The 144,179-nt window shown below is 39.6% G+C and overlaps 5 protein-coding genes across 15 annotated transcripts in view; 4 read left to right on the top strand and 1 right to left on the bottom strand.

Annotated features, from left to right (window-relative positions):
- The window catches only part of lama5 (laminin, alpha 5), a 169,332-nt gene extending 124,051 nt beyond the window's left edge, over positions 1 to 45,281 (top strand). The window contains exons 47-80 of one of the 2 annotated variants that reach the window (XM_062052489.1): positions 3,466 to 3,649; positions 3,729 to 3,869; positions 3,935 to 4,086; positions 7,961 to 8,071; positions 10,985 to 11,096; positions 11,181 to 11,351; positions 11,408 to 11,604; positions 11,661 to 11,777; positions 11,836 to 11,990; positions 14,286 to 14,415; positions 14,480 to 14,582; positions 16,873 to 16,986; positions 17,054 to 17,236; positions 17,452 to 17,594; positions 20,240 to 20,419; positions 20,481 to 20,620; positions 20,676 to 20,835; positions 22,371 to 22,504; positions 24,671 to 24,836; positions 24,904 to 25,038; positions 26,275 to 26,426; positions 26,581 to 26,713; positions 35,603 to 35,746; positions 36,657 to 36,787; positions 36,856 to 37,047; positions 40,663 to 40,792; positions 40,970 to 41,115; positions 42,235 to 42,421; positions 42,491 to 42,628; positions 42,689 to 42,848; positions 42,922 to 43,052; positions 43,117 to 43,210; positions 43,287 to 43,406; positions 44,777 to 45,281. In XM_062052489.1, coding sequence (XP_061908473.1) covers positions 3,466 to 3,649; positions 3,729 to 3,869; positions 3,935 to 4,086; positions 7,961 to 8,071; positions 10,985 to 11,096; positions 11,181 to 11,351; positions 11,408 to 11,604; positions 11,661 to 11,777; positions 11,836 to 11,990; positions 14,286 to 14,415; positions 14,480 to 14,582; positions 16,873 to 16,986; positions 17,054 to 17,236; positions 17,452 to 17,594; positions 20,240 to 20,419; positions 20,481 to 20,620; positions 20,676 to 20,835; positions 22,371 to 22,504; positions 24,671 to 24,836; positions 24,904 to 25,038; positions 26,275 to 26,426; positions 26,581 to 26,713; positions 35,603 to 35,746; positions 36,657 to 36,787; positions 36,856 to 37,047; positions 40,663 to 40,792; positions 40,970 to 41,115; positions 42,235 to 42,421; positions 42,491 to 42,628; positions 42,689 to 42,848; positions 42,922 to 43,052; positions 43,117 to 43,210; positions 43,287 to 43,406; positions 44,777 to 44,916 — 4,926 coding nt within the window. In that variant the 3' untranslated portion in view covers positions 44,917 to 45,281. Of the gene's footprint in view, positions 1 to 3,465; positions 3,650 to 3,728; positions 3,870 to 3,934; positions 4,087 to 7,960; positions 8,072 to 10,984; positions 11,097 to 11,180; positions 11,352 to 11,407; positions 11,605 to 11,660; positions 11,778 to 11,835; positions 11,991 to 14,285; positions 14,416 to 14,479; positions 14,583 to 16,872; positions 16,987 to 17,053; positions 17,237 to 17,451; positions 17,595 to 20,239; positions 20,420 to 20,480; positions 20,621 to 20,675; positions 20,836 to 22,370; positions 22,505 to 24,670; positions 24,837 to 24,903; positions 25,039 to 26,274; positions 26,427 to 26,580; positions 26,714 to 35,602; positions 35,747 to 36,656; positions 36,788 to 36,855; positions 37,048 to 40,662; positions 40,793 to 40,969; positions 41,116 to 42,234; positions 42,422 to 42,490; positions 42,849 to 42,921; positions 43,053 to 43,116; positions 43,211 to 43,286; positions 43,407 to 44,776 lie in introns of both variants that reach the window. The other variant, XM_062052488.1, reaches the window with a different exon arrangement.
- On the bottom strand, positions 45,246 to 54,293 carry LOC133653326 (proteasomal ubiquitin receptor ADRM1-like). 2 transcript variants are annotated; one of them, XM_062052491.1, is made up of 10 exons: positions 54,195 to 54,293; positions 53,514 to 53,760; positions 51,395 to 51,511; positions 51,129 to 51,321; positions 50,423 to 50,504; positions 48,486 to 48,625; positions 48,283 to 48,420; positions 48,054 to 48,211; positions 47,887 to 47,989; positions 45,246 to 45,482 (listed from the first exon to the last, which is right to left on the bottom strand). In XM_062052491.1, the coding sequence occupies exons 2-10, from the start codon at positions 53,721 to 53,723 to the stop codon at positions 45,403 to 45,405; spliced, it is 1,221 nt and encodes a 406-aa protein (XP_061908475.1). In that variant the 5' UTR covers positions 53,724 to 53,760; positions 54,195 to 54,293; the 3' UTR covers positions 45,246 to 45,402. The 2 variants fall into 2 exon arrangements, with proteins under 2 accessions (XP_061908475.1, XP_061908476.1); XM_062052492.1 differs by having other exon boundaries at positions 54,129 to 54,195.
- Positions 54,294 to 63,916: 9,623 nt separating this feature from the next.
- dnajc5ab (DnaJ (Hsp40) homolog, subfamily C, member 5ab) lies at positions 63,917 to 94,181 on the top strand. The gene is made up of 5 exons (XM_062052483.1): positions 63,917 to 64,122; positions 82,969 to 83,092; positions 86,859 to 87,072; positions 87,150 to 87,321; positions 91,350 to 94,181. The coding sequence occupies exons 2-5, from the start codon at positions 82,986 to 82,988 to the stop codon at positions 91,448 to 91,450; spliced, it is 594 nt and encodes a 197-aa protein (XP_061908467.1). The 5' UTR covers positions 63,917 to 64,122; positions 82,969 to 82,985; the 3' UTR covers positions 91,451 to 94,181.
- Positions 94,182 to 104,229: 10,048 nt separating this feature from the next.
- LOC133653319 (tripartite motif-containing protein 54-like) lies at positions 104,230 to 138,446 on the top strand. 2 transcript variants are annotated; one of them, XM_062052480.1, is made up of 11 exons: positions 104,230 to 106,868; positions 113,215 to 113,390; positions 113,454 to 113,631; positions 114,755 to 114,850; positions 115,007 to 115,084; positions 117,958 to 118,113; positions 123,331 to 123,353; positions 123,453 to 123,822; positions 129,982 to 130,449; positions 134,962 to 135,096; positions 136,484 to 138,446. In XM_062052480.1, exons 1-10 carry the CDS (start codon positions 106,707 to 106,709, stop codon positions 135,046 to 135,048), a joined length of 1,794 nt encoding a protein of 597 aa, XP_061908464.1. In that variant the 5' UTR covers positions 104,230 to 106,706; the 3' UTR covers positions 135,049 to 135,096; positions 136,484 to 138,446. The 2 variants fall into 2 exon arrangements, with proteins under 2 accessions (XP_061908464.1, XP_061908465.1); XM_062052481.1 differs by lacking the exon at positions 104,230 to 106,868 and adding an exon at positions 112,803 to 113,128.
- A 2,641-nt stretch (positions 138,447 to 141,087) lies between these two features.
- The window catches only part of tpd52l2b (tpd52 like 2b), a 23,560-nt gene continuing 20,468 nt past the window's right edge, over positions 141,088 to 144,179 (top strand). The window contains exon 1 of one of the 8 annotated variants that reach the window (XM_062052471.1): positions 141,088 to 141,299. In XM_062052471.1, coding sequence (XP_061908455.1) covers positions 141,281 to 141,299 — 19 coding nt within the window. In that variant the 5' untranslated portion in view covers positions 141,088 to 141,280. The remainder of the gene's footprint in view (positions 141,300 to 144,179) is intronic. The other 7 variants (XM_062052473.1, XM_062052474.1, XM_062052477.1 and 4 more) reach the window with 7 other exon arrangements.

Below are 144,179 nucleotides of genomic sequence, written 5' to 3'. Positions count from 1 at the left end.
TAAATAAATTGCCAGAAATAGCCAATTTGCTCAATTTACCTGTAACTCTATGTTATTATTAATAATGAATGATATTTACACTTAATTGAACGGTTTAAAAGAGGAGAAAACACGAAAAAATGACAATTAAATTTTGAAACATAGTTTATCTTCAATTTCGACTCTTTAAAATTCAACCGAAAAAAAGAAGAGAAAAACTAGCTAATTCGAATCTTTTTGGAAAAAATTTAAAAAATAATTTATGGAACATCGTTAGTAATTTTTCCTGATTAAGATTAATTTTAGAATTTTGATGACATGTTTTAAATAGGTTCAAATCCAATCTGCACTTATAACAAATTGGACCAAGCTATATTTCTAACAAAGACAAATCATTATTTCTTCTAGATTTTCCAGAACAAAAATTTGAAAAGAATTTCAAAAGACTTTGAAATAAGATTTCAATTTGATTCTACAGATTTTCTAGATTTGCCAGAATAATTTTTTTGTATTTTAATCATAATAAGTTTGAAGAAATATTTCACAAATATTCTTCGTCGAAAAAACAGAAGCTAAAATGAAGAATTCAATTAAAATGTATTTATCATTCTTTACAATAAAAATAAATAAATTTACTTGAACGTTGATTTAAATCGTCAGGAAAGAAGAGGAAGGAATTTAAAAGGTAAAAAGGTATATGTGTTTAAAAATCCTAAAATCATTTTTAAGGTTGTATTTTTTCTCTAAAATTGTCTTTCTGAAAGTTATAAGAAGCAAAGTAAAAAAAATAATGAATTTATTTAAACAAGTGAAGACCAAGTCTTTAAAATATTTTCTTGGATTTTCAAATTCTATTTGAGTTTTGTCTCTCTTAGAATTAAAAATGTCGGGCAAAGCGAGACCAGCTTGCTAGTAAATAAATACAATTTAAAAAATAGAGGCAGCTCACTGGTAAGTGCTGCTATTTGAGCTATTTTTAGAACAGGCCAGCGGGCGACTCATCTGGTCCTTACGGGCTACCTGGTGCCCGCGGGCACCGCGTTGGTGACCCCTGAACTAGAATGACTTACAAATGACTGTACACCAGGGAGTACTGTAATTACTAACGTTACATTATTATTTTCCATAACAATTTAGCCCCCTCAACAATATTAACCCAACGTTAAAACAGAACTAGCTATTTATTGATTAGCAACTGCCGAATTATGTAACATTAGCTTAAAGCCAGGTTACTATCACATTCTGTAACACACAAATAATTTCATGTAGGCAAACGTTACCTACCTGCTACCTCTGTCTTTTTCTCGTTTCTCCTCTTCTTTTCTCTTTTTTCTTCCCTGGGCACCTGACAGTTTTGGCTATTTTGACATTTGTGGTGACGTCCAAAAAGAGTCATGATACGGGAAGGGAGGGGGCGCACCGGTAGGGGGGAGGGGGCGTAATGTTGTAACAAATAATATTTCTGTTAAATAGGCTTTACTTTGCATTTTAATTAACGTGGGATTATTTTTTGTATTTAGAATTAATAATACCAACTTTTTTTCTTTTTTTTTTTTCTCCAACATTTGTGGCACTGGCGTGGCGCCCCCTGATGGACGGCGCCCTTAGCATTTGCCTATACGGCCTATGCCACGGGCCGGCCCTGGACCGCACACATTTGTAGGAGAAAACTCAAGAAGAGTGGTGTTCAAAGTGGGGCACGCAGCTGATTTTTTAAACATTTGAAAAATACTACCCAAATATAAAGTGGAATAAAAGTGCAAACAAGTGAGATGTAAGGAGAAAATTGCTCAAATTGTACAAACTAATAATGGACGTATAGATCTGAATTTGATCTAGAGTAAGTGTTGAAAGTCAAAATAATATACATTTAATAATGACTTATTTTAACACTTTCATCACCTTTTAGTCTGATTTTTATAAAAACTGTAATTGTTCAAAACTAATAATCAATGTTGTAATGAATGATTGACATATTTAGATTTCAAATTAAATGTTTTTGGGAAAATATTGCATATTTTGTGTTTTTGCCATAAAAAACAGCGTTTTATTCGCAAATAAAAGGCATAAAACATTTTTTTATGGCAAGGGATATTTCTGAGGTTGATCTATACATTTAAATTTGAAAAATAATCCATGATTTATTTTTAGCACTTTAATAAGTGAGACCCTGTGACCTTTAACAGTCACCAACAAGTAGCCAAGCCCTAATAAGAGTTACAATATTTCTTGTATTGGCTTTGAAAATGAAAAATATCAAAATGGCTGCCGAATCCTTGGATTTGTCATTATACGCCCCTGAAGTGTTGACCGCACACATTTGTGTGAGAAAACGCAAGAACAGTGGTGTTCAAAGTGCGACATGCAGCTGATTTTTTAAACATTTGAAAAATACTACCCAAATATAAAGTGGAATAAAAGTGCAAACAAGTGAAATTTAAGGAGAAAATGTTGCAATATTGACAGTCATTGCTCAAATTGTACTAAGTAATAATGGACGTATAGATCTGAATTTGATCTCGAGTAAGTGTTGAAAGTCAAAACAATATACATTTAATAATGACTTATTTTGACACTTTGATGACCTTTTAGTCTGATTTTTTTTTTAAACTGTAATTGTTCAAAAATAATGATCAATGTTGTAATGAATGATTGACATATTTAAGGCTCCAATGACTTCAAATGAAATGTTTCAGGGAAAATATTGCATACTTTGTGTTTTTGCAAAGAACAAACAAACAGCGTTTTATTCACAAATAAAAGGTATATATTTTATTTATTTTATTTTTTTGCTGCAGCTGTTACATTTACTGTAATACTGTACATGGTAATTGGGATTTCTTATATATTATATAAAATATAATATAATATATATATGTTATATACTGCATATATAATATGTAAATATTACATATATGTTACATTTTAAAAATACTACTAAAAAAAAACATATAAAGTGGAATAAAAGTGCAAAACAAGTGAAATGTAAGGAGAAAATGTTGCAATATTGACAGTAATTGCTCAAATTGTCAAAACAATATACATTTAGAAATGACTTATTTTAACACTTTGATCACCTTTTAGTCTGATTTTTATAAAAACTGTAATTGTTCAAAACTAATAATCAATGTTGTAATGAATGATTGACATATTTAATGACTTCAAATGAAATATTTGGGGGAAAATATTGCATATTTTGTGTTTTTGCCATTAAAAAAAAAACTGTGTTTTTTTCGCAAATAAATGGCATAAAACATTTTTTTATGGCAAGGGATATTTCTGAAGTTGATCTATACATTTAAATTTGAAAAGTAAAAAAAAATAATCCAAGTGAGACCCTTTAGGGTCCCCGGGTGCTTTAACAGTCACCAACATGTGGCGAAGGTTACAATATATATTGAAACATCAAAATGGCTGCCGCATGTTGTCATCTTTCAGTGGACACGCCTGCTCTCAAACTCATTTTGGCTTCTTCCTGCCTCTTAGGGCGGCTCGTTCGGCTTCCAGTCCTGCGCCGGCTGTCGCCCGTGCGACTGCGAGGCCTCGGCGGCTCTGGTGAAGCCATGTGACCCGCTCAGCGGTCAGTGCGTGTGCCAGCCGGGCGTCAACGGACCGAGCTGCCGCCAGTGCGCCCCGGGATACTGGAACTACGGCCCCGAAGGATGCAGGAGTGAGCTACGGGCGCCGTCTTGCTAGAAGTCATGTGACTGGATGGAGCGATGACCACGTGACTTGCTTTGTGTGCTCAGAGTGCCACTGCAGGGGGCGCCACTGCGACCCGCGGACCGGAGAGTGCCGCTGTCCCCACGGCGTGGAGGGCAAACAGTGTGACGCCTGCTCGGACCAGCACAGTGTCCTCATCACGCACGGCCAGGACACACACTGCCAAAGTACACACACACACACACACACACAAAGTGAGGTGTGGCAGCTGACATCTGTGTTGCCATGGCAGTGTGCGACAGCTGCGTGGTGGTCCTGTTGGAGGATGTAGACAAGATGAACCAGGACTTTGACGCCGTCGCCGCTCAGCTGCACAACCTCAACGCCAGCGCCATGGCCTGGACTCAACTACGCAAGCTCAACGCCTCTGTGGAGGACCTCGCCGTGAGTCACACACACACACACACACACACACACACACACACACACACACACACACACACACACACACACACACACACACACACACACACACACACACACACACACGGGTGATGACATCTCAAGCTGGTCTCCCCCCTGCTGAGACCCTCACTGTCACATGATCCTGATGTGGCGTCCCCACAAGCCAAAGAGAAGACATCATATCAAACATAAACACACATGATAAAACACAAATAATAAAACACACGTGATAAAACACAAATAATAAAACACACGTGATAAAACGCAAATAATAAAACACATGTAATAAAACACAAATAATAAAACACACATGATAAAACACAAATAATAAAACACAAATAATAAAACACACATGATGAAACACAAATAATAAAACACAAATAATAAAACACACATGATAAAACACAAATAGAAAAACACAAATAATAAAACACACATGATAAAACACAAATAATAAAACACAAATAATAAAACACACATGATAAAACACACATGATAAAACACAAATAATAAAACACAAATAATAAAACACACGTGATAAAACGCAAATAATAAAACACATGTAATAAAACACAAATAATAAAACACACATGATAAAACACAAATAATAAAACACAAATAATAAAACACACATGATGAAACACAAATAATAAAACACAAATAATAAAACACACATGATAAAACACAAATAGAAAAACACAAATAATAAAACACACATGATAAAACACAAATAATAAAACACAAATAATAAAACACACATGATAAAACACACATGATAAAACACAAATAATAAAACACACGTGATAAAACACAAATAATAAAACACATGATAAAACAAATAATAAAACACACATGATAAAACACAAATAATAAAACACAAATAATAAAACACACATGATAAAACACAAATAATAAAACACAAATAATAAAACACACATGATAAAACACAAATAATAAAACACGCGTGATAAAGCACATGTGATAAAACACAAATAATAAAACACACATGATAAAACACAAATAATAAAACACACATGATAAAACACAAATAATAAAACACAAATAATAAAACACATGATAAAACACACATAATAAAACACAAATAATAAAACACACATGATAAAACACAAATAATAAAACACACGTTATAAAACACAGATAATAAAATACAAATAATAAAACACATGATAAAACACAAAGAATAAAACACAAATAATAAAACACACATGATTAAACACAAATAATAAAACACAATTAATAAAACACTCATGATAAAACACAAATAATAAAACACAATTAATAAAACACACATGATAAAATACAAATAATAAAACACATGTGATAAAACACAAATAATAAAACACGTGATAAAACACAAATAATAAAACACACATGATAAAACACAAATAATAAAACACAAACAATAAAACACACGTGATAAAACACAAATAATAAAATACATGATAAAACACAAATAATAAAACACACATGATAAAACACAAATAATAAAACACAAATAATAAAACACACATGATAAAACACAAATAATAAAACACAAATAATAAAACACAAATAATAAAACGCGTGATAAAGCACATGTGATAAAACACAAATAATAAAACACAAATAATAAAACACAAATAATAAAACACACATGATAAAACACAAATAATAAAACACACATGATAAAACACAAATAATAAAACACACATGATAAAACACACATAATAAAACACACATAATAAAACACAAATAATAAAACACACATGATAAAACACAAATAATAAAACACAAATAATAAAACACACGTGATAAAACACAAATAATAAAACATGTGATAAAACACAAATAATAAAACACACATGATAAAACACAAATAATAAAACACAAATAATAAAACACATGATAAAACACACATAATAAAACACAAATAATAAAACACAAATAATAAAACACACATTATAAAACACACATGATAAAACACAAATAATAAAACACAATTAATAAAACACACATGATAAAACACAAATAATAAAACACAATTAATAAAACACACAGGATAAAACACAAATAATAAAACACATGTGATAAAACACAAATAATAAAACACATGATAAAACACAAATAATAAAACACACATGATAAAACACAAATAATAAAACACACATGATGAAACACAAATAATAAAACACAAATAATAAAACACACATGATAAAACACACATAATAAAACACAAATAATAAAACACACATGATAAAACACAAATAATAAAACACAAATAATAAAACACACGTGATAAAACACAAATAATAAAACACGTGATAAAACACAAATAATAAAACACACATGATAAAACACAAATAATAAAACACACATGATAAAACACACATAATAAAACACAAATAATAAAACACACATGATAAAACACAAATAATAAAACACAAATAATAAAACACACGTGATGAAACACAAATAATAAAACACGTGATAAAACACAAATAATAAAACACACATGATAAAACACAAATAATAAAACACACATGATAAAACACAAATAATAAAACACAAATAATAAAACACATGATAAAACACAAATAATAAAACACAAATAATAAAACACAAATAATAAAACACACATGATAAAACACAAATAATAAAACACAAATAATAAAACACACATGATACACTGCAAAAAGTCAGTGTTCAAAAACAAAGGAAAAAAATACAAAAATGAGGGGTATTTTATTTGAACTAAGCAAAATTATCTGCCAATAGAACAAGAAAAATCGGCTGGTCAAGACTTTCCAAAACAAGTCAAATTAGCTAACCTCAATGAACCCCAAATAGCTTCAAATAAGTATATTCTCACTAATAACAAGTGCACTTTTCTTTGTAGAAAAAACAAATATGAGACCTTTTTGCTCAATATGTTGAAAAATATTCTTAAATGAAGTAAATGCTAGTGCCATTATCTTGACATAATGATATGCGCTCGCCATTACATTTCTTGAAACCAGCAAACTATACTAAACTTTATTGTTCTTAATGGAAAGGCAACAAGGCAACATCTTGTTACTCTCGGGGTCTCCTAGCCGCTCAGGCAAACCATATTGTCTAAAAATGCATTTTTCCATGGATAACATGACATCATCGCGCCAAGTGCGTGCTCTTTCAGTCAATTAGTGCGCATATATACAGCCCGGCCCCCGGACAAAATGTTTTTAATTGTCATTTTTAAGAATTTATCTGAATGTGCATGAACTATTTCTGTTCAAAATTGTTAAATGTTGAAATATTAACTGTCAGTTTACTGTACTGTGCCAACTGTACTACTATATGAGTACCTGTTTTCTATTGTTTCATTGAAAATAAAACAGCAAAGTCCATTTGGCTGTCATCTGTTTTAATTATGAGACACAATTGTGTCAAAATCAGGATTTTGTATTTCATGCTTGAAATAAGAAATGATGACTTTAAAAAAGTAGTTTTCTACTTGTGAGTGTTGATGACACAGCTTTGCAACACTTGATATTCTAGTTTTAAGCATGTTTTACTCAATATAGCTCATCAAATCTCAGCAACAAGCTGTAATATCTTACTGACATCATTTAGGACCAAAACCCTTAAAACAAGTAAAACACTCTAACATAAAATCTGCTTCGTGAGAAGAATGATCTTATCAGACAGGAAATAAGCAAATATCAGCCTTATTTGACATATTTCATCTTACTTAGATTGCACTTTTTGCAGTGCAGTGTGTATATTATATGTTACCTTGTTCGTCTGTCCCATGATGCATTGTACCAGCCCTAATGTCGTCCGCTGACGTGGCACATTCTCCTTTTCATGGCAGCGGGCGGTGGGGAACTACAACAGCTCGCTGGACGCCAGCCGCAACGGCGCCGACGTGCTGGAGGGCGAGATCGTCAACATCAGCGGCGACGTGGACGCACTGAAGGACAAGGTGACTCTTTCGCCGCAGTAGAGGTGCCTAAAGGGGGCGGAGCTCGACACATTGTTTTGAGGGCACGTGTGGATGCCACGCTAACGCTATCGTGGCTAATCTGGGTAGAGCAGACCTGGGCGTTCTGCGGCCCGCGGGCCACATCCGGCCCTTTGTGCGTCTCTGTCCGGCCCGCGTGAGGCCAATCATAAATTACAAAATAATTTAAAAAAAACATTTATGTCGAGTGTGCAATACAACGGTGCTGCTTTTGTTTTGAAAAGCGTTATTTGTATTAACTTCCTTGTGGACGTATGCTCGTGCGCGATTGTGAGTGAATGTAAACAGCGGCTAATTATAAATGATGACGTTACCGAATTGATGAGGAATGGCGTGGTGCAACTAAGGACGTGTTGAGGGACTGCCAAGTATTTCTTTACAGAAATTAAGGTAAAGCCGTGTGCTTAATTTGTGGTACACAGCTTGCTGCGCGTTTAAAGAATATCATTTGAATCGCCACTACACGACGAAACACCAGGAAAAATAGCGGAATCTGTCTGCTGAAGCGCGCGCAAGGGAGGCTGATGCGTTGATGGTAAAACTGCAAACCCAACAAGGACTTTTTGCCTAATGTCACACCCCCAGAGATGCAGCCGTCAGGACAAGTTTCGTCATTTCTCACAAAATCGCCAGAAAAAGTAAGGCGTTTTTCTGACGGAGAGTTTGTTAAGGAGTGCTTATTGGACTCTGTTGCGCTGATACGCCCGGAGAAGAGGGGCGCATTTGAGAACGTGTCACTCTCCCGACGCACTGTAACGAGGCGGGTCGAGACCATCGTTGGAAACTTGGAGCTTCAGCTGAAGAACAGAACGGCCGACTTTGACTGTTTTGCGCTGGCTTTGGATGAGAGCTGCGATGTACGTGACACCGCCCAGCTGCTCACATGATAAAACACAAATAATAAAACACACATCATAAAACACTTAATAAAACACAAATAATAAAACACACGTGATAAAACACAAATAATAAAACACACGTGATAAAACACAAATAATAAAACACACGTGATAAAACACAAATAATAAAACACACATGATAAAACACAAATAATAAAACACAAATGATAAAACACACATGATAAAACACAAATAATAAAACACACATGATAAAACAGAAATAGAAAAACACAAATAATAAAACACAAATAATAAAACACACATGATAAAACACAAATAATAAAACACATGATAAAACACAAATAATAAAACACACGTGATAAAACACAAATAATAAAACACATGATAAAACACAAATAATAAAACACACATGATAAAACACAAATAATAAAACACAAATAATAAAACACACATGATAAAACACAAATAATAACACACACATGATAAAACACAAATAGAAAAACACAAATAATAAAACACAAATAATAAAACACACATGATAAAACACAAATAATAAAACACAAATAGTAAAACACACGTGATAAAACACAAATAATAAAACACACATGATAAAACACAAATAATAAAACACATGATAAAACACAAATAATAAAACACAAATAATAAAACACACATGATAAAACACAAATAATAAAACACAAATAATAAAACACACATGATAAAGCACATGTGATAAAACACAAATAATAAAACACGCGTGATAAAGCACATGTGATAAAACACAAATAATAAACACAAATAATAAAACACAAATAATAAAACACACATGATGAAACACAAATAATAAAACACACATGATAAAACACAAATAATAAAACACAATTAATAAAACACACATGATAAAATACACATAATAAAACACAAATAATAAAACACACATGATAAAACACAAATAATAAAACACACGTGATAAAACACAAATAATAAAACACATGTGATAAAACACAAATAATAAAACACAAATAATAAAACACACATGATAAAACACACATAATAAAAAACAAATAATAAAACACATGATAAAACACAAATAATAAAACACACATAATAAAACACACATGATAAAACACAAATAATAAAACACAAATAATAAAACACAAATAATAAAACACAAATAATAAAACACACATGATAAAACACAAATAATAAAACACAAATAATAAAACACACATGATAAAACACAAATAATAAAACACAAATAATAAAACACACGTGATAAAACACAAATAATAAAACACATGATAAAACAAATAATAAAACACACATGATAAAACACAAATAATAAAACACAAATAATAAAACACACATGATAAAACACAAATAATAAAACACAAATAATAAAACACAGATAATAAAACTGGCTTTGGATGAGAGCTGCGATGTACGTGACACCGCCCAGCTGCTCATCTTCTTACGGGGGGATAACTGCAGACTTTCAAATCACGGAGGAGCTGGCAGCCATGCAGTCAATTAAAGAGACAACCACAGGTAATGACTTGTTCACATTAGGTAAATGCGTGTTTGGACATGTTAGGACTGAAATGGGACAAGCTGGCAGGTGTGACAACAGATGGTTGTCCAAATCTGACGGGGGAAAATGTTGGACTTTTAAAGAGGATGCCGGATAAAGTGACAGAAATGGACATTTTTGCATTGTATTATACATCAGGAAGTGTTGTGTAAGACAGTGTTCAAAATAAAACCATCAAAAGCAATCTGCTTTTGTATAAAGTTAAGTTAGGTTAAATGAAGTTATTATTGTTATTTATCTTACGGTATATCAAAAATAATTTGAGCAAAATTTAATTGAAATAATGTCGGTGTGGCCCTCCAGCAGTGCTCGGGTTGCTCATGCGGCCCCCGGTAAAAATGAATTGCCCACCCCTGGGGTAGAGAGTTGGCCGAAAACAAAAAGGTTACCGACTGTACATGATGGTGACCTCACCCCCTGCAGACCACAGCCATGGCGGAGCGCCTGGCGCACCTCCACGACAGCACCGCCCACACCCACCAGAGGGCGCAAGACCTGCTGTCCTCCATCCACAATTTGACCATGGACTTGAACGGTAGGAAGGCCTCGCTAAAAGCCACGCTGAGGACGCCCTGTGCGATACGTTATTAACGTCGCCGGGTGTGTTGGCGCTCCGCAGACATCCTGCGGACGGCAAACGGCTCGCTGAACAACACCGAGGCGGAGCAGGACGAGGGCGAGCGCGAGAGGAAGATGGGGCAGGTGGCGGCCATGCTGGACCAGATGAGGAACCGAACCTTCGCCGGACAAAAGGCGACCGCCGGCCGGGAGAAGACGGAGGCTGAGAAACGTGCGTTTCAGAGCGAAGGCGCGAATAGAAACTGACGTGTTTGTTTGCGTCCGCAGTGTTGGAGCGCGTGGACAAGAACCTGGCCCGCCGCCAGCAGGAGAACCAGGACAAGGGCCAGGCCATGAAGGAGCGTCTGTCCAGCGTCTACTCGGACATGATGGACTTGCGGGACGCCCTGAACCAAGCGGTCAACGACACGGCCCGAGCCGCCGAGCTCAACAACGCCAACGAGAAGACGCTGGAGGACAACAAGGTGAGCGCCGCAGCGTCCTCGGAAGAGTCCGGAACGTCACCTGTACCTTTTTTCAGAGGAGGCTGGACCAGCTGGAGTCCAAACACAAGGACGTGGAGGAGCAGCTGCACATGGCCGAGGACGACGTGGCGCAAGTCAACGAGCTGCTGTCCACGCTGCAAGACTCCAAAGAGGTCCTGACGCACGCCCACGTCTCAGTCCAGAGTCCTCAAAGTGTCCTCTCTCGCGCAGGAGTACGAGCGTTTGGCGGCACAGCTGGACGGCGCCAGGACGCCTCTGGCCAAGAAAGTGGAGGATTTTGCTGGGGCCGACTCCAAAATCCCACTGGTGGAGGAAGCTGAGAGACACGCGGAGATGCTCCACTCTTTAGCCATGAACCTGTCCAGGTGAGACTAGCTGCTGGAGGAGATGCTCCACTCTTTAGCCATCAACCTGTCCAGGTGAGACTAGCTGCTGGAGGAGATGCTCCACTCTTTAGCCATGAACCTGTCCAGGTGAGACTAGCTGCTGGAGGAGATGCTCCACTCTTTAGCCATGAACCTGTCCAGGTGAGACTAGCTGCTGGAGGAGATGCTCCACTCTTTAGCCATCAACCTGTCCAGGTGAGACTAGCTGCTGGAGGAGATGCTCCACTCTTTAGCCATGAACCTGTCCAGGTGAGACTAGCTGCTGGAGGAGATGCTCCACTCTTTAGCCATCAACCTGTCCAGGTGAGACTAGCTGCTGGACTCACAGTCCTTTGAACGGCTCTTGTGAGTCAACCATGACAACCCATTGTGAGACCTTTTTCATGCACATGTCAATTTAACTCTTTTTTTTTTCCGATTAAATAAAAGATATATACATTTTTACAAAGCCCAAAAAGCAGTGAAGTTGTCAGGTTGTGTAAATGGTAAATAAAAAGAGAATACAACAAATCCTTTTCAACTTATATTCAGTTGAATAGACTGCAAAGACAAGATATTTCATGTTCACACTGAGAAACTTTGGTATTTTTTGCAAATATTAGCTCATTTGGAATTTGATGCCTGCAACATGTTCCAAAAAAGCTGGCACAAGTGGCAAAAAAGAGTGAGAAAGTTGAGGAATGCTCATCAAAGACTTATTTGGAACATCCCACAGGTGAACAGGCTAATTGGGAACAGGTGGGCGCCATGATTGGGTATAAAAGCAGCTTCAGTCGTTCACAAACAAGGACGGGGGCGAGGGTCACCACTTTGTCAACAAATGCCTGAGCAAATTGTTTAACAACAACATTTCTCAACCAAGGAATTTAGGGATTTCACCATCTACGCTCCGTAATATCATCACGTAAGCGGCAAGGCTGAAAACCAACATTGAATGCGCATGACCTTGGATCCCTCAGGCAGTACTGCAGGGGTCACCAACCTTTTTGAAACCAAGAGCTACTTCTTGGGTAGTGATTAATGCGAAGGGCTACCAGTTTGATACACACTTAGATAAATTGCCAGAAATAGCCAATTTGCTCAATTTACCTTTAACTCTATGTTATTATTAATAATTAATGATATTTACACTTAATTGAACGGTTTAAAAGAGAAGAAAACACGAAAAAAATGACAATTAAATTTTGAAACATAGTTTATCTTCAATTTCGACTCTTTAAAATTCAAAATTCAACCGAAAAAAAGAAGAGAAAAACTAAAAAAAAGAATTTATGGAACATCATTAGTAATTTTTCCTGATTAAGATTAATTTTAGAATTTTGATGACATGTTTTAAATAGGTTAAAATCCAATCTACACTTTGTTAGAATATATAACAAATTGGACCAAGCTATATTTCTAACAAAGACAAATCATTATTTCTTCTAGATTTTCCAGAACAAAAATTTTAAAAGAAATTCAAAAGACCTTGAAATAGGATTTAAATTTGATTCTACAGATTTTCTAGATTTGCCAGAATATTTTTTTTGAATTTTAATCATAATAAGTTTGAAGAAATATTTCACAAATATTCTTCGTCGAAAAAACAGAAGCTAAAATGAAGAATTAAATTAAAATTTATTTGTTATTCTTTACAATAAAAACAATAAATTTACTTGAACATTGATTTAAATTGTCGGGAAAGAAGAGGAAGGAATTTAAAAGGTAAAAAGGTATATGTGTTTTAAAATCCTAAAATCATTTTTAAGGTTGTATTTTTTCTCTAAAATTATCTTTCTGAAAGTTATGAGAAGCAAAGTAAAAAAAATAATGAATTTATTTAAACAAGTGAAGACCAAGTCTTTAAAATATTTTCTTGGATTTTCAAATTCTATTTGAGTTTTGTCTCTCTTAGAATGAAAAATGTCGGCCAAAGCGAGACCAGCTTGCTAGTAAATAAATACAATTTAAAAAATAGAGGCAGCTCACTGGTAAGTGCTGCTATTTGAGCTATTTTTAGAACAGGCCAGCGGGCTACTCATCTGGTCCTTACGGGCTACCTGGTGCCCGTGGGCACCGCATTGGTGACCCCTGCAGTACTGCATCAAAAAGCGACATCAGTGTGTAAAGGATATCACCATTCCGATAGTTCTTTAAAAACAGCAGAGCGCTCCTGTCATTTAGAGGATCTTTGATTAGTGTTTTTACAAGGTTTCTTTAAAAGCAGCAGTGCTGCTGGATACAAAAAGTTTCCACTGAAAAGTTTGAGTCTAGATTGTTCCATGACTCTCACAGGTTTGTGGAGGAGACCAAGGGTGAAGGTCTGGTGGACGTGACCAAGGCGTACAACAAGATCATCAACAGCATCAAGGCGGCGGAGGACGCGGCCCGTGAGGCGGACCAGGCCGCCACCCACGCCCTGGAGGTGACTTGCAACTTCTCTAAATGTGAGAGCATGTTTACTATTGTAACTCATCTTCCTGTTGCAGAACGTCCAAGACCAGGACCTGGGCCACAAGGCCCACTCTCTGAGGAACCACAGTCTGGCTCTGAAGGAGGAGGTGGAGACGCTGAGCCGGGAACTCAACCAAGGTGACCTGTGACATCACATGTGACACCACCTGTGACATCACATGTGACACCACCTGTGACATCACCTGTGACACCACCTGTGACATCACATGTGACACCACCTGTGACATCACATGTGACACCACCTGTGACATCACCTGTGACACCACCTGTGACATCACCTGTGACACCACCTGCGACATCACATGTGACACCACCTGAGACATCACATGTGACACCACCTGTGACATCACACTGAAGCACACTCTGATCTCACACACTTTAGTCTTCAAGCACACTCTGATCTCACGCACTTTAGTATTGAAGCACACTCTGATCTCACAGACTTTAGTCTTGAAGCACACTCTGATCTCACACACTTTACTCTTGAAGCACACTCTGATCTCACACACTTTAGTCTTGAAGTACACTCTGATCTCACACACTTTAGTCTTGAAGCACACTCTGATCTCACACACTTTACTCTTGAAGCACACTCTGATCTCACACACTTTAGTCTTGAAGTACACTCTGATCTCCCACACTTTAGTCTTGAAGTACACTCTGATCTTACACACTTTAGTATTGAAGCACACCCTGATCTCACACACTTTAGTATCGAAGCACACTCTGATCTCACACACTTTAGTCTTGAAGCACACTCTGATCTCACACACTTTAGTATTGAAGCACACCCTGATCTCACACACTTTACTCTTGAAGTACACTCTGATCTCACACACTTTAGTCTTGAAGCACACTCTGATCTCACACACTTTAGTCTTGAAGCACACCCTGATCTCACACACTTTAGTCTTGAAGTACACTCTGATCTCACACACTTTAGTCTTGAAGCACACTCTGATCTCACACTTTAGTCTTGAAGCACACCCTGATCTCACACACTTTAGTCTTGAAGCACACTCTGATCTCACACACTTTAGTCTTGAAGCACACTCTGATCTCACACACTTTAGTCTTGAAGCACACTCTGATCTCACACACTTTAGTCTTGAAGCACACTCTGATCTCACACACTTTAGTATTGAAGCACACTCTGATCTCACACACTTTAGTCTTGAAGTACACTCTGATCTCACACACTTGAGTCTTGAAGCACACTCTGATCTCACACACTTTACTCTTGAAGCACACTCTGATCTCACACACTTTACTCTTGAAGTACACTCTGATCTCACACACTTTAGTCTTGAACCACACTCTGATCTCACACACTTTAGTCTTGAAGCACACTCTGATCTCACACACTTTACTCTTGAAGTACACTCTGATCTCACACACTTTAGTCTTGAACCACACTCTGATCTCACACACTTTACTATTGAAGCACACTCTGATCTCACACACTTTACTCTTGAAGTACACTCTGATCTCACACACTTTAGTCTTGAAGCACACTCTGATCTCACACACTTTAGTCTTGAAGCACACTCTGATCTCACACACTTTAGTCTTGAAGCACACCCTGATCTCACACACTTTAGTCTTGAAGCACACTCTGATCTCACACACTTTAGTCTTGAAGCACACTCTGATCTCACACACTTTAGTCTTGAAGCACACTCTGATCTCACACACTTTAGTCTTGAAGCACACCCTGATCTCACACACTTTAGTCTTGAAGCACACTCTGATCTCACACACTTTACTCTTGAAGCACACTCTGATCTCACACACTTTAGTCTTGAAGCACACTCTGATCTCACACACTTTAGTATTGAAGCACACTCTGATCTCACACACTTTAGTCTTGAAGTACACTCTGATCTCACACACTTTAGTCTTGAAGCACACTCTGATCTCACACACTTTACTCTTGAAGTACACTCTGATCTCACACACTTTAGTCTTGAAGTACACTCTGATCTCACACACACTTTAGTCTTGAAGTACACTCTGATCTCACACACTTTAGTCTTGAAGTACACTCTGATCTCACACACTTTAGTCTTGAAGTACACTCTGATCTCACACACTTTAGTATTGAAGTACACTCTGATCTCACACACTTTAGTCTTGAAGCACACCCTGATCTCACACACTTTAGTCTTGAAGCACACTCTGATCTCACACACTTTAGTCTTGAAGTACACTCTGATCTCACACACTTTAGTCTTGAAGCACACTCTGATCTCACACACTTTAGTCTTGAAGTACACTCTGATCTCACACACTTTAGTCTTGAAGCACACTCTGATCTCACACACTTTAGTCTTGAAGCACACTCTGATCTCACACACTTGAGTATTGAAGCACACTCTGATCTCATCACACATTTAACTCTGGGCAGAGTTGAATCCTCAGCTGGAAGACGCTAGAAGGCGCCTGCAAGACGCCAACACCAAACACGCCCAGGTGGTTCAGGACCTCCAGACGGTTCACCACAACCTGAACCTGACCTCCAGTAGGCACATGAGCTGAAGAAGTCCAGAGTCCAAAGACTTCTGCTCCTCACCTTGTCTTGCCCGCAGACGTCAGTCAGGAAGTGGGCGAGGCCAAGCGAGCGGCGGGTGGAGCCAACGCCTCGGCCTGGCAGGTCACTGATGCCCTGCGTCCAATCAGGGAGCAGCTGGAGGAGTGGCAGCAGACGTACGGTGACGCCAACACCACCAGCCAGGATGTCAACAACGCTCTGATGGAGGCCAACAAGACCGGTAGGAAGTTGACCATCATCTCACCACACCTCACCCTCGCTGACCGTGCTGACGTGTGCTTGACCATCATCTCACCACACCTCACCCTCGCTGACCGTGCTGACGTGTGCTTGACCATCTTCTCACCCACACCTTACCCTCGCTGACCGTGCTGACGTGTGCTTGACCATCATCTCACCACACCTCACCCTCGCTGACCGTGCTGACGTGTGCAGTGGGCATGCTGGACGACGCCATTCCTCTCCTGATGAAGAAGCTGGACAAGATGCACAACCACTCTGCTCAGATGCCCAACATCTCCGAGAACATCCGTCGCATCCGACAGCTCATCCAGCAAGCTCGCAACGCCGCTAGCAAGGTAGTAGCATTCACAGTTAGGCCACGCCTTTACTATAGAGGATCTTTGACTCGCTTTTTGGCAGCAGGTCCCTCAAAACACCTGTTGTTATATAGAGGATCTTTGACTCGCTTTTTGGCAGCAGGTCCCTAAAAACTCCTGTTGTTATATAGAGGATCTTTGATATGTGTTTTTGCAGCAGATCCCTAAAAACTCCTGTTGTTATATAGAGGATCTTTGATATTTGTTTTTACAGCAGGTCCCTCAAAACTCCTGTTGTCATATAGAGGATCTTTGATTTGGGTTTTTGCACCATTTCCTAAAAACGTCAGAGTGCTCCAGTCATATAGAGGATCTTTGATTTGTGTTTTTGCAACATTTCCTTGAGAATGGAAAAATGCTCCTGTTATATAGAGGATATTTGGTTTGTGTTTTTTACAATAGTTCCTTAAAAACAACATAATGCTCCTGTCATATAGAGGATCTTTGGTTTGTGTTTTTGCAATAGTTCCTTAAAAACAACATAATGCTCCTGTTATATAGAGGATCTTTGGTTTGTGTTTTTTCCCCAACATTTACTTAAATACAGCAGAGACCTCCTGTCTTTAAGAAGATCTTAGATTTGTGTTTTTGCAATGTTTCCTTGAGGCAGCAAAATGCTCCTGTCATTTGGAAGATCTTTGATTAGTGTTTTTGGCACCGTTTCCTTAAAAACAGCAGAGTGCTCCTGTCATTGAGAGGATCTTTGATTTGTGTTTTTCCAACATTTACTTAAATACAGCAGAGGGCTTCTGTTATAGAGGATCTCTGATTTGTGTTTTCCCCAATAGTTCTTTAAAACAGCGGAATGCTCCTGTCATACACGTAGAGGATCTTTTGATCCGTTTTTTGCACCGTCTCCTTAAACTGCAGAGTCCTCCTGTCATTGAGAGGATCTTTGATTTGAGTTTTTCCAACATTTACTAAATACAGCAGTGTCCTCCTGTCATTTGAACGAACTTTGATTTGTGTTTTTTCCAATAGTTCTTTAAAAGCAGAAGAATGCTCCTGTCATATAGAGGATCTTTGGTTTGTGTTTTTTTTTTCCAACATTTACTTAAAAACAGCAGAGACCTCCTGTCTTTAAGAAGATCTTAGATTTGTGTTTTTGCAATGTTTCCTGGAGGCAACAAAATGCTCCTGTCATTTGGAAGATCTTTGATTGGTGTTTTTGGCACCGTTTCCTTAAAAACAGCAGAGTGCTCCTGTCATTGAGAGGATCTTTGATTTGTGTTTTTCCAACATTTACTTAAATACAGCAGAGTGCTTCTGTCATAGAGGATCTCTGATTTGTGTTTTCCCCAATAGTTCCTTAAAACAGCAGAATGCTCCTGTCATATACGTAGAGGATCTTTTGATCAGTTTTTTGCACCGTCTCCTTAAACTGCAGAGTCCTCCTGTCATTGAGAGGATCTTTGATTTGAGTTTTTCCAACATTTACTAAATACAGCAGTGTGCTTCTGTCATTTGAAGGAACTTTGATTTGTGTTTTTCCAACATTTACTTAAATACAGCAGAGTGCTTCTGTCATAGAGGATCTTTGATTTGTGTTTTTACAGCAGCTCCCTAAAAACTCCTGTTGTTATATAGAGGATCTTTGATTTGTGTTTTTGCAGCAGGTCCCTAAAAACTCCTGTTGTTATATAGAGGATCTTTGATTTGTGTTTTTGCAGCAGGTCCCTAAAAACTCCTGTTGTTATATAGAGGATCTTTGATTTGTGTTTTTGCAGCAGGTCCCTAAAGACTCCTGTTGTTATATAGAGGATCTTTGATATGTGTTTTTGCAGCAGGTCCCTCAAAACTCCTGTTGTTATAAAGATGATCTTTGATATGTGTTTTTGCAGCAGGTCCCTAAAAACTCCTGTTGTTATATAGAGGATCTTTGATTTGTGTTTTTGCAGCAGGTCCCTAAAAACTCCTGTTGTTATATAGAGGATCTTTGATATTTGTTTTTACAGCAGGTCCCTCAAAACTCCTGTTGTCATGTAGAGGATCTTTGATTTGTGTTTTTGCAACATTTCCTTGAGAATGGCAAAATGCTCCTGTTATATAGAGGATCTTTGGTTTGTGTTTTTGCAATAGTTCCTTAAAAACAGCATAATGCTCCTGTTATATAGAGGATCTTTGGTTTGTGTTTTTTTTTCCAACATTTACTTAAAAACAGCAGAGACCTCCTGTCTTTAAGAAGATCTTAGATTTGTGTTTTTGCAATGTTTCCTTGAGGCAGCAAAATGCTCCTGTCATTTGGAAGATCTTTGATTAATGTTTTTGGCACCGTTTCCTTAAAAACATCAGAGTGCTCCTGTCATTGAGAGGATCTTTGATTTGTGTTTTTCCAACATTTACTTAAATACAGCAGAGTGCTTCTGTCATAGAGGATCTCTGATTTGTGTTTTCCCCAATAGTTCTTTAAAACAGCAGGATGCTCCTGTCATACACGTAGAGGATCTTTGGGTTGTGTTTTTCCAACATTTACTTAAATACAGCAGAGCGCTCCTGTCGATGAGAGGATCTTTGATTTGAACAGCACAGCACTTCTGTCATATAGAAGATCTTTGGCTCATGTGTTTATGAACAATTAGTATATATAAGATATAACAAGCTCCTCCTCCTCGTCTCCCGTCCAGGTGAGCGTACCCGTCAAGTTCAACGGGGCGTCCGGCGTTCAGGTCCGCACCCCGTCCAACCTGGCCGACCTGGCGGCCTACACCTCCCTCAAACTCTACGTCACGCTGCCGGAGGCGGCGCGGTCCAGACGGCAGGACGGCGGCACCAAGCAGTTTGTCTTCTACCTGGGCAACAAGGACGTGAGTCAACCTTTGGACCCAAAGACGTTTGTGCGCTTTCTCACCGTCTCCCGCTGTCCAGTCCGACAAGGAGTTCCTGGGGATGGCGCTGGAGGGCAAAAGGCTGCGCTGGTACTTTAACATCGGAGGAGAGACCGCAGAGCTGCTGATGTCCGAGGACGTCAAGTCCAACGGGGACTTTAACAGCGTAGTCCTGGAGAGGTAGGACCGGGTGCCACACCGCGTACCGTGTCTTCATGCTGCCCTTCTCTTGTAGGATCCTGCAGTACGGACAGATGTCCATGTCCTCGGACTCCTCAGACGGGGACCAGACCGTCACCAAGGCCCACGTGGAGGCCAGGGGAGACCAGGGTCTGCTCAACCTTTTGACTGACGACACCGTCTTCTACGTGGGAGGTTACCCTCGCACTTTCAATGTAGGACCCCTTGTCTCTTCGCTGTCGCTCTTCATGCACGGACTGTAAAACACACCGAATACAGTTCTAGATCACACCAGTACAAAAGTAGTCAGCTTGTGTAAATGCTAAATAAAAAGAGAAATCCTTGTCAACTTATATTCAATTGAATAGACTGCAAAGACAAGATGTTCCATGTTTTTTTTGCAAATAATCATGAACTTAGAAAAAAAGTTGTCAGAGGTGCATGTTCACCACTGTGTTACATGGCCTTTCCTTTTAACAACACTCAGTAAAGGTTTGGGAACTGAGGAGACACATTTTTTAAGTGGAATTCTTTCCCATTCTTGCTTGATGTACAGCTTAAGTTGTTCAACAGTCTCCCTTCTCAGATTTTAGCCTTCACACATTTTCAATGTCTGGACTACAGGCAGGCCAGTCTAGTACCAGCACTCTTTTACTATGAAGCCACACTATTGTAACACGTGGCTTGGCATTGTCTTGCTGAAATAAGCAGGGGCGTCCATGATAACAACATATGTTGTATGTACCTTTCAGCATTAATGGTGCCTTCACAGATGTGTAAGTTACCCATGTCTTGGCCACTAATACACCCCCATACCATCACACATGCTGCCTTTTACACTTTCACCCTAGAACAGTCCCCATGCTTCTTTTCCTCTTTGGTCCGGAGGACACCACGTCCACAGTTTCCAAAACTCGTCAGACCACAGAACACTTTTCCACTTTGCATCAGTCCATCTTAGACGAGCTCGGGCCCAGCGAAGCGTTTCTGGGTGTTGTTGATAAAATGGCTTTGGCTTTGCATAGTAGAGTTTTTAACTCGCACTTACAGATGTAGCGACCGACTGTAGTTACTGACAGTGGTTTTCTGAAGTGTTCCTGAGCCCATGTGGTGATATCCTTTACACACTGATGTCGCTTTTTAATGCAGTAGCGCCTGAGGGATCCAAGGTGTGTAATATCATGGCTTACGTGCAGTGATTTCTCCAGATTCTCCGAACCTTTTGATGATATTACGGAGCGTAGATGGTGAAATCCCTAAATTCCTTGTTGAGAAATGTTGTTATTAAACAATTTGCTCAGGCATTTGTTGACAAAGTGGTGACCCTCGCCCCCGTCCTTGTTTGTGAACGACTGAAGCTGCTTTTGTACCCAATCATGGCACCCACCTGTTCCCAATTAGCCCGTTCACCTGTGGGATGTTCCAAATAAGTCTTTGATGAGCATTCCTCAACTTCCTCACTCTTTTTTGCCACTTGTGCCAGCTTTTTTTTGAAACGTGTTGCAAACATCCAATTCCAAATGAGCTCATATTTGCCAAAAAATAAGAAAGTTTCTCAGTGTGAACATGAAATATCTTGTCTTTGCAGTCTATTCAATTGAATATAAGTTGACAAGGATTTGTTGTATTCTCTTTTTATTTACCATTTACACAAGCTGACAACTTCACTGCTTTTTGGTTTTGTGTATTAACTTTGGTCAAAGTACAGACCCTTGAAGAACGCCATGGCGGTTGGTTTTTGTCCCTGCAGCCGCCCGCCCCGCTGGCCCTGCCCAACTTCAAGGGCTGCATCGAGCTGGACACGCTCAACGAGGAAGTGCTGAGCTTGTACAACTTTGACAACATCTTCCAGCTCAACACCACGGAGGAGAAACCATGCGGCAGGTGCTTAATTGCCAGCCTAACAACCTGGTTATTTGCTACTTTATAGGACCTAACAACCTGGTTATTTGCTACTTTATAGGACCTAACAACCTGGTTATTTGCTACTTTATAGGACCTAACAACCTGGTTATTTGCTACTTTATAGGACCTAACAACCTGGTTATTTGCTACTTTATAGGACCTAACAACCTGGTTATTTGCTACTTTATAGGACCTAACAACCTGGTTAGTTGCTACTTTATAGGACCTAACAACCTGGTTAGTTGCTACTTTATAGGACCTAACAACCTGGTTATTTGCTACTTTATAGGACCTAACAACCTGGTTATTTGCTACTTTATAGGACCTAACAACCTGGTTATTTGCTACTTTATAGGACCTAACAACCTGGTTATTTGCTACTTTATAGGACCTAACAACCTGGTTATTTGCTACTTTATAGGACCTAACAACCTGGTTATTTGCTACTTTATAGGACCTAACAACCTGGTTAGTTGCTACTTTATAGGACCTAACAACCTGGTTAGTTGCTACTTTTATAGGACCTAACAACCTGGTTATTTGCTACTTTATAGGACCTAACAACCTGGTTAGTTGCTACTTTTATAGGACCTAACAACCTGGTTATTTGCTACTTTATAGGACCTAACAACCTGGTTATTTGCTACTTTATAGGACCTAACAACCTGGTTATTTGCTACTTTATAGGACCTAACAACCTGGTTAGTTGCTACTTTTATAGGACCTAACAACCTGGTTATTTGCTACTTTATAGGACCTAACAACCTGGTTAGTTGCTACTTTATAGGACCTAACAACCTGGTTAGTTGCTACTTTATAGGACCTAACAACCTGGTTATTTGCTACTTTATAGGACCTAACAACCTGGTTATTTGCTACTTTTATAGGACCTAACAACCTGGTTAGTTGCTACTTTTATAGGACCTAACAACCTGGTTAGTTGCTACTTTATAGGACCTAACAACCTGGTTAGTTGCTACTTTATAGGACCTAACAACCTGGTTAGTTGCTACTTTTGTAGGACCTAACAACCTGGTTAGTTGCTACTTTTATAGGACCTAACAACCTGGTTAGTTGCTACTTTTATAGGACCTAACAACCTGGTTATTTGCTACTTTATAGGACCTAACAACCTGGTTAGTTGCTACTTTTATAGGACCTAACAACCTGGTTAGTTGCTACTTTATAGGACCTAACAACCTGGTTAGTTGCTACTTTATAGGACCTAACAACCTGGTTAGTTGCTACTTTATAGGACCTAACAACCTGGTTAGTTGCTACTTTATAGGACCTAACAACCTGGTTATTTGCTACTTTATAGGACCTAACAACCTGGTTAGTTGCTACTTTTATAGGACCTAACAACCTGGTTAGTTGCTACTTTATAGGACCTAACAACCTGGTTAGTTGCTACTTTATAGGACCTAACAACCTGGTTATTTGCTACTTTATAGGACCTAACAACCTGGTTATTTGCTACTTTATAGGACCTAACAACCTGGTTAGTTGCTACTTTATAGGACCTAACAACCTGGTTAGTTGCTACTTTTATAGGACCAAATGATGTCAGAGGCCCGGATTAGTGATTTAGAAGTAGCTAAAACACTGCGGATGGATGTGTTAAAGCAGCTCTTCCTGAGGGTGTTTCAGTGTTATAACTTCACCTTTATCTTTCCTTTTTACACCAAAATGCGTCCGTTCTCCCTTTTCTGTCTCCACACTGTGTCTGCTTGTAAGTACTCTGTGTGTGTGCACTGCCCAACATGCTCCTCTGCTGGTAAAACCAGCAATGTCACCACGTCATGCCCGGGAACCGGTACTTTAATATATGGAAATACATTTTGGTACCGGTGCTAAAGTATTGGTATCGGGACAACCCTAGTGTACGTACACCTTTACAGTATAAACACTTTGTAGTACTCAACAAAAGACAAGAGTGGCAACTATGGCAGCACAACTAAGACAAAGTGCACGTGCAAATGACACTCAGAAGTGTAAAAAAAGGATAAACATTTAGATTTATTCTGAAACTTACTGAGATAAAAGTGAATGTTGAATATGTGAATGGTATGCACTCGCAGGTCCAGAGCATTTGTACTGTACCAGCTCTGATAAGAAAGGCTGACGTGTCCTTGATGCCAACAGGTCCAAGCCGGCGCTGACCCAGGCCTGGGTGAACGACGCCGCCTACTTCGACGGCACCGGCTTCTCAGAGGTCACCTTCAGCGACGAGTCGGCTCGCATGCAACGCTTCGAACAGGAAGTCAAGCTGGTCTCCCACAACGGGATTCTGCTGCTGCTGCAAAACGGGGTCAGTGTCCTCGGACCGAGCGCGGCGTCCTAATGAACCGCCCCTGACATTCCCTGTCCCGCACCAGGAGCAGTTCTTGTGTCTGGCCGTGGTCCGAGGACAACTGAAGGTCTTCTTCCAGTTCAGCGGAGAGATGGAGGAGTTCCAGCCCAAAGAGCCCGACTCCCCACTCCTCAGGGTCAGCGACGCCGACCCCAAAGTTGTAAGTGGACTTGATCTAGTTTTATACTTTATTATTATTGTGAGTGCCCAATAGTCATCTATTTTTTATTATTACTATTATTATTATTATTATTGCTATTATTATTATTATTGTGAGTGCCCAATAATAATCTATTTATTATTATTATTATTATTATTGTGAGTTCCCAAACATTCACACACATAACTTTTTACACCAATAATCATCTATTTATTATTATTATTATTATTATTATTATTATTATTATTATTATTATTATTATGAGTGTCCAAACATTCACACACATAACATTCTACACCTATAATCATCTATGTATTATTATTATTATTATTATTATTGTGAGTTCCCAAAAATTCACACACATAACTTTTTACACCAATAATAATCTATTTACTATTATTATTATTATTATTATTATTATTATGAGTGTCCCAACATTCACACACATAACATTCTACACCTATAATCATCTATGTATTATTATTATTATTATTATTGTTATGTGTGTGAATGCCCAAACATTCACACACATAACATTCTACACTAATAATCATCTATGTATTATTATTATTATTATTATTATTGTGAGTTCCTAAAAATTCACACACATAACTTTTTACACCAATAATAATCTATTTACTATTATTATTATTATTATTATTATTATTATTATTATTATGAGTGTCCAAACATTCACACACATAGCATTCTACACCAATAATCATCCATGTATTATTATTATTATTATTGTTATTATTGTGAGTGCCCAAACATTGACAAACATAACATTCTACACCAATAATCATCCATGTATTATTATTATTATTATTATTGTTATTATTGTGAGTGCCCAAACATTGACACACATAACATTCTACACCTATAATCATCTATGTATTATTATTATTATTATTTTTATTATTATTACTATTGTTATTGTGAGTACCCAAAAATTCACACACATAACTTTTTACACCAATAATCATCTATTTATTATTATTATTATGAGTGTCCAAACATTCACACACATAGCATTCTACACCAATAATCATCCATGTATTATTATTATTATTATTGTTATTATTGTTAGTTCCCAAACATTCACACACATAACATTCTACACTAATAATCATCTATGTATTATTATTATTATTATTATTATTATTATGAGTGTCCAAACATTCACACAGGTTGCCTACAGCCACAGTCGTTAAGTATCTTTTCCCCCTCCGTTAGTTGGAAATCATCATCCTGCGTTCGCCTCCCAACCGTGTGGTGGTGAGGAACAACCGCATCCCTCTCTACACGCACCACTTTGCTGAGAGCATCCCTCCATTCGGGGGCAGCTACTTCCTGGGAGGAGTCCCGGAAACTGAGATGCCCGAGAGGTCACACACACACACACACACACACACACACACACACACACACACACACACACACACACACACACACACACACACACACACACACACACACACACACACACACTTACACACTTCCTTGCAGTTGGCTGACAAGTGTTGTTGTGTTGGTCTCCAGGCTGAGGTCCATGTTCCCCAAGCAGGGCTCTCTGAAGGGATGCTTCCGGAACGTGAAGGCCCAGACCTCTCACATCGACCTGAAGAGGATGAAGAGTTCTGGAGTCAGTTTCGGCTGCGATAGCGACCTGCTGGTACGTCCAAGACTCCAATCCAGTCCACTTTATTTATGTCGCACAATTAAAAAAAACAAGAGAAGTTTGACAAAGTGCTGCACAGAAGTTGAGACATACTTTCTAGAAGAGTCCGTAATATCAAACATTTCACTATAAAAGGGTAAATACAATAGAAAAAATAAAATAGACTAAAATCGGTTGAAAAGCCAAAGAGTAAAAATATGTTTGGAGAGGTGATTTAAAAGTCATTAAAGAGGGAATAACAAGAGGAATATTCTTCCCAAGTTTTGCAGAATATGCACCATCACCTCTGGATTTTAAACAGCTTTTTGGGACGACAAGAAGAAAGTGACCAGCTGACCTTGTGGGGGAGCACATTTTTAAAAGATCTGACGTATATTGTGGCGCTAATTCGTTAAGAGATTCAAGAACAAACAACAATATTTTAAAATGAAGTGGGAGCCAGTGAAGGGAAGCTAAAATGTCCTCATGTTTTTTTAGTGGCAGTTAAAAGGCGAGCAGCAGCATTTTGGACTAACTGCAATGGAGCGATCCATTCCAAGGTTAGAGGGAGTTGCAGTCGTCCAAACCTGATGAGATAAAAGCATGGATTACTCACTCAAAAGTCGTTAAAAGATCAAACTTATTTCAGTTTTGCTAAAAGTCTTAGATGATTAAAAAGTAGATCGTACAACGGAGTTAATCTGATTAAAGTTTTAAATCATTGTCAAACTTAAAACCAAGTTTTGTGAGTGTGGGTTCTAAATAAGGCGTCAGGGGGGTCCAGGTCACTGGGGGGAGCATTCTGTTGGACTTTTCAGTCAAATAAATTGATTGTTCTCATTTAAGTTTAGATAGTTTATCAGTGGTCCCCAACCTTTTTGTAGCTGTAAAACGCTTGAAAATTTGGGGGGTGTATTTAAAAAAAAAAAAAAAAAAAAAAAGAATTTTTTATTATTATTTTTTTTACATAAATAAATACAATCATGTGTGCTTACGGACTGTATCCCTGCAGACTGTATTGATCTATATTGATATATAATGTATATATTGTGTTTTTTATGTTGATTTCATTAAAAAAAAAAAAAAAAATTATTATTTTTTTTTTTTCATTTCTTGTGCGGCCCCGTACCAATCGGTCCGCGGACCGGTACCGGGCCACGGCCCGGTGGTTGGGGACCACTGGTTTACATGCTTTTATGTCCTCAACACAATTTAAAAGTGATTTTAAACTTGTGCACTTTTCTTTTTTAAAGGGACATAGATTTGCGTATCATCCGCATAAAGATGCTATGATATATTATATTTGTTTTAAATGTGTTGAATAGGCAACATAAAGTGGATAACATCTGCATTCATTTATTCTCTTGGAAAACTAGGAATTGTTTGTTTTACTCTAATATGCATATCATGATTAGTGTTTTATTATTTATACATAAATATATTTATATTTTATTAAATTATTATTATTTTTTTTTAAATATTTGTATTGAATTTAGCAGACAGTACAGGAAAGTGTCTCATGGCAACAAGTTGAGGCATCTGCACATTTTAAGATATCAAACACAATAAAGCCAAGATCAATGACAAACCTTCAACACCCTTTCAGTTCAGTCATTGACCCCTAGTGCCTACAGTATATCACTTATAGTGCCTACAGTATATCACTTATAGTGCCTACAGTATATCACTTATAGTGCCTACAGTATATCACTTATAGTGCCTACAGTATATCACTTATAGTGCCTACAGTATATCACTTATAGTGCCTACAGTATATCACTTATAGTGCCTACAGTATATCACATATAAACACACTAGTGCCTACAGCAGGGGTCACCAACGCGGTGCCCGCGGGCACCAGGTAGCCCGTAAGGACCAGATGAGTAGCCCGCTGGCCTGTTCTAAAAATAGCTCAAATAGCAGCACTTACCAGTGAGCTGCCTCTATTTTTTAAATTTTATTTATTTACTAGCAAGCTGGTCTCGCTTTGGCCGACATTTTTAATTCTAAGAGAGACAAAACTCAAATAGAATTTGAAAATCCAAGAAAATATTTTAAAGACTTGGTCTTCACTTGTTTAAATAAATTAATTAATTTTTTTACTTTGCTTCTTATAACTTTCAGAAAGACAATTTTAGAGAAAAAATACAACCTTAAAAATGATTTTTAGGATTTTTAAACACATATACCTTTTTACCTTTTAAATTCCTTCCTCTTCTTTCCTGACAATTTAAATCAAGGTTCAAGTAAATTAATTGTTTTTATTGTAAAGAATAATAAATAAATTTTAATTTAATTCTTCATTTTAGCTTCTGTTTTTTCAACGAAGAATATTTGTGAAATATTTCTTCAAACTTATCATGTTTAAAATTCAAAAAAAATATTCTGGCAAAACTAGAAAATCTGTAGAATCAAATTTAAATCTTATTTCAAAGTCTTTTGAATTTCTTTTAAAAATGTTGTTCTGGAAAATCTAGAAGAAATAATGATTTGTCTTTGTTAGAAATATAGCTTGGTCCAATTTGTTATATATTCTAACAAAGTGCAGATTGGATTTTAACCTATTTAAAACATGTCATCAAAATTCTAAAAATTAATCTTAATCAGGAAAAATTACTAATGATGTTCCATAAATTATTTTTTTATTTTTTTTCAAAAAGATTCGAATGAGCTGGTTTTTCTCTTCTTTTTTTCGGTTGAATTTTGAATTTTAAAGAGTCGAAATTGAAGATAAACTATGTTTTAAAATTTAATTGTCATTTTTTTCGTGTTTTGTCCTCTTTTAAACCGTTCAATTAAGCGTAAATATCATTAATTATTAATAATAACATAGAGTTAAAGGTAAATTGAGCAAATTGGCTATTTCTGGCAATTTATTTAAGTGTGTATCAAACTGGTAGCCCTTTGCGGTAATCACTACCCAAGAAGTAGCTCTTGGTTTCAAAAAGGTTGGTGACCCCTGGCCTACAGTATATCACTTATAGTGCCTACAGTATATCACTTATAGTGCCTACAGTATATCACATATAAACACACTAGTGCCTACAGTATATCACTTATAAACACACTAGTGCCTACAGTATATCACTTATAAACACACTAGTGCCTACAGTATATCACTTATAAACACACTAGTGCCTACAGTATATCACATATAAACACACTAGTGCCTACAGTATATCACATATAAACACACTAGTGCCTACAGTATATCACATATAAACACACTAGTGCCTACAGTATATCACATGTAAACACACTAGTGCCTACAGTATATCACTTATAAACACACTAGTGCCTACAGTATATCACATATAAACACACTAGTGCCTACAGTATATCACATATAAACACACTAGTGCCTACAGTATATCACATATAAACACACTAGTGCCTACAGTATATCACATATAAACACACTAGTGCCTACAGTATATCACATGTAAACACACTAGTGCCTACAGTATATCACATGTAAACACACTAGTGCCTACAGTATATCACTTATAAACACACTAGTGCCTACAGTATATCACTTATAAACACACTAGTGCCTACAGTATATCACATATAAACACACTAGTGCCTACAGTATATCACATATAAACACACTAGTGCCTACAGTATATCACTTATAAACACACTAGTGCCTACAGTATATCACATATAAACACACTAGTGCCTACAGTATATCACATATAAACACACTAGTGCCTACAGTATATCACTTATAAACACACTAGTGCCTACAGTATATCACATATAAACACACTAGTGCCTACAGTATATCACATATAAACACACTAGTGCCTACAGTATATCACATATAAACACACTAGTGCCTACAGTATATCACATGTAAACACACTAGTGCCTACAGTATATCACTTATAAACACACTAGTGCCTACAGTATATCACATATAAACACACTAGTGCCTACAGTATATCACATATAAACACACTAGTGCCTACAGTATATCACATATAAACACACTAGTGCCTACAGTATATCACATATAAACACACTAGTGCCTACAGTATATCACATGTAAACACACTAGTGCCTACAGTATATCACATGTAAACACACTAGTGCCTACAGTATATCACTTATAAACACACTAGTGCCTACAGTATATCACTTATAAACACACTAGTGCCTACAGTATATCACATATAAACACACTAGTGCCTACAGTATATCACATATAAACACACTAGTGCCTACAGTATATCACTTATAAACACACTAGTGCCTACAGTATATCACATATAAACACACTAGTGCCTACAGTATATCACATATAAACACACTAGTGCCTACAGTATATCACTTATAAACACACTAGTGCCTACAGTATATCACTTATAAACACACTAGTGCCTACAGTATATCACTTATAAACACACTAGTGCCTACAGTATATCACTTATAAACACACTAGTGCCTACAGTATATCACTTATAAACACACTAGTGCCTACAGTATATCACTTATAAACACACTAGTGCCTACAGTATATCACTTATAAACACACTAGTGCCTACAGTATATCACTTATAAACACACTAGTGCCTACAGTATATCACTTATAAACACACTAGTGCCTACAGTATATCACTTATAAACACACTAGTGCCTACAGTATATCACTTATAAACACGCTAGTGCCTACAGTATATCACATATAAACACACTAGTGCCTACAGTATATCACTTATAAACACACTAGTGCCTACAGTATATCACTTATAAACACACTAGTGCCTACAGTATATCACTTATAAACACACTAGTGCCTACAGTATATCACTTATAAACACACTAGTGCCTACAGTATATCACTTATAAACACACTAGTGCCTACAGTATATCACTTATAAACACACTAGTGCCTACAGTATATCACTTATAAACACACTAGTGCCTACAGTATATCACATATAAACACACTAGTGCCTACAGTATATCACATATAAACACACTAGTGCCTACAGTATATCACATATAAACACACTAGTGCCTACAGTATATCACATGTAAACACACTAGTGCCTACAGTATATCACTTATAAACACACTAGTGCCTACAGTATATCACATATAAACACACTAGTGCCTACAGTATATCACATATAAACACACTAGTGCCTACAGTATATCACATATAAACACACTAGTGCCTACAGTATATCACATATAAACACACTAGTGCCTACAGTATATCACATGTAAACACACTAGTGCCTACAGTATATCACATGTAAACACACTAGTGCCTACAGTATATCACTTATAAACACACTAGTGCCTACAGTATATCACTTATAAACACACTAGTGCCTACAGTATATCACATATAAACACACTAGTGCCTACAGTATATCACATATAAACACACTAGTGCCTACAGTATATCACTTATAAACACACTAGTGCCTACAGTATATCACATATAAACACACTAGTGCCTACAGTATATCACATATAAACACACTAGTGCCTACAGTATATCACTTATAAACACACTAGTGCCTACAGTATATCACTTATAAACACACTAGTGCCTACAGTATATCACTTATAAACACACTAGTGCCTACAGTATATCACTTATAAACACACTAGTGCCTACAGTATATCACTTATAAACACACTAGTGCCTACAGTATATCACTTATAAACACACTAGTGCCTACAGTATATCACTTATAAACACACTAGTGCCTACAGTATATCACTTATAAACACACTAGTGCCTACAGTATATCACTTATAAACACGCTAGTGCCTACAGTATATCACATATAAACACACTAGTGCCTACAGTATATCACTTATAAACACACTAGTGCCTACAGTATATCACTTATAAACACACTAGTGCCTACAGTATATCACTTATAAACACACTAGTGCCTACAGTATATCACTTATAAACACACTAGTGCCTACAGTATATCACTTATAAACACACTAGTGCCTACAGTATATCACTTATAAACACACTAGTGCCTACAGTATATCACTTATAAACACACTAGTGCCTACAGTATATCACTTATAAACACACTAGTGCCTACAGTATATCACTTATAAACACGCTAGTGCCTACAGTATATCACTTATAAACACGCTAGTGCCTACAGTATATCACATATAAACACACTAGTGCCTACAGTATATCACTTATAAACACACTAGTGCCTACAGTATATCACTTATAAACACACTAGTGCCTACAGTATATCACTTATAAACACACTAGTGCCTACAGTATATCACTTATAAACACACTAGTGCCTACAGTATATCACTTATAAACACACTAGTGCCTACAGTATATCACTTATAAACACACTAGTGCCTACAGTATATCACTTATAAACACGCTAGTGCCTACAGTATATCACTTATAAACACGCTAGTGCCTACAGTATATCACATATAAACACACTAGTGCCTACAGTATATCACTTATAGTGCCTACAGTATATCACTTATAAACACAGTAGAATATATGCAAACATAGATTCAATCTAACAATTTGTGTTACAAATCAATACATGAATGTCATGTGTCGATGTTGTGCAAGAATTATGTGTTTGCATGTGTCAGTGACACATGTTGTTGTTGTTGTTGTTGTTGTGGCAGATGTGTCAGTGACACATGTTGTTGTTGTTGTGGCAGGTGTGTCAGTGACACATGTTGTTGTTGTGGCAGGTGTGTCAGTGACACATGTTGTTGTTGTTGTGGCAGGTGTGTCAGTGACACATGTTGTTGTTGTTGTTGTGGCAGGTGTGGCAGTGACACATGTTGTTGTTGTGGCAGGTGTGGCAGTGACACATGTTGTTGTTGTTGTGGCAGGTGTGTCAGTGACACATGTTGTTGTTGTGGCAGGTGTGTCAGTGACACTTGTTGTTGTTGTTGTGGCAGGTGTGTCAGTGACACATGTTGTTGTTGTTGTGGCAGGTGTGTCAGTGACACATGTTGTTGTTGTGGCAGGTGTGTCAGTGACACATGTTGTTGTTGTTGTGGCAGGTGTGTCAGTGACACATGTTGTTGTTGTGGCAGGTGTGTCAGTGACACATGTTGTTGTTGTGGCAGGTGTGTCAGTGACACATGTTGTTGTTGTGGCAGGTGTGTCAGCGACACATGTTGTTGTGGCAGGTGTGTCAGTGACACATGTTGTTGTTGTGGCAGGTGTGTCAGTGACACATGTTGTTGTTGTGGCAGGTGTGTCAGTGACACATGTTGTTGTGGCAGGTGTGTCAGTGACACATGTTGTTGTGGCAGGTGTGTCAGTGACACATGTTGTTGTGGCAGGTGTGTCAGTGACACATGTTGTTGTTGTTGTGGCAGGTGTGTCAGTGACACATGTTGTTGTTGTTGTGGCAGGTGTGGCAGTGACACATGTTGTTGTTGTTGTGGCAGGTGTGGCAGTGACACATGTTGTTGTTGTTGTGGCAGGTGTGTCAGTGACACATGTTGTTGTTGTTGTGGCAGGTGTGGCAGTGACACATGTTGTTGTTGTTGTGGCAGGTGTGGCAGTGACACATGTTGTTGTTGTGGCAGGTGTGTCAGTGACACATGTTGTTGTTGTTGTGGCAGGTGTGTCAGTGACACATGTTGTTGTTGTTGTGGCAGGTGTGGCAGTGACACATGTTGTTGTTGTTGTGGCAGGTGTGGCAGTGACACATGTTGTTGTTGTTGTGGCAGGTGTGTCAGTGACACATGTTGTTGTTGTGGCAGGTGTGGCAGTGACACATGTTGTTGTTGTTGTGGCAGGTGTGTCAGTGACACATGTTGTTGTTGTTGTGGCAGGTGTGTCAGTGACACATGTTGTTGTTGTTGTTGTGGCAGGTGTATCAGTGACACATGTTGTTGTTGTTGTGGCAGGTGTGTCAGTGACACATGTTGTTGTTGTGGCAGGTGTGTCAGTGACACATGTTGTTGTTGTTGTTGTGGCAGGTGTGTCAGTGACACATGTTGTTGTTGTGGCAGGTGTGTCAGTGACACATGTTGTTGTTGTGGCAGGTGTGTCAGTGACACATGTTGTTGTTGTGGCAGGTGTGTCAGCGACACATGTTGTTGTGGCAGGTGTGTCAGTGACACATGTTGTTGTTGTGGCAGGTGTGTCAGTGACACATGTTGTTGTTGTGGCAGGTGTGTCAGTGACACATGTTGTTGTGGCAGGTGTGTCAGTGACACATGTTGTTGTGGCAGGTGTGTCAGTGACACATGTTGTTGTGGCAGGTGTGTCAGTGACACATGTTGTTGTTGTTGTGGCAGGTGTGTCAGTGACACATGTTGTTGTTGTTGTGGCAGGTGTGGCAGTGACACATGTTGTTGTTGTTGTGGCAGGTGTGGCAGTGACACATGTTGTTGTTGTTGTGGCAGGTGTGTCAGTGACACATGTTGTTGTTGTTGTGGCAGGTGTGGCAGTGACACATGTTGTTGTTGTTGTGGCAGGTGTGGCAGTGACACATGTTGTTGTTGTGGCAGGTGTGTCAGTGACACATGTTGTTGTTGTTGTGGCAGGTGTGTCAGTGACACATGTTGTTGTTGTTGTGGCAGGTGTGGCAGTGACACATGTTGTTGTTGTTGTGGCAGGTGTGGCAGTGACACATGTTGTTGTTGTTGTGGCAGGTGTGTCAGTGACACATGTTGTTGTTGTGGCAGGTGTGGCAGTGACACATGTTGTTGTTGTTGTGGCAGGTGTGTCAGTGACACATGTTGTTGTTGTTGTGGCAGGTGTGTCAGTGACACATGTTGTTGTTGTTGTTGTGGCAGGTGTATCAGTGACACATGTTGTTGTTGTTGTGGCAGGTGTGTCAGTGACACATGTTGTTGTTGTGGCAGGTGTGTCAGTGACACATGTTGTTGTTGTTGTTGTGGCAGGTGGCTCGCGAGGCTCACTTCTCAGGTCAGAGCTACTTGGACTTGTCACTCAGCAACATTCCAACTCTGAGGAACAACTTCTACCTCAGCTTCAGCTTCACAAGCCAGCAGAAGGACGGACTGATGTTCTTACACCATGACAAGGTCGCACACTTCCTCTTCCTCTGCACACTTCCTCTTCCTCTGCACACTTCCTCTTCCTCTGCACACTTCCTCTTCCTCTGCACACTTCCTCTTCCTCTGCACACTTCCTCTTCCTCTGCACACTTCTTCTGCACACTTCCTCTTACTCTGCACACTTCCTCTTCCTCAGCACACTTCCTCTTACTCTGCACAATTCCTTTTCCTCTGCACACTTCCTCTTCCTCTGCACACTTCCTTTTCCTCAGCACACTTCCTCTTCCTCTGCACACTTCCTCTTCCTCAGCACACTTCCTCTTACTCTGCACACTTCCTCTTCCTCAGCACACTTCCTCTTACTCTGCACACTTCCTTTTCCTCAGCACACTTCCTCTTCCTCTGCACACTTCCTCTTCCTCTGCACACTTCCTCTTCACACTTCCTCTTCCTCTGCACACTTCCTCTTCCTCTGCACACTTCCTCTTCCTCTGCACACTTCCTCTTCCTCTGCACACTTCCTCTTCACACTTCCTCTTCCTCTGCACACTTCCTCTTCCTCTGCACACTTCCTCTTCCTCTGCACACTTCCTCTTCCTCTGTACACTTCCTCTTCCTCTGCACACTTCCTCTGCACACTTCCTCTTCCTCTGCACACTTCCTCTTCCTCTGCACACTTCCTCTTCCTCTGTACACTTCCTCTTCCTCTGCTCTGCTGGCGCTGACCCACTGTGTGTGTGTGTGTGTGTGTGTGTGTGTGTGTGTGTGTGTGTGTGTGTGTGTGTGTGTGTGTGTGTGTGTGTGTGTGTGTGTGTGTGTGTGTGTGTGTGTGTGTGTGTGTGTGTGTGTGTGTGTGTGTGTGTGTGTGTGTGTGTGTGTGTGTGTGTGTGTGTGTGTGTGTGTGTGTGTGTGTGTGTGTGTGTGTGTGTGTGTGCAGGAGGGAGTGTGTCAGGTGTTCCTGCAGGACGGCCACCTGGTGGTGAGAGCAGGTAACAGCGAGGTGAGGAGTCAGAAGAGGTACCACGATGACAACATCCACTATGTGGCCGTCTACAACAACATCAACGGGTAGAAAAATAAAGATGGCTGCCACATTTTCCCGCCTGGTGCTGACGTTGTCTTCCTCCTCTCCTCAGCATGCGTGTGTACGTGGACGAGGTGCTGGAGAAGTCCAAGGAGGTGCTGGACAAGTCCAAGGAGGGTGTGAGGATGGAGGTCAGAGGGAGTGTGCCTGCTGCTAGTCTGGAGGGAAGAACTTTCCTGGGAGGAAGTCCTCACCACAACATCAACAACATGACAGGATGCATCAGCAACGTCTTCATCAGGAGGTCTTCTGACTCCTCCCCTTTTTCTGAAACTACTCTTACTCTTCTTATTCTTCTTACTCTTCTTTTATTAATTTCTTCTTCTTACTCTTCTTACTCTTCATTTATTATCCATCCATCCATCCATTTTCTTCCACTTATCCGAGGTGGGGTCGCGGGGGCAGCAGCCTAAGCAGGGAAGCCCAGACTTTCCTCTCCCCAGCCACTTGGTCCAGCTCCTCCCGGGGGATCCTGAGGCGTTCCCAGGCCAGCCCGGAGACATAGTCTTCCCAACGTGTCCTGGGTCTTCCCCGTGGCCTCCTACCAGTCGGACGTGCCCTAAACACCTCCCTAGGGAGGCGTTCGGATGGCATCCTGAGCAGATGCCCGAACCACCTCATCTGGCTCCTCTCCATGTGGAGGAGCAGCGGTTTTACTTGGAGTTCCTCCCGGATGGCAGAGCTTCTCACCCTATCTCTAAGGGAGAGACCCGCCACCCGGCGGAGGAAACTCATTTCGGCCGCTTGTACCCGTGATCTTGTCTTTTCGGTCATAACCCAAAGCTCATGACCATAGGTGAGGATGGGAACGTAGATCGACCGCTAAATTGAGAGCTTTGCCTTCCGGCTCAGCTCCTTCTTCACCACAACGGATCGATACAGCGTCCGCATTACTGAAGACGCCGCACCGATCTCACCATCCACTCTTCCCTCACTCGTGAACAAGACTCCCAGGTACTTGAACTCCTCCACTTGGGGCAGGGTCTCCTCCCCAACCCGGAGACGGCACTCCACCCTTTCCCGGGCGAGAACCATGGACTCGGACTTGGAGGTGCTGATTCTCATCCCAGTCGCTTCACACTCGGCTGCGAACCGATCCAGTGAGAGCTGAAGATCCTGGCCAGATGAAGCCATCAGGACCACATCATCTGCAAAAAGCAGAGACCTAATCCTGCAGCCACCAAACCGGATCCCCTCAACGCCTTGACTGCGCCTAGAAATTCTGTCCATAAAAGTTCTGAACAGAATGGGTGACAAAGGGCAGCCTTGGCGGAGTCCAACCCTCACTGGAAACTGGTCCGACTTACTGCCGGCAATGCGGACCAAGTTCTGACACTGATCATACAGGGAGGTGACCAAGTTCTGACACTGATCATACAGGGAGCTGACCAAGTTCTGACACTGATCATACAGGGAGTGGACCAAGTTCTGACACTGATCATACAGGGAGAGGACCAAGTTCTGACACTGATCATACAGGGAGAGGACCAAGTTCTGACACTGATCATACAGGGAGCGGACCAAGTTCTGACACTGATCATACAGGGAGCTGACCAAGTTCTGACACTGATCATACAGGGAGCGGACCGCCACAATCAGACAGTCCGATACCCCATAGTCTCTGAGCACTCCCCACAGGACTTCCCGAGGGACACGACGGTGAAATGCCTTCTCCAAGTCCACAAAGCACATGTAGACTGGTTGGGCAAAGTCCTATGCACCCTCAAGGACCCTGCCCAGAGTATAGAGCTGGTCCACAGTTCCACCACCAGGACCAAAACCACACTATTTCTCCTGAGTCTGAGGTTGGACTATCCTCTCCAGCACACCTGAATAGACCTTACCGGGAAGACTGAGGAGTGTGATCCCACCATAGTTAGAACACACCCTCCAGTTCACCTTCTTAAAGAGAGGCACCACCACCACCACCACCACCACCACCCCAGTCTGCCAATCCAGAGGTACCACCCCCGATGTCCACACCATGTTGCAGAGTCTTGTCAACCAAGACAGCCCCACAGCATCCACTCTTCTTTTATTACTCTTCTTTTATTACTCTTCTTTTGTTACTCTTCTTTTATTACCCTTCTTTTATTACTCTTCTTTTGTTACTCTTCTTCTTCTTACTCTTATTGTTACTCTTCTTTTAGTACTTTTCTTTTATTACACATATTTTGTTACTCTTCTTTTGTTACTCTTCTTCTTACTCTTCTTTTATTGCTCTTCTTTTATTACTCTTCTTTTGTTACTCTTCTTCTTACTCTTCTTTTATTGCTCTTCTTTTATTACTCTTCTTTTGTTACTCTTCTTCTTACACCTCTTTTATTACTCTTCTTCTTACTCTTATTGTTACTCTTCTTTTAGTACTTTTCTTTTATTACACATATTTTGTTACTCTTCTTTTAATACTCTTCTTCTTACTCTTCTTTTATCACTCTTCTTCTTACTCTTATTGTTACTCTTCTTTTAGTACGTTTCTTTTATTACACTTGTTTTGTTACCCTTCTTTTCTTACTCTTATTTGTTACTCTTCTTTTAATACTCTTCTTGTGTTACTTTTTTATAACTCTTCTTTTACTACTCTTCTTCTTACTCTTCTTTTATTACTCTTCTTTTGTTACTCTTCTTTTATTACTCTTGTTCTTCTTACTCTTCTTTTGTTACTTTTCTTTTAATACTCTTCTTGTGTTACTCTTTTATTACTCTTCTTTTGTTAATCCTCTTTTATTACTCTTCTTCTTACTCTTCTTGTATTACTCTTCTTTTGTTACTCTTCTTTTATTACTCTTGTTCTTTTTACTCTTCTTGTGTTACTCTTCTTTTGTTACTTTTCTTTTAATACTCTTCTTGTGTTACTCTTTTATTACTCTTCTTTTGATACTCTTCTTCCTCTTACTCTTCTTTTATTACTCTTCTTCTTACTCTTCCTTTAATACTCTTTTATTACTCTTCTTTTGGTACTCTTCTTCTGTTATTCTTCTTGTATTAGTCTTCTTTTATTACTCTACTTCTGTTACTCTTATTTTGTTACTCCTCTTTTAGTACACTTCTTTTGTTACTTTTCTTTTCTTACTCTTTCTCTTCTACTTACTCCTTTTATTTACTGTTCTTGTTACTGTTATTTTTGTTACTCTTCTTACTTATTGTTCTTCTTACTCTTTTTTGTTACTCTTCTTTTATTACTCTTCCTCTTCTTGTTGCTTTTTTCTTACTGTTCTTGTTGTTACTGTTCTTCTTACTGTTCCTATTATTATTCTTTGTCACTCTCATTTTACTAACTGTTTCTTACTGTTCTTCTTACTCTTCCTGTTGTCAGTGGGGTTTTATTTTTTATGTGGCTCTTCTTTTACTGACTGTTCTTACTTTTCATTTTGTTACTTCTTTCTAATCTTCTTACTCTCCTTTTTGCTACTGTTCTTTTTCTTTCTCTTCTTTTTGCTCCTATTTTGTGACTGTTCTTCATACTTTAGTTTTTACTCTTCTTTTTGTTACTGTTTTTTATTTTTATTTTTGCTACTCTTCCATTTGTTATTGTTCATCTTACTCTTCTTTTTCTTACTGTTCTTCTTGTTACTCTTTTTCTTACTGTTCCACTTGTTGCTGTTCTTTGTGTTACTCCTCTTCTTGTTGTTATTTTTCTAACTGTTCTTTTTGTTATTCATTTTACTCTCCTTCATACTGTTCTTTTTGTGTCTCTTCTTCTTCTTCCTGTTCTTAGTCTTCTTATTACTGCACTTTGTGTTACTGTTCTACTTTACTCTTGTTTTTGTTACTCTTCTTCTCATTGTTCTTTTTGTTACTGTTTTTTATTTGACTATTTTTGTTCATGTTTTTTGTTGCTCTTTGCTGTGTTTCCCAGGACTGTCAGTCCTCAGATGGTGGCCAACCTGCTGAAGGTGAAAGACAACGTCAACGTTCCTCTCCACTGTCCTGCCGCCAACAAGCCTCAGCAGATTGTGGCTCCGCCCAAACATGGCAGCAAGTCCAAGGTGCGTACCTACACACTCACACACTACACACTCACACACTATACACTCACACTCTACACACACTGCAAGTCCACATATTTATGAGTGAAGCATAGAAATGTTCATGCAACATTTCAAATGTTGATGTTTCATAGAAATGTTCATGCAACATTTCAAATGTTGATGTTGATGTTTCAGGGGAAGCACAAGAAGTCTCGCAGTCGCCACACCAGAGAGTCCTGCCAGGGGGCGCTGATGGAGCAGGAAGTGGGCGCCACCTACTTTAGCGGCGCCACGCTAAGCTACCAACACTACGACTCACTTCCTGCTTCGCTCAGCTCCAAGTGAGTGTGTGTGTGTGTGATGTCATTCATTATTATGTGTGTGTGTGTGTGTGTGTGTGTGTGTGATGTCATTCATTATAATGTGTGTGTGTGTGTGTGTGTGTGTGTATGATGTCATTCATTATAATGTGTGTGTGTGTGTGTGTATGATGTCATTCATTATAATGTGTGTGTGTGTGTGTGTGTGTGTGTATGATGTCATTCATTATAATGTGTGTGTGTGTGTGTGTATGATGTCATTCATTATAATGTGTGTGTGTGTATGATGTCATTCATAGTTATTTATTATAATCAAGTGAGTGTGTGTGTATGATGTCATTCATTATAATGTGTGTGTGTATGATGTCATTCATTATAATGTGTGTGTGTATGATGTCATTCATAGTTATTTATTATAATCAAGTGAGTGTGTGTGTATGATGTCATTCATTATAATGTGTGTGTGTATGATGTCATTCATAGTTATTTATTATAATCAAGTGAGTGTGTGTGTGTGATGTCATTCATAGTTATTTATTATAATCAAGTGAGTGTGTGTGTATGATGTCATTCATTATAATGTGTGTGTGTATGATTGTCATTCATAGTTATTTATTATAATCAAGTGAGTGTGTGTGTATGATGTCATTCATAGTTATTTATTATAATCAAGTGAGTGTGTGTGTATGATGTCATTCATTATAATGTGTGTGTGTATGATGTCATTCATTATAATGTGTGTGTGTGTATGATGTCATTCATTATAATGTGTGTGTGTGTGATGTCATTCAGTATAATGTGTGTGTGTGTGTGTGTGTGTGTGATGTCATTCAGTATAATGTGTGTGTGTGTGTGTGTGTGTATGATGTCATTCATTATAATCAATCACATTACTATTTTAATTGTATCATGTATGATGTCATTCATAGTTATTTATTATAATCACACGACAATATTACTATTTTAATTGTATTATGTATGCGGAAGTTTATTGTATTATTCACATTATTGATCCCTAAATATATTATATTAGTTTTAATGTTATTAGCAATATTTAGAACAATAATATTTATTGATGAATGTAATCATTTCCAAATACTTGTATTCATGGTTGTGGGCGTGGTCACTTTGTCCTGGCAGACCTCACATCTCGCTGGCCGTGAGGGTCAACTCCTCCTCAGGTCTCATCTTGTACGCGGCGAGCGCTCAAAGCGGCGCCGCCATGACGCTGAGCGTGCAGGAGGGTCACCTGCTGCTGTCGCTGGGCGGGAGGCGCAAGGTCAGCCTGCGAGGTCGCGCCGCCATCGACGACCAGCGCTGGCACACGGTGAGACGTCGCGGGGAGGGGTGGGCTGCTTGGCCAGCAGGCGGAGTTAAAATGGGGGCGTGTCCTCAGGTGTTCATCAAGCGGGACGCGGACAAGATGAGTCTGGTGGTGGACGGCGTCAACGCTCAGTCCAAGAGGGTCCCGGCGAGCGTCAGGGCGCGCCTCATGGGGCCGCTTTACATCGGAGGACTGCCGCCATCGCTCACGGTAGGTCACCTGACCACGCCCACTTCCTCTCCGCGTCACCTTCACACGCCGCTTCTTCAGACCGCCGCCACGTCTGGCTTCATCGGGTGCGTCCGCGACCTCACGCTGAACCAGGCGCCCGCGGGAAGCCCCGCCCACAGCCAGGGGGCGGTCCCTTGCTTCCGGAAGCCTCTGCAGCCCGGCGCCTACTTCACGGGCGAGGGAGGCCACGTGGTCGTAGGTGAGCCGCCATTTTGTCTTGTCCCCGTGTTGCCTCGCCGCCTCCTGACGGGAAGCTCCTCCCCTTCCCGCAGGTGAGTTACTGGCGCTCGGCCACGACCTGGAGCTCCGCCTGGAGGTGCGGCCGGCGTCGGACTCCGGACCGCTGCTGCATGCTGGGACCTCGTCCAATCAGCGGCTGAGCTTGGTGATGAGCAGAGGAGAGGTGAGTGTGGGGGCGGAGCTACCTGCCGGTGAGGAGTGGCGCTAAAATGGCGGCGTGTGTGTAGGTCATGTTGTCTGTGCGTGGCGCCAAAGGTGACTTCTCCTTATCGCTGGCGCCGGAGGAAGCGCTTTGTGACGGACGCTGGCACGCCATCACAGGTCAGTCAGTCGCCAACACGCCGCCGCCGCCATCAAGGATCTTACTTTCCTTCTCTTCCTGTTTGGCGACCTCTAGTGGTGAAGAAGAGTAACGTGCTGCAGCTGCACGTGGACGCCGCACGCCAGCTCGGCACCGGGCCCAAACATGGCCGCTCTGCCGGCGCCAAGGAGGTCGTCTATGTGGGAGGACTTCCTGGTTAGTACACACACACACACACAAACATCTAAGACTGTGGTACACACAGGTGCCATCTAGTGGTCCACCAGAGAATCACTTCATTATTCAAACAGTGTGACTGTTCAAACTGTGTAATCTTACAGTGGCAAAAATATGACATATAAATAAAACCTTAATGAATACTTAGGTCTACTACGCTACTGTATTTAATGTTGTCATTATGGTGGTACTTAATGAATACTTAGGTCTACTATACTACTGTATTTAATGTTGTCATTATGGTGGTACTTAATGAATACTTAGGTCTACTACACTACTGTATTTAATGTTGTCATTATGGTGGTACTTAATGAATACTTAGGTCTACTACACTACTGTATTTAATGTTGTCATTATGGTGGTACTTAATGAATACTTAGGTCTACTACGCTACTGTATTTAATGTTGTCATTATGGTGGTACTTAATGAATACTTAGGTCTACTACACTACTGTATTTAATGTTGTCATTATGGTGGTACTTAATGAATACTTAGGTCTACTACACTACTGTATTTAATGTTGTCATTATGGTGGTACTTAATGAATACTTAGGTCTACTACGCTACTGTATTTAATGTTGTCATTATGGTGGTACTTAATGAATACTTAGGTCTACTACACTACTGTATTTAATGTTGTCATTATGGTGGTACTTAATGAATACTTAGGTCTACTACGCTACTGTATTTAATGTTGTCATTATGGTGGTACTTAATGAATACTTAGGTCTACTACACTACTGTATTTAATGTTGTCATTATGGTGGTACTTAATGAATACTTAGGTCTACTACACTACTGTATTTAATGTTGTCATTATGGTGGTACTTAATGAATACTTAGGTCTACTACACTACTGTATTTAATGTTGTCATTATGGTGGTACTTAATGAATACTTAGGTCTACTACACTACTGTATTTAATGTTGTCATTATGGTGGTACTTAATACTTAGGTCTACTACACTACTGTATTTAATGTTGTCATTATGGTGGTACTTAATGAATACTTAGGTCTACTACACTACTGTATTTAATGTTGTGATTATGGTGGTACTTAATGAATACTTAGGTCTACTACACTACTGTATTTAATGTTGTCATCATGGTGGTAGTTGAAGTGTTTTCTGAGGTACAGTTTGAGAACCTCTGATCTAAGGTACGTAGTAATAATCTGTTCCAGGGTCAAACTGCAGCCGTCATAAAAGTGTTAAATATTTAGAAGTCACATTTTAATGTACACACAAGTGTAAAAATAAGTTAATAATATTAAAGTTAGTTCTCGGATGCGATCTGGGAGTTGGTCAAAAGGCCGTCACATAACCTGCAATCCTCCGCCTGTCCTCCAGATGGCGTCACTGTGTCGCCGAGTGTCCCCGCCTTCCACGGCTGCGTCCGTCATGTGAGCGTCAACGGACGCCCCGCCCCTTTGGACAAGGCGCTGTCCGTGCATGGTGCGGTAGGAACGCACGGCTGCCCGAGCGCGTAGACGCACACACAAACATACACACACACAGACTTAGCATCACATTCCAGAGCAAATTGAGGTGGTGGGTGTCATTTTAGTGTAGCTAATTTAAAATATAACTATTCATATTTATTTTGTATTCCAGTCTTCAGGGTGTGCTCGACTACACGGCCAACATTTAAGATGAAATATTTGAAGCCGTCGTCTGATTTTGAGCAATTCATGCAGTAATTATGAGTTATAGGGCCTTATATGGACGTGTGATGACATCATACTGTTGTCATGGTTTCAGGCGTAGTTTTAAACTAATATATTCACTTTTTTTTTTATAAAGAATGAACCTCCTCACACATGTCTTGATGTACTTTATAATAAAAGTTCCTGTAAACACATTTTCACTTTTTATTATCAAGTCTAACGGGTAAGAAAAGGTGATAAATGATTGACAGCTGTTGTGTGGTATGATTGACAGGTGTGTAAGAAAAAAAACCAGGTCCTCCATGTGATCTAGTCCAGACTCATGTCCTCTTCATCGTCCTTGGACTCTCCTTTAGAGGTCTGCATGGCTCGAGCAAACGCCTCCACGTCTGCGCCGCAAAAATACATGACATCATTATTATTATTATAGAGCGTTTTTGTACTACCATTAAATAATTAATATATTTTATTTAAAAATGACATTCACTGTAATTATTGGGTAAAAAAAGAGTGTTAAAGGACAAGATTCAGTTACATAATTGCAATAAATGATATATAATACAATTATTTTAAAAAAGGGCAATGTTAGAGGACATCATTGCAATAAATTATAACAAAATAGTTAATTCCTTCAAATAAATCCATGAATGGCCACCTTCATGATCCAAGGAGCTATGTAGTCGGGGGCTACAGGCCCCTGGTGGCTTCCAAGGTCCCAGGTGATGGGTCAGACTAAGAGCGGTTCAAAAGACTCTTATGAAGAAAAGAAGATCCAGAAACCACATGTTGCCCAGGCGAGGGTCTGCTGGCCAGGACTTCCTCCACGACCAGCGAGAGAGAGTCTGCCTCACAGAGACTCTGGCCAAGTGCGTATTGGGGACCTGCTGGCCACTACTGGGGATATAGTGGACTTTGAGGACCTCCTTAATCCTACAGACACACCCTCCATAGAGGAGGCAGAGTCTGAGGTCACATGTCCATCACTGGAGCCGAGGTCATCAAAATAACTGAGAGGGTGAGATTGGACCCAAACAATGCGGATGTTGGGGGACTGTCATGGCTGACATGTCTCTTCAACATAGTCTGGGACGGTACCTCTGGATTGGTAGACCAGGGTGCTGGTCCCTTTTTTCAAGTAGGGTGTGTTCCAATTATAGAGGGATCACACTTCTCAGCCTCCCAGAGGAGAGTCTGGCCATTAGTTGAGCTTCGGACCCAGGAGGAACAATGTGGTTTTTGTCCAGGACCAGATTTATACCCTCATAGGGTACTGGAGTGGGAATGAGAGTTTGCTCAACTAGTCCACGTGTTTTGTGGATTTGGAGAACGCCTTCAATCGTGTCCTGTGGGGGGTGATCCAGGAGTACAGGTCCAGGGTCCAGGGTCCTTTGCTACGGGCCATTCAGTCCCTGTACGAGCGGAGCAGTGATCTGGTTTGTGTTGCCGGTGGTAAGTCAGACATGTTCCCAGTGGATGTTGGACTCTGGTCCTGTTCATGATCTTCATGGACAGAACTTCTAGTTGCAGTCAGGGTGTCTAGTTTGGTGGCCAGAGGATCACATCTCTGCTTTTTGCAGATGATGTGGTCTTGTTGGCTTCATTAGACTGGGACCTTCAGTGGTTTGAAGTGTGAAGATGCTGGGATGAGGATCAGCACCTCCAAATCCGAGGCCATGTTTCTCAGTGGGAAGGGGGTGAACTGTACCCCCTGGGTCAAGAGTGAAGTTCAAGGATCTCAGGGTCTTATTCACCAGTGAAGAATGCAACGTGAGATTGACAGACGGATCGGTGCTGCGTCTGCAGTGATGGCGTCATTCTGTTGTGGTGAAGAAGGAGCTGAGCCAGAAGGCGAAGCTCTCCATTTACCTACCCTCACCTATGGTCATGAACTTTAGGTAATGACCGAAAGGACAAGGTGGCGAATACAAGCAGTGGAAATTAGTTTCCTCTGCAAGATGTTTGGGATCACCCTCAGAGTTAGGGGGAGATCACCCTCAGAGTTAGGGGGAGATCACCTTCAGAGATAGGGGGAGATCACCCTCAGAGTTGGGGGGAGATCACCCTCAGAGTTGGGGGGAGATCACCCTCAGAGTTGGGGGGAGATCACCCTCAGAGTTAGGGGGAGATCACCCTCAGAGATAGGGTGAGATCACCCTCAGAGTTAGGGGGAGATCACCCTCAGAGATGGGGGGAGATCACCCTCAGGGTTGGGGGGAGATCACCCTCAGGGTTGGGGGGAGATCACCCTCAGGGTTAGGGGGAGGAGCTCGGTCATCCAGCAGAGACTCATAGTAGAGCTGCTGCTCCTTCACGTCCAGAGGAGCCAGCTGAGGTGGATGCCTCCTGGACGCCTCCCTGGTGAGGTGTTTAGGGCATTTCTCAGGGCAGACCTAGGCCACGTTGGAGGGACTATGTGTCACAACAGGCCTGGGAACACCTCGGTGTCCCTCTGTGGAGCTAGAGAAGGTGGAGCTATAGAAGGTGGCCGGGGACAGGGAAGTATCTGCTTAGACTGCTGCCCCGCCATCTGGACTCGGATAAGCGGCAGAAAGATGGAAGGATGAATTAAAAAAGGGGCTTAAAGGACAAGACTTTGTATTTTATGAAATTGCAATAATTTATAATATAAAAAATTCTTACAAAAATACACAGCAGTGTTAAAGGACAAGATATTGCATAATTTTGTGAAACTATTGAAATAAATGATAATAAAATAGTTTCTTTAAAAAAAGGGTAATATAGTCCCCATGTGGCGTTGTTGATGTGATTATGAAAGGACAAGAAAGAAGTCACCTCCTTTGTTGGCGGCGTCCACGGCGTCTGCCGGCAGTCCAAACTGACTCATGAGCGGTCCCAGCTGACCTGAGGCCAGCGCGCTGCTGAACAAGCTCATGGACTGTGGGCGGGGACAGAAGACGTCAGAGACTTTGATTGGTTAAGCGGGCGATGGATGACATCACCTGCTGGAACTGCGGCGAGCTGATGGTGTTGTGGATCTCCTCGCTGCTCTGAGCCAGGCTGTCGCCGGTGGGCAGGAAGGGGAGGAGCCGGCGCTGCACCTCGGCGTTGGCCAGGATGGGCGCCATCACGTCCGGCGTGCACACGCTGGCCAGGTCCACTGAGGAAGAGGAAGAGCGCCTTCACAAGCCGCCTTCATCGCCACCATGACGTCAAGACGTCTTCTCTCACCTGCTGAGCCCGAGGTCGCCGCCGCCGCCGCCGGGACGTTCATGGTGGCCAGGATGCTCTGAAGGTCGCTGAGCTGAATGGCCTGGTGGGAGGCGGGGCTTCCGACGGAGGCGGGGACCAGTGGGGGCTGAGCTGGAGCTGTGTCAGAGTGGGCGGGGTCAGAGGAGGACGGGCCACCAATGGCTCGTCCACATCTCGCTTACCTGGCGTGGTGGGGGCCACGCTGGCGGGGGAGGCAACCGAGGCGGCGGGGGTCACCGGGGTGGTGGGGGCGGCCTGGGAGGAGCTCAGCCTGGGGGCGGAGCTTGATGACGGGGTGGCGGCCGCCGACTGACTGCGAGAACTTTGAATTGGGAAAAAAAATAAAGAAGTTGTAATAATGATCACTGAACACAAGTCAGTCCCGCTTATGTTGACAACCCGCTTGTGTCGACCAACTCATTCACTGAGTCCTAACAAGTGCTCGCTTAAGTCCACCTAAAACTTGAGAGCCAAATGAAAAACACATGTTGTGTTATTCTTAACGTCAACATGATCAGAGGCTGATTTGAATGGTGGGCGATACTGATAGTCGATACCAGGCTGATACTTGAAATGTCATTCAATCCTTTTTGTCACCATGCAAAATGTTTTTTTTTTTTTTGTCCTCTCTAGCTACTCAGACAAATCATATAGTAGATGTAGATGATCTATATCTGCTGTACACATTTACTTCTCTTGTTGTCTTATTTGTATTTGACTTTATTAAATGTATTTATATTATTATCATTTGGTGCAGCCGGGCCGGAAAAAAAGGAAGACAGAGGGAGAAATGGCGGGGATAAGACAGAGAGACAACAATAACAAACACAATATGTACAAATATGATAGTAAAAAAGATATCAAAGAAGTTAGTGAAGTAAATATTAATAACACAGAAATGACAATGAACATTATTACACTACAAATGGATCAATACAAATACCAATAGAAATAGTACTATTGATAATGAATAGTAACAATAATTACCTCTATTATCAACAATACATAAATGTAATGATAACTTGACATACATAAGAAAGCAGATAAATTGAGGGGAAGAAAGAAGTGAACTGCATTAACCTTGTAGATTGTTATAATAGCCCCCGTAGTCATGCGTGCAAAATAAACAGCAACAAGTTAGCAGAAAATATAAATAAATGGTTTGTAAGGAACCATAACAAAGTTTCTGAAATCTTTAATTGATTTCATGAAACTATAATAACCATTTTGAAGCATGTAATAATAATGATACAGGTCCACATTAAAAACCATTCAATGATATCAGACTAAAGATTGCAAAAAACACATTGTCATTTGTGAAGCCTTTTTTCTATTTTTAAGACACATTCAGCCCTGTTTAGTAGACCACATGAGTCCAGGTCCAGATTAGAAAAAACTATACCTGAATTTCTCTAATCTGGATTAGATTATCGCAGATTCATAGAACACTTTTTTTTTATTATTTCTAATGGGATTAATATGGTCCACATGCCTAAAAAATGGTTCAATATTATTAAATGTAAAAAAAAGCATAAATTGTGTTGTCTCTCTCTACACAACATTGACTATTTTGCACCAGTGACATCATTCAGTGATCAAAGCATTTCAAGTCAAAAGTATCGATAATCAGTATCGCCCTCCAGTTGGATCTAACTTCAAACCTCAAACGATTTATATTTATTATTTGGGTTAGGGGTAAGGTTAAAGTTTTCATTGTATATTAGTGCGACCTCCCCACCCCTTTTAAGGGGACGGGCAATATGTGCATTCGTAGTTAGGAGGAGATGCCTCATTTAGCGCAAAAAAATCGTCTGGTTTGAGCCAGGTTTCGCTAAGACCAATGACGTAAAGATTGTTGTCTCTAATGACCTCATTAACTAATAAGTTCAGGTTGGATGGAGTGGACTTCAAAATAAAAGGGGAGTTCCTTATCCAGAGGGTCTTCTCTGTACCTGGACCTCCTTGCTAACTGCTGGTATCAAATATGAAAGGTGCCAGCTACTTTCAATGTGGGTTATGTTGACAAGCGCTTATGAGCATCCACGATAGTAAGATAGTAATGAAAGTTGACAACTTTACACCTGTGTGCCAGTCAAGAAGGTTGAAAGGTGGACCTCACCTGGATGAGGAGCTGCTGGCGGTGGGTCCGCCCCCTCCGAGCAGGTTGGCGAGTCCTGGTCCTGCCAGAGCGCCCAGACCTCCTGAAACCAAGCATAGTGAAAATGATGAGGAACTGGATTCTAGCGCAGTGATTCTAAAGCTGTGGCACGCGTACCTGGCTCCATCTAGTGGCACGCCAAAGTATCACATCAAATATTCAAACAGTGTTACTGTTCAAACTGGGGGGGGGGTAAAAACCTATTGGAATTGTGCCGTTTCTGTTATCATAAGATTGGCAATAAAAGTTAAAAAATAGCGTCAGACTTTGTGTGATTTCTTCTGGTGGCTACGATATATTATATTACTTTAATTCGTTTTCAAGTACAAAAAACCCCCCAAAAAAGCCCTTATTTTCTAGGTGTGGCTTAACGAAAATGCAGTGGTGGCGCACCAAGGCAAATCCTACATGGAAATTGATTTTTGTAAAAACAATTGATTTGTTCAGAAGGACTAATAAAAGATCTAGTTTAAAATAAATAAATAAATAATGTTTTGTCAGTGATTTAGTGGTTCCGATTTTACCTGGTTAAATAAAGGCTAAATAAAAAAATCCCTCACCTAGTCCGCTGGTTCTGATCAGCGGCTTTCGTGAGTTGGTCAACATCGACGGGTTGTTGACAAAATTATTCATTTCCTGTTGTGTTTCCATGGCAACGGCAACTCACCCAGTCCGCTGGTTCCGATCAGCTGCATCAGCTGGTTGTGGCTCATGTTTCCCAGCAGGTTTTGGAGGCCGCCTTCGCCCCCCAGCGACGACAGCTCGTGACCCCCACTGCCTGCCGCTCCCGGGATGGGGGGGTTGTTCAGGTACTCGTTGACCTTCCGGCAGTACTCGTCATCCTTGTCCGACTTGGGCTCCTGGAGGCAAGAACGGGCGTCAAGCCTTCCATTCCTTTAAAGACGACAGCGGTGCGTGCAGCGGCGCGCTTACCTGCATCCAGAAGAATAGTCTCTTGGACTCTGACTTGAACTTGAGCACAAAGACCCGCCCGGTGGTGCACTGGGTGACCTTCTTGAACTCGCAGTCGTCGGGGAAGATGATCAAGTCCTGCACATCAACAAATCAAAACACAAAATCAACTATACTTATCAATCAATCAATCAATGTTTATTTATATAGCCCTAAATCACAAGTGTCTCAAAGGGCTGCTCAAGCCACAACGACATCCGCGGTACAGAGCCCACATAAGGGCAAAGAAAAACTCACAACCCCAATGGGACGTCGATATGAATGACTATGAGAAACCTTGGAGAGGACCGCATATGTGGGCCACCCCCCTCTAGGGGAGACCGGATGCAATGGACGTCGAGTGGGTCTGACATAATAGTGTGAGAGTCCAGTCCATAGTGGATCTAACATAATATTGTGAAAGTCCAGTCCATAGTGGATCTAACATAATAGTGAGAGTCCAGTCCATAGTAGATCTAACATAATAGTGAGAGTCCAGTCCATAGTGGATCTAACATAATAGTGAGAGTCCAGTCCATAGTAGATCTAACATAATAGTGTGAGAGTCCAGTCCATAGTAGATCTAGTTAATATTGTGAGAGTCCAGTCCATAGTGGATCTAACATAATAGTGAGAGTCCAGTCCATAGTGGATCTAACATAATAGTGTGAGAGTCCAGTCCATAGTGGATCTAGTTAATAGTGTGAGAGTCCAGTCCATGGTGGATCAAACATAATATTGTGAAAGTCCAGTCCATAGTAGATCCAACATAATAGTGTGAGAGTCCAGTCCATAGTGGATCTAACATAATAGTGTGAGAGTCCAGTCCATAGTGGATCTAACATAATAGTGTGAGAGTCCAGTCCATAGTGGATCTAACATAATATTGTGAAAGGCCAGTACGTAGTGGATCTAACATAATAGTGAGAGTCCCGTCCATAGTGGATCTAACATAATAGTGTGAGAGTCCAGTCCATAGTGGATCTAACATAATATAGTGAAAGTCCAGTCCATAGTGGATCTAACATAATAGTGTGAGAGTCCAGTCCATAGTGAATCTAGTTAATAGTGTGAGAGTCCAGTCCATAGTGGATCTAACATAATAGTGTGAGTCCAGTCCATAGTGGATCTAGTTAATAGTGTTTGAGTCCAGTCCATAGTGGATCTAACATAATAGTGTGAGAGTCCAGTCCATAGTGGATCTAACATAATAGTGAGAGTCCAGTCCATAGTGGATCTAACATAATATTGTGAAAGTCCAGTCCATAGTGGATCTAACATAATAGTGTGAGAGTCCAGCCCATAGTGGATCAAGTTAATAGTGTGAGAGTCCAGTACGCGGTGGATCTAACATAATAGTGTGAGAGTCCAGTCCATAGTGGATCTAACATAATAGTGAGAGTCCAGTCCATAGTGGATCTAACATAATATAGTGAAAGTCCAGTCCATGGTGGATCTAACATAATAGTGTGAGAGTCCAGTCCATAGTGAATCTAGTTAATAGTGTGAGAGTCCAGTCCATAGTGGATCTAACATAATAGTGTGAGTCCAGTCCATAGTGGATCTAGTTAATAGTGTTTGAGTCCAGTCCATAGTGGATCTAACATAATAGTGAGAGTCCAGTCCATAGTGGATCTAACATAATAGTGTGAAAGTCCAGACCATAGTAGATCTAACATAATAGTGAGAGTCCATTCCATAGTGGATCTAACAAAATATTGTGAAAGTCCAATCTATAGTGGATCTAACATAATAGTGAGAGTCCAGTCCATAGTAGATCTAACATAATAGTGAGTCCAGTCCATAGTGGATCTAACATCATAGTGAAAGTCCAGTCCATAGTAGATCTAACATAATAGTGAGAGTCCAGTCCATAGTGGATCTAACATAATATTGTGAAAGTCCAGTCCGTAGTGGATCTAACATAATAGTGAGAGTCCATTCCGTAGTGGATCTAACATAATAGTGAGTTCAGTCCATAGTGGACTAGTTATATTTGTTATGTCTATCTCAAATACTGATAGATGCCTGCCACTCTGTGCAGTTAAGTAAATATAGGCCACTACGGGAGGATGTTCTGAGGTGAATGTGCGTTACTGACGTCGTCCACGTTCCCCGTAGTCCTGTCCTTCCAGCAGAAGTGGATGAGGGAGTCGTCGGTCTGCTGTACGTACACGGTTCCTTTACGCTTGTCGGCCGTCACCGTCTTCCCCTTCAGGGTCATCTTGCCGGCGCGGAACTCCACCAGGTACTTGCTGGAGCTTCCTCTGGATCCGCTCACCAGGCTGGGGAAAAGAGCTCCGGACGACATCTTGCAATTTTATAGTTGTAGTGATTTACTCAGCAGCCTGGAGTGAAGAAGAGGACACAACACGGTTGACTACAAGTACATTTTAAGTGATGTAATCATCTGGTATCAGTATCAGGAAAGTATCTGCCAGGTATCGTCCCATCATCTGTTATCGGGAAAGTATCTGACTTGGGGCTAACAGTCCAGGAAGTTACACGTATACGAGTTAGAGACGACGAAAACACGTCAGGCAAAAGCGCATTTAGCTCATTAAAGTCAACATACAAACACAAATGTTGAGTATTAGACAATTATTACGTTCACGTCATCGTTTCGCTTGCTGGCCGAGGGGCTAGCATGCTAACATTAGCCGATGACGCGGCACGTTTAACAATAAAAAAGTCGTATGAAGAAAATAGCTTTCACCACAAACAAGTTGTCAATAAAGTGTGGGTTTAGATGGTTTCCTTTCAAACGGGATAATATAGTTACCAGAAGCTTTAGAATGCAGAGTTTCAGGTTGTGCGTTATGTCGGAGGAGGCGGTTAAACCACGTGATCAAATCGCAAGGAATTGTGGGTAACAATAAATAACTACTCAAGTGTATTATTATTATTTATTGTTATTTTAATACTTTATTGTATTTGCTTTTCTTTTCTTGACATGTTTATTTACTCAACCTGATGTGTAGATGTTTTGGTATGTTCACACAAAAAAAAAGGGGAAAAAAAACTACTCATGTGTTACAAACTTATGTTATAACGATTCCACTGCGCTTATTATATTAAATGTTATGGTCTGATATGAGTCTTTCCTCATATAATCCCATATTACCGCGTGTGACTGCACTGTATACATTATTGTTGTTCATAACTATATCATAGTTTGAGCATGGATTGTATTTATATATCAGATACTTATTCTGAATATATCAACAAACACCCCTTGAATATATCAACAACACCCCTGTTGAAATACACCAAGTAATAAAGTTGTATTGTCGGGAGCGCGCCTGAGCTTGCTCGAGGATTTGTGGCGCGAGCACGTCGAGCGTGAGTGATCAATATGGGATTTATGGCTCTCGAGGAGCCGTTCCTTTCAAAGAGCCGTTCAAAAGACTGGTTCGTTATTACGGTTAGGTTTTTTTTAAAACTGTTTTTTAAAGCAAGGACACAATCCCTAATATCAATTATACGATGAAGTATAGAACAGAATGATTTAATTATAATAATATTACTCTATTTTTTTTATATAGTTTTCATTGTAAACAACATTCCAAAAGCCGGTATCATATTTCCATGCTTTGGCAGTGACAACACTTGTTTGAATTGTCCCTCACCTAAAAAAACATGTAGCATTTTAACAATGTCGAAAGCACACATACAGATAATAAGTAAGAACAAAATGCATTAATGGATACAAAAAAGTGTAAATAAAAATACAATAAAATTTAGGACATAATAAAAATGTGTGTATAAAATATAATATCGTACTTGATGTGTGTACGCTAGAACTACTACCCTTTAGAATAATGAACCTGAAGAGTGAATTGAAAAATAAAATAAAAATACAAAATAAAAATAATGATAGTTTTGAAAAATGTATAACGTGAAGTGAATTGTATTTATATAGCGTTTTTCTCTAGTGACTCAAAGCGCTTTTACATAGTGAAACCCATTATATAAGTTAAATTTAAACCAGTGTGGGTGGCACTGGGAGCAGGTGGGTAAAGTGTCTTGCCCAAGGACACAACGGCAGTGACTAGGATGGCGGAAGCGGGGATCAAACCTGGAACCCTCAAGTTGCTGGCACGGCCACTTACCAACTGAGCTATCAATCAATCAATGTTTATTTATATAGCCCTAAATCACAAGTGTCTCAAAGGGCTGTACAAGCCACAACGACATCCTCGGTACAGAGCCCACATACGGGCAAGGAAAAACTCACCCCAGTGGGACGTCGGTGAATGACTATGAGAAACCTTGGAGAGGACCGCATATGTGGGTAACCCCCCCCCTCTAGGGGAGACCGAAAGCAACGGATGTCGAGTGGGTCTGACATAACATTGTGAAAGTCCAGTCCACAGTGGATCCAACACATCAGCGGGAGTCCAGTCCACAGCGGGGCCAACAGGAAACCATCCCGAGCGGAGACGGGTCAGCAGCGCAGAGATGTCCCCAACCGATGCACAGGCTAGTGGTCCACCCGGGGTCCCGGCTCTGGACAGCCAGCACTTCATCCATGGCCACCGGACCTATGCGACTCCCCCTCGCAAGGGACAGGGGAGAAGAGGAGAGAAGAAAAGAAACGGCAGATCAACTGGTCTAAAAAAGGGGGGGTCTATTTAAAGGCTAGATTATACAAATGAGTTTTAAGATGGGACTTAAATGCTTCTACTGAGGTAGCATCTCTAACTGCTACCGGGAGGGCATTCCAGAGCACTGGAGCCCGAACAGAAAACGCCCTATAGCCCGCAGACTTTTTTTTTGGCTCTGGGAATCACTAATAAGCCGGAGTTCTTTGAACGCAGATTTCTTGTCGGGACATATGGTACAATACAATCGGCGAGATAGGCTGGAGCTAAACCGTGTAATATTTTATACGTAAGTAGTAAAACCTTAAAGTCGCATCTTAAGTGCACAGGAAGCCAGTGCAAGTGAGCCAGTATAGGCGTAATATGATCAAACTTTCTTGTTTTTGTCAAAAGCCTTGCAGCCGCATTTTGTACCAACTGTAATCTTTTAATGCTAGACATAGGGAGGCCCGAAAATAATACGTTACAGTAATCGAGACGAGACGTAACGAACGCATGAATAATGATCTCAGCGTCGCTAGTGGACAAGATGGAACGAATTTTAGCGATATTACGGAGATGAAAGAAGGCCGTTTTAGTAACACTCTTAATGTGTGACTCAAACGAGAGAGTTGGGTCGAAGATAATACCCAGATTCTTTACCGAGTCTCCTTGTTTAATTGTTTGGTTGTCAAATGTTAAGGTGGTATTATTAAATAGATGTTGGTGTCTAGCAGGACCGATAATCAGCATTTCCGTTTTCTTAGCGTTGAGTTGCAAAAAGTTAGCGGACATCCATTGTTTAATTTCATTAAGACACGCCTCCAGCTGACTACAGTCCGGCGTGTTGGTCAGCTTTAGGGGCATGTAGAGTTGAGTGTCATCAGCATAACAGTGAAAGCTAACACCGTACTTGCGTATGATGTCACCCAGCGGCAGCATGTAAATACTAAAGAGTGCAGGGCCAAGAACCGAACCCTGGGGAACTCCGCACGTTACCTTGACATAGTCCGAGGTCACATTGTTATGGGAGACGCACTGCATCCTGTCAGTAAGATAAGAGTTAAACCAAGACAAGGCTAAGTCTGACACACCAATACGTGTTTTGATACGCTCTAATAAAATATTATGATCGACGGTATCGAAAGCGGCGCTAAGATCAAGAAGCAGCAACATAGATGACGCATCAGAATCCATCGTTAGCAATAGATCATTAGTCATTTTTGCGAGGGCTGTCTCCGTAGAGTGATTTGCCCTGAAACCGGATTGAAAAGGTTCACAGAGATTGTTAGTCACTAAGTGTTCATTTAGCTGCTGTGCAACAGTTTTTTCGAGAATTTTGGAAATAAACGGAAGGTGGGAGACCGGTCGGTAGTTTACCATGAGGTCAGGATCGAGGTTAGGTCTTTTGAGCAGAGGATGAATAACCGCTTTTTTGAATGCTAGGGGAACAGTGCCGGAGGAAAGTGATAAGTTTATAATATTTAACACTGATGGACCTAATAATACAAACAGTTCCTTGATAAGTTTCCCAGGAAGTGGGTCAAGTAAACATGTTGTTTGTTTTATCCCACTTACACGCTGTAATAATTCCTCTAATGTTATTTCATCAAAAATAGAGAGACTATTTTGGAGGGCAGTGTCCGTCGTATATACAGTCGTATTTGTGTTAATAGAACCCAGTTGTAGCTGGGATGCGTTGTCTTTAATCTCCTTTCTAATGAGTTCAATTTTCTTATTAAAGAAATTCATAAAATCATCTGCCGAGTGGGTGGAGCTACTGGGAGGAGTCCCTTGTTGGGTTAGCGATGCTACTGTACTAAACAGAAATTTAGGATCGTTTTTGTTGAGGCGGATGAGATTTGAGTAGTATTTAGCTTTAGCTAAGGTAAGCATGCGTTTATAAGTTATTAAACTATCACTCCATGCTTGATGGAAAACCTCAAGTTTAGTCGCGCGCCATTTGCGTTCCAGTTTTCTACATGATAATTTATGAGCTCTAATTTCTTCTGTAAACCATGGGGTGCGCCTTTTAGGGGCCCTTTTTTGCTTTAGCGGTGCTATACTATCAATAATTTCGCGCAAGGCATCGTCAAAGTTGTTAGTGAGTTTATCAATAGAGCCGACATAATTTGGGAATGGTGCTATTACCGAAGGCAGTAGGTCAGCAAGAGTCATCGTTGTGGCAGCATTAATGTTGCGGCCGCTATAGCAGTTATTATTATTATTAGCTTGTTGACAAAGAGTCAAAACTTCAAATTTTATAAGGTAATGATCGGACATTACTTTAGTATATGGAAGTATCATAACTTTGGAGGTGGTGACACCCCTGACAAGCACTAGATCTATTGTATTACCGTTGCGATGCGTGGGTTCATGTATTATTTGTGTAAGACCACAGCTATCAATTATGGTTTGGAGCGCCACGCACTGAGGGTCCGATGGGGTATTCATATGGATATTAAAGTCCCCCATTATGATTATATTGTCGGCGTGCGTCACTAGATCAGCAACGAACTCTGAGAATTCACTGATAAAGTCCGAATAGGGCCCAGGGGGGCGGTAGATAACAGCCAGGTCGAGAGGTAGCGGTGTGACGGACCTCATAGTAAGCACCTCAAACGATTTATATTTATTATTTAGGTTAGGGGTAAGGTTGAAATTTTCATTGTATATTAGTGCGACACCCCCTCCCCTTTTAAGAGGGCGGGCAACATGCGCATTCGTATAGTTAGGAGGAGATGCCTCATTGAGCGCAAAAAATTCGTCCGGTTTGAGCCAGGTTTCGCTAAGACCAATGACGTTAAGATTGTTGTCTCTAATGACCTCATTAACCAATAACGCCTTGGGAGACAATGATCTTATGTTTAAAAAGCCCATATTATAGGTATTGGGCTGTTTTGACGAGTTTTTGTTAAGATTATCCGTAGTGGCAATATTAACAATGTTGCGTTTATTATGCGTAGTGCACTTTAAATAGTTTCGACCATATCTAGGAATTGATATGACGGGAATTTTCCGATTGTTTGCTTGGTGCTGCAATAGACTGGACATATCATAATTTGCCACCTCAGTAGAATGCATGTCCACCTCTGACACAGACACAACAGAAAAAACATTATGTGAATTGTGTATTATTCTAAGAGAATTGCTATGCGTACATGGATTATCCAGCCTGGCGCTGGCTAGTTCTAGCTTAACTGACTCCTCACCCGGACTAACAGACATTGTAATTGCCTGTGACCGGGCTTGCTCTAGTGTAGTCAGTCAAGTGAGACTTAAATAGTAGTCTATGTTTCTAGACAGGATGATGGCGCCTTCCTGGTTAGGGTGAAGGCCGTCTCTCATCAGCAAGCCTGGTTTGCCCCAGAAAGAGGGCCAGTTATCAATAAACGTTAGTCCCTGCGTCCTACAGTAGCTAGCCAACCACTTGTTAAGCGAGACTAATCTGCTATATCTCTCATCATTGCCTCTCGCAGGCAGGGGGCCAGAGACAATTACTCGATGCCTGGACATCTTTCTGGCGAGATCACAAGTCCTGGCTATGTTTCTCTTTGTAATCTCTGACTGTCTCATTCTAGTGTCATTGGAGCCAACGTGTACCTATACCGCTATACCCCCCTATACCGGCTATACCGCCCCAAATAAAAATACAATAAAAATTAGGACATAATAAAAATGTGAGTATAAAATATAAAATCATACTTGATGTGTGTACACTAGAACTACTACCTTTTAGAATAATGAACCCGAAGAGTGAATTAAAAAAAATATTAAAAATACAACTAAAAATAATGCTATTTCTGAAAAATGTATAACGTACATTTCTTTATTTTTGTATGTAAACAAAACATTTTAAGAAGTTCATCCAAATACTGCTAAATATCCTTTAACTCTGACTAAATTTGCACATGCACAAATGAACGACTCACAACTGGAAATCGGTTCTCGTCTGTCACTTAAAAGAGCCGTTCAGAAGAGTCAGATTGTTCGTGAACGTCACATCAATGGATACAAAAGTGTAAATAAAAATACAATCAAATTTTTATAAAATCGAGTATTGATGTGTGTACGCTAGAACTACTACCCTTTAGAATAATGAACCCGAAGAGTGAATTAAAAAAAGTAATACAAATACAATTAAAAATAATGATAGTATTGAAAAATGTATAACGTATATTTCTTTATTTTTGTATGTAAACAAAACATTTTAAAAGTTCATCCAAAGACTGCTAAATATCCTTTAACTCTGACTAAATTTGCACATGCATAAATGAACGACTCACAACTGGAAATCGGTTCTATCGTGGGACGCTTAAAGGAGCCGTTCAGAAGAGTCAGATTGTTTGCGAACGTCACATCAATGGATACAAAAAAGTGTTGATAAAAATACAATAACATTTTTATAAAATCATACTTGATGTGTGTACGCTAGAACTACTGCCCTTTAGAATAATGAAACCGAAGAGTGAATTAAAAAAAGTAATACAAATACAATTAAAAATAATGATAGTATTGAAAAATGTATAACGTATATTTCTTTATTTTTGTATGTAAACAAAACATTTTAAAAAGTTCATCCAAAGACTGCTAAATATCCTTTAACTCTGACTAAATTTGCACATGCATAAATGAACGACTCACAACTGGAAATCGGTTCTATCGTGGGACGCTTAAAGGAGCCGTTCAGAAGAGTCCGATTGTTCGCGAACGTCACATCAATGGATACAAAAAAATGTAAATAAAATACAATAAAATTTTTATAAAATCGTATAAAATCATACTTGATGTGTGTACGCTAGAACTACTACCCTTTAGAATAATGAACCTGAAGAGTGAATTAAAAAATTAAATACAAATACAATTAAAAATAATGATAGTTTTGAAAAATGTACAACGTATATTTCTTTATTTTTGTATGTAAACAAAACATTTAAAAAAGTTCATTCAAATACTGCTAAATATCCTTTAACTCTGACTAAATTTGCACATGCATAAATGAACGACTCACAACTGGAAATCGGTTCTATCGTGGGACGCTCAAAGGAGCCGTTCAGAAGAGTCAGATTGTTCGCGAACGTCACATCAATGGATACAAAAAAGTGTTGATAAAAATACAATAACATTTTTATAAAATCATACTTGATGTGTGTACGCTAGAACTACTACCCTTTAGAATAATAAACCCGAAGAGTGAATTAAAAAATAAAATAAAAATACAATTGAAAATAATGAGTTTTGAAAAAATGTATAACGTATATTTCTTTATTTTTGTATGCAAACAAAACATTTTAAAAAGTTCATCCAAAGACTGCTAAATATCCTTTAACTCTGACTAAATTTGCACATGCATAAATGATCGACTCACAACTGGAAATCGGTTCTCGTCGGTCGCTTAAAGGAGCCGTTCTGAAGAGTCAGATTGTTCGCGAACGTCGCATCAATAGATACAAAAAAGTGTAAATAAAAATACAATAACATTTTTATAAAATCATACTTGATGTGTGTACGCTAGAACTACTACCCTTTAGAATAATGAACCCGAAGAGTGAATTAAAAAATAAAATAAAAATACAATTGAAAATAATGAGTTTTGAAAAAATGTATAACGTATATTTCTTTATTTTTGTATGTAAACAAAACATTTTAAAAAGTTCATCCAAATACTGCTAAATATTCTTTAACTCTATGACTAAACTTGCACATGCATAAATGAACGACTCACAACTGGAAATCGGTTCTATTGTGGGACGCTTAAAGGAGCCGTTCAGAAGAGTCAGATTATTCGCGAACGTCACATCAATGGATAAAAAAAAGTGTAAATAAAAATACAACAAAAATTTTATAAAATCGAGAATCATACATGATGTGTGTACGCTAGAACTACTACCCTTTAGGATAATGAACCCGAAGAGTGAATTAAAAAATAAAATAAAAATAGAATTGAAAATAATGATAGTTTTCAAAAAATGTATAACGTATATTTCTTTATTTTTGTATGTAAACAAAACATTTTAAAAAGTTCATCCAAATACTGCTAAATATCCTTTAACTCTGACTAAACTTGCACATGCATAAATGAACGACTCACAACTGGAAATCGGTTCTATTGTGGGACGCTTAAAGGAGCCGTTCAGAAGAGTCAGATTGTTCGGAAACGTCACATCAATGGATACAAAAAAGTGTAAATAAAAATACAACAAAAATTGTATAAAATCGAGAATCATACTTGATGTGTGTACGCTAGAACTACAACCCTTTAGAATAATGAACCCGAAGAGTGAATTAAAAAATAAAATAAAAATACAATTGAAAATAATGATAGTTTTGAAAAAATGTATAACGTATATTTCTTTATTTTTGTATGCAAACAAAACATTTTAAAAAGTTCATCCAAAGACTGCTAAATATCCTTTAACTCTGACTAAATTTGTACATGCATAAATGAACGACTCACAACTGGAAATCGGTTCTCGTCGGTCGCTTAAAGGAGCCGTTCTGAAGAGTCAGATTGTTCGCGAACGTCGCATCGATAGATACAAAAAAGTGTAAATAAAAATACAATACAATTTTTATAAAATCATACTTGATGTGTGTACGCTAGAACTACTACCCTTTAGAATAATGAACCCGAAGAGTGAATTAAAAAATAAAATAAAAATACAATTGAAAATAATGAGTTTTGAAAAAATGTATAACGTATATTTCTTTATTTTTGTATGTAAACAAAACATTTTAAAAAGTTCATCCAAAGACTGCTAAATATCCTTGAACTCTGACTAAATTTGCACATGCATAAATGAACGACTCACAACTGGAAATCGGTTCTCGTCGGTCGCTTAAAGGAGCCGTTCTGAAGAGTCAGATTGTTCGCGAACGTCGCATCGATAGATACAAAAAAGTGTAAATAAAAATACAATACAATTTTTATAAAATCATACTTGATGTGTGTACGCTAGAACTACTACCCTTTAGAATAATGAACCCGAAGAGTGAATTAAAAAATAAAATAAAAATACAATTGAAAATAATGAGTTTTGAAAAAATGTATAACGTATATTTCTTTATTTTTGTATGTAAACAAAACATTTTAAAAAGTTCATCCAAAGACTGCTAAATATCCTTGAACTCTGACTAAATTTGCACATGCATAAATGAACGACTCACAACTGGAAATCGGTTCTCGTCGGTCGCTTAAAGGAGCCGTTCTGAAGAGTCAGATTGTTTGCGAACGTCGCATCAATAGATACAAAAAAGTACAATAACATTTTTATAAAATCATACTTGATGTGTGTATGCTAGAACTACTACCCTTTAGAATAATGAACCCGAAGAGTGAATTAAAAAATAAAATAAAAATACAATTGAAAATAATGATAGTTTTCAAAAAAAGTATAATGTATATTTCTTTATTTTTGTATGTAAACAAAACATTTAAAAAGTTAATCCAAAGACTGCTAAATATCCTTTAACTCTGACTAAACTTGCACATGCATAAATTAACGACTCACAACTGGAAATCGGTTCTATTGTGGGATGCTTAAAGGAGCCGTTCAGAAGAGTCAGATTGTTCACGAACGTCACATCAATGGATACAAAAAAGTGTAAATAAAAATACAACAAAAATTTTATAAAATCGAGAATCATACTTGATGTGTGTACGCTAGAACTACTACCCTTTAGAATAATGAACCCGAAGAGTGAATTAAAAAATAAAATAAAAATACAATTAAAATTAATGATGGTTTTGAAAAATGTATAACGTATATTTCTTAATTTTTTTATGTAAACAAAACATTTTTAAAAGTTCATCCAAATACTGCTAAATATCCTTTAACTCTGACTAAATCTGGACATGCATAAATGAACGACTCATAACTGGAAATCGGTTCTATCGTGGGGCGCTTAAAGGAGCCGTTCAGAAGAGTCAGATTGTTCGCGAACGTCACATCTCTGGTGCGTGACAGCCGGTGTGTCAACGACGTTAGCCGCTGCTTGTTAGCCGCTCGCCGCCCTTGGAGCTGGAAGCCTCGGCCACTGGGATGAGGAGAGAGTCCTGAAGAACCCGCGTTGCAGCAGGACGGTGGCGGGAACGAGGGAGCCAATACGTCAAGGAAAATACAATCGGTGAGTTCGGCGGCGTTAGCATGTGTGCTAACACTAATGGCTGCCCTCGGATTAGTGGGCGAGCTAAATGCTAACAGCTTCAACATGGTTGTCTTTATGGAGAGATTAACTTCAACTTCAACATGGTTGTCTTCATGGAGAGATTAACTTCAACTTCAACATGGTTGTCTTCATGGAGAGATTAACTTCAACACTCGGCTTTGCTTCATTCCATCCATCCATTTTCTACCGCTTGTCCCTCATGCTTCAAATATGATCAACCTGCTCGAGAACATATGATTGTATCACATGACACCACACACATTAAGCACAATAAATAGGTGCCAAGTGTATTAATATGCCTTCCAAGTGCATCACTAGCATGGGGTTCTATTCCTAATTCATCTATTATTCAATTTATTATTATGATTCTTCTCCAGATTTTGACGCGCTCTACCTTCCACAATTTTCACCCGATTCAAAGCGTTCCAACTTCAAACTGTTCAGCCCATTCGGGGGTCGCGGGCTTTCCCTTGACAAATCCCAAAAATTCCCCAGATTTCCCAGAATACCAGGTTTTCCGGGACATTTTTCCCATTCAAATTGAATTGGCCATTTTTCAAACTTTCCCCATTTCCCCATTTTTTTTAACCGATTCAAACCATTCCACCTTCAACACATTACACCATTCTGGAAATTCAAACTTCCCTTTTTCCAAGTTTAAAAAAATTCCAGGATTTTAGAATTATTCTGATCTACATCTTTTTGTATAACTGCTACCATTGATTATTTTGTTGCTTAAAAAGGAACGAGTCAGTCTTTTAAACGGCTCTTTTAGAGGAACAGCTCCACAAGATCCCTTCAAAGAGCCATAAATCCCATGAGTTCAATCACATTTGAACATTCATTAATCCTACAAGGGTTCAAAGAAGTAAAGCAGTGTTAACAGGTCAACTTGTTAAAGTTGCTCACCAGTGAGAATGTAAGTTTGCTTACTTCCTGTCTGTATTCTTCTCTTTGCAGCTTTGGTTCGTCAACCGCTTGTAAACAAACTAGGGCTTTGTAGTAAACAAACCAGCGCTTTGTAGTAAACAAACCAGCGCTTTGTAGTAAACAAACCAGCGCTTTGTAGTAAACAAACTTGAGCTTTGACGTAAACAAACTTGCACTTTGTCGTAAACAAACTAATGTAGGAAACTAACTAGCGCTTTGTCGTAAACAAACTATAGCACTTTTTTAATTTTCCTGAGGGAACTCTCCTGAAGGAATCAATAAAGTACTATCTATCTATCTATCTATCTATCTATCTATCTATCTATCTATCTATCTATCTATCTATCTATCTATCTATCTATCTATCTATCTATCTATCTATCTATCTATCTATCTAAACAAACTAGCACTTTGTCGTAAACAAACTAGCACTTTGTCGTAAACAGACTACCACTTTGTCGTAAACAAACTACCACTTTGTCGTAGACAAACTACCACTTTGACGTAAACAAACTACCACTTTGACGTAAACAAACTACCACTTTGTCGTAAACAAACTACCACTTTGTCATAAACAAACTACCGCTTTGTCTTAAACAAACTACCGCTTTGTCGTAAACAAACTACCGCTTTGTCGTAAACAAACTTGCGCTTTGTCGTAAACAAACTTGCTCTTTGTCGTAAACAAACTTGTTCTTTGTTGTAAACAAACTTGGTCTTTGTCGTAAACAAACTTGGTCTTTGTCGTAAACAAACTTGCACTTTGTCGCAAACAAACTTGCACTTTGTCGCAAACAAACCAGCTCTGTCGCAAACAAACCAGCTCTGTCGCAAACAAACCAGCTCTGTCGCAAACAAACCAGCTCTGTCGCAAACAAACCAGCTCTGTCGCAAACAAACCAGCTCTGTCGCAAACAAACCCGCACTTTGTCGTGAACAAACCCGCACTTTGTCGTGAACAAACCCGTACTTTGTCGTGAACAAACCCGCACCTTGTCGTAAACAAAGCCGCACTTTGTCGTAAACAAAGCCGCACTTTGTCGTAAACGAACCAGCTCTTTGTCGTAAACGAACCAGCACTTTGTCGTAAACGAACCAGCACTTTGTCGTAGACGAACCAGCACTTTGTCGTAAACGAACCAGCACTTTGTCGTAAACGAACCAGCACTTTGTCGTAAACGAACCAGCACTTTGTCGTAAACGAACCAGCTCTTTGTCGTAAACGAACCAGCTCTTTGTCGTAAACGAACCAGCTCTTTGTCGTAAACGAACCAGCTCTTTGTCGTAAACGAACCAGCTCTTTGTCGTAAACGAGCCAGCACTTTGTCGTAAACGAGCCAGCACTTTGTCGTAAACGAACCAGCACTTTGTCGTAAACGAACCAGCACTCTGTCGTAAACGAACCAGCACTTTGTCGTGAACAAACCCGCACTTTGTCGTAAACGAACCAGCTCTTTGTCGTAAACGAACCAGCACTTTGTCGTAAACGAACCAGCACTTTGTCGTAAACGAACCAGCACTTTGTCGTAAACGAACCAGCACTTTGTCGTAAACGAACCAGCACTTTGTCGTAGACGAACCAGCACTTTGTCGTAAACGAACCAGCACTTTGTCGTAAACGAACCAGCACTTTGTCGTAGACGAACCAGCACTTTGTCGTAGACGAACCAGCACTTTGTCGTAGACGAACCAGCACTTTGTCGTAGACGAACCAGCACTTTGTCGTAGACGAACCAGCACTTTGTCGTAAACGAACCAGCACTTTGTCGTAAACGAACCAGCACTTTGTCGTAAACGAACCAGCTCTTTGTCGTAAACGAACCAGCTCTTTGTCGTAAACGAACCAGCTCTTTGTCGTAAACGAACCAGCTCTTTGTCGTAAACGAACCAGCTCTTTGTCGTAAACGAACCAGCACTTTGTCGTAGACGAACCAGCACTTTGTCGTAGACGAACCAGCACTTTGTCGTAGACGAACCAGCACTTTGTCGTAAACGAACCAGCACTTTTTCGTAGACGAACCAGCACTTTGTCGTAAACGAACCAGCACTTTGTCGTAAACGAACCAGCACTTTGTCGTAAACGAACCAGCTCTTTGTCGTAAACGAACCAGCTCTTTGTCGTAAACGAACCAGCTCTTTGTCGTAAACGAACCAGCACTCTGTCGTAAACGAACCAGCACTCTGTCGTGAACAAACCCGCACTTTGTCGTAAACAAACCCGCACTTTGTCGTAAACAAAGCCGCACTTTGTCGTAAACAAAGCCGCACTTTGTCGTAAACGAACCAGCTCTTTGTCGTAAACGGACCAGCACTTTGTCGTAAACGGACCAGCACTTTGTCGTAGACGAACCAGCACTTTGTCGTAAACGAACCAGCACTTTGTCGTAGACGAACCAGCACTTTGTCGTAGACGAACCAGCACTTTGTCGTAGACGAACCAGCACTTTGTCGTAAACGAACCAGCACTTTGTCGTAAACGAACCAGCACTTTGTCGTAAACGAACCAGCACTTTGTCGTAAACGAACCAGCTCTTTGTCGTAAACGAACCAGCTCTTTGTCGTAAACGAACCAGCTCTTTGTCGTAAACGAACCAGCTCTTTGTCGTAAACGAACCAGCTCTTTGTCGTAAACGAGCCAGCACTTTGTCGTAAACGAACCAGCACTTTGTCGTAAACGAACCAGCACTTTGTCGTAAACGAACCAGCACTTTGTCGTAAACGAACCAGCTCTTTGTCGTAAACGAACCAGCACTTTGTCGTAAACGAACCAGCACTTGGTCGTAAACGAACCCGCTCTTTGTCGTAAACGAACCTGCACCTTGTCGTAAACGAACCCGCACCTTGTCGTAAACGAACCCGCACCTTGTCGTAAACGAACCCGCACTTTGTCGTAAACAAACCCGCACTTTGTCGTAAACAAACCCGCACTTTGTCGTAAACAAACCAGCACTTTGTCGTAAACGAACTAGCACATGTAGTAAACAAACTAGCACATGTAGTAAACAAAGTAAAAGGGAGCAGCAACATAGTTGTGTATGTTTGTAGGTGTCAAGTGGTGTTTAGCATGTCTCACTGTACCTTCAGTGGTGACTCATGATGGCTGATGATGATTTGTGATGAGGAGACATGTCACACAGTAAACATTTAGCATCGTGTGTTTTGTTCTGCTGATGTCTTATTAATCCTCTAGCAATATAATCCATGTTTATATTCTTATTGAATTGATTATTATGTGCTTTCCTTGTTGTCCGTTTGGTTCTTTGTTAGTTTCATTTTCCGCCGTGTTGGCTGTCACGAGGAAAAAAAACTACACCCCTTTGGCAATCATTAAAAAGTTGTCACGACAACAGTTTGGTTTCCAAATTGACCGTTGGACCGCTAGCCGAGGACCGGGGACAAGACGGCGGAAGGAAGGAAAAAAGTGTCGTAATTTGTGGTCACTTGACAAGTCACGGCGAGCGTGTCGCAGTCACATGACCTCAAGTCGCCAGGGCTTGTCAAATATTCAGCGTGACTGGAGGTGGCGACGTGGTCAACTGTGACTGGAAGTGCACCGCTCACATCAGTGCAAGATGTCATCATATTAGTATAATCCAAAGAAATGATAAATGTGTCCATCATAAAAATAATAAGTTACTCATCTTAGTCAATGTTAATCATTGATATTTTTATAACCTATAGAAAATATGGACCAGGAGAAAAATATGTTCATAATAAATGTAAACATTTTTATTTCAAATGTAACCTTTTCTCTGATTTTAATCCCCTCAGTTATCAAGGCAGAAAAGGAAAATGTCAACACAACCATGGAAAACAATCCATCAATGTAGACAAAATTCTAAAATCTTGTTGAACACTTAACAATAACCTTTTAAAGGCCTACTGAAAGCCACTACTACCGACCACGCAGTCTGATAGTTTATATATCAATGATGAAATCTTAACATTGCAGCACATGCCAATACGGCCGGGTTAACTTATAAAGGGACATTTAAAACTTCCCGGGAAATATCCGGCTGAAACGTCGCGGTATGATGAGGTATGCGCGTGACGAAGTCAGAGTAACGGAAGTTATGGTACCCGTAGAATCCTATACAAAAAGCTCTGTTTTCATTTCATAATTCCACAGTATTCTGGACATCTTTTGCAATTGGTTTAATGAAGAATGAAGGCTGCAAAGAAGACAGTTGTAGGTGGGATCGGTGTATTAGCAGCGGACTACAGCAACACAACCAGGAGGACTTTGTTGGAGCGCTAGCCGCGTTAGCCGCGTTAGCCGCGTTAGCCGCCGACCTCACCTTGACTTCCTACGTCTCCGGGCCGCCGAACGCATCGGGTGAAGTCCTTCGTCCTTCTGCCGATCGCTGGAACGCAGGTGAGCACGGGTATTGATGAGTAGATGAGGGCTGGCTGGCGTAGGTGGAGAGCTAATGTTTTTAGCATTGCTCTGTGAGGTCCCGTTGCTAAGTTGCTAAGTTAGCTTCAATGGCGTCGTTAGCAACAGCATTGTTAACCTTCGCCAGCCTGGAAAGCATTAACCGTGTATTTACATGTCCACGGTTTAATAGTATTGTTGATTTTCTATCTATCCTTCCAGTCAGGGGTTTATTTTTTTGTTTCTATATGCAGTTAAAGCATGATGCTATCACGTTAGCTCGTAGCTAAAGCATTTCGCCGATGTATTGTGGAGATAAAAGGCACTGAATGTCCATTTCGCGTTCTCGACTCTCATTTTCAAGAGGATATAGTATCCGAGGTGGTTTAAAATACAAATCCGTGATCCACAATAAAAAAAGGAGAGTGTGGAATCCAATGAGCCAGCTTGTACCTAAGTTACGGTCAGAGCGAAAAAAGATACGTCCATCACTGCCTCTCAAGTCCTTCACTGTAACGTTCCTCATCTACGAATCTTTCATCCTCGCTCAAATTAATGGGGTAATCATCACTTTCTCGGTCCGAATCTCTCTCGCTCCATTGTAAACAACGGGGAATTGTGAGGAATACTAGCTCCTGTGACGTCACGCTACTTCCGATACAGGCAAGGCTTTTTTTTTATCAGCGAGCAAAAGTTGCGAACTTTATCGTCGATTTTCTCTACTAAATCCTTTCAGCAAAAATATGGCAATATCGCGAAATGATCAAGTATGACACATAGAATGGATCTGCTATTCCCGTTTAAATTAAAAAAATATAATTTCAGTAGGCCTTTAAGATGAATGTTAATAAAATGAATATGTAAGAAATGCCTAATAACATGTAACAAAATAGTGTGAAAATGTAAACATAGAGAAACCTGAGATGAGCAATTTTTTTCAGGTTTGGTGCCAGGAAGTTACATGGTCTGTGAAACATTTAATTTGGTCATTTATTGATATTCCAGTATAGAAATGAATATATACTAGGCAGTAATTATTATTTGAATGTTATTGGACATCATTTACATTTTAAAGTAGCACTTTTGCTATATCTCATTTATTTTAATTATAAAGTCCTTCACTTTAGTTTCTACCTGTTGTTTCCGTACATCCGAATAGGGAACGGACGAGGGTTGAAAAGAAGAGATGACTACGGTCCCTATGGAAGAGAATCCAAAAAACTGTCGTACTGTCCAGGTGACTTTTCCTGTTTGGCAATTTATTCGCTTTGTGCAGCATTCATTTTTACTCTCTTCTCATTCCATGCAAAGAATCAACAGCGAGAAAGCAAGACGGCGCAACCAAACGTGATAGTTGATACTGTTTAGCGTGTCCCTCCCATCGCTCACTGATCACTTCCTGTTTTGCGAGGTTACCAGACCACAAGTGCCTTTGTTCATGCAACCAAGCATGCTTCATTCTTTCAGGTTTTCTTCTGACCCCAAATAATATATCTATATAAATATTATGCATTAGACGTTTTATTGAACACATTTTGTATTGATATCGATTTCGTGTCTATGGCGATATATATTGATATTGTTTTATCGGTTTAGGCCTGCGTGTGTGTGCCCAACACTTACGCCAACTTTTGTATATTTTCCACTTTTCTTCTAGTCAGACAATATTTTGGGTGAACTGGATGTAATTTTTACCTGACACGTTCCGTCTTCTTCAAAAGGGTCACCTGACCACTGTGACGTGTTGCCTACCAGGTCTGCCTCCCAACCATACTTGATTAATTTGACAATTTCCTGTTCAGATTTTTGTTTTAGGCTTCTTGTGAACCTTCCAGTTGTCATTGTTTCCCATTCTTTCTTCTGTTCTTTCTTCCATATATTGTTGTACGGTATACCAGTACTAATATAATATCGCAGTATTAATAAATCAAAAACGGTACTATACTCTGTTTGAAAAGTAATGGCCATATTTTTTTTTCCAGGCATGACGGCACGTCATGTGGTGGCATTGCTGGTTTTACGAACAGAGGAGCATGTTTGGCAGCGCACACACACAGAGTACTTACAAGCAGACACAGTGTGTAGACAGAAAAGGGAGAATGGATGCATTTTGGTGTAAAAAGTAAAGATAAAGGTGAAGTTATAACACTGAAACACCCTCAGGAAGAGGTGCTGTAAGACATGGCTAGCTAGCTAGCTAGCAGCTAACATCTATCCGCAGTGTTTTAGCTACTTCTAAATCACTAATCCTGGCCTCCATGATGACAAAGTAAATTTATTTCATGTAACGTTATCAGTGGAGGAGGAGTAATAGCTAAACATGCTTCACTCCACACCGTAGGAGGATACAATAGCTCACCGCCGTCACAATGTAAACAAATGCCATGGGTAGATCTACACCTGACATCCACTGTAATGATACCAAGTACAAGAGCGTATCTAGTGGATACTACTATGATTACATCAATATGTTTTATCACAATTCATTTTTTTCTTTCAAAAAAATACATTCATATTATATTCATAAAGTCAGTAAATATGTCCCTGGACACATGAGGACTTTGAATATGACCAATGTATGATCCTGTAACTACTTGGTATCAGATTGATACCTACATGTGTGGTATCATCCAAAACTAATGTCAAGTGTCAAAGAAGAGAAGAATAAGTGATTATTACATTTGAACAGAAGTGTAGATAAAACATGTTAAAACAGAAAATAAGCAGATATTAACAGTAAATGAACAAGTGGATTAATAATCCATTTTTACAGCTTGTTCTTTATAATGTGTACAAAATAATAGGTGTATAAATGACACAATATGTTACTGCATAGACTAATTAGGAGTCTTTGTTTGTTTACTTACTACTAAAAGACAAGTTGTCTAGTATGTTCACTATTTTATTTAAGGACAAAATTGTTCTTCGTTTGCAATAAGAAACCTATGTTTACTGTATCCTAAGATTTTTTGTTAAAATAATGCCATTTTCTATGCTCCCCTTTATTTAGAAAAGTATCGAAACACAGTTTGGTACCGGTACCAAAATATTGGTATCAAGACAACCCTGCTTCCATGCGTTGAATGTCCTGCCCGTTTTCTCCCATGTATGTTATTTTTGCATGACTTACATGGGATTTTGTATATTACATTGCATTTTTTTGTCTTGTTGTATTTTGTCCTTTTGGCTCAGCTGGGTAAACTTGTCAGGTCTGCCTGGTTGGCCACGCCTATAAGAGCAGCTGACAGGCCACACGTCACAGTGGTCAGGTGACCCTTTTGAAGAAGACTGCAGAAGACAGTCCAAACATGTCGGGTAAAAATTACAGCCGGTTTTCTGAAAATATTGTCTGATGAGTAGAACATTGAAAACTATATGAACTAGAAGACATAATGCACCTTTTTGAGTAAGTCAACTTTTGGTTTCGATTGATTGATTGAGACTTTTATTAGTAGGTTGCACAGTGAAGTACATATTCCGTACAATTGACCACTAAATGGTAACACCCGAATAAGTTTTTCAACTTGTTTAAGTCGGGGTCCACTTAAATTGATTCATGATACAGATATATACTATCATATATACTATCATCATAATACAGTCATCGCACAAGATAATCACATTGAATTATTTACATTATTTACAATCAGGGGTGTGGAGGGGGTGGGGGGTAGGATATGGACAGCAAGTAGTGGACATATAGATAGAGAGAGAGAAAGAGAGAGATCAGAAGGCATAAGAAAAAGTATCTGCATTTGACTGTTTACATTTGATTATTAGCAATCCGGGGAGGGTGTTAGTTTAGGGTTGTAGCTGCCTGGAGGTGAACTTTTAGTGCGGTTTTGAAGGAGGATAGAGATGCCCTTTCTTTTATACCTGTTGGAGCGCATTCCACATTGATGTGGCATAGAAAGAGAATGAGTTAAGACCTTTGTTAGTTCGGAATCTGGGTTTAACGTGGTTAGTGGAGCTCCCCCTGGTGTTGTGGTTATGGCGGTCATTTACGTTAAGGAAGTAGTTTGAGATGTACTTCGGTATCAGGGAGGTGTAGTGGATTTTATAGACTAGGCTCAGTGCAAGTTGTTTAACTCTGTCCTCCACCTTGAGCCAGCCCACTTTAGAGAAGTGGGTAGGAGTGAGGTGGGATCTGGGGTGGAGGTCTAGAAGTAACCTGACTAGCTTGTTCTGAGATGTTTGGAGTTTAGATTTGAGGGTTTTGGAGGTGCTAGGGTACCAGGAGGTGCATGCGTAATCGAAAAAGGGTTGAACGAGAGTTCCCGCCAGAATCCTCAAGGTGCTTTTGTTGACCAGAGAGGAGATTCTGTAGAGAAATCTCGTTCGTTGGTTAACCTTTCTGATTACCTTGGTTGCCGTTTTATCACAGGAAAGGTTAGCCTCTAGAATGGAATTTGTAGGTGACCTCATCTTTCCTGGTGATAACAATGTCACCCACTTTTATGGTGAAGTCACTGATCTCCACTCAGGAGGGCCAGCGCTGGTATTGCTGTTGTTTGTACTTTCCTTTTTGTAGAATAAATTGTTCACCGTCAATTTGAGTCACCTCAGCCTTGGAATAAAATAATCAAGGAGGACTCTTTTCTGTAAAATGGGGTGTCCCAGTAATAGTCATTGTCTTCGTAATGCTTAATGTTGCTGTTATCTTTGGCTCACCAGTTTTATGTTGGTCGAATGTACAGTACAGGCCAAAAGTTTGGACACACCTTCTCATTCACAACACAACTGATGGACCCAACCCCATTGGTAAAGCAAGACATTCCACTAATCAACCCTGATAAAGCACACCTGTGAAGTGTAAACCATTTCACTTGACTACCTCTTGAAGCTCATGGAGAGAATGCCAAGAGTGTGCAAAGCAGCAATCCGAGCAAAGGGTGCCTATTTTGAAGAAACTGGAATATAAAACATGTTTTCAGGTATTTCACCTTTTTTTTGTTCAGTACATAACTCCACATGCGTTCAGTCATAGTTTTGATGTGACAATCTACAATGTAAATAGTCATGAAAGTAAAGAAAAACACATTGAAGTAGGAGAAGGTGTGTCCAAACCATTGGCCTGTACTGTATGTCAACGTCGACACAAGCGGCCACCTTTTTAGTAGGGCGAGGAACTCGGTGAACTTGTTGACATAAGCGGGTTCCACTGGGCTGTGGACCTCTTCACATGACACTAAACACAGCAGGCTTTGAAGGTTTTTTTTTGTTGGTTTTTTTCAATTATTAAATTATTAGTGTCACTCGAGCCATTTTATACTGAGACGTGTGTACGTCACATCTTTGCTGCCATCACTGGTGCCCTTTTGTGGTGGCAACACTTCATAGGAAAACACATTCTACTTCCTTCAACTGCTCCCCGAGCTTTCTGCAATGGGATGAGAGTGTGTGTGTGTGTGTGTGTGTGTGTGTGTGTGTGTGTGTGTGTGTGTGTGTGTGTGTGTGTGTGTGTGTGTGTGTGTGTGTGTGTGTGTGTGTGTGTGTGTGTGTGTGTGTGTGTGTGTGTGTGTGTGTGTGTGTGTGTGTGTGTGTGTGTGTGTGTGTGTGTGTGTGAGACAGCTGTGTTTACTGTTCCCCGCAGTAAACATCAGGTCAAATGATCACCTATTGTTTGTTTGAGTGAAGGTGTACACGAGTGACATGCATCAAAACGAGGCAGAACAAAAATGGAAAAGTAAATAAATAAGAATGGGAAAAACAGCTTACACTTTCACTTATTATGTGTCGTGGAATACTATGGCTCTGGGCAGCACGGTGGAACAGGGGTTAGTGCATGTGCCTCACAATACGAAGGTCCTGAGTAGCCCTGAGTTCAATCCCGGGTTCGGGATCTTTCTGTGTGGAGTTTGCATGTTCTCCCCGTGACTGCGTGGGTTCTCTCCGGGTACTCCGGCTTCCTCCCACCTCCAAAGGCATGCACCTGGGGGTAGGCCCCTCTCACCACCAAAGGCATGCACCTGGGGATAGGCCCCTCCCACCTCCAAAGACATGCACCTGGGGATAGGTTGATTGGCAACACTAAATGGTCCCTAGTGTGTGAATGTGTGTGAATGTTGTCTGTCTATCTCTGTTGGCCCTGTGATGAGGTGGCGACTTGTCCAGGGTGTACCCCGAATGCAGCTGAGATAGGCTCCAGCACCCCCCCCACGACCCCGAAAGGGACAAGCGGTAGAAAAGGGATGGATGGATGGAATACTATGGCTCTATTTCTGGGGGGGAAGAACAAACGCAAAATTAAATACACATATACAAAATATTATTATTTTGCGATCTAAAGAAATAAGTGAAACATTTACATTTGATATGCAAACAGAATAAATATTAATACAAACAATGTGCTGATTATAAGGGTGTAACGGTACGTGTATTTGTATTGAACCGTTTCGGTACGGGGGTTTCGGTTCGGTTCGGAGGTGTACCGAACGAGTTTCCACACGGACATATTAAGTAGCGTAACGCACATTGTGTAAACAATGCACACTGAGGCACAACACACGGCATGCTAGCAGCGACCGGGCTACGACAACAAAGCGAAAGCGGTTTGCCGACATTGTTCAGCAGCGGTAGGGTGTGCTTCTGGCAACACGTCAAACATGCTAACCCATTTGAAGCGTCACCACCCCCAAGTTTCAACGACGAGAAAGACGAGCGTCGTGCAAACACCTCATTCAAGCAGCCTCTCCTCGGCGAGTCAGGCAGGGCTAAAGCAATAACAAATGCCGTTGGTGTTTTTTGTAGCAGCAGATAGAAGTCCATATTGCATTAAAAACTAGATTTTGACCCACTTCTTCTTTCTGCAGACAATGTGGATACACTGATTTTTCTGGCAAAAAACATGAATATTGAGTGAAAGTCACCAGGGTTAAAGGCTGGGGGGGAAAAAGAAAAGTTAATCTGAGGCTGATTTGACTTGAAACTGTTTAATGTTGCACTTTTTATATGTAGAAGAAACGTTTTGTCATTTTATTTAATCTGAGCAACAACTTGAGGCAGTTTAATGTTGATTAACGTGGACCCCGACTTAAACAAGTTGAAAAACTTATTGGGGTGTTACCATTTAGTGGTCAATTGTACGGAATATGTACTGTACTGTGCAATCTACTAATAAAAGTCTCAATCAATCAATCAATCAAAAAAAGCACTTTATATGTAGAACGGTTTTGTTAAACCATTCTGAGTCTGGTCTTATTAGTTTTTATTTTATGTATGTTGACCACATTAACCCTGGCAATGGACCCTGTGTGTATATGTATGTTATTATTATCCTTAGCATTCATGACTGCCTGCTGTTGCACTCATCAGCCTAGTGGTGGCTCACATCCATCACACACAGAGCTATTTCTATTTTTGGGCAGAATTATTATAGTGTTCCCAATGTTAAAAGGATAAAGCCATTGTGTACAAATTTGGTAAATAAATAACCAAAAAATTTATATTTTGTTGTTTTCTTACTGTACCGAAAATGAACCGAACCTTGACCTCTAAACCGAGGTACGTACCGAACCGAAATTTTTGTGTACCGTTACACCCTTAGCTGATTAGCTATAAAGCTAATTAGTGAAGCAGTAATAAATAAATATGGCTTCCATTTTGACTATAACGCTATCGGAACATCAAAAAAACATCACATACTTCAAATAAATGTACTAACTAAAGTGTTAGAAAAGTCACATCGGCAATGACTTCTGCACCAAAGGAAAGTGGCGTTCTTGGGCTGGGCGATTAAACAATGTCAACGTATATCACAATAGACACATAATAGATGCCAATAAAAAATGCGTTCCATAAAACGTTTGTTTTGGGGTTTGTTTTTTTCGTCGGAAGAAAGCGAAAGTTGCGAACAAAGTTGTACTCTAGTTAAAGAAACAACCTACGCTCTAAGGTACAGCTCCCGCGTTCCTCTATTTATTCAGGAGTTCCCCAGTCAACATCACTGAGGCCGCCTCTAAAAGGAGTGGTCACACACATGCAAAGCAGCGCCAGTACAAACAATACGTGACGGAATGTGCTGGGGGGGCCTTGTGATTTCGCCTTGTCTCTGCTTCGTCTGTTTGCTGTAGTCTTATCTTCGTTGAGGTCCTTGAAGTCCTTGGCTGTTAGTGGGCTAAGACAAACAAAATATCTGCGGCAAGGCCACCCCTCATAAGCCGTGGCTGACAACAAGTTTTGTCCTTGCACAGATAGAAAAGTACAACTTGAGCACAATTGATAATAACTATAGCAACAGCCTTTAAGCATAAGAGTTGTGTGATAACTTGCACATAATTATTCTAACAGTCCGACTGACCAATGTGGTCTGTAAATGATGCATTGTGCAATACCAGACCACCTTAACCCAGCTCACACTTTCAAGCACATCCGTAACTTCCCAGCACTAAACCTGCAGAAAATAGTTCTTCTCAGGTTTCTCTGTTTACATTTGAACATTGCACTATTTTGTTACGCTTTCTTAAGCATTTCTTATATAGTCTTTATTTTTAAATGTTGTTTTTTTAAGTTTTCTATGGTTGTGATGACATTTTCTTACCTTTTTTCCTCAAAGTAAAGTAAAGTACCAATGATTGTCACACATACAAATTATTCTCTGCATTTGACCCGTCACCCTTGATCACCCCCTGGGAGGTGAGGGGAGCAGCGGGCAGCAGCGGTGGCCGCGCCCGGGAATCATTTTTGGTGATTTAACCCCCAATTCCAACCCTTGATGCTGAGTGCCAAGCAGGGAGGTAATGGGTCCCATCTTTTATAGTCTTTGGTATGACTCGGCCGGGGTTTGAACTCACAACCTACCGATCTCAGGCTGGACACTCTAACCACGAGGCCACTGAGTAGGTTGTAAAATGTTTTAATGTAAGAGTATGTGCATAAACGTTGGCAATCATTCTGAACAGGTAGCGCCAAACCTTTTTGTGGCGGTCCAAATGTATGGCTGGCTGCCACAAATAAATTAATGCATGGGAAATGCTGTCAGGTTCAAACACTGATGACATCTTTTAAACAGACAAGAAGCAAGGAATCATGCAGAGACAGAGTTCAATTTGGCTCAATAAGTAAAGATGTATTGGGCTGTACACTTAGTTACAGTTCCAACCTACGCTCTAAGGCACAGTCCCACGTGCTCCTCTATATTTGGGAGGTCCCTGGTTACATCACTGAGGAAGGGGGGTACAGTAATTTCAGCAGCCCCAGTTAGACACAATATATGATTATTCAGAATGGAAATGTGCTGACACTCGTCTGCGTCAAGGTACTCGATGTTCGGCCTTGGCAGTCAGCAGGCCGGGTCTGGACACAAACACTGATACGAGACGACTCGCAATCCAAGATTGCAAGTTGTCCCTTTGCACAGATAGAAAAGTACAACTTCAGCACAATTGATAATAACTATAGCAACGGCCTTTAAGCATAAGAGTTGTGTGATAACTTACACATAATTATTCTGCCTACATTAAATATTAATGACTGTTGAATATGTTGCTTGTTTGTCGTCCGTGGCTTGTTTTGAATTGTGATGTTGTACAGTAAAGTTAGGATTCTCACGCAGGTTTCATGTTACCTGCCAGTCAATTATTGTTTCACCCTTTCCCCCACTTGGTGGTGTGACTACAAGGTGAAGGTTTGCATTTAGGATGTGGCGGGTGTTGTCATGTTCAGCCAAGCTCGACTGGACAAACACAAGATTGAGACCACACGTTTACTTTGTCAAGGATTGGTCTGATGACTGATTAGTCACCTCCGTCTCTTTCCCAGTGCACTGTTTCATTTGTAACAATAGGAATTGTTGTTTATGTTGCACACGGACATCTTTAAGTATGTTCCGATCTAGGTTTTATGCTGCTGATACTGATCACCTGTATTAATGCATTTTTCAATATATTTATGGTGAGTCCTGTGACAGTTTAACAATAGCAACACAACATTAAAACTAGTTCCCTATTTTTTTTTTTTTACATAAAATTGTTTGATCAAAACAAAGTAAATGTTACACAATAACTAAACAAAAGCAAAAAGAACTATCTCCTACTCATTTAAATCGTTTGGTTTTTGCCCTCTTTGAGACAAGAGCTATAGTGATGCATGCTTAGTTATAGTTTGAATTCATATCCAACACTTGCCACAACAACTTTTTACTGTCAATATCGGCTGCTGAGTTTCATTTTTAATGTTTTCTGCTGGTGGTGTGCCTCCGTATTTTTTTCAATGAAAAAAACGTGCCTTGGCTCAAAAAAGGTTGAAAAACACTGCTCTAGATCAGTGTACTAGTGTGCCGCGGCACACTAGTGTGCCGTGAGATACAGTCTGGTGTGCCGTGGGAGATTATCTAATTTCACCTATTTGGGGTATAACATTTTTTGCAAACCAGTAATTATAGTCTGCAAATGATGTGTTGTTGTTGAGTGTCGGCAGAGTAACCGTGTAATACTCTTCCATATCAGTAGGTGGCAGCAGGTAGCTAATCGTGATCACAATTTTTCAGACAGTGGGAGGCAGTGTGCAGGTAAAAAGGTGTCTAATGCTTAAACTGAGAAATAAACAAAAGGTGAGTGCCCCTAAAAAAAGGCATTGAAGCTTAGGGAAGGCTATGCAGAACGAAACTACAACTGAATTGGCGACAAAGTGAAGAAAAACAGAATGCTGGACGACAGCAAAGACTTACAGCGTGTGGAGCAGACGGCGTCCACAAAGTACATCTGAACATGACATGACAATCAACAATGTCCCCACAAAGAAGGACAAAAACAACTGCAGTATTCTAGATTGCTAAAACAAAGCAGGTGCGGGGATGCCTCTGATGGCTGTTGGTTAGCGCCTTGCATGGCAGCTCCCTCCATCAGTGTTTGAATGTGCGTGTGAATGGGTGAATGTGGAAATACTGTCAAAGCGCTTTGAGTACCTTGAAGGTAGAAAAGCGCTATACAAGTATAACCCATTTATCATTTATATTATTTAATATTGCTGAAAGGAAGACATGAAACTGCTACAGGAAAATACCAACAAAACAGGAAAAGCCACCAAAATAGGAGCGCAAGACAAGAACTAAAACACTACACACAGGAAAACAGCAAAAAAAAGTCCAAATAAGTCAGGGTGTGATGTGACAGTACACCTACTTTGAGATAAGAGCTATAGTGCTGCATGCTTAGTTATGGTTTAAAATCATATCCCACGACTTTTTATTGTCAATATCGAGTTTCATATTTTAATGATTTCTGCTGGTGGTGTGCCTTTGGATTTTTTCAATGAAAAAAATGTGCCTCGGCTCAAAAAAGGTTGAAAAACACTGCTCTAGATGACTTAATCATGTCATATGCCTCATTGGTCATGTCGCAAGTCAGGGTTTCCCACACATTCATTTATTTGTGGCGGCCCGCCACAAAAGAATTACGTCCGCCACAAATAAAAAACCTTTTTCGTTTTTTTTAAAAAATAATTTTTATTTTTTTATTTTTTTTTGTCCTCCCCAGCTTCTCAGGCAAATCATGTAGTTGATGTAGATGCCCATATAGGCGGTTCAGATTTACTTTACAAAAGAGAAGTGTAGGATACTTCTCTTGTTGCCTTATTTGTATTTGACTTTATTAAATGTATTTATATTAGAAACACAACATGTGTATATAACAAAGGGTGCAAAGTCTGCAGGCAGTAGGAAACACATGGTTAAGTGTAGAGAGTAAAACTGATGGCAGTCTAAAGTTCAAGATTTTTGGAGCTCTTGGTTCAGTGGATCAGATGTTTGATGAAGCTCTGTGTCTATCTACCACCACTACTGTTTTCTGTTTATTTGTTACTGACTGTGGCAGGACACCTCTGCCTCTGTTTCACTTTATGTTGCTGGTAAATAATATGGTTGTAGTAGTAGGCTAAAGTTAAATTATTTAGTATGCACTAATTAAAGGGGCAGAGCTTTGAGAGACATTTTAGCTTTTATATTTTATAAGATATATTTTTTGTAAGAACCACAATTAATAAATATATTTCAGTGAATAACTTATTGTTCAAATCTGTATATAAATATGTACATAAAGTGTTGTAATTATATTGTAAAATGGATGGATGGATGGACGTTTAAAACAAAACTGTTATTATTAATTAGTAAGTATACATTTTTTGAGCCTTTTTAGAGAAAATCATATCATTGTATTACATTATGCAAATTACTCGATGATGTCATGTGACCACGCCCATAGCCACGCCCCCACCGCCACAGGTATCTTGGCAGTTTATGGGAAACACTGCATATGCCTCATTGGTCATGACGCAAGTGCATGTTTTTTTTAAAGGCTAAGACAAATATTTGTGTTATTATTAGTTACATGTCAACATTTCATTTTTTTGGTCTATTTTCCTTTTTGCTGTTTCTTTTGTTTGGTTTATTTTGACAACGTGCTACTGGCCCTTAAAAAAATGAGCCGCGACTCGCAAATGGCCCCCCGGCGACACCTTGTACAACCCTATATTGTTAGAAGATGAAGTGGTACCAAACCACGTAAGAGTCTGTCCTCTTAGCACTTTAGCTGGTCACGACTTCTGCTAGTAAAAGGCTGGGCTGCACACTTGTGGAGGTGACCTGCATGCTTTCACGTTAGAGTACTGTAGTTGCACACGCACGCACATGTTTAGCATCATATGTTGTGTGTTTCCCGTTCAGTAATTGTTTATGCCAGTGATTGAGATGAAAATGTGTTGGGCTGGCCCAATAATGTAGTGGTCAGTTATTAGCTGACACTGATGCTCACACACACACACACACACACACACACACACACACACACACACACACACACACACACACACACACACACACACACACACACACACACACACACACACACACACGCACACACAGTTAGTAATCCTGACAGTGTGAATCAGTGCTACTGGTTAATCCCACTCAGGTGGACGGTGGATCTCTGTTGTGACTGGTTCATTTGAGTTGTGGTGCTGGGCGGGGTTTAATGACGTTCCAAACACAATGAGAGACTTTGTTGCCACGGCAACAGCTGCCATCTGGTGTCTTTTAGGGTTTTACTCGGACTGCACGGACACGCACAGCCCGCCTTTGGAATGTTTGTGAGATTTCTCCACCACTAATGAATAATTACCTAGTTAATTTTACTTTGGTAGACGGCTTGTTAAATTGTTAGCTGGTGAGTGTGCAGAAAATGTGCATAATAGTATATGGAGATTATTCTGGTGTTTAAGTCTGTCAGTCTGGATCTGCCTGTAAGCCTGCATGACACCTGCTGTCTCACTGGCTTTGTCCACCAAGAAGTCCGAAAGTCAACTTTGACTAAAGTCCCCTTCAACCTCTCAGACTCTCACTTCCGTACTTTAATTGTCTAGTTCCACTTTTTATTTGAGGCTTGACGTAAGCACGCCAACAAAGAAAGCATCAGGCTGAAAGATGAAAATAAACCACAACAAGCACATTAGTTAGTATTTGTTTGTCTTTTCGCTGACTTTGTCCTCTTTGTTTTGTCCGCCTGCAGAGTGCAAGTGAAAGGCCATGGAGCAGCAGAGGCAGAGAGCTCTGTCCACGTCAGGGGAGTCGCTGTACATTGTTCTGGGAGTGGACAAGAGCGCCACCACAGAGGACATCAAGAAATGTTACAGGTTAGTGCCATTGAACTAAAGCTGTGTACTATGTAAGCCACGAGACGTGCTGAAAGACTCTCACAGGCAGCACAGGTGATGTGTGAAAGGGGCCCTATCCTACAATTATACCTGCTTTTAATGTTTATGTCGGCGTGTAACAGCCTGGCTTTGAACCCACAACCCCTCTGAGAGTAGAGCGCGCTAGCAAATCCCAGGCTTTCAACCCAGCTGATATTTTTTTTATTTTAATTTGAGTACAAATGGACTTTGTGCTATAATTATGACCCATCCAAACAATTACAATCATTGTATCATTTGGGGCGGCATAGCTCGGTTGGTAGAGTGGCCGTGCCAGCAACCTGAGGGTTCCAGGTTCGATTCCCGCTTCCGCCATCCTAGTCACTGCCGTTGTGTCCTTGGGCAAGACACTTTACCCACCTGCTCCCAGTGCCACCCACACTGCTTTAAATGTAACTTAGATATTGGGATTCACTATGTAAAGCGCTTTGAGTCACTAGAGAAAAGCGCTATATAAAAATAATTCACTTCACTTCACATTGTATAGAGCAAAAAACGTTTGGAATTGACAGATTTTTCAAGTTTTCAATGATTTCATTGATAGAGAACAAGCAACTCAAACATTCTGAATATAATTTCATAAAATGAAAAAACTGTCCAACACGAAGGCCGTAGATCGTTTACACTGCAGACCAAAGTGGACCAAATCAGATTTTTTCGAAATTAGATTTTTTTTCCAACCGACTGTTTAGTTTACAAGTAAAATGTGATTTTTATCAGACTCCAGTGTTAACACGCACTGGCCCCAACAAAGGAAGTTGACTGGATTTTGTCATTTAACAAGGAAGAGACTTATACACAAGAAAATATTACGCCACATGTCAGTGTATTATTGAGTTTGTGTTGTGATGGGAAAACAACTGAAAGAGGTGGAAGAAGAGAATTGCCTAAAGGAAAGTGATCGGATGACGTAGCTCAACCAGAGATGATGTAAAAGTCGCAAACCGGTCGCGTTGTGATTAAGACCGCAGTCAACTTTGAAAAGATCAGATTCCAAACAGATTCAAACTACCTACTGATGTGGCCCAAATCTCTTTTGAAAATATCAGATTTGAAGCACTTTGGAGCGTTTAGACTGGCAAAAATATATTCAATCTGTGTTACTTCAGGGCAAAAAAGATCTAATTTGGTGTTTAGAGCAAACAGAGCTCAAGGGGCAACTGCACGTTCACCATCAATATGAGAGACATGACAAATGTAATTTTTTTAATGCAGTCTAACCATTAAATAAATCCGATCAAAACCCGCTTACAATGGAGCCTATAGGGGCTGCTCTATTCTGCATATAAAGCCCTTAAAACAACATCCAAACACCTCCATTAATGTTTTGTATACATGATGTAAGTATATACAGTACAGGCCAAACGTTTGGACACACCTTCTCCTCATTCAATGTGTTTTCTTTATTTTCATGTCTCAGGTTCAAACACTGATGGCATCTATTAAACAAGACAAGAGGCAAAGAATTAAACAAAGACATAATTCAATTTGGACTCAATATTGAGGAGAGTCGTCTGTACACTGTAGCCTTGCACAGTATCTCAGCACGCTCTGCCAAAATATTGCACACCTCCTTCTTTTATTTTGGACCCTCCCCGAACACATGGCCACCGCTGTTTTCAAAGGACAAAGGTCGAAAAAAGGTCGTAAACAAGTCGCAGAAAAGGTCAGTTCAAAAAGAGTTCGTAAAATAGTTCAAAAAGAGGTCCATAAAATATTTCAAAAAGACGTTCGTAAACCAGTTCAAAAAGGAGGCTCAAAAAGAGGTCGTCTGGAAATTGGGCAGATCCTGTCTTCTTTCCGCTTTGAAGTCCTTGGGTTAGAACAATATCTTTCTGTTGATTACCATACATGAAAGAACACAGGAACACCTTCAATTTGCTCCCCCCCCCCTACACAATGGAGTTTTACGAGCCTTACTCTTGGTAGGTTTCAAAGACAGCTTTTGTCTTCTCACCAGACCCTCAATGTAACACAAAGTTTTTGTGATAATTTAGAAACTATTATTCTAACTCATGACTATTTACATTGTAGATTGTCACATCAAAACTATGAATGAACACATGTGGAGTTATGTACTTAACAACGGTCCATCCAGACCCACACCTCCAGCCACCTGAAAAGTTTTTTCCCCCTCGGCCATCAGACACATGAACAATAACAAGATCTGATAGCTCAGTTACAGCTCATTTTATTACCTATTCTGTGTTATACGTTGCGCCATTGCACCAAGAAAAAAATCCTAGTTTGTGAACCCGTTCTCAAACAATGGCAATAAAAACGATTCTGATTCTGATATTGTCAGGTTCAAACACTGATGACATCTATTAAACAAGACAAGAGGCAAAGAATCAAACGGAGGCAGAATTCAATGTGGACTCAATATTGAGGAGAAAACGTGTCGACCTGTAACCTCTTACAATGTCACCAACGCTCTGCCAAAAGATTGTACTCCTCCTTCTTTATTTGACTTTCTCCCCCCACCTGCCCATAGCTGCTTCCAGAGGGAAGTGGGTCGTAAACAGCGTTGCCTTTGGTTACCGAACAGTTCAAAAGAAGAGGTCGTAAAATAGTTCAAAAAGAGTTCCATAAAATAGTTCAAAAGGAGTTCGTAAAATACTTCAAAAAGAGTTTGTCTGGAAATTGGGCAGATCCTGCCATCTGTCCGCTTTGAAGTCACAGTGGAGTTTTATGAGCCTTCCTCCTGGTAGGCCCCAAAGATAGCTCCTGTCCCCCTACCAGGAACTCAATGTAATACAAAGCTTTTGTGATAATTTAGAAACAATTATTCTAACCGATATCCAATTCTAGTTTATTGTTAGCCGATAACCCTCAGCACCTAGCCGCTCGAGGTGGGCGCGTCTCTATGCGACTGTAGGCGATCCCGACCAATCGCAACAAAGTAAGCGCAATTGGGGAGCATGCTGTGAAATCCGAGCATGTCGACCTAGAGGAGAAGGTATCTATTATCATTTGTAAGTTGCAGGATGTTAGAAAAACTATGTGTAAGTTATCACACAACTCTTATGCTTAAAGGCCGTTGCTATAGTTATTATCAATTGTGCTGAAGTTGTACTTTTCCATCCAAGATTGCGAGTCGTCTCTTATCAGTGTTTGTGTCCAGAACATCGAATACCGTGACGCAGACAAAGCAGAGACAGAGCGATATCACGAGTGTCAGCACATTTCCATTTCTGAATAATCATATATTATGCTTAAAGGCCGTTGCTATAGTTATTATCAATTGTGCTGAAGTTGTACTTTTCTATCCAAGATTGCGAGTCGTCTCTTATCAGTGTTTGTGTCCAGAACATCGAGTACCGTGACGCAGACAAAGCAGAGACAGAGCGATATCACGAGTGTCAGCACGTTTCCATTTCTGAATAATCATATATTGTGTCTAACTAGGGCTGCTAAAATGAGCCCCCTTCCTTCAGAAGCAGCCTCAGTGATGTAACCAGGGACCTCCCAAATAAATACAGGAGCACGTGGTCCGCACCTTAAAGCGTGGTGGGAGATTGTAACTGAGTGTGCAGCCCCAAACGTCTCTCCTCATTGAGCTAAATTGAACTCTGTCTCTGCATGATTCCTTGCTTCTTGTCTGTTTAATAGATGTCATCAGTGTTTGAACCTGACACAGGATCGGACCCCAGAACCAGTAGTCTGTGATGTTCTGTTGCTACGACAAGAGTCCTTCTATTTTCAGGAAACTGGCGTTAAAGTTTCACCCGGATAAGAATCCCGACAATCCGGAAGCTGCGGAGAAGTTCAAAGAGATCAACAACGCCCACTCCATCCTGAGCGACGGCACCAAGAAGAACATCTACGACAAGTACGGTTCTCTGGGTCTGTACGTGGCCGAACAGTTTGGAGAGGAGAACGTCAACACCTACTTTGTTCTGTCCAGCTGGTGGGCCAAGGTACCGTCTTTTAGATCTGGTCTTCTGCGCTTGTCCGACTTCTCCCCTAACCTTGACGTGTGTTTGTGTGTCCTCAGGCCTTGTTTGTCTTCTGCTGCTTGTCCACCGGCTGTTACTTCTGCTGCTGCCTGTGCTGCTGCTGCAACTGCTGCTGTGGCAAATGTAAACCTCGGCCCCCCATGGACCAGGAGCCCGAGTTCTACGTGTCCCCCGAGGACCTGGAGGCCCAGATGACAGCAGACGAAAGAGGTAGTTGGCGGTAGATGTATAAACTGAGAAGATATTCTTCTACTCCCGAGTCCATTTCATTTGAAGTACATTTTCACATAGCAGACGTCCCAACATGAGCCATTTAAAGGCCTACTGAAAGCCACTACTACCGACCACGCAGTCAGATCTGACATTTTAAATTTCCCGCTAAACTTCCGGTTGAAAACGCCTTTGGATGATGACGTATGCGCGTGACGTAGCCAGTGAAACAGGAGTATCGGTAGCCCATTGAGGCCAATACAAAAAGCTCTGTTTTCATCTCAAAATTTCACAGTATTCTGGACATCTGTGTTGGTGAATCTTTTGCAATTTGTTTAATGAACAATGGAGACTGCAAAGAAGAAAGTTGTAGGTGGGATCGGTGTATTAGCGGCGGGCTGCAGCAACACAACAAGAAGGACTTACTTGGATAGCAGACGCGCCAGCCGATGCTAGCCGCCTTCGCATCTGTGTTGGGGTGAAGTCCTTCGTCGCGCCGTCGATCGCTGGAACGCAGGTGAGCACGGGTGTTGATGAGCAGATGAGGGCTGGTTGGCGTAGGTGGAGCGCTAATGTTTTTACCATAGCTCTGTGAGGTCCGGTTGCTAAGTTAGCCTTCAGCGTCGTTAGCAACAACATTGTTAAGCTTTGCCAGGCTGAGAATTATTAACCGTGTATTTACATGTCCATGGTTTAATAGTATTGTTGATCTTCTGTCTATCCTTCCAGTCAGGGATTTATTTATTTTGTTTCTATCTGCATTTGAGACAGATGCTATCACGTTAGCTCCGTAGCTAAAGAGCTTCGTCGAAGTTTTGTCGTGGAGATAAAAGTCACTGTGAATGTCCATTTCGCGTTCTCGACTCTCATTTTCAAGAGGATATAGTATCCGAGGTGGTTTAAAATACAAATCCGTGATCCACAATAGAAAAAGGAGAGAGTGTGGAATCCAATGAGCCAGCTTGTACCTAAGTTACGGTCAGAGCGAAAAAAGATGTGTATTTCACTGCATTCTAGTCCGTCACTCTAACGTTCCTCATCCACGAATCTTTCATCCTCGCTCAAATTAATGGGGTAATCGTTGCTTTCTCGGTCCGAATAGCTCTAGCTGCGTTGAAAACAATAGGAAAATATGAGGAAGTGAACAACTGACGACGTCACGCTACTTCCGGTAGGGGCAAGGCTTTTTTTTTTTATCAGAGACCAAAAGTTGCGAACTTTATCGTTGATTTTCTCTACTAAATCCTTTCAGCAAAAATATGGCAATATTGCGAAATGATCAAGTATGACACACAGAATGGATCTGCTATCCCCGTTTAAATAAAAAAAATTCATTTCAGTAGGCCTTTAAGAATAGTTTTCCACTACTACTCAAATATTAACACTGAATTAGTCATCTTTCTCTTGATTTTCATCGTATTTAATAATTATGTCTAACCTACTTACCAGGGGTGTAACGGTACACAAAAATTTCGGTTCGGTACGTACCTCGGTTTAGACGTCACGGTCCGGTTCATTTTCGGTACAGTAAGAAAACAACAAAATAAACATCTTTTGGTTATTTATTTACCAAATGTGTAAACAATGGCTTTATCCTTTCAACATTGGGAACACTATAATAATAATTCTGCCCACGTCAATCAACATTAAACTGCCTCAAGTTGTTGCTCAGATGAAATAAAATGACAAAACTTGTCTTCTACATATAAAAAGTGCAACATTAAACAGTTTCAAGTCAAATCATCATGCTTAATTTATTACAGCATTTGGGAAGCCTGTCGTTGATTTTTTATGTAAATGTTATATTTTTATCAACATGTGATAGCAGGGACCCTGCCATTCAAAACTAGGCGGCTACATTACTAACGATTCATGTAACTACATACTTCCCGTTTTTACCGGGAGACTCCCGGTATTCAGCGCCTCTCCCGATAACCTCCCGGCAGAATTTTTCTCCCGACAAACTCCCGGTATTCAGCCGGAGCTGGAGGGGGCGTGGCCTCCAGCGGACCTGAGTGGGGACAGCCTGTTCTCACGTCCGCTTTCCCACAATATAAACAGCTTGCCTACCCAATGACGTCATAACTGTAGAATGATCGAGGGCGAGTTCTTGGTTTCTTATGTGGGTTTATTGTTAGGCAGTTTCATTAACGTCCTCCCAGCGCGGTAACAACACACAACAACGGCAGTCACGTTTAGTCTACCGTAAAGCAGTTCGTCTGCCGTAAACAGCAATGTTGTGACACTCTTAAACAGGACAATACTGCCATCTACTGGATAACCTCCAGAACACTGAAATTCAAGTATTTATTTTATTTATATGTATAATTAAATATATATATATATATATATATATATATATATAGCTAGAATTCACTGAAAGTCAAGTATTTCATACACATATATATATATATATATATATATATATATATATATATATATATATATATATATATATATATATATATATATATATATATATATATATGAAATACTTGAGTTGGTGAATTCCCCTCTTAACAACACCACGACCCACCCCCCACCGGCATCGGAGGTCTCAAGGTTGGCAAGTATGTGTAACTATAGCTGAAAAAATAGTACAATAGCAATAGGAGAGACTATTCATCCCTGAACACCATGGAGTTGATGTAGGCTTAAAGGCCTACTGAAATGATTTTTTTTTATTTAAACGGGGATAGCAGATCCATTCTATGTGTCATACTTGATCATTTCGCGATATTGCCATATTTTTGCTGAAAGGATTTAGTAGAGAAAATCGACGATAAAGTTCGCAACTTTTGCTCGCTGATAAAAAAAAAGCCTTGCCTGTAGCGGAAGTAGCGTGACGTCACAGGAGCTAGTATTCCTCACAATTCCCCGTTGTTTATAATGGAGCGAGAGAGATTCGGACCGAGAAAGCGACGATTACCCCATTAATTTGAGCGAGGATGAAAGATTCGTAGATGAGGAACGTTACAGTGAAGGACTTGAGAGGCAGTGCAGGACGTATCTTTTTTTCGCTCTGACCGTAACTTAGGTACAAGCTGGCTCATTGGATTCCACACTCTCCTTTTTCTATTGTGGATCACGGATTTGTATTTTAAACCACCTGGGATACTATATCCTCTTGAAAATGAGAGTCGAGAACGCGAAATGGACATTCAGTGCCTTTTATCTCCACGACAATACATCGGCGAAATGCTTTAGCTACGAGCTAACGTGACAGCATCGTGCTTTAACTGCATATAGAAACAAAAAAAATAAACCCCTGACTGGAAGGATAGATAGAAAATCAACAATACTATTAAACCGTGGACATGTAAATACACGGTTAATGCTTTCCAGGCTGGCGAAGGTTAACAATGCTGTGCTAACGACGCCATTGAAGCTAACTTAGCAAACGGACCGCACAGAGCTATGCTAAAAACATTAGCTCTCCACCTACGCCAGCCAGCCCTCATTTGCTCATCAACACCCGTGCTCACTTGCGTTCCAGCGATCGGCAGAAGGACGAAGGACTTCACCCGATGCGTTTGGCGGCCCGGAGACGTAGGAAGTCAAGGTGAGGTCGGCGGCTAGCGCGGCTAGCGCTCCAACAAAGTCCTCCTGGTTGTGTTGCTGTAGTCCGCTGCTAATACACCGATCCCACCTACAACTGTCTTCTTTGCAGCCTTCATTGTTCATTAAACAAATTGCAAAAGATGTCCAGAACACTGTGGCATTATGAAATGAAAACAGAGCTTTTTGTATAGGATTCTACGGGGTACCATAACTTCCGTTATACTGACTTCGTCACACACATACGTCATCATACCGCGACGTTTCAGCCGGATATTTCCCGGGAAATTTTAAATGTCACTTTATAAGTTAACCCGGCCGTATTGGCATGTGTTGCAATGTTAAGATTTCATCATTGATATATAAACTATCAGACTGCGTGGTCGGTAGTAGTGGCTTTCAGTAGGCCTTTAATGATGCACTTACATTATTATATCAACTATCAGGTTGATTGGTGTTGTCTCCTCCAGATGGCAGCAACGAGCCCATCGTGATGCAGCCGTCCTCCGCCACAGAAACCACACAGCTCACTGCCGACGCCCACCACAGCTACAGAACGGACGCATACTAGGCACACGCACACACACACACACACACACACACACACACACACACACACATACACATATGGTCCGTGGGTGACGTAGACGTTGTAGAACCTGCACAACGTGAGCAGACAGAAGATGAAGTCACTGAAAAGACGTATTCATATTTGACTGGAAATGATTGAATTGATTTCCATCAGCTTGTTGACGTGCAAACCAGCGCAATGTGATGTCACGGGAGGTGGGGGGGATTCTGGACTAAGCACTTGTCAATCATAGCACAAGATGCAAACGCACACACACACACACACACATAATTCAACAAACTCCATGGGATTGGACCTGAGAGCATCTTGTTGCAAGGCGACTGAGCTCAACCACCAGTCCACTGTGCTGGACCGTCTTATCATAAATAATTGTGTCATTTGATTTGACCTTCAAGTTGCTTCTTCTGATTGGTGGTCTTCATTAAGCAATCGCCTCTTCTTCTTCTTCTTCTTCGTAACCACGCTCCCACATGTCACATGACCATATTTGGAGATGCAGTCTTGTCTGTCCTCCACGAGCTTCTCGTCCTCCATCTTCTTCCTCCATAAATTCTAACTCGCTGACTTTTCTTTGTAGTTTTGTGTTATTGCAGGACGTCCCACGTGTTGTTCGGTGTTTCTTTGCCGCATTGTGTTGTTGTTGTAGGCTGACATCAACTTGGCGTATTTCCTCAACTAGCGGTGGGAATGGGGGTCTCACTCAACTGCAGAGACTGCCAGGCGTTTGTTGGAGGAGCCGTGTTCATTTCAGTGAGTTGCTGCCCAATTAGTCGCATTTTAACCACAATCACGGTGGGACAGCCTCAAGCCGTCGTGCGGGTTCCAAGGACCACCAAGCACAGACATTACTTCGAGCAGGTTTTGACTTCTTTATTTTTCAATACACTTTCCGTCCCGTCGGGTCGCTTTACAGCTCTGCCGCACTCACTGCTCGCTCCTCGGTTCACTTTTCAGCCTTCCGCATCGTCTGCGTCTGCCTCTCGCTCTCTTCCGCGCTGCATGTGTTGCTGTTCGCTCTCCCGTCGTTCTCGGCTGCCGCCCTTTTACACACTTGAGAGAGGATTACTCAATTGTGCCCAGGTGCGCGATCCACGCACCTGATCTTGTTTGGGGCTGCTCGCTCGCCGTCCACGCCTCCTCGCCGCCATCTTGGAGCGGGCTCCGGTGTGCCCTGCCTCGCTGTCCGACCGCCGACCCCGCCTCTCCACACACGGTCTTCGGCTACGACAATGAAATGCTAAATGGAGTCTAGTGGGGATGTAATGATACTAAAATGTAATAACACGGTTGTTGTGACAAAATGATCACACTTAGCAATATTATCACAATATTTTGAATGTGCTTATACACACTAAAATATGTATCAGTTTTATTTAGGAAATGTAATTAAGAGTGGGTTCAATGTACACAACCGAATATGGGGAAAGACGTTAAAGTCTTTTGTTTTCAAGTTAACATTAAGATAGCTTACGAATGAGTGGTTTTTTCCCCCATGATTTTAATTAAAACGGTAAAAATGAAAACATTTTTTTAACCACTGTTAATCATTAATACCGTTCATTGTTACATTCCTAGTCCAGGGACAACTTTCCGTCGAGACACTCTTGGAATTCATGCACATGTGCATAAAATGAAAGGACTCTTTCAAGCGAGTACAATCGTTACCCTAAATAAGGCTATATTTTTGTATGTTGTCATTGGATTGTGCGTGGCGCACACTACAAAACATCAAATGCATGACCAGGTCAAGCGGGAGTGTCCCATTGATGACAAACGTCCCTGGGAAAAAATCATCAAAAATGGGCAAATGGAGCTAAAGAAGAAATGTTCATACTAATAATGAACAAAAGCACAAAAAAATTAAATATATGGATGTTTATTTAGTGTTTTTATTAAGACTATTTCATTGCAAATTAGAGGATGATGTCATGCGCCCACCCCATTATCGCAGGCAAATTGTTGACCTGTGTGGAACACTGTTTTATTTAACATCATTAATAATTGTGATTATTAATCATGATGTCAGTATTGATACAAAATACTGTATTTTCCGGAATATAAGTCGCACCGGCCGAAAATGCATAATAAAGAAGGAAAAAAACATAATAAAGAAGGGAAAAACATAATAAAGAAGGGAAAAAACAAAAAATAAGTGGCATTTTTTGTGGAAATGTATTTGATAAAAGCCAACAGCAAGAATAGACATTTGAAAGGCAATTTAAAATGTCTAAAGAATAGTGAACAACAGGCTGAATAAGTGTACGTTATATGAGGTGTAAATAACCAACTGGTATGTTAACGTAACATATTATGGTAAGAGTCATTCAAATAACCATAACATATAGAACATGCTATACGTTTACCAAACAATCTGTCACTCCTAATCACTAAATCCCATGAGATCTTATACGTCTAGTCCAGGGGTCGGCAACCCGCGGCTCCGGAGCCGCATGCGGCTCTTTGACCACTCTGATGCGGCTCAGCTGCATACTTGCGACCCCCCGATTTTCCCAGGAGACTTGTGGATCTCAGTGCCTCTCTATGAAATCTCCACGGGCAATTATAATCCTATTTTCACTCTAATTACTAAATAAAGGGCGTGCCCTAAATGCACTGAAGTAATTGCCCTCTATAGCATTTACTAACAGCGTGCCAGCCCGGCCACATGTTGTATGTAGCTTTTACTTGCACACGTAGGAGACAGCAAAGCATACTTACTCATCAGCCACACAGCTTACACTGACGGTAGTGTAACACAACACAAACAATACCCAGAATCCCATGCAGCCCTAACTCTTCCGGTCTAGATTATATACCCCCGCTACCACCAAACCCCCCCACACATCAACCCCCCCCCCCCCTCCGTGCGTCGGTTGAGCGGAAGAGTTAGGGCTGCATGGGATTCTGGGTATTTGTTGTGTTGTGTTTATGTTGTGTTACAGTGCAGATGTTCTCCAGAAATGTGTTTGTCATTCTTTTTTGGTGTGGGTTCAAAGTGTGGCGCATATTTGTAACGTAACAGTGTTAAAGTTGTTTTTGTACGGCTACCGTCAGTGTAAGCTGTGTGGCTGTTGAACTAGTACGCCTTGCTGTCACTTACGTGAGCAAGCTGAAGCTGCATTCTACATGTGGTCGAGCAGGTACACTGTTTGGGCAGACTGTAGAGGGCGCCAAAAGCAGTGCCATCACGCCCTGATATTCGGGAGTCTCACGGAAATAATGAGAGGATTGGCAACTATGACGCTATCAAGCGCCATTCATTCAAAACTCGCGGGCCGCACTAACATCAAATTTCCATATTAAGGTGTGTGCCGGTGCGTGTGTTTGAGACCCCTGGTTAACATAGCACAAAGCAATTTAAGCTTTGTATGCGGTTTTTTTCATTTTAAATTTTTTTTTTGTGGCTCCCATTATTTTCTTTAATTTGTGAAACTTGCCAAAATGGCTCTTTGAGTGGTAAAGGTTGCCGACCCCTGGTCTAGTCTCTTACGTGGATGAGATAAATAATATTATTGGATATTTTCCGCTAATGTGTTCATCATTACACACACAAGTCGCTCCCGAGTATAAGTCGCACCCCCAAAACTATGAAGTCCGAAAAATACGGTATATATATATATAATTTGGCCATAATGGAGCCAATGCTACATTTGGAATGTCCTTAAAGTCCAGACACATTGGCAAAAATGTATTAGACAATTGAAAAAATAAACATTTAAATAAAAAAAATATTCATTCATATTAAAATATTTATTACATTTTTTATCAATTTTAAAACTATGACTACCACCAACTTTATTTCTATTCATTATTATTTTGATACATTTTTGTTGCGTGTGTATATTTGCAGTGAAATAGATGCGTCAAGTTGTGCCGCAAGAGGCACATTATTATTATTATTATTATTATTATTAAGAGGCAGGGGGACTTGTAGTATTAGTGTCTTTGTTCATGCTTGAATGATACACAAGTCTTCCACCAGGTGGCAGCAGTGTTGGAATGAATCAGGCTGACCATCAGTGACAATAATGATTGTTTTACACCAGGGGTCACCAACCTTTTTGAAACCAAGAGCTACTTCTTGGGTAGTGATTAATGCGAAGGGCTACCAGTTTGATACACACTTAAATAAATTGCCAGAAATAGCCAATTTGCTCAATTTACCTTTAACTCTATGTTATTATTAATAATTAATGATATTTACACTTAATTGAACGGTTTAAAAGAGGAGAAAACACGAACAAAAATGACAATTCAATTTTGAAACATAGTTTATCTTCAATTTCGACTCTTTAAAATTCAAAATTCAACCGAAAAAAAGAAGAGAAAAACTAGCTAATTTAAATGTTTTTGAAAAAATTAAAAAAAGAATTAATGGAACATCATTAGTAATTTTTCCTGATTAAGATTAATTTTAGAATTTTGATGACATGTTTTAAATAGGTTAAAATCCAATCTGCACTTTGTTAGAATATATAACAAATTGGACCAAGCTATATTCCTAACAAAGACAAAGATTTTCCAGAAAAAATGTTTTAAAAGAAATTCAAAAGACTTTGAAATAAGATTGAAATTTGATTCTACAGATTTTCTAGATTTGCCAGAATAATTTTTTTGAATTTCAATCATAATAAGTTTGAAGAAATATTTCACAAATATTCTTTGTCGAAAGAACAGAAGCTAAAATGAAGAATTAAATTAAAATGTATTTATTATTCTTTACAATAAAAAAAAAATTAGTTTACTTGAACATTGATTTAAATTGTCAGGAAAGAAGAGGAAGGAATTTAAAAGGTAAAAAGGTATATGTGTTTAAAAATCCTAAAATCATTTTTAATGTATTTTTTTCTCTAAAATTGTCTTTCTGAAAGTTATAAGAAGCAAAGTAAAAAAATGTATGAAATTATTTAAACAAGTGAAGACCGAGTCTTTAAAATATTTTCTTGGATTTTCAAATTCTATTTGAGTTTTGTCTCTCTTAGAATTAAAATGTCGGGCAAAGCGAGACCAGCTTGCTAGTAAATAAATAAAATTAAAAAAATAGAGGCAGCTCACTGGTAAGTGCTGCTATTTGAGCTATTTTTAGAACAGGCCAGCGGGCTACTCATCTGGTCCTTACGGGCGACCTGGTGCCCGCGGGCACCGCGTTGGTGACCCCTGGTTTACACAAACCCCGAAAGCCATTATTTGAGGAAATACATTGTGGAGTCTAAACTATGTGATTTGTTCCCTGTGGTTTCTGCACACACACACACACACACACACACACACACACACACACACACACACACACACACACACACACACACACGCAATAAAGAAGGTTAGCAAGAAGCACATCTTCCCCCCTTCATGCAAATGTTCTCTCAGGGACCCTGCAGGTTTGAAATCATCTATATTTCTAGCTTCACGCGTACTTCCTGTCTGCTCTCATTGACATATCTTAACTTCCCTTTGTGTAAAAGTAGTTTGTCCAAGCCAAACAGACCAAACGTGCGACTGAAGTCAGAGTTTATAGACGTCTCGTGTGTTGTCTTTCCTCCTCCACAAATGTTGTAAGTGTGAATATAGTGAGCAGATGTTGTATTTATTGTTCTCCACTTTTTCATGAACGCAAGATGTATAGAGTTTGAAGAAGCCACACGTTTTCTAGAACGTTGTAGAGGTTTTGTCTTTAGCTTGCTGACATGTTGGTGCTCAACATGTAGTCTTTTAAAAATAATTATAATAAACATTTTCCATGCTTTACATCCCTTGTCTGCTTTGTCTTTAGGGCAGTGGTTCTTAACCTTGCTGGAGGTAGCGAAACCCACCAGTTTCATATGCGCATTCACCCAACCCTTCTTTAGTGAAAAATAAAATGTTATTTTTTTTCCAATTCAAGACAAAGTTATATGTTTTTGGTAACACTTTAGTATGGGGAACATATTCTAAGTAACAAAGACTTCATTTAGAGTTTTTTGGACACTAGGGGAACATATTCTAAGTAACAAAGACTTAATTTAGAGTTATTTAGACACTAGGGGAACATATTCTCAGTAACAAAGACTTAATGTAGAGTTATTTGGACACTAGGGGAACATATTCTAAGTAACAAAGACTTAATTTAGAGGTTTTTGGACACTAGGGGAACATATTCTAAGTAACAAAGACTTAATTTAGAGTTATTTGGACACTAGGGGAACATATTCTAAGTAACAAAGACTTAATTTAGAGTTATTTGGACACTAGGGGAACATATTCTAAGTAACAAAGACTTAATGTAGAGTTATTTGGACACTAGGGGAACATATTCTAAGTAACAAAGACTTAATTTAGAGTTATTTGGACACTAGGGGAACATATTCTAAGTAAGAAAGACTTAATTTAGAGTTATTTGGTTAGGGTTAGGGTTAGAGGGTCAGGGTTAGAGGGTCAGGGTTAGAGGGTTAGGGTCAGGGTTAGGGTTAGAGGGTTAGGGCCAGGGTTAGAGGGTTAGGGTCAGGGTTAGAGGGTTAGGGTCAGGGTTAGAGGGTCAGGGTTAGAGGGTTAGGGTCAGGGTTAGGGTTAGAGGGTTAGGGCCAGGGTTAGAGGGTTAGGGTCAGGGTCAGGGTTAGAGGGTTAGGGTCAGGGTTAGAGGGTCAGGGTTAGAGGGTTAGGGTCAGGGTTAGGGTTAGGGCCAGGGTTAGAGGGTTAGGGTCAGGGTTAGAGGGTTAGGGTTATAATAAGGCCATGCCGAATAAGGCATTAATAAGTACTTAATAATGACTAGTTAAGAGCCAATATGTTACTAATTTGCATGTTAATAAGCAACTAATTAATGGTGAATATGTTCCCCATACTAAAGTGTTACCATGTTTTATTACTGGTGCACAAAATGAAGCGTGCATGAACATCACCTTGTTCAAAGAACAAAAGCAACACAGTGCATATAAACTCACAACAAATGACACACCTGCAAACCAGTCTGCTGTTGCCGTATCCGTAATACGCCGATAGGGAGAAGTTTGTATTTACACGATGAGTCGGGTGTGTCTTGACCTCCGCCGAACCCCTGAGGCCGTTCCATCGAACCCAGGTTAAGAACCTCTGCTTTTTTTTCTTCTTTTTTTTGCTGTAGGGCGGGGGTCGGCAACCCGCGGCTCTAGAGCCGCATGCGGCTCTTTAGCGCCGCCCTAGTGGCTCTCTGGAGATTTTTCAAAAATGTATGAAGAATGGAAAAAGATGAGGGGAAAAAATGTATTTTTTTGTTTTAGTATGGTTTCTGTAGGAGGACAAACATGACACAAACCTCCCTAATTGTTATAAATCACACTGTTTATATCAAATATGCTTCACTCATTCGAGTATTTGGCGAGCGCCGTTTTGTCCTACTTATTTTGGCGGTCCTTGAACTCGCCGTATAGTTTGTGTACATGTATAAATTTCTCCGACTTTCTAGGACGTGTTTTATGCCACTTTTTCTGTCTCATTTTGTCCACCACACTTTTAACGTCGTGCGTGAGTGCACAAAGGTGAGTTTTGTTGATGTTATTGACTTGTGTGGAGTGCTAATCAGACATATTTAGTCACTGCATGACTGCAAGCTAATCGATGCTAACATGCTATTTAGGCTAGCTACATGTACATATTGCATCATTATGCCTCATTTGTAGCTATATTTGAGCTCATTTAGTTTCCTTTAAGTCCTCTTAATTAAATGTATATCTCATGACACACTATCTGTATGTAATATGGCTTTTAATTTTTTGCGGCTCCAGACAGATTTTTTTTTTGTATTTTTGGTCCAATATGGCTCTTTCAACATTTTGGGTTGCCGACCCCTGCTTTAGGGGAATTACTCGCTAAAATGTTTCATTGTTGGAGGAACACCACACAGCATATTCCCACATGTCGGCAAATAACCTGAAATGAGACTTTAATGTCAAATTGACGGCCACGGGGGTGGATATTCTTCCGGGTTCAGCCAGTTTAATGATCAGCTAGCTGATAAGAAGATAAGGTACTTTTTTTTAAAAAAATGAATCAAATTAAATAAGATAAATAAATTAAAAACATTTTCTTGAATAAAAAATAAAGTAAAACAATATAAAAACAGTTACATAGAAACTAGTAATGAATGAAAATTAGTAAAATTAACTGTTAAAGGTTAGTACTATTAGTGGAGCAGCAGCATGCACAATCATGTGTGCTTACGGACTGTATCCCTTGCAGACTGTATTGATATATATTGATATATAATGTAGGAAGCAGAATATTAATAACAGAAAGAAACAACCCTTTTGTGTGAATGAGTGTAAATGGGGGAGGGAGGTTTTTTGGGTTGGTGCACTAATTGTAAGTGTATCTTGTGTTTTTTATGTGGGTTTAATTTTTTTTTTAAAAACGATACTGATAATTAAAAAAACCGATACCGATAATTTCCGATATTACATTTTAACGCATATATCGGCCGGTAATATCGGCAGGCCGATATTATCGGACATCCCTAGTTAGTACTATTAGTGGAGCAGCAGCACGCACAATCATGGACTGTATCCCTTGCAGACTGTATTGATATATATTGTTAATATTAATAACTGTATCCCTTGCAGACTGTATTGATATATATTGATATATAATGTAGGAAGCAGAATATTAATAACAGAAAGAAACAACCCTTTTGTGTGAATGAGTGTAAATGGGGGAGGGAGGTTTTTTGGGTTGGTGCACTAATTGTAAGTGTATCTTGTGTTTTTTATGTGGATTTAATAAAAATAAAAAAAATAAAAAAATAAAAAACGATACTGATAATAAAAAAAACCGATACCGATAATTTCCGATATTACATTTTAACGCATTTATCGGCCGGTAATATCGGCAGACCGATATTATCGGACATCTCTAGTTAAGACCTTTGTTAGATGGGAATCTGGGTTTAACGTGGTTAGTGGAGCTCCCCCTGGTGTTGTGGTTATAGCGGTCATTTACGTTAAGGAAGTAGTTTGACATGTACTTCGGTATCAGGGAGGTGTAGCGGATTTTATAGACCAGGCTCAGTGCAAGTTGTTTTACTCTGTCCTCCACCCTGAGCCAGCCCACTTTGGAGAAGTGGGTAGGAGTGAGGTGGGATCCGGGGTGGAAAATGATCCTAAATGATGTCAGTAAGATATTACAGCTTGTTGCTGAGATGTGATGAGCTATATTGAGTCAAACATGCTTGAAACTAGAATATCAAGTGTTGCAAAGCTGTGTCATCAACACTCACAAGTATAAAACTACTTTTTTCAAAGTAAAATTGTCTCATTTCAAGCGTGAAATAAAAAATCATTGTGTCTCATAATTAAAACAGATGACAGCCAAATGGACTTTGCTGTTTTATTTTCAATGAAACAATAGAAAACACGTACTCATATAGTAGTACAGTTGGCACAGTACAGTAAACTGACAGTTCATATTTCAACATTTCAAACAATTTTGAACAGAAATAGTTCATGCACATTCAGGTAAATTCTTCAAAAATACAATTAAAAAAAATTTGGCCGGGGGGCTGGCTGTAAATATATATATATATATATATATATATATATATATATATATATATATATATATATATATATATATATATATATATATATATATATATATATATATATATATTCCTTGTGCACTAATGACTGAAAGAGCATGCACTTGGCATGATGATGTCATGTTATCCATGGAAAAATGCATTTTTAGACAATATAATTTGCCTGAGCGGCTAGGAGACCCCGAGAGTAACAAGATGTTGCCTTGTTGCCTTTCCATTAAGAACAATAAACTAGTTTTTAGTATAAGTTTGCTGCTTTCAAGAAATGTAATGCCGAGCGCATATCATTATGTCAAGATAATGGCACTAGCATTTACTTCATTTAAGAATATTTTTCAACATATTGAGCAAAAAGGTCTCATATTTGGGTTTTTTCTACCAAGAAAAGTGCACTTGTTATTAGTGAGAATATACTTATTTGAAGCTATTTTTGGGTTCATTGAGGTTAGCTAATTTAACTTGTTTTGGAAAGTCTTGACAAGCCAAATTTTCTTGTTCTATTGGCAGATAATTTTGCTTAGTTCAAGTAAAATACCCCTCATTTTTGTATTTTTTTCCCCTTGTTTTTTAACACTGACTTTTTGCAGCTGCTCTAAAAGGGGCTCTATCTAAAAGCTAGAGCAGGGGTCACCAACCTTTTTGAAAGCAAGAGCTACTTCTTGGGTACTGATGAATGCGAAGAGCTACCAGTTTGATACACACTTAAATAAATTGCCAGAAATAGCCAATTTGCTCAATTTACCTTTAAATCTATGTTATTATTAATAATTAATGATATTTACACTTAATTGAACGGTTTAAAAGCGGACAAAACACGAAAAAAATGACAATTAAATTTAGAAACATAGTTTATCTTCAATTTCGACTCTTTAAAATTCAAAATTCAACCGAAAAAAAGAAGAGAAAAACTAGCTAATTCGAATCTTTTTGAAAATTTTTTTAAAAAGAATTTATGGAACATCATTAGTAATTTTTCCTGATTAAGATTAATTTTAGAATTTTCATAACATGTTTTAAATAGGTTAAAATCCAATTTACACTTTGTTAGAATATATAACAAATTGGACCAAGCTATATTTCTAACAAAGACAAATCATTATTTCTTCTAGATTTTCCAGAACAACATTTTTTAAAGAAATTAAAAAGACTTTGAAATAAGATTTAAATTTGATTCTACAGATTTTCTAGATTTGCCAGAATATTTTTATTTTATTTTAATCATAATAAGTTTGAAGAAATATTTCACAAATATTCTTCGTCGAAAAAACAGAAGCTAAAATGAAGAATTAAATTAAAATGTATTCATTATTCTTTACAAGAAAAAAAATAAATGTACTTGAACATTGATTTAAATTGTCAGGAAAGAAGAGGAAGGAATTCAAAAGGTAAAAAGGTATATGTGTTTAAAAATCCCAAAATCATTTTTAAGGTTGTATTTTTTCTCTAAAATAGTCTTTCTAAAAGTTATAAGAAGCAAAGTAAAAAAATTAATGAATTTATTTAAACAAGTGAAGACCAAGTCTTTAAAATATTTTCTTGGATTTTCAAATTCTATTTGAGTTTTGTCTCTCTTAGAATTAAAAATGTCGGGCAAAGCGAGACCAGCTTGCTAGTAAATAAATAAAATTTAAAAAAATAGAGGCAGCTCACTGGTAAGTGCTGCTATTTGAGCTATTTTTAGAACAGGCCAGCTTGCTACTCATCTGGTCCTTACGGGCTACCTGGTGCCCGCGGGCACCGCGTTGGTGACCCCTGAGCTAGAGTATATCAATAAAAAAAGCACATTCAAGTAATTTAACAACAAATATATTTTATGAATAACACCAAAAAAAAAAAAAAAAAAAGATTGAAATAACAGAATTGTGCTGAGATGATGTAATAATATCATCAAACACAAATGAGTGTTCATGAATGATGCAACTTCCTGTGGACTATGTTGGAATATTCCACATTTTAGTTAATGTCATCAATCAATCAAAGTTTATTTATATAGCCCTTAATCCAGTGACGTGCGGTCACTAGAGGCAGGTGCATTTGACCCATCCCCTTGTTCACCCCCTGGAAGGTGAGGGGAGCAGTGGGCAGCAGCGGCGCCGCGCCCGGGAATAATTTTTGGGGATTTAACCCCCAATTCCAAGCCTTGATGCTGAGTGCCAAGCAGGGAAGAATGCTGGTATGAGATTTTAAACACAACCCGTTAATTGCTGCCAATCAAATGGTGAATAAGATACTCTTTAGGGTTCATATGTTTGTAAATGTGACTGTGATGAAGTCAGTGCCTCACCAGCCATGAACCTCACCGCACGTCACTGGTGTGTAGCAATAGTGTGTGTTTATGCTGAGTGTGTAGCCATGTGGTGTAAGTGTGTGTGTTTATGCTGAGTGTGTAGCAATAGTGTGAAAGTGTATGTTTGTGATGAGTGTGTAGCAATAGTGTGTGTTTATGCTGAGTGTGTAGCCATGTGGTGTAAGTGTGTGTGTTTATGCTGAGTGTGTAGCAATAGTGTGAAAGTGTATGTTTGTGATGAGTGTGTAGCAATAGTGTGTGTGTTTGTGCTGAGTGTGTAGCAATGTCGTGTAAGTGTGTGTGTGTTTGTGCTGAGTGAGGGTCATGTGACCTGAGTCACCAGGGTCTTCATGATTGTGTGTCAGTGTGACACCTGAGAGTGTGGCCCGATTTGTCACTGCCTCATATGGTGTGTGTGTGTGTGTGTGTGTGTGTGTGTGTGTGTGTGTGTGTGTGTGTGTGTGTGTGTGTGTGTGTGTGTGTGGGATGGGGTCAGGGGTGAGCATGCACAAACATGAAAGTGTGTGTGTGTGTGTGTGTGTGTGTGTGTGTGTGTGTGTGTGTGTGTGTGTGTGTGTGTGTGAAGAAGCACACAAAATGTTGCTGATAGTTGAAGGTGATGATGAGAAAGGGGTGTGGTCATACACCACGTGACCTACCAAGTGCCACACCCCCCCCCCAACTCACCCCCACCAAGGCAGATTTAGCTCAGTGTCCCAGGAGCTGCTCTTAGTTGTCTCACACACACACACACACACACACACACACACACACACACACACACACACACACACACACACACACACACACACACACACACACACACACACACACACACCACAGAAGGAAGAAGGTTGTCATTCATTTCTAGAAGAGCTGCTGGAGAGAGAAGATCATCTTCTAAATAAGGTAAAACATGTTTTGTATTTCATGTCAGTGTGTTGTTGTGTATTTAATGTGTGTTGTTGTGTATATAAAGCGTGTTGTTGTGTATTTAATGTGTGTTGTTGTGTATATAAAGTGTGTTGTTGTGTATTTAATGTGTGTTGTTGTGTATATAAAGCGTGTTGTTGTGTATTTAAATGTGTGTTGTTGTGTATATAAAGTGTGTTGTTGTGTATTCAATGTGTGTTGTTGTGTATATAAAGTGTGTTGTTGTGTATCTAAATGTGTGTTGTTGTGTATTTAAAGTGTGTTGTTGTGTATTTAAATGTGTGTTGTTGTGTATTTAAAGTGTGTTGTTGTGTATTTCAATGTGTGTTGTATTTAAATGTGTGTTGTGTATTTAAAGTGTGTTGTTGTGTATTCAAATGTGTGTTGTTATGTATTTAAATGTGTGTTGTTATGTATTTAAAGTGTGTTGTTGTGTATTTAAATTTGTGTTGTGTATTTAAAGTGTGTTGTTGTGTATTTAAAAGTGTGTTTTTGTGTATTTAAAGTGTGTTGTTGTGTATTTAAAGTGTGTTGTTGTGTATTCAAAGTGTGTTGTTGTGTATTCAAAGTGTGTCGTTGTGTATTTAAAGTGTGTTGTTGTGTATTCAAAGTGTGTTGTTGTGTATTTAAAGTGTGTTGTTGTGTATTTAAAGTGTGTTGTTGTGTATTTAAATTTGTGTTGTTGTGTATTTAAAGGGTGTTGTCGTGTATTTAAAGGGTGTTGTCGTGTATTTAAATGTGTGTTGTGTATTTAAAGTGTGTTGTTGTGTATTTAAAGTGTGTTGTTGTGTATTTAAATGTGTTGTTGTGTATTTAAATGTGTTGTTGTGTATTTAAAGTGTGTTGTTGTGTATTTAAAGTGTTATTGTGTATTTAAAGTGTGTTGTTGTGTATTTAAATGTGTGTTGTGTATTTAAAGTGTGTTGTTGTGTATTTAAATCTGTGTTGTTGTGTGTTGTTGTGTATTTAAAGTGTTGTTGTGTATTTAAATCTGTGTTGTTGTGTGTTGTTGTGTATTTAAAAGTGTGTTGTTGTGTAAAGTGTGTTGTTGTGTATTTAAATGTGTGTCTTTACTTTCTTTCATTTGCTTCTGACACAAGAGCAGAACATGGAGTATAATAACTAGCTACCAGCTAGTTAACTATGACTACCACCAGTCACTAGCTACATGCTACCAGCTAGTTAACTATGAATGTCACCAATCACTAGCTACATGCTACCAGCTAGTTAACTATGACTACCACCAATCACTAGCTACATGCTACCAGCTACTTAACGATGACTACCACCAATCACTAGCTAAACGCTACCAGCTAGTTAATTATGACTACCACCAATCACTAGCTAAACGCTACCAGCTAGTTAATTATGACTACCACCAATCACTAGCTAAATGCTACCAGCTAGTTAATTATGACTACCACCAATCACTAGCTAAACGCTACCAGCTAGTTAATTATGACTACCACCAATCACTAGCTAAACACTACCAGCTAGTTAATTATGACTACCACCAATCACTAGCTACACGCTACCAGCTAGTTAACTATGACTACCACCAATCACTAGCTACACACTTCCAGCTAGTTAACTCTGACTACCACCAATCACTAGCTACAAGCTACCAGCTAGTTAACTATGACTACCACCAATCACTAGCTACATGCTACCAGCTAGTTAACTATGACTACCACCAATCACTAGCTACACGCTACCAGCTAGTTAACTATGTCTACCACTAATCACTAGCTACACGCTACCAGCTAGTTAACTATGACTACCACCAATCACTAGCTACACACTTCCAGCTAGTTAACTATGACTACCAGTAATAGTTTTACGCTAAATTATGACTATATCCAATAACTACACGCTATCAGCTAACTAACTATGACTACCATCTATATCGAGCTACACACTACCTGCTAGCTAACTTCTACAGTACTTGCCCTCATGCTTACAAACTAGCTAACTACGACTACCATTAATAGCTACATGTACTAACTAAACTAGGACTATATATATGTATGAATATATATATATATATATATATGTATGTTTATATATATATATAGTATATATATATGTATGTATATATATGTGTGTATGTATATATATATCTATATATATATATATATAGATATATATATAGATATATATATACATATATATATATGTATATATATATGTATGTATATATACACGTGTATACCAGTATTAGCTGTACAGTCCATTAATATTCCCTAACTAAACTTTGACCATATCCAATAACTACGCAGTACTAGTTGCTAACTATAACTACACATTAATAGCTACACGCTACCAACTAAACTAGGACTATATCCACTATCAGCTAGCTAACTAGGACTACCACTAAGAGCCGTACTACTTGATTATTCAATATTTGGTCATGGATTAGTTGTTTAAATATAAACCATGTTTGACCTTTCACCTGCAGGTCCTTGACCATGTCTCTGAGCCAGCAGGGCGGAGGGGGCGGGGCAGAGAGAGAGGCGGGGCTAGAGAAGCAGCTGACGTGTCCAATCTGCTTGCAGCTGCTCCAGAAGCCCGTGGTCATCCTGCCCTGTCAGCACAACCTGTGCAGGAAGTGTGCCAACCACCTCTACCAGGTGTGTGCACCACATCACTAAGTCTCACCTTCACCACCTCTACCAGGTGTGTGCACCACATCACTAAGTCTCACCTTCACCACCTCTACCAGGTGTGTGCACCACCTCACTAAGTCTCACCTTCACCACCTCTACCAGGTGTGTGCACCACCTCACTAAGTCTCACCTTCACCACCTCTACCAGGTGTGTGCACCACCTCACTAAGTCTCACCTTCACCACCTCTACCAGGTGTGTGCACCACCTCACTAAGTCTCACCTTCACCACCTCTACCAGGTGTGTGCACCACCTCTACCAGGTGTGTGCACCACATCACTAAGTCTCACCTTCACCACCTCTACCAGGTGTGTGCACAACCTCATTTGCACCTTCACCACCTCTACCAGGTGTGTGCACCACATCACTAAGTCTCACCTTCACCACCTCTACCAGGTGTGTGCACCACCTCATTTGCACCTTCACCACCTCTACCAGGTGTGTGCACCACCTCATTTGCACCTTGACCACCTCTACCAGGTGTGTGCACCACCTCATTTGCACATCACTAAGTCTCACCTTGACCACCTCTACCAGGTGTGTGCACCACATCACTAAGTCTCACCTTCACCACCTCTACCAGGTGTGTGCACCACATCACTAAGTCTCACCTTCACCACCTCTACCAGGTGTGTGCACCACTTCATTTGCACTTTGACCACCTCTACCAGGTGTGTGCACCACCTCATTTGCACCTTGACCACCTCTACCAGGTGTGTGCACCACCTCATTTGCATATCACCAAGTCTCACCTTGACCACCTCTACCAGGTGTGTGCACCACCTCATTTGCACCTTCACCACCTCTACCAGGTGTGTGCACCACCTCATTTGCATATCACTAAGTCTCACCTTGACCACCTCTACCAGGTGTGTGCACCACCTCATTTGCACCTTGACCACCTCTACCAGGTGTGTGCACCACCTCATTTGCATATCACCAAGTCTCACCTTGACCACCTCTACCAGGTGTGTGCACCACCTCATTTGCACCTTCACCACCTCTACCAGGTGTGTGCACCACCTCATTTGCATATCACTAAGTCTCACCTTGACCACCTCTACCAGGTGTGTGCACCACCTCATTTGCACCTTCACCACCTCTACCAGGTGTGTGCACCACCTCATTTGCATTTTGAACTCCCTATCTTACAAAAACAAAATGGTATAATTATTATAATGATGTCATTTATTATTATATTAGTATTATTATTATTATTCTCCTCTCTTCACTCCTAACGTCCATGCAAGGTTATTTGAGTCTCCATTGTGAGCTGGATCTGATTGAAGTCCAAAGACCAGAACCCGGGCGCTGGGCAGCAGCTGAGGCTTACATGAAACTATTTCCAGCCCGCCGTAGTCTCTCTGCGCTCTCTCCGTCTGTCGGCACTCGTGCTGCCGGCTTTTCCACAACAGCTGCCCTGATGACGCTAATTGCTAATTAGCGTCATCATTCAAAGGAACACACGTTGCAAGAATAGAAAACTTCCATCATTTACAGTCTGGACACATCATTTCAACAATTATATTTCAACAAATCATATATTTCTTAGTTTTACTTTTTTATTTAATTGGTTCATTTCAATGTATTTTTATTTATATCACATTTTTTATGTAGAATACATTTTTTAATTGTACATTTTATGTATGAATGATTTATTTAAGCAAATCTAAATATTATTTATGCAATAAATAATATACTGTATGTTTAGGTTGTAGTCAGGACTTTACAGGTCAGTCTTAAAATGTTAGTAGAGCTCAAGCCCTAAATATGATAATAATAATAATAATAATCATTTAAAATATGTTATTTTGTGCACTTTTCTCTCTGGCTGCATGGCAGTAGCAATAGTTGTCATGACCCCAAGATGCAGCAGGAGACAGCGAAAACAGGTCAAAGGTGTTAAGTATACGAAAAAACAAAAGGCTAGTGCAGCCGGGAGTGCACAACAAACCCTAGATAGACTTGGTTACAAAGGAGAAGAGGTGCTGGCAAACAAAGTAAAGGTGCTGCAAAGACAAGGAAGTGGAAACTAGAAAATAAGAGCGCGGGACAGGAACAAAACAGGAAAAGACAAATACGTATCTAAACTGTCAAAATAAGAAAAGACAAATAGGTATCTAAACTGTCAAAACAAGAAAAGACAAATACGTATCTAAACTGTCAAAACAAGAAAAGACAAATACGTATCTAAACTGTCAAAACAAGAAAAGACAAATACGTATCTAAACTGTCAAAACAGGAAAAGACAAATACGTATCTAAACTGTCAAAACAAGAAAAGAAAAATACGTATCTAAACTGTCAAAACAAGAAAAGACAAATAGGTATCTAAACTGTCAAAACAAGAAAAGACAAATACGTATCTAAACTGTCAAAACAGGAAAAGACAAATACGTATCTAAACTGTCAAAACAAGAAAAGACAAATAGGTATCTAAACTGTCAAAACAAGAAAAGACAAATAGGTATCTAAACTGTCAAAACAAGAAAAGACAAATACGTATCTAAACTGTCAAAACAAGAAAAGACAAATAGGTATCTAAACTGTCAAAACAAGAAAAGACAAATAGGTATCTAAACTGTCAAAAAAAGAAAAGAAAAATACGTATCTAAACTGTCAAAACAAGAAAAGAAAAATAGGTATCTAAACTGTCAAAACAAGAAAAGAAAAATACGTATCTAAACTGTCAAAACAAGAAAAGACAAATAGGTATCTAAACTGTCAAAACAGGAAAAGACAAATACGTATCTAAACTGTCAAAACAGGAAAAGACAAATACGTATCTAAACTGTCAAAACAAGAAAAGACAAATAGGTATCTAAACTGTCAAAACAAGAAAAGACAAATAGGTATCTAAACTGTCAAAACAGGAAAAGACAAATAGGTATCTAAACTGTAAAAACAAGAAAAGACAAATACGTATCTAAACTGTCAAAACAAGAAAAGACAAATACGTATCTAAACTGTCAAAACAAGAAAAGACAAATACGTATCTAAACTGTCAAAACAGGAAAAGACAAATAGGTATCTAAACTGTCAAAACAAGAAAAGACAAATACGTATCTAAACTGTCAAAACAAGAAAAGACAAATAGGTGTCCAAACTGTCAAAACAAGAAAAGACAAATACGTATCCAAACTGTCAAAATAAGAAAAGACAAATACGTATCTAAACTGTCAAAACAAGAAAAGACAAATACGTATCTAAACTGTCAAAACAAGAAAAGACAAATACGTATCTAAACTGTAAAAACAAGAAAAGACAAATAGGTATCTAAACTGTCAAAACAAGAAAAGACAAATAGGTGTCTAAACTGTCAAAACAAGAAAAGACAAATACGTATCCAAACTGTCAAAATAAGAAAAGACAAATACGTATCTAAACTGTCAAAACAAGAAAAGACAAATACGTATCTAAACTGTCAAAACAAGAAAAGACAAATACGTATCTAAACTGTCAAAACAAGAAAAGACAAATAGGTATCTAAACTGTCAAAACAAGAAAAGACAAATAGGTATCTAAACTGTCAAAACAAGAAAAGACAAATAGGTATCTAAACTGTCAAAATAAGAAAAGAAAAATACGTATCTAAACTGTCAAAACAAGAAAAGACAAATACGTATCTAAACTGTCAAAACAAGAAAAGAAAAATACGTATCTAAACTGTCAAAACAGGGAAAGACAAATACGTATCTAAACTGTCGAAACAGGAAAAGACAAATACGTATCTAAACTGTCAAAACAAGAAAAGACAAATAGGTATCTAAACTGTCAAAACAAGAAAAGACAAATATGTATCTAAACTGTCAAAACAAGAAAAGACAAATACGTATCTACACTGTCAAAACAAGAAAAGACAAATACGTATCTAAACTGTCAAAACAAGAAAAGACAAATAGGTATCTAAACTGTCAAAACAGGAAAAGACAAATACGTATCTAAACTGTCAAAACAGGAAAAGACAAATAGGTATCTAAACTGTCAAAACAGGAAAAGACAAATACGTATCTAAACTGTCAAAACAAGAAAAGACAAATACGTATCTAAACTGTAAAAACAAGAAAAGACAAATACGTATCTAAACTGTCAAAACAAGAAAAGATAAATACGTATCTAAACTGTCAAAACAAGAAAAGACAAATAGGTATCTAAACTGTAAAAACAAGAAAAGACAAATACATATCTAAACTGTCAAAACAAGAAAAGACAAATAGGTGTCTAAACTGTCAAAACAAGAAAAGACAAATACGTATCCAAACTGTCAAAATAAGAAAAGACAAATACGTATCTAAACTGTCAAAACAGGAAAAGACAAATAGGTATCTAAACTGTAAAAACAAGAAAAGACAAATACATATCTAAACTGTCAAAACAAGAAAAGACAAATAGGTGTCTAAACTGTCAAAACAAGAAAAGACAAATACGTATCCAAACTGTCAAAATAAGAAAAGACAAATACGTATCTAAACTGTCAAAACAAGAAAAGACAAATACGTATCTAAACTGTCAAAACAGGAAAAGACAAATAGGTATCTAAACTGTCAAAACAAGAAAATACAAATAGGTATCTAAACTGTCAAAACAGGAAAAGACAAATACGTATCTAAACTGTAAAAACAAGAAAAGACAAATAGGTATCTAAACTGTCAAAACAAGAAAAGACAAATAGGTATCTAAACTGTCAAAACAAGAAAAGACAAATAGGTATCTAAACTGTCAAAACAAGAAAAGACAAATAGGTATCTAAACTGTCAAAACAAGAAAAGACAAATAGGTATCTAAACTGTCAAAACAAGAAAAGACAAATAGGTATCTAAACTGTCAAAACAAGAAAAGACAAATAGGTATCTAAACTGTCAAAACAAGAAAAGACAAATAGGTATCTAAACTGTGAAAATTAGAAAAGACAAATAGGTATCTAAACTGTCAAAACAAGAAAAGACAAATAGGTATCTAAACTGTCAAAACAAGAAAAGACAAATAGGTATCTAAAGTGTCAAAACAAGAAAAGACAAATAGGTATCTAAAGTGTCAAAACAAGAAAAGACAAATAGGTATCTAAACTGTCAAAACAAGAAAAGACAAATAGGTATCTAAACTGTCAAAACAAGAAAAGACAAATAGGTATCTAAACTGTCAAAACAAGAAAAGACAAATAGGTATCTAAACTGTCAAAACAAGAAAAGACAAATAGGTATCTAAACTGTCAAAACAAGAAAAGACAAATAGGTATCTAAACTGTCAAAACAAGAAAAGACAAATAGGTATCTAAAGTGTCAAAACAAGAAAAGACAAATAGGTATCTAAACTGTCAAAACAAGAAAAGACAAATAGGTATCTAAACGGTCAAAACAAGAAAAGACAAATAGGTATCTAAACTGTCAAAACAAGAAAAGACAAATAGGTATCTAAACTGTCAAAACAAGAAAAGACAAATAGGTATCTAAACTGTCAAAACAAGAAAAGACAAATACGTATCTAAACTGTCAAAACAAGAAAAGACAAATAGGTATCTAAACTGTCAAAACAAGAAAAGACAAATAGGTATCTAAACTGTCAAAACAAGAAAAGACAAATAGGTATCTAAACTGTCAAAACAAGAAAAGACAAATACGTATCTAAACTGTCAAAACAAGAAAAGACAAATAGGTATCTAAACTGTCAAAACAAGAAAAGACAAATACGTATCTAAACTTTCAGTTGTTTTTATCCTTCTTTGTGGGGACATTGTTGATTGTCATGTCATGTTCGGATGTACATTGTGGACGCCGTCTTTGCTCCACAGTAAGTCTTTGCTGTCGTCCAGCATTCTGTTTTTGTTTACTTTGCAGCCAGTTAATTTTTAGTTTAGTTCTGCATAGCCTTCCCTAAGCTTCAATGCCTTTTCTTAGGGGCACTCACCTTTTGTTTATTTTCGGTTTAAGCATTAGACACCTTTTTACCTGCACCCTGCCTCCCGCTGTTTCCCACATCTACAAAGCAATTAGCTACCTGCTGCCACCTACTGATGTGGAAGAGTATTACACGGTTACTCTGCCGACACTCAACAACAACACATCATTTGCAGACTTTAATTACTGCTTTACAAAAACTATTTTTAACCCAAATAGGTGAAATGAGGTAATCTCCCACGGCACACCAGACTGTATCTCACGGTACACTAGTGTGCCGCGGCACAGTGGTTGAAAAACATTGGACTAGATGTTTGTTTTCTTGATTCATGTGAGGAAACGTCATGTTTATTTTCATTTCCAGCTGTTAGCTTTGGTCAAAGGAACATTGAGTGTTTGAGACAAGACTTTGTGCAGCCGTCCTTGTTTCAGGCCCGCACCACCATGGCCGTCCACAGCGGACGCTTCCGCTGCCCGTCGTGTCGGCACGAGGTGATCCTGGACCGCCACGGGGTCTTCGGCCTGCAGCGGAACCTCCTGGTGGAGAACATCGTGGACATCTACAAGCAGGAAGTCGGCAGTGACGCCAGCAGGTGACTAAAAAAAGCAAATACGGAGGATGGCGTCGAACATGAGAGTCATGACTTCCTGTCCAGGCCCGTCGCCGTCCCACCCTCACTTCCTGCCGAGGTCACATGCTCCGAGCACCACGGCGAGAAGGTCAACATCTACTGCATGACGTGCCAGCTGCCCACCTGCTCCCTCTGCAAGGTCTTTGGACAACATCAGTCCTGTCAGGTGCAGCCTCTGGACCACGTCCTCCAGAAAAAGAAGGTAGACCTCATCAATCAATCAATCAATCAATCAATCAATCAATCACTCGTGGTTCATATATTGGTCATCAAATCTTTCCATGGATGCTATTTGTCAGGTTCAAACACTGATGGCATTTATTAAACAGACAAGAAGCAAGGAATTAAACAGAGACAGAATTCAATTTGGCTCATTGAGGAGAAACGTCGGGTCTGTACTCCTTGTACAGTCTTCTCTTTGTATAGTCTTTGTACAGTCTTTGTACAGTCTTCTCTTTGTACAGTCTTTGTACAGTCTTCTCTTTGTACAGTATTCTCTTTGTACAGTCTTCTCTTTGTACAGTCTTTGTACAGTCTTCTCTTTGTACAGTCTTTGTACAGTCTTTGTACAGTCTTCTCTTTGTACAGTCTTTGTACAGTCTTCTCTTTGTACAGTCTTTGTACAGTCTTCTCTTTGTACAGTCTTTGTACAGTCTTTGTACAGTCTTCTCTTTGTACAGTCTTTGTACAGTCTTTGTACAGTCTTCTCTTTGTACAGTCTTTGTACAGTCTTTGTACAGTCTTCTCTTTTTACAGTCTTCTCTTTGTACAGTCTTTGTACAGTCTTTGTACAGTCTTCTCTTTGTACAGTCTTCTCTTTGCACAGTCTTTGTACAGTCTTCTCTTTGTACAGTCTCTGTAGTCTTCTCTTTGTACAGTCTTTGTACAGTCTTCTCTTTGCACAGTCTTCTCTTTGTACAGTCTTTGTACAGTCTTCTCTTTGTACAGTCTTTGTACAGTCTTCTCTTTGCACAGTCTTCTCTTTGTACAGTCTTTGTACAGTCTTTGTACAGTCTTCTCTTTGTACAGTCTTTGTACAGTTTTCCACCACGCTCTGACCAAAGGTCGCACACCTCCTCTTTTATTTGGACTTTCCCTGATTACATGGCAACAGCTGTTTCTAAAGGGACGGGGGTCGTAAACAGCCGTCGCATTTGGTTACAAAACAGTTCAAAGAAAAGGTGCCAAATTGTCTTTGTCACGCCCCCCCCCCCCCCCCCCCTTGGGGACATAATTTTTCAACTGAAATAGGATTGACATATTTATTGATGTGTACAAAGCACACCTGCACCTAGGTGAAGACAGGTGTATTGTTGTGTCCTAAGGAGGAGCTGAGGGAAGGCGTGTCTGCCCTGCTGGAGGTCAACCACAAAGTGCAAGCCTTGATTGACCAGCTGGACCACACCTGCAGGAGCATGGAGGCAAGTCACATGACCAGGCTGCTGCTGTGGAAGCAATCAGGACACTTTTCACAATGTTACAGGAGTATTCCACAGTGGGAGGAGCCTAATTGTGTGTGTGTGCATGCGTATGTGTGTGTGTGTGTGTGTGTGTGCGTGTGTGTGTGTGTTCTACAGGAGAGCGCCAAGACTCACAAACAGAACGTGTGTGACAAGTTCAGCCGAATATTTTCAATCCTGGACGAACGACGCAAGGTCAAAAATGATGCAAAAATGAATAAATAAATAATAATAGGGATTATTATTATTATTGATTATATAATTATGAAGTTATTTTGTATAATAATAACTTTATTACTATTTATTTACTATTAATCATGTAAATATTAATCATATTACTAATCATTTTCATTAAATTATTAATATAGGAATAATAAAATAGGAATTATTATTATTATTATTGATTATATAATTATAAAGTTATTTTGTATAATAATAATAACAACTTTATTACTATTTATTTTATATTAATGATGTAAATATTAATAATTGTCATTAAATATTAAATTATTAATATAGAAATACTAAAATAGGAATCGTCATTATTGTTATCGATTATATAATTATAAATGTATTTTGTATGATAATAATTTTATTACTATTTACTATGAATAATGTAAATATTAATTCTATTACTAATCATTTCATACAATTATTAATATAGGAATAATAAAATAGGAATTATTATTATTATTATTGATTATATAATTATAAAGTTATAGTGTATAATAATAATAATAACTTTATTACTATTTATTTTATATTAATCATGTAAATATTAATAATTTTCAATAAAAATTAAATCATTAATATAGGAATAATAAAATAGGAATTATTATTATTATTGATTATATAATTATAAAGTTATTTTGTATAATAATAATAACAACTTTATTACTATTTATTTTATATTAATGATGTAAATATTAATAATTGTCATTAAATAGTAAATTATTAATATAGAAATACTAAAATAGGAATCGTCATTATTGTTATCGATTATATAATTATAAATGTATTTTGTATGATAATAATTTTATTACTATTTACTATTAATAATGTAAATATTAATTCTATTACTAATAATTTTCATACGATTATTGATATAGGAATAATAAAATAGGAATTATTATTATTATTATTGATTATATAATTATAAAGTTATATTGTATAATAATAATAATAACTTTATTACTATTTATTTTATATTAATCATGTAAATATTAATAATTTTCAATAAATATTAAATCATTAATATAGGAATAATAAAATAGGAATTATTATTATTATTATTGATTATATAATTATAAAGTTATATTCCATCCATCCATTTTCTACCGCTTATTCCCTTCGGGGTCGCGGGGGCCGCTGGAGCCTATCTCAGCTACAATCGGGCGGAAGGTGGGGTACACCCTGGACAAGTCGCCACCTCATCGCAGGGCCAACACAGATAGACAGACAACATTCACACTCACATTCACACACTAGGGCCAATTTAGTGTTGCCAATCAATTATATTGTATAATAATAATAATAATAATAACTTTATTACTATTTATTTTTTATTAATCATGTAAATATTAATAATTTTCAATAATATTAAATCATTAATATAGGAATAATAAAATAGGAATCATTATTATTATTGTTATTGATTATATAATTATAAAGTTACTTTGTATAATAATAATAACTTTATTACTATTTATTTTCTATTAATAATGTAAATATTAATCATATTACTAATAATTCTCATTAAATATTAAATTATTCATATAGGAATAATAAAATAGGAATCGTTATTATTATTATTATTATTATTGATTATATAATTATAAAATTATTTCGTATAATAACTTTTACTATTTATGTTATATTGATAATGTAAATATTAATCATTATACTAATAATTGTCATTAAATATTAAATTATTCATATAGGAATCGTTATCATTATTATTATTATTATTGATTATATAGTTATAAAGTTATTTTGTATAATAATGTTAACTTTATTACTATTTATTTTCTATTAATAATGTAAATATTAATCATATTACTAATAATTTTCATTAAATATTAAATTATTCATATAGGAATCGTTATCATCATTATTATTATTATTATTATTATTGATTATATAATTATAAAGTTATTTTGTATAATAATGTTAACTTTATTACTATTTATTTTCTATTAATAATGTAAATATTAATCATATTACTAATAATTTTTATTAAATATAAAATTATTAATATAGGAATAATACAATTGGAATTATTATTATTATTTATTATATAATTATAAAGTTATTTTGTATAATAATAATAATTTTATTACTATTTATGTTCTATGAATAATGTAAATATGAATCATATTGCTTTTCATTAAATATTAAAATATTAATATAGGAACACAATATAATGATTAGTACTTTATTATGATAATAATAACAAAATGATCATATTAATAATGATAGTATATCTACTACTGCTACTTCCAATCATTGTAATTGTCATCATCTAACATAATGATAATAAAAAGATCATAACAATGATAGTACAACTACCACTACAACTGCTACTATTAGTACAAATTATTAAATGTAATATAATGATGATAATATGATTAGTTTAATAATAACCAAAATGATCATCTTTATGACAGTCCAGCTACTACTGCAAATTATTTTTAAATATAATAATACAAGTATAATAGTGATATAATACACATTATTATTAAATATACTATAATAGTAATATAGTAATTAATATTATCATAACAGTACAATTACTACTGCAACTACTACTAATAATATTAGTAATTATGTGTCAAATATAATTAGTATTATAATTATATTGAAAACAAAAATAATCATCATGACTTCCATGTTACTACGATGACAATAACAATTATTAAATATAATACTAATATGAGTAGTTGGTAATAACAATTTAATGATAAAAAATATATATATATATTGATCCTAGTACTATTACTAGAAATAATGAGGACATTTAATTTAAATTGATTTATTTAAAGTTGATTGAAATTGTCATCACTGTGAAGGCGATGACGGAGCAAATCAGCTCTGAGGAGGAGGAGAAGACAGGCCACGCCCAGCTGCTGGCGTGTTGCTACGGCGACAGCATCGAGGCCAACAGGAAGCTGGTGGAGACGGTCAGGAGCAGCATGGAGGATCCCGACATGGCCGCCTTTGTCCAGGTCAGGTCCCGGTCTCTGCTGGTGTTAGCACGCTTAGCATTAGCACAGACAAAACAACACATTCTGGTCATAGTTATCATCCATCCATCCATTTTCTACCGCTTGTCCCTTTTTGGAACAATTTAGAGTGAAGTGCATCGTATGTGTGCAGTTATGTCATTTAACACCTGCAGTGCTGGTACAATTACTGATTGTTTGCTCGTTTAAATGTTCATCTTTTGTATAAGAAGAAGTGAAGTGAATTATATTTACATAGCGCTTTTTCTCTAGTGACTCAAAGCGCTTTTAAATAGTGGAAGCCAATATGTAAGTTACATTTAAAGCAGTGTGGGTGGCACTGGGAGCAGGTGGGTAAAGTGCCTTGCCCAAGGACACAACGGCAGTGACTAGGATGGCGGAAGCCGGGGATCGAACCTGGAACCCTCCCTCTACCAACCGAGCTATACCGCCCCAAGAAGAGAGAATGTGTAACAATACATAGATGGCTTCTACTTATTTAACATTGTAGAGGAATACAATCAATTACACCAACAAATAAATAAATGAGTACTAAGTAAATGACATTAAAAATAAAGACATTTAGAGATGAATAAATAATTAGAAAAAGGGCGAAAACCTGAGAACGTGCAAACATATGAAAATGTCTCAAAGTCAACCTTGAGTTGTAACTGCTTGGCATGGAAATATTATTTTCAAAAAGTCAAATAATACAATAAAAAAGTAATTATTGAGTAAATAAAAATATATTTTTTATCTGAAATATAGTTTTCATCGTTTGCTTTATTCATTATTTTTCACCTATTTCAACGAAGGGATGTAGACAAATCTTAAAGGCCTACTGAAAAGATTTTTTTTTATTTAAACGGGGATAGCAGATCCATTCTATGTGTCATACTTGATCATTTCGCGATATTGCCATATTTTTGCTGAAAGGATTTAGTAGAGAACATCGACGATAAAGTTTGCAACTTTTGCTCGCTGATAAAAAAAAAAGCCTTGCCTGTACCGGAAGTAGCGTGACGTCACAGGTTGAAAGGCTCCTCACATTTCCCCATTGTTTACACCAGCAGCGAGAGCGATTCGGACCGAGAAAGCGACGATTACCCCATTAATTTGAGCCAGGATGAAAGATTCGTGGATGAGGAACGTGAGAGTGAAGGACTAGAGTGCAGTGCAGGACGCATCTTTTTTCGCTCTGACCGTAACTTAGGTACAAGCTGGCTCATTGGATTCCACACTCTCTCCTTTTTCTATTGTGGATCACGGATTTGTATTTTAAACCACCTCGGATACTATATCCTCTTGAAAATGAGAGTCGAGAACGCGAAATGGACATTCACAGTGACTTTTATCTCCACGACAATACATCCACGAAGCACTTTAGCTACGGAGCTAACGTGATAACATCGGGCTTAACCGCAGATAGAAACAAAAGAAATTAAAGCTGCAAGCAGCGTTGGTCGGGTCCGCCTTTTGGCAGGTGCTAGTCCTAGGTGTCCCAATACTTTTGTCCAGTGGTAGTCCTGAGTGAGACCTACATAGAGGTTTTTGTTTCGTGTCTCTACGATATTCATACTGGGAGTTAGAGGAAGTTGTGTCTGAGTTCACATTGTCATTATAGGGTATTGTGTGTAGAATTTTGAGGACAAAGAAGGAATAATTGCTTTTTCGTTGTCATTTTTGGCAGCGGAGCAACTTTAGTGCTGCGGGTCTTTGAAGGCTCGTAAAATCAAAACGTAGCACTAATCACAACTCTTTCGTCAACTTTTAATCAGAAGGGTTCAATCTCTCTCCTGTAGCAGTTTGAAGCCGAAACGACAAACGCGCTCAGAGGAGATAACGTTTGATGTTTGGTGACCGGTTGTAACAAAAATTTTGTTTTGAAGGAGGAATAGCAAACTTCCTGTTGATTTTTGCTGAAGGATGTCAATCTATGAAATGTAGGTCTAGGTGAGACCTACATAGATTTGTTTCATGTCTCTAAGACGTTCCTACCGGAAGTTACAAGCAGTTTTGTCTGAGTTTTCCTCTGAGGAGAAGTTTTTTCTGTTTTTTTCAAAAATTATGTAGAGCACAATTTTGAGTTTTGGGGTTCGTTTTTTTTTTAGATATTAAATTCCACCAGTCCCGATGTGTGTAAGAAGTTTGGTGAGTTTTGAAGTATTTTAAGGGGGTCAAATTAGAGGTCAAGGACGTAAAAAGGAGTGTTTTTAGTAAATTTTTGTCTAAAATGGGAAATTGCCAACTTCCTGTTGGTTTTTGCCCGAGGATGTGAAATTATGAATTGTAGGTCTAAGTGAGAGTTTCATGTCTCTACGACCTTCCTAGTGGGAGTTAGAGTCAGTTCTCTTCCTAGGGGGCGCTAGAGCGCAATTGTGATTTTTGGGGTTTGGTTTTTTGACTATGTGGTCTGGACTTCTTTTCTAATGTGTGTAAAAAATTTGGTGTGTTTTGAAGCATGTTAAGGGGGGCAAAGTAGTGCGCAACGGTGCGGAAGAATAATAATAAAACCTTACAATAACAATAGGTTCCTTTGTAACCAGTACAAAGGACTCCCTGTGGGAGTCCTTTGTACTGGTTACAGGGCGGACCCTAATAAACCCCTGACTGGAAGGATAGACAGAAGATCAACAATACTATTAAACCATGGACATGTAACTACACGGTTAATGCTTTCCAGCCTGGCGAAGCTTAACAATGCTGTTGCTAACGACGCCATTGAAGCTAACTTAGCAACGGGACCTCACAGAGCTATGCTAAAAACATTAGCTATCCACCTACGCCAGCCAGCCCTCATCTGCTCATCAACACCCGTGCTCACCCGCGTTCCAGCGATCGACGGAGCGACGAAGGACTTCACCCGATCATCGATGCGGTCGGCGGCTAGCGTCGGATAGCGCGTCTGCTATCCAAGTCAAAGTCCTCCTGGTTGTGTTGCTGCAGCCAGCCGCTAATACACCGATCCCACCTACAGCTTTCTTCTTTGCAGTCTCCATTGTTCATTAAACAAATTGCAAAAGATTCACCAACACAGATGTCCAGAATACTGTCACGCGCATACGTCATCATACATAGACGTTCTCAAGCGGAAGTTTCGTGGGAAATTTAAAATGTCACTTTATAAGTTAACCCGGCCGTATTGGCATGTGTTGCAATGTTAAGATTTCATCATTGATATATAAACTATCAGACTGCGTGGTCGCTAGTAGTGGCTTTCCTTTAAATATGGAAAAAGATGGGCGGACTTTGGGAAAGTTGGACCAATCACATCCTTGGTCCCGCCCACTTTCTTTGTCGTGTCACTGTGACAGATTTATTTAGTGCATTTTATTTACATGCCTTGTTTTATTGAAGTCTTACATGAGTTGTGTTTTCAATCAATCAATCAATCAATCAATCAATCAATCAATCAATCAATCAATCAATCAATCAATGTTTACTTGTATAGCCCTAAATCAGGAGTGTCTCAAAGGGCTGCACAAGCCACAACCACATCCTCGGCTCAGATCTGAGGTAGCATCTCTAACTGTTACTGCTAGAACATTCCACAGTACTGGAGCCCCAATAGAAAACGCTCCATAGCTCGCAGACTTTTTTTTTGGCTCTGGGAATCACTAATAAGGCGGAGTTGTTTGAAGGCAGATTTCTTGCCGGGACATATGGTATAATACATCAGCTAGATCAGGGGTCACCAACCTTTTTGAAACCAAGAGCTACTTCTTGGGTACTGATTAATGCGAAGGGCTACCGGTTTGATACACACTTAAATAGATTGCCAGAAATAGTCAATTTGCTCAATTTACCTTTAACTCTATGTTATTATTAATAATTAATGATATTTACACGTAATTGAACGGTTTAAAAGAGGAGAAAACACGAAAAAAAAGACAATTAAATTGTGAAACATAGTTTATCTTCAATTTCGACTCTTTAAAATTCAAAATTCAACCGAAAAAAAGGAAAGAAAAACTAGCTAATTTGAATCTTTTTGAAAAAATTAAAAAAATAATTTATGGAACGTCATTAGTAATTTTTCCTGATTAAGATACATTTTAGGATTTTGATGACATGTTTTAAATAGGTTAAAATCCAATCTGCACTTTGTTAGAATATATAACAAATTGGACCGAGCTATATTTCTAACAAAGACAAATCATTATTTCTTCTAGAGTTTCCAGAACAAAAATTTTAAAAGAAATTCAAAAGACTTTGAAATAAGATTTAAATTTGATTCTACAGATTTTCTAGATTTGCCAGAATAATTTTTTTGAATTTTAATCATAATAAGTTTGAAGAAATATTTCACAAATATTCTTCTTCGAAAAAACAGAAGTTAAAATGAAGAATTAAATTAAAATGTATTGATTATTCTTTACAATAAAAACAACACATTTACTAGAACATTGATTTAAATTTTCAGGAAAGAAGAGGAAGGAATTTAAAAGGTAAAAAGGTATATGTGTTTAAAAATCCTAAAATCATTTTTAAGGTTGTATTTTTTCTCTAAAATGATCTTTCTGAAAGTTATAAGAAGCAAAGTAAAAAAATGAATGAATTTATTTAAACAAGTGAAGACCAAGTCTTTAAAATATTTTCTTGGATTTTCAAATTCTATTTGAGTTTTGTCTCTCTTAGAATTAAAAATGTCGGGCCAAAGCGAGACCAGCTTGCTAGTAAATAAATACAATTTCAATCAATCAATCAATGTTTATTTATATAGCCCTAAATCACAAGTGTCTCAAAGGGCTGTACAAGCCACAACGACATCCTCGGTACAGAGCCCACATACGGGCAAGGAAAAACTCACCCCAGTGGGACGTCGGTGAATGACTATGAGAAACCTTGGAGAGGACCGCATATGTGGGTAACCCCCCCCCTCTAGGGGAGACCGAAAGCAACGGATGTCGAGTGGGTCTGACATAACATTGTGAAAGTCCAGTCCACAGTGGATCCAACACATCAGCGGGAGTCCAGTCCACAGCGGGGCCAACAGGAAACCATCCATTTAAAAAATAGAGGCAGCTCACTGGTAAGTGCTGCTATTTGAGCTATTTTTAGAACAGGCCGGCGGGCGACTCATCTGGTCCTTACGGGCTACCTGGTGCCCGCGGGCACCGCGTTGGTGACCCCTGAGCTAGATAGACCTTTTAGTATTTTATACCTAAGTAGTAAAACATTTTATTGCAATCTTACATCACATTTCTGTCCACCTCTCAGATCTCCAAAGAGCTGATGGCAAAGTAAGTAGTGCTGATCTCATGTGCAACCATGGATCCAAGTCTTTTATTTTGCTGACTGGAGCCACTTCCTCTCTCCCTGCCACGTCCTGGCTCCCCCAGGGTCCAAGCGGCCGCCATGTTCAAACCGCCTCCAGGAGGACAGGACAAGATGAGGCGCTACACCTTCAACTTCAGTCGCCAGGAGCACGCCGCCAGGAGTTTGGACTTTGTACCCGTTCGCGTGCTCGTCGCCGAAGGTTCTCCTGCGTCAGAACATTCGGCTTCACAACCGGAGGAGGAACCGGACCGAGAACCCTTGGAGCCATCGTTGGCACTTCTGGATGTCCTAAACCCGGATGATGGAGAGGAGGAGGTTCTGGTGCCGCCAGCAGAACCAGAGCAGACGGAGGATGCGGAGGGGAGGGAGTTGGCCCAGCGAGGGTCAGCGCCCATGGAAGACGTGTTGGAAGGTCCAGTAAACACACGACAGGTCAGCACACATCTTCTTCTGGTTCTATCTGACCTGTCACAACACGTACAGTGGACCCTCCAGTCTGTTACAGTGTCAAACCACGGCCGTTATTAAAGGCCGACTGAAAGCCACTACTAGCGACCACGCAGTCTGATAGTTTATATATCAATGATGAAATCTTAACATTGCAACACATGCCAATACGGCCGGGTTAACTTATAAAGTGACATTTTAAATTTCCCGCTAAACTTCCGCTTGAAAACGTCTATGTATGATGACGTATGCGCGTGACGTTGATGGTTGAAACGGAAGTATTCGGACCCACTGGATCCAATACGAAAAGCTCTGTTTTCATTTCAAAATTCCACAGTATTCTGGACATCTGTGTTGGTGAATCTTTTGCAATTTGTTTAATGAACAATGGAGACTGCAAAGAAGAAAGCTGTAGGGGGGATCGGTGTATTAGCGGCTGGCTGCAGCAACACAACCAGGAGGACTGTGAGATGGATAGCAGACGCGCTAGCCGCCGACCTCACCTTGACTTCGTCCATCTCCGGGCCGCCGACCGCATCTGTGATCGGGTTAAGTCCTTCGTTGCTCCGTCGATCGCTGGAACGCAGGTGAGCACGGGTGTTGATGAGCAGATGAGGGCTGGCTGGCGTAGGTGGATAGCTAATGTTTTTATCATAGCTCTGTGAGGTCCCGTAGCTAAGTTAGCTTCAATGGCGTCGTTAGCAACAGCATTGTTAAGCTTCGCCAGGCTGGAAAGCATTAACCGTGTAGTTACATGTTCATGGTTTAACAGTATTGTTGATCTTCTGTCTATCCTTCCAGTCAGGGGTTTATTTCTTTTGTTTCTATCTGCATTTAAGCCCGATGCTATCACGTTAGCTCCGTAGCTAACGTAGTTGATGAGCAGATGAGGGCTGGCGTAGGTGGAGCGCTAATGTTTTTAGCATAGCTCTGTGAGTTCCCGTAGCTAAGTTAGCTTCAATGGCGTCGTTAGCAACAGCATTGTTAAGCTTCGCCAGGCTGGAAAGCATTAACCGTGTAGTTACATGTCCACGGTTTAATAGTATTGTTGATCTTCTGTCCATCCTTCCAGTCAGGGGTTTATTTCTTTTGTTTCTATCTGCATTTAAGCCCGATGCTATCACGTTAGCTCCGTAGCTAACGTAGTTGATGAGCAGATGAGGGCTGGCTGGCGTAGGTGGAGCGCTAATGTTTTTATCGTAGCTCTGACGAGGTCCCGTAGCTAAGTTAGCTTCAATGGCGTCGTTAGCAACAGCATTGCTAGGCTTCGCCAGGCGGCACAGCATTAACCGTGTAGTTACAGGTCCAGTGTTTGGTTCGGTGTCTCCTGATAGTAGTATTGTTGATCTGCTGTCTACCCTTCCAGTCAGGGGCTTATTTATTTTGTTTCTATCTGCATTTACGCCCGATGCTATCACGTTAGCTCCGTAGCTAAAGTGCTTCGCCGATGTATTGTCGTGGAGATAAAAGTCACTGTGAATGTCCATTTCGCGTTCTCGACTCTCATTTTCAGGAGGATATAGTATCCGAGGTGGTTTAAAATACAAATCCGTGATCCACAATAGAAAAAGGAGAAAGTGTGGAATCCAATGAGCCAGCTTGTACCTAAGTTACGGTCAGAGCGAAAAAAAGATACGTCCTGCACTGCACTCTAGTCCTTCACTCTCACGTTCCTCATCCACGAATCTTTCATCCTGGCTCAAATTAATGGGGTAATCGTCGCTTTCTCGGTCCGAATCGCTCTCGCTGCTGGTGTAAACAATGGGGAAATGTGAGGAGCCTTTCAACCTGTGACGTCACGCTACTTCCGGTACAGGCAAGGCTTTTTTTTTTATCAGCGACCAAAAGTTGCGAACTTTATCGTAGATGTTCTCTACTAAATCCTTTCAGCGAAAATATGGCAATATCGCGAAATGATCAAGTATGACACATAGAATGGATCTGCTATCCCTGTTTAAATAAAACAATTTCATTTCAGTAGGCCTTTAAGTGCAATGTTTTAAGGCAGTGGTCCCCAACCTTTTTGTAGCTGCGGACTGGTCAACGCTTGAAAATTTGTCCCACGGACCGGTGGGGAGGGGTGTATTTTAAATTAAAAAAATTTTTTTTTTTTTTTTTTTTTTTACATAAATAAATACAATCTTGTGTGCTTACGGACTGTATCCCTGCAGGCTGTATTGATCTATATTGATATAGAATGTATACATTGTGTTTTTTATGTTAAATTCATTTAAAAAAAATAAATAAATAAAAAATATTTTTTAATTCTTGTGCGGCCCGGTACCGGTCCGCGGACCGATTAGTACCGGGCCGCACAAGAATTAAAAAAAAATAAAAAAAAAATTTAAATTTTTTTTTTACATAAATAAATACAATCATGTGCGCTTACGGACTGTATCCCTGCAGGCTGTATTGATCTATATTGATATAGAATGTATACATTGTGTTTTTTATGTTAAATTCATTAAAATAAATAAATAAATAAAATAAAATTAAAAAAAAAAAATTTTTTAATTCTTGTGTGGCCCGGTACCGGTCCGCGGACCGATTGGTACCGGGCCGCACAAGAATTTAAAAAAAAAAAAAGTTTTTTATTTATTTTTATTTTTTTTACATAAATAAATACAATCATGTGTGCTTACGGACTGTATCCCTGCAGGCTGTATTGATCTATATTGATATAGAATGTATATATTGTGTTTTTTATGTTAAATTCATTTAAAAAATAAAAATAAAAAAAAAATAAAAATTTTTTTTTAAAATTCTTGTGCAGCCCGGTACCGGTCCGCGGACCGATTGGTACCGGGCCGCACAAGAATTTAAAAAAAAAAAAATTTTTTTAAATTTTTATTTTATTTTATTTTTTACATAAATAAATACAATCATGAGTGCTTACGGACTGTATCCCTGCAGGCTGTATTGATCTATATTGATATAGAATGTATATATTGTGTTTTTTATGTTAAATTCATTAAAATAAATAAATAAATAAAATAAAATAAAAAACTTTTTTTTTTTAAATTCTTGTGCGGCCCGGTAACGGTCCGCGGACCGATTGGTACCGGGCCGCACAAGAATTAAAAAATAAAAATAAAAAATTTATTTTATTTTTATTTTTTTTACATAAATAAATACAATCGTGTGTGCTTACGGACTGTATCCCTGCAGGCTGTATTGATCTATATTGATATAGAATGTATATATTGTGTTTTTTATGTTAAATTCATTTAAAAAAATAAAAAATAAAAAAAAATTTTTTTTTAAATTCTTGTGCAGTACCAATCGGTCCGCGGACCGGTACCGTGCCGCACAAGAATTAAAAAAAAAAAAAAAAAATTTTTTTTAATTTTATTTTATTTTTTACATAAATAAATACAATCATGAGTGCTTACGGACTGTATCCCTGCAGGCTGTATTGATCTATATTGATATAGAATGTATATCTTGTGTTTTTTATGTTGATTTCATAAATTAAAAAAATAAATCGGTACCGGGCCGTGGCCCGGTGGTTGGGGACCACTGTTTTAAGGCACGTTTAACTGTGATGGTAATGTAACTGGAAATCATCTGTTCCAGTGTCAAACTGCTTTATATCAGACCTGGGCAAATGAAGGCCCGCGGGGGCCACATGCGGCCCGTTCAGCTTTTTAATTTGGCCCGCCGGGCATTCCCAAAATAATTTTTTTATATCTTTAAGATGTAAAGTGTAGCTGCCATTATGATGTGCACTCATGTTTTCTAATGACCGCAAGTCTTCAACTATACTAAGTATTTCTATGCTTGGAATCTGCGCTTTTGCATGATATTTTAGCGACGAGTGTTGTCTTGATACCAATATTATTTCGATACTTTTCGGTACTTTTCGATACTTTTCGAAATAAAGGGGACCGGAAAAAAATTGCATTATTGGCTGTATTTTAACAAAAAATCTTAGGCTGTGGCGGACCAGTACTTTTCAGAGGCGGTATGGTACCGAATATGATTCATTAGTATCGCGGTATTATACTAATACCCGTATACCGTACAACCCTACTAATTACTATGGTAATCTACGTCACAGCAGGTCAGACCAGGTACCAAGCAGTGTGGGTGGGGAGTGTTTCCACAGAGTGTTGCCAGAGCCTGAAATGTGGGTGTCAGGGACAGACGTGGAAGGAGATTTTTACAAGAAAGTTCTAAAGCTTAGTGATATATCAGATGTATCACATTGTAGATGTTGTTTGTTTTTTGACCCTTCGCGTTCATATTTTGCTGTGTTTGTTGCATTTGGCGTGATTGTAAAATATGTCGATCGAGAGGGGGGGTCCACGTTCATATGTTGTCAATATTCAGGGTTTTATTGTTCATAGAAATATTTAAAATTCCGTTTTTAAGGCGGTCTGTCATAACATTTTTAGCATTCAATCAGACTTTATTGGGAGGTTTTGTATTAGTTTTCCTAAAAATAGATATACTGGCCCCAGACACATTTTTTTCTCTAAATTTGGCCCCCGAGGAAAAATAATTGCCCAGGCCTGCTTTATAGCAATGTCAATTGAGTAGGACGATGTTTTGTACCTTTTTTCCTGACGTCACAATCAAATTCCACTTCCTGTTCTGTGTTAGCGATGTTCCCATCAGGGTGTGTACTGCCCATGATCCATAAGTCCGATTGGCCCATCACATGCCTTTTTTATGGCGAGGGCTAGTGACTCTTGAACAATATCCACACAATATTTCGACGTCTTCCGTATTTTGTTACATCCAAACAAAGTCAATAGTACACAATAACTTCAATACATGCAAAAGCTGCTATATGCTCAGTATTCAAATCATTTGGTTTTTTTGGCCTCAAAGTCCTCCTGCGATTGTCAAAGTTTGTCAACATTCGCAAAAAAAGATTTCTTCCCCTTGATCTAATTCATCTGCTGTTGTTTAAAACTAGCTTAGCGATTAGCATGCCTGCGCATGGCTCGCTCTCGGTGTGTAACATGTTTAGCCTTGTCCTCCACTGATAATGATACTTGATAATGCTACGGAAATTATGTTTATGTTGAGGTGATTATATAAATACAGTCTAACATACAGCATTATTCACATGTGAATAATATAATTACAGCCTATTATACAGCATTATTCACATGTGAATAATATAAATACAGTCTATTATACAGCATTATTCACATGTGAATAATATAAATACAGTCTGTTATACAGCATTATTCACATGTGAATAATATAAATACAGTCTATTATACAGCATTATTCACATGTGAATAATATAAATACAGTCTATTATACAGCATTATTCACACGTGAATAATATAAATACAGTCTATTATACAGCATTATTCACATGTGAATAATATAAATACAGTCTGTTTACAGCATTATTCACATGTGAATAATATAAATACAGTCTGTTATACAGTATTATTCACATGTGAATAATATAAATACAGTCTATTATACAGCATTACTCACATGTGAATAACATAAATGCAGTCTATTATACATTTAAGTCCAGTCAAAAAGGAACATATGCATTATACAGTCTGATGGCTGTCGGTATGAAGAACTTCCTGTGTCGTTCCGTGTTGCATAATCACTTCATTATCAGTGATACACTGATACTACACATTTATAGATCTTTTAGGTGTTGCACGCTGACACGCCATGTTGTTACATTATCCTCCACCCACACTTGATCTAATTCTTCTGCTGTTGTTTAAAACTAGCTTAGCGATTAGCATGCCTGCACATGGCTCGCTCTCGGTGTGTAACACGTTTAGCCTTGTCCTCCAGTGATAACGCTACTTGATGATGCAACGGAAATGCTGTTTGTTTGCCATAAAGGAGGTGATTATTACATATTTAGCCGCCTGTCCGCCGGGGGACTACAAATAAATGCAGTGTCAGCGTTAGTTAAACAGCACATACTTTTGCAGGAAAATGGTCCGATACCGATCGATCCCTCGTTATCACCAAACACGCTTGAAGGCTGATGTTCCAGTTTTTAGGTCAATGTTTGTCCACTTCAGTCCTGGGGGTTCCACTGTATGACTTGTAACCTTTGACCCCTGCGCTGCCCGACACACTTCCTGTGTGAGGGTGATCAGACGCCACATGCATGTTCTTGGGCCCTCACCTTTCTTCCCTTACCAGCGTGAGGAGGGCGGGGCTGTGTCCGAGGCAGGTGATTGGACGCAGGGCCGGAAGGAGGCGGGACCAGGAGACATTTTGTCGTACCCTGGCTGGTACCGGTCCGGCATGAAGCCGCTTCCTGGGAGCGGCGATGCGGAGGAGGCCACGGAGGATGTGCAGCCCCGCCCACTTTGCCCTCAGCGCCTCCCACCATCCGAATGCCAACAGAGCGCGGAGGTGGGCGAAGACGACAAGGGTGGCGCTCAAGGGTGGGTGTGTCCTCCCGATGGAGGCGCAGACCAAACATTAAGACTGGAGAAGGAGAAGCTGAGCGACGCCTCGTCGATGGAGGAAGAGGAGGACGAGGAGGAGGAAGAGGAGGAGGAAGAGGAGGAGGAAAAGGAGGAGGGCGGCCAACAGACCAACAGGCTTCACAAAGTGGAGGCGTGTGATGAGGAAGAGGGCGTGGCCTCCTTCGATTCCCTGCAGGTCAGTGTGCCCTCCTTGTGCCGCCCACATGCTGACGTGGCCACGCCCACTTCCTGCCGAAGAATACGTTATTAGAAGAGGCTCGTTAGCACACTCACCATCACTCTTTCCTCATTCATCTCTACTTGCACTTTTCACAAGTACGGCAAAACGCGCTCTGAAGGGGGGTAAGTGTCCATCACTCAGTTGAGTGCACTGAAGGGGTGGGGGGTAAGTGTCCATCACTCACCATTTGTTGAGTGCACTGAAGGAGGGTAAGTGTCCATCACTCACCATGTGCTGAGTGCACTGCTGTCTGGGTAAGTGGCCATCACTCACCATGTGTTGAGTGCACTGCTGTCTGCACTCGCGCACTCAAAGTGTGCGAGATGAAAGACGACCACCGCCTTTCTACTTCTTCCTCGTCGCTCACACATGAACGGGGGTCGGCAACCCGCGGCTCTAGAGCCGCATGCGGCTCTTTAGCGCCGCCCTAGTGGCTCTCTGGAGATTTTTCAAAAATGTATGAAGAATGGAAAAAGATGAGGGGAAAAAATGTATTTTTTTGTTTAGTATGGTTTCTGTAGGAGGACAAACATGACACAAACCTCCCTAATTGTTATAAATCACACTGTTTATATTAAATATGCTTCACTCATTCGAGTATTTGGCGAGCGCCGTTTTTTCGTACTTATTTTGGCGGTCCTTGAACTCACCGTATAGTTTGTTTACATGTATAAATTTCTCCGACTTTCTAGGACGTGTTTTATGCCACTTTTTCTGTCTCATTTTGTCCACCACACTTTTAACGTCGTGCGTGAGTGCACAAAGGTGAGTTTTGTTGATGTTATTGACTTGTGTGGAGTGCTAATCAGACATATTTGGTCACTGCATGACTGCAAGCTAATCGATGCTAACATGCTATTTAGGCTAGCGATATGTACATATTGCATCATTATGCCTCATTTGTAGCTATATTTGAGCTCATTTAGTTTCCTTTAAGTCCTCTTAATTAAATTTATATCTCATGACACATGTAATATGGCTTTTAATTTTTTGCGGCTCCAGACAGATTTTTTTTTGTATTTTTGGTCCAATATGGCTCTTTCAACATTTTGGGTTGCCGACCCCTGCACATGAAGTTCTCCAATAGATGAAAGCAGTACCGTATTTTCCGGACCATAGGGCGCACCGGATTATAAGGAGCACTGCTGATGAGCGGGTCTAGTCAGGTCTATTTGCATACAAAAGGTGCACCGCATAAGGCGCATTAAAGGAGTCGTATTATTCAGATTATTTTATAAAAGTAAAAGACTTCCTTGTGGTCTACATAACATGTGATGGTGCTTCTTTGCACGGATGATGTTTTACTCGTCATCTTCAACTCACTTTCTGACAGTTTCTTCAGGACGCGCCCTTTTATTTACGTGCCTCCACTTTGACAGCGTCTTCTCCCCGTCATCTTTGGGGGGGGGAAGTGGAAGAAGTGTCAAAAGATGGCGCTAACTGTTTGAATGACATTCAGACTTGACTTCAATCAATAACGGAGCAGCATCTCCTCATCCGTGGCTCACTAGTGCAACAACAACAGCGCCCGAAATGTGTCCCGTGAAAAACCGTCCCACCGGAACTCTCCCATGACTAAAGTTCCTTGGGGGAATAATGTCAACTTTTTTGGCGAGTTTACTGACAGATAGAAGTAAGAACTTTACACTACTTTATATTAGAAAGGGCAACAGTGGAGGATGAATGTCCCATAACAAGAGGATAGAGAAAAAGAAGATTATCCACTACGGTGTCGTCACGGACTACAAAGGCGGACGCTCGCAAATTTTCAGGATTCATGCAGATCCCAAATACAGATCAGCAGGTACCAGAAGGTAATAAAAGTTGCTTTTGAATAATATTGTGAAACAAAACGGCAGATAATATGTCTGCTAATGGGTGCCATTTTGCGGTCCTTATACACACACCATAGTAATACTGAATGTTGAAGCACAGTACGTCTGACTATGGTAGCCGTAATGCGCCGACAATCCTTCAAGCGGTGCGGCTTCAAAGTCATACTCAAATATTTTGACGGATTTTTGAGTGCCGTGTGTAATGTTCTTTATTTTCAATGGAACATTTAAAGTTTTGGTGTTGTTTAAAGCCGTCGTCTTACAGTCCACACGTATCTCTTATGTGTGACTGCCATCATATTGCAGTCTACATGCATCTCTTATGTGTGACTGCCATCACATTGCAGTCCACACGTATCTCTTATGTGTGACTGCCATCACATTGCAGTCCACACGTATCTTATGTGTGACTACCATCATAGTGCAGTCTACACGTATCTCTTATGTGTGACTGCCATCATATTGCAGTCCACACGTATCTCTTATGTGTGACTGCCATCATATTGCAGTCTACACGTATCTCTTATGTGTGACTGCCATCATATTGCAGTCTACACGTATCTCTTATGTGTGACTGCCATCTTTTTGCAGTCTACACGTATCTCTTATGTGTGACTGCCATCATATTGCAGTCCACACGTATCTCTTGTGTGTGACTGCCATCATATTGCAGTCTACACGTATCTCTTATGTGTGACTGCCATCATATTGCAGTCTACACGTATCTCTTATGTGTGACTGCCGTCATATTGCAGTCTACACGTATCTCTTATGTGTGACTGCCATCATATTGCAGTCTACACGTATCTCTTATGTGTGACTGCCATCATATTGCAGTCTACACGTATCTCTTATGTGTGACTGCCATCATATTGCAGTCTACACGTATCTCTTATGTGTGACTGCCATCATATTGCAGTCTACACGTATCTTATGTGTGACTGCCATCATATTGCAGTCTACACGTATCTCTTATGTGTGACTGCCATCATATTGCAGTCCACACGTATCTCTTATGTGTGACTGCCATCATATTGCAGTCCACACGTATCTCTTATGTGTGACTGCCATCATATTGCAGTCCACACGTATCTCTTATGTGTGACTGCCATCATATTGCAGTCTACACGTATCTCTTATGTGTGACTGCCATCATATTGCAGTCTACACGTATCTCTTATGTGTGACTGCCATCATATTGCAATCTACACGTATCTCTTATGTGTGACTGACATCATATTGCAGTCCACACGTATCTCTTTTGTGTGACTGCCATCATATTGCAGTCTACACGCATCTCTTATGTGTGACTGCCTTCATATTGCAGTCTACACGTATCTTTTATGTGTGACTGCCATCATATTGCAGTCTACACGTATCTCTTATGTGTGACTGCCATCATATTGCAATCTACACGCATCTCTTATGTGTGACTGCCATCATATTGCAGTCCACACGTATCTCTTATGTGTGACTGCCATCATATTACAGTCTACACGTATCTCTTGTGTGACTGCCATCATATTGCAGTCTACACGTATCTCTTATGTGTGACTGCCATCATATTGCAGTCCACACGTATCTCTTATGTGTGACTGCCATCATATTGCAGTCCACACGTATCTCTTATGTGTGACTGCCATCATATTGCAGTCTACACGTATCTCTTATGTGTGACTGCCATCATATTGCAGTCCACACGTATCTCTTATGTGTGACTGCCATCATATTGCAGTCCACACGTATCTCTTATGTGTGACTGCCATCATATTGCAGTCCACACGTATCTCTTATGTGTGACTGCCATCATATTGCAGTCCACACGCATCTCTTATGTGTGACTGCCATCATATTGCAGTCTACACGTATCTCTTATGTGTGACTGCCATCATATTGCAGTCTACACGTATCTCTTATGTGTGACTGCCATCATATTGCAGTCCACACGTATCTCTTATGTGTGACTGCCGTCATATTGCAGTCCACACGTATCTCTTATGTGTGACTGCCATCATATTGCAGTCCACACATATCTCTTATGTGTGACTGCCATCATATTGCAGTCTACACGTATCTCTTATGTGTGACTGCCATCATATTGCAGTCCACACGCATCTCTTATGTGTGACTGCCATCATATTGCAGTCCACACGTATCTCTTATGTGTGACTGCCATCATATTGCAGTCCACACGTATCTCTTGTGTGTGACTGCCATCATATTGCAGTCCACACGTATCTCTTATGTGTGACTGCCATCTACTGGTGACACTTATCATTACACCATGTACCAAATAAAATAGCTTCGAGGTCGGTAAGCACAACCAGCATTACTCCGTACATTAGGCGCACCGGGTTATAAGGTGCACTGTTGGTTTTTGAGAAAATGAATTAAGTGCGCCTTATAGTCTGAAAAATAGTGTATGTATGTATATATGTATACATGTGTCTCCTGGCTGAAAGATAGTGTATGTATGTATATATGTATACATGTGTCTCCTGGCTGAAAGATAGTGTATGTATGTATATATGTATACATGTGTCTCCTGGCTGAAAGATAGTGTATGTATGTATATATGTATACATGTGTCTTCTGGCTCATGGTCTATGGTCTATGGTCCATGTCCCTGCAGGCGGTCACTGTGCTCTTCTACCTTCTGGCCTTCCTGCTGCTCCTGCAGAAGTTGTGCTGCTACGTGGGCTGCTTCATTTGCACGTAAACAACACACAACACCCGCAGGGAGACCTCACCGTCGCTCTCACCTCAGGTACACGCCACACGCTTTTATTTTGAAGGAGAAAAAACCGCCACGCTGATTCACGCTCACCGTCATCACAATAAGCAAAGACTTGAAATGAGCCGAAATAACCTTTTAACACAACTAAGACTCTTTTTATATAGCCGCTTTTATATCAGCGCACTCATGCGCGTGTGATGTTGCTAGCATGTTAGCTCGCACGCATTTTTCAAGTGGAATTATTTCCCATTCTTGTTTGATGTGCAGCTTCACTTCTTCAACACTCTCATATTTTATTCTTCACTCATAAAGATATCATTCTACATTACATCAATGAATAAAACATTTAACAACACATGTATGTAATTTACATTTTAATACACGAATGACTCTTTTAATAAGTTGAAATATCCATCCATCCATCCATTTTCTACCGCTTGTCCCTTTTGGGGTCGCGGGGGGTTATGGAGCTTATCTCAGCTGCATTCGGGCGGAAGGCGGGGTACACCCTGGACAAGTCGCCACCTCATCACAGGGCCAACACAGATAGACAACATTCACACACTAGGGACCATTTAGTGTTGCCAATCAACCTATCCCCAGGTGCATGTCTTTGGAGGTGGGAGGGGCCTATCCCCAGGTGCATGTCTTTGGAGGTGGGAGGGGCCTATCCCCAGGTGCATGTCTGTGGAGGTGGGAGGGGCCTATTCCCAGGTGCATGTCTGTGGAGGTGGGAGGGGCCTATCCCCAGGTGCATGTCTTTGGAGGTGGGAGGGGCGTATCCCCAGGTGCACGTCTGTGAAGGTGGGAGGGGCCTATCCCCAAGTGCATGTCTTTGGAGGTGGGAGGGGCGTATCCCCAGGTGCACGTCTGTGAAGGTGGGAGGGGCCTATCCCCAAGTGCATGTCTTTGGAGGTGGGAGGGGCGTATCCCCAGGTGCACGTCTGTGAAGGTGGGAGGGGCCTATCCCCAGGTGCATGTCTTTGGAGGAGGGAGGGGCCTATCCCCAGGTGCACGTCTTTGGAGGTGGGAGGGGCCTATCCCCAGGTGCATGTCTTTGGAGGTGGGAGGGGCCTATCCCCAGGTGCATGTCTTTGGAGGAGGGAGGGGCCTATCCCCAGGTGTACGTCTTTGGAGGTGGGAGGGGCCTATCCCCAGGTGCACGTCTGTGGAGGTGGGAGGGGCCTATCCCCAGGTGCACGTCTGTGGAGGTGGCTATTTGTGGTTCTAGCGTTGTTGTTTTGTTTTTTTAAATGCACTGTAGCACTTTGAGGTTGTTTGCTCAATGTAAAGTGCTTTTACAAATAACATCTATTATTATTATTATTATTAGTGGTGGCATGGTGCAAGTGCAGTGACTAACAAAGGAATACTAATAAAGTGTGTGTGGAAACACTGACCTGGTCTTCTGCCCCAGAAGGAGGGTGTTCCCCTCGCCGCCTCGTCCTCCTCGCTCAGCCTCGGCGAGGCCCGGCGACCCACTTTCAGTTTCTCCTGGCTCAACTAGAAGAACCCGTAGAGGAGGGGAAGAAGACCCGGTGTCAGATCCAAGCCAAGAGTGAGAAACAAGGTCATGTCTGAAGAAGTGCGGAGGAACCTTTCCAACCTTCATGACTGACGCACCTTTATTGTGCATCTAAAGTTGTGTTTGGCTTTTGTGTGCGTGCTGTGTTTGGGGGGGAGGAGCTATAATGTCAGGGTGATGATAACCGTAGAACAGGAAATGAGTCTCGTGGTGATGTAGTAAAGTGCTTCGTTCTGTTGAGTTGCAGCCTTATTCCAAAATTGGAATAAATCCATTTTGTCCTCAAAATTCTACAAACAATACCCCGTCATGATGAGGTGAAAATGTTTTCTGAAAGAAAATGAATGTATTCACAGCATTTTCTATGTCCTGGCTGCTCAGTTGAACATGGCTAAAGTGCCAACAAAACAACAACAACATCCATTATGAATGTTGCAGTATGTGCTCCGTGTTTGTGTACATCAGGGGTGTCCAAAGTGCGGCCCCGGGGGTAATATTTTTAACGGCCCCGTGGCACATTCTAAAAATACGATTAAAAAAAATTAAAAACATAAAAAGTGGTATAAAAGAGCAAACGGGTGAAATGTAACGATAAAATGTTTCAATGTTTACTCTAATAACACAAAGCTGCCATGCAGGCTGTTTCTTTCTTTGAAAAGTAATAATGAATCAAAATCAATGTCATTATGAATTATTGACCTATTCAAGGCTCCATTTACGTCACATTAAATATTCCACTTTAAAACATTTTTTTGGGGGAAAATGTTGTATATTTTGTGTTTGCCATGTAAAAAACTAAAAACAAACAAACAAAAAACATAAACAACAATAAAAGTTATTATAATTGACGGATGGATCTGAAGTTGATCTTGAGACTATTGTGTTAAAAGTAAAAAAAAAAAAAACAATTGTATTTTTTAATACTTTACTGAGCAGGACCCTTTTGGATCCCCAATAATATTAGTGGGACTTTTTTTATTTATTTAATTTTTTAAGTGTCATTGCTCAAAAAATAATAACGAATCAATGTTGTTATGAGTTATGCTATGAGCTCCAATTATTATATAATCTCAAATATTCCACTTTAAAATGTTATTGGGGGAAAATAATGCATATTTTGTGTTTTTTCCATAAAAAACAGGGTTTTCTTTGACAAAAAGATCATACAGCGTAAATCTTAAAAAAAACAACTTTATATTGACAGATAGACCTAATGTTGATCTGGAGATTTAAACCTCGGATAATAATAATAACACTAAATAATGACACTTTTTAAATATTTTTTGTACCTAAACCCTTTGGGGTCCCCAGGATCAAGCCTGAGTGGAGGCCTAAATGTGTATTTTTTATACATATATTGTATTGGTTTTTAAAATAAGAAATATCAAAATGGCCCCCGCTTGCCTTGATATTTCAGTGTGCGGCCCTCAGCGGGAAAAGTTTGGACACCCCTGGTGTACATGTATGTATGTATGTGTACATGTATGTATGTGTACATGTATGTATGCATGTGTACATACATGTATGAATGTGTACATGTATGTATGTGTACATGTATGTATGCATGTGTACATGTATGTATGTATGTGTACATGTATGTATGTATGTATGTATGTGTACATGTATGTATGTATGTGTACATGTATGCATGTGTGTGTACATGTATGTGCCCCGTGTTTGTGTACATGGAGATATCGGACTTCCGCAAAGTGAACTTTATTATTTTTGATGTCTTAATGTTAACACTGGTTACCTCCTTTTGACACCCGTGTGACACTCAGTGTTGAAATGTGACTTCAAATATTGCTGCTACACTTAATAAAGCTTTTATGATGGCCACACCTTCACCCCGGAACAGATCGTTTGACACCATTTCCAGTTTGTTCACCATTGGAATAGATTGATGTTCCTTTTCACACTGCAAAAAGTCAGTGTTCAAAAACAAGGGGAAAAAAATACAAAAATGAGGGGTATTTTTTTTTTAACTAAGCAAAATTATCTGCCAATAGAACAAGAAAATGTGGCTTGTCAAGACTTTCCAAAACAAGTAACGTTAGCTTACCTCAATGAACCCAAAATACCTTAAAATAAGTCCATTCTCACTAATAACAAGTGCACTTTTCTTGGTAGCAAAAACAAATATGAGACCTTTTTTCTCAATATGTTGACAAATATTCTTAAAGGCCTACTGAAATGAATTTTTTTTATTTAAACGGTGATAGCAGATCCATTCTATGTGTCATACTTGATCATTTCGCGATATTGCCATAGTTTTGCTGAAAGGATTTAGTAGAGAACATCGACGATTTTGGTCGCTGATAAAGAAGCCTTGCCTGTACCGGAAGTAGCGTGACGTCACTGGTTGAAAGGCTCCTCACATTTCCCCATTGTTTACACCAGCAGCGAGAGCGATTCGGACCGAGAAAGCGACGATTACCCCATTAATTTGAGCCAGGATGAAAGATTCGTGGATGAGGAACGTGAGAGTGAAGGACTAGAGTGCAGTGCAGGACGTATCTTTTTTCGCTCTGACCGTAACTTAGGTACAAGCTGGCTCATTGGATTCCACACTCTCTCCTTTTTCTATTGTGGATCACGGATTTGTATTTTAAACCACCTCGGATACTATATCCTCTTGAAAATGAGAGTCGAGAACGCGAAATGGACATTCACAGTGACTTTTATCTCCACGACAATACATCGGCGAAGCTCTTTAGCTACGGAGCTAACGTGATAGCATCGTGCTTAAATGCAGATAGAAACAAAAGAAATAAGCCCCGGACCGTGGAAGCGTCAACACACTTTATTTTGAAATCCGTAACCGGATGTCCGTTGGCTAGTGTTTATGTAGCAATGAAAAGTCTTGTATGTTCGTAACTCACCGTGGAAGCGTCAACACACTTTATTTTGAAATCCGTAATCGTATGTCCGTGGGCTAGTGTTTATGTAGCAATGAAAAGTCTTGTATGTTAGTAACTCACCGTGGAAGCGTCAACACGCATTATTTTGAAATCTGTAACCGGATGTCCGTGGGCTAGTGTTTATGTAGCAATGAAGAGTCTTGTATGTTAGTAACTCACCATGGAAGCGTCAACACAATTTATTTTGAAATCTGTAGCCGGATGTCCGTGGGCTAGTGTTTATGTAGCAATGAAAAGTCTTGTATGTTAGTAACTCACCGTGGAAGCGTCAACACGCTTTATTTTGAAATCCGTAGCCGGATGTCCGTGGGCTAGTGTTTATGTAGCAATGAAAAGTCTTGTATGTTAGTAACTCACCGTGGAAGCGTCAACACGCTTTATTTTGAAATCTGTAGCCGGATGTCCGTGGGCTAGTGTTTATGTAGCAATGAAAAGTCTTGTATGTTAGTAACTCACCGTGGAAGCGTCAACACGCTTTATTTTGAAATCCGTAGCCGGATGTCCGTGGGCTAGTGTTTATGTAGCAATGAAAAGTCTTGTATGTTAGTAACTCACCGTGGAAGCGTCAACACGCTTTATTTTGAAATCTGTAGCCGGATGTCCGTGGGCTAGTGTTTATGTAGCAATGAAAAGTCTTGTATGTTAGTAACTCACCGTGGAAGCGTCAACACGCTTTATTTTGAAATCTGTAGCCGGATGTCCGTGGGCTAGTGTTTATGTAGCAATGAAGAGTCTTGTATGTTAGTAACTCACCGTGGAAGCGTCAACACGCTTTATTTTGAAATCTGTAGCCGGATGTCCGTGGGCTAGTGTTTATGTAGCAATGAAAAGTCGTGTATGTTAATAGTAACTCACCGTGGAAGCGTCAGCGCGCTTTATTTTGAAATCTGTAACCGGATGTCCGTGGGCTAGTGTTTATGTAGCAATGAAAAGTCTTGTATGTTAGTAACTCACCGTGGAAGCGTCAACACGCTTTATTTTGAAATCTGTAACCGGATGTCCGTGGGCTAGTGTTTATGTAGCAATGAAAAGTCTTGTATGTTAGTAACTCACCGTGGAAGCGTCAACACGCTTTATTTTGAAATCCGTAACCGGATGTCCGTGGGCTAGTGTTTATGTAGCAATGAAAAGTCTTGTATGTTAGTAACTCACCGTGGAAGCGTCAACACGCATTATTTTGAAATCCGTAACCGGATGTCCGTGGGCTAGTGTTTATGTAGCAATGGAAAGTATTGTATGTTAATAGTAACTCGCCGTGGAAGCGTCAGCGCGCTTTATTTTGAAATCTGTAACCGGATGTCTGTGGGCTAGTGTTTATGTAGCAATGAAGAGTCTTGTATGTTAGTAACTCACCGTGGAAGCGTCAACACGCTTTATTTTGAAATCCGCAACCGGATGTCCATGGGCTAGTGTTTATGTAGCAATGGAAAGTCTTGTATGTTAGTAACTCACAGTGGAAGCGTCAACACGCTTTATTTTGAAATCTGTAACCGGATATCCGTGGGATAGTGTTTCTGTAGCAATAAAAAGTCTTGTATGTTAATAGTAACTCACTGTGGAAGCGTCAACGCGCTTTATTTTGAAATATGTAACCGGATGTCCGTGTGCTAGTGTTTAGCGCTTCACCGGGGTGGCTTTTAGCTGAGCTGGCTGTGGGGGACTTCCTGAGTCTACTAGCAGATCTTTCCTGCTCCTCCTCCTCCTCCAGGAGGAACAACAACTACTTCGACACTCTACGACTTCCATCTTTTTGTTTTAGGTCGACATCATGGATCCCGCCGCTCAAGGTAACAGTTGACGTGAGCTAGCTTGGAACCAACATTAGCATCGGATAGGCGCGACTTGTGTGAGTGTTCGTGTTAGAGTGTGTGTGTTCGTGTTAGTGTGTGTTTGTGTTAGAGTGTGTGTTAGTTTGTGTTAGAGTGTGTGTTAGTGTGTGTGTTTGTGTTAGAGTGTGTGTTAGTTTGTGTTAGTGTTTGTGTTAGAGTGTGTGGTAGAAAGCTACACAGTAAATGTTTGTGAAAGTGTTTACCAAGAAAAATGTGTATCAATCCACAGTCCAGATAAAAGCTGACGTGTTTTGACGTCTCTAAGTTGTTCGGCTGCCACATAGTTGACCAGGCCCGCCGCTACATGCTACATGCTACACGCTACTATCGCTGCTAATGTTTACAACTCCACAAGTTTGACTTTTTTTTGGGTGCCAGTTTTGACAAAGCCCGGCGTCCAAAACTTTAACCCGAACTTGCTCTGCTCTTCCCTCATTTGCATGTAACCGCGTCTGCCTCGTAGTCAAATGAACCCCAAACGATGCCCTAGTCAAATCTGACATTTGTTCCGTGTGAAGTCAAAATGGCACACAAATGTCTTCTTTTTCTCCCGTTATCGGCATTTGGAAAGCAAGTTTCCCGGCAGACTTGGACAGACTAGTTGAGTGTTGACAGCTGACACGGACACACCGCGGTGACGTCACATCCGGGTTACGGCACATATTTGCTCATAGATATGTTCTAAGGGTACGCAACATGGAGCGCTACTGCCTACTGGCGCTGACGAGACGCGGGGCCGCCATCTTGGAGTGGTGATCCGCTCCACTCAGTGCAATTCATTTGGCAGGAGCGATGAACTGTCAGCGCATTTAATTCATCTTACCTCACTGAATAGCACTGATTTTCACGCATTTTTTTGTCATACGTGTAGCTATGATTAAGGACACATGTTTTGTTATTCATAGTTTGCTTAAAGGCCTACTGAAATGCGATTTTCTTATTTAAACGGGGATAGCAGGTCCATTCTATGTGTCATACTTGATCATTTCGCGATATTGCCATATTTTTGCTGAAAGGATTTAGTAGAGAACATCGACGATAAAGTTCGCAACTTTTGGTCGCTGATTAAAAAAAAAAGCCTTGCCTGTACCGGAAGTAGCAGACGATATGCGCGTGACGTCACCGGTTGTGGAGCTCCTCACATCTGCACATTGTTTACAATCATGGCCACCAGCAGCGAGAGCGATTCGGACCGAGAAAGCGACGATTTCCCCATTTAATTTGAGCGAGGATGAAAGATTCGTGGATGAGGAAAGTGAGAGTGAAGGACTAGAGGGCAGTGGAAGCGATTCAGATAGGGAAGATGCTGTGAGAGGCGGGTGGGACCTGATATTCAGCTGGGAATGACTAAAACAGTAAATAAACACAAGACATATATATACTCTATTAGCCACAACACAACCAGGCTTATATTTAATATGCCACAAATTAATCCCGCATAACAAACACCTCCCCCCTCCCGTCCATATAACCCGCCAATACAAATCAAACACCCGCACAACACACTCAATCCCACAGCCCAAAGTACCGTTCACCTCCCCAAAGTTCATACAGCACATATATTTCCCCAAAGTTACGTACGTGACATGCACATAGCGGCACGCACGTACGGGCAACGATCAAATGTTTGGAAGCCGCAGCTGCGTACTCACGGTACCGCGTCTGCGTATCCAACTCAAAGTCCTCCTGGTAAGAGTCTCTGTTGTCCCAGTTCCCCACAGGCCAATGGTAAAGTTTGACTGTCATCTTTCGGGAATGTAAACAATAAAACATCGGCTGTGTTGTGTTGCTGCAGCCGGCCGAAATACACCGCTTCCCACCTACAGCTTTCTTCTTTGCTGTCTCCATTGTTCATTGAACAAATTGCAAAAGATTCACCAACACAGATGTCCAGAATCCTGTGGAATTTTGCGATGAAAACAGACGACTTAATAGCTGGCCACCATGCTGTCCCAAAATGTCCTCTACAATCTGTGACGTCACACGCAGGCGTCATCATACCGAGACGTTTTCAGCAGGATATTTCGCGCAAAATTTAAAATTGCACTTTAGTAATCTAACCCGGCCGTATTGGCATGTGTTGCAATGTTAAGATTTCATCATTGATATATAAACTATCAGACTGCATGGTCGGTAGTAGTGGCTTTCAGTAGGCCTTTAACAGTAATAGAATATTCTTATATGCTATAAGTGACCAGACGTCCCAGATCAAAACTGGGAATATAATCCCAGAGAAGGGTCAGTTATTTTGAAGTTGAAGAAACAATATGATTAGGTTATATATACATGCGTATATCCTACCCTATTTTTCGGAGTATAAGTCGCTCCGCAGTGTAAAAGTCGCACTGGCCGAAAATGCATAATAAAGAAGGGCAAAAACATATATAAGTCGCACTGGAGTATAAATTGCATTTTTTGGGGACATTTTTTTGATAAAAGCCTACACCAAGAATAGACATTTGAAAGGCAATTTAAAATGTCTAAAGAATAGTGAACAACAGGCTGAATAAGTGTACGTTATATGAGGCATAAATAACCAACTGAGAAGGTGCCTGGTATGTTAACGTAACATATTATGGTAAGAGTCATTCAAATAACTATAACATATAGAACATGCTATACGTTTACCAAACAATCTGTCACTCCTAATCGCTAAATCCCATGAAATCTTATACGTCTAGTCTCTTACGTCAATGAGATAAATAATATTATTTGATATTTTACGCTAATGTGTTAATCATTTCACACATAAGTCGCTCCTGAGTATAAGTCGCACCCCCGGCCAAACGATGAAAAAAACTGTGACTTATAGTCCCACAAATACGGTACATAGGTTTA

This window comes from Entelurus aequoreus, linkage group LG07 (assembly GCF_033978785.1).
Source record: "Entelurus aequoreus isolate RoL-2023_Sb linkage group LG07, RoL_Eaeq_v1.1, whole genome shotgun sequence".
Lineage (NCBI taxonomy): Eukaryota > Metazoa > Chordata > Actinopteri > Syngnathiformes > Syngnathidae > Entelurus > Entelurus aequoreus.
Note: the sequence above shows the minus strand (reverse complement) of the source record. Positions and strands in the feature narration are given on the sequence as shown.

Coding starts and splice junctions, on each gene's coding strand:
- LOC133653326 (XM_062052491.1), bottom strand. CDS start 53,723: ATGTCGTCCGGAGCTCTTTTCCCCAGCCTGGTGAGCGGATCCAGAGGA. Junction 51,512..53,513: donor CTACGGGGAACGTGGACGAC/GTCAGTAACGCA, acceptor GTTGATGTGCAG/GACTTGATCATCTTCCCCGA. Junction 48,626..50,422: donor GCCAGCAGCTCCTCATCCAG/GTGAGGTCCACC, acceptor CCCAATTCAAAG/TTCTCGCAGTCAGTCGGCGG.
- dnajc5ab (XM_062052483.1), top strand. CDS start 82,986: ATGGAGCAGCAGAGGCAGAGAGCTCTGTCCACGTCAGGGGAGTCGCTG. Junction 83,093..86,858: donor GACATCAAGAAATGTTACAG/GTTAGTGCCATT, acceptor TTCTATTTTCAG/GAAACTGGCGTTAAAGTTTC. Junction 87,073..87,149: donor TGTCCAGCTGGTGGGCCAAG/GTACCGTCTTTT, acceptor GTGTGTCCTCAG/GCCTTGTTTGTCTTCTGCTG.
- LOC133653319 (XM_062052480.1), top strand. CDS start 106,707: ATGTCTCTGAGCCAGCAGGGCGGAGGGGGCGGGGCAGAGAGAGAGGCG. Junction 106,869..113,214: donor GTGCCAACCACCTCTACCAG/GTGTGTGCACCA, acceptor GACTTTGTGCAG/CCGTCCTTGTTTCAGGCCCG. Junction 123,823..129,981: donor GTCCAGTAAACACACGACAG/GTCAGCACACAT, acceptor TTCCCTTACCAG/CGTGAGGAGGGCGGGGCTGT.